Source organism: Marmota monax, unplaced genomic scaffold (assembly GCF_021218885.2).
Source record: "Marmota monax isolate L192 unplaced genomic scaffold, Marmota_monax_Labrador192_F-V1.1 WCK01_AAM20220418_F8-fsc00080, whole genome shotgun sequence".
Lineage (NCBI taxonomy): Eukaryota > Metazoa > Chordata > Mammalia > Rodentia > Sciuridae > Marmota > Marmota monax.
The window spans coordinates 2,333,390-2,461,578 of record NW_026694750.1 but is presented as its reverse complement, the minus strand read 5'-3'; the positions used below and the strand labels follow the sequence as shown (position 1 = coordinate 2,461,578).

Here is a 128,189-nt window from a genome sequence, read left to right as displayed (position 1 = left end):
CCGCCCTGAGGGCAGTTCACTTCCCACCCTCAGACTGGACAGAGGCTCTCCCTAGGCTTCAGAAAGTCCAGGACGCCCTGATCCCGGCTGGTCCCCATCTGTCTGGTGACGTAAGGGGCAGCAGGGCCACTGCAAGGAGCAAGGGTGGCCTCCCTGCCTCCCTGAGGCTGCAGGGCTGAGCATGGGCTCCCGGGTCACTGGGTCTAAGATCCAGCCCCAAGGACAGGAAGGAGCTGTTCCCACACTGGCCGGGAGCGGGGCTTTTGTCCTCTTCCTTGGCTACAGTCCCCAGCCCTCCCTCTGGACAAAACATGATCTTGTCCATGCTCAGCCCCTTGCTGGACGGCTCACTCCTTCACTTGGCACGTTGCACTCTGGGATGCCTCTGGGCCCAGACATGGCTCTGCTGACCACGGAGCCAGCCCCATCCGTGCAGAGCGCCGTGGCTGGGGGCCGCTGAGTCCACAGGCAATCGTGGCTGAGTGGACGGAGCGCTCCAGCCAGGCCCTGACTCTACCGACTAGTTCTCCAGGCACAGAACGAGAAGGCAAAGGAAGGGTGGGGAGGGCGCGCCAGAGGGAACGGCAAGTGCAAAGGCCCAGAGCAGACCCCAGGACTGGGATGTACTGGACTGCAAGTCCCCACTCGGCAGGAAGGAGGGCGGCAGGCGGGGGGCGGGAGTGCTGGGTGGCACCCTGGGAGGCCGGCTGACAGGCCCCACAATAACTGAATGTCCCCTCATCCTCAAGCCTCAGCCTCGACCCACACCCCCGTCAGCCTGCCTCGGCCTAAGATCAGAAACCAGCCCGTTAGCTCAAGCAGGAAAGGGGATGTCATAGCAGACGTCCTTACTCCCCAAGACTGCCCCCTTTCTGATGCCAGCTGCAAGCCCCGGTGGCTTTCCCTGTGCCTGACAGAACAGCTATAAATCAGGGTTCCCACAATCCCCTCCTCAGCGTCCAATAATTTGCTGGAACAGCTCACAGGACTCAGGGAAACACGTTTTCTGATTTCTTATAAAGAACATCCCAAAGGCTGGGCGTGGTGGCGCACACCTGTTATCCCAGCTACTCTGGAGGCTGAGGCAGGAGGATTTCAGGTTTGAGGCCAGCTTCAGCAACTTGGTGATACCCTACCTCAAAACAAAAAATTAAAAGAACTGAGGATGTAGCTCCATGGTACAGAGCCCCTCGGTTCAATCCCCAGCACCAAAAAATAAAGAATATCAGAGGATTCTGAAGAACATCAGGTAAGAAGACAAAGAGCCAGGTACGAGGACAGGGCTTGGAGCTTCCCGGTCCTCTCCGTGCCACCTCCCGGGAACTTCTGTGCATCCAGCCATGCTAAAGCTCTCTGAACTCTGTCCCTTGGGATTCTGTGTGGGCATGACTGATGGCATCATTGACCCTCTCTCTTCCCAGGAGGTCGGGGTGGGGCTGAAAGTTGCGACCCTCTGATCACATGGTTGGTTCCCCTGGCAACAAGCCTCATCCCGGGGATGTCCCGCAGGCAATCAACTCGGTAGCACATAAAAAGACAAGTATCACTTTGGGGATCCTCAGGATTGTAGGAATCATCTGCCAGGAAAAGGGACAAGGACCAGGGACTATTTTTCAATATCATAGGTACAAGCTGCCCTCAGTGGACACAGAGACGCACCTAGGCTTGGGAGGATGGGGCAGGACAGCCCCTGGATACTTTCCCAGCACCCTGTATCTGTCCCCACTTGCCCACTTGCATGACATCTGCCAAGCTGGCGTGCCCTGGATCCCTCACCCAAGGAGAACTGTCTCCTGTCCCCAAGCCCACTCTTCTCGAGAGACTTGACTGGCCTCTCTGGAATCAGGGCCTCCCTCTGGGCCAATCTGCTCTGGCAACTGGTCAAGTCTGACTGCTGCACATCTGTCCCCGTGGCTTTGTGAGGAAAGGGGACCAGAAAGGGGACCAGGCCAACAGCTTAGGGCCTCCAAGCCACAGCGTTCACTCTAGTCCACTCTGTTCTGGTTCCCCCGACACAGGCTTGTCGGCTCCTTGGATTGTCCCATTTCCCCTCATTCCAGTCACCCTTGCTTAGCCCGGTCCTGCCGCACCACCAAGCCAACCCAGTGTCCCCCTGTCAAGCAGAGGTTGCATCCACGCTGTGTTCCCTGGATGTCGCCCCCTGCTGTCTGTCTGTCCCCAGTATTTCTGCTGGATCCTTCTAAGGCAGCTCCCCTGGACCCCCTCGGCTGGTGGACCGAGGGATCAGTTTGACCTCTCCTGCCATACTTGATGGACAGTGCAAAGACGACGAAGTGTCACCCACCGTGGTCTGGAACGTGAGGGACGGGCTGTCACAGAGGTTTGCTTTGCTGGGTACCTTCCTTGACCCCTTGTTTGGCAAGCGTGACCACCCAGGTTCTGCCCACTGGGAAGATGCCCCCCTGTGGAGGGTCTTTGGGACATGTCCTTGAGAGCTTCTTAGAAAGATAACTGTCTTAGTCACCTGCTTCTCCATGCTGGGACATTGGCCTCAGATGCTCCAAGAGGATGACATGTCCCAAGCCCCAAGGTGCCAGGCTCTGTTCCTGGGTTTTCTGCCCTCATAAAACCTACTTGGTTATCTGAAAATTTTACCTTGGGTCATGACAATTGCCGATAACCAATGCCTTGAAATTCTATCTAGTTGAATATCCAAGTTAGGACTGGGCTGTGGCCAGGGCTGGGGGTTCCCGGCAGCAGGCATGGTGGTTGGTGTCTTCGTTCAGAACAAGGGTGAGAGGAGGAGCTCACATCTAGCTTAGGTGGGAGGAAGGTTTTCTCTTCCATTTCTCTTGGAACACTGCCTGCCTGCCCTCATGCCAGCTGACGATGGGAGGCACCGCCATGCTTGTCTGGCAGGGACCAGAGGTTAAGCTTGTTCAGCCCCACGGTCTCCCCAGGTGGCTCCATTCCAAATGCCAGGCACCCAATACACCAGCTGCTACCTACAGGGTGTGGCAGAGGCCACAGCCTCCACTACTCGGTAAGCACACATTATCTGACCTTTGGTAGTCGCTGCATATAGGAAAAGAGAACTTCCCTTAACCAAGTTCAATATTTGCCTTTCTTTTTCCTAATCTTGAGCGGAATTGAACGGGAGCTCCTCCTCCAGCACCTTTGGAACTCTGCTAGAAGTAACTCACACCCTGACAGCCTGGCCATCTTGCTCCCAAGTTTCTCAGGGATTCAGCCCTGAAGTCCCAGGGGACCACTGAAAATAGCTGACGGGATCTGTCACCGTGTAAGGAGGACAGCCAGCCCCCACCCAGGAAGAGAGTCCGTCCGCAGTGGCTCGCTGAGCTTCTCACGAGCTGTTTCATGCTCTCTTTGAGACCTGTCACTGTAACAGCCACTTCTGATACCAATATGTCTAATAACCAGGATTTCTTCAAATAATAGAAATCAAGGCCAGAGAATTGATGCTGGGTGGAATATTGTTCCCCACCCCATTTCCCCCCCACCACAAAAACTAATGCTCCTACAGAACCCCAAAAAGTGATCTTAGCTGGAAATAGGAACTTCGTAGATGTGATTAGTTGAGAGATAAGGTCATATTGGAACACTGTCTTTATAAAAAGAGGGACACTTGGACAAGGACAGACACAGGGAGGAGGTGGAGGCGGAGACTGGAGAGGGGCATCTATATGCCAAGGAGCGCCAGCAGCCACCAGCAGCCTCCAGAAGCTGGAGAGAGGCTGGGGTGGATTCTCTTTTGCTGTCTCCACAAGGGACCAGCCTGCTCACACCTGGATTCTGGGCTTTGGCCTGCAGGCCGAACCTCTTGTTTGAAGTCATGGAGTTCGTGGACAATTGCTACAGCCACCCTAGGTAACCAACCCAGAGTTGAAGAATGACGGGCATCAGGGTCACAGAATCTCAGGGTGAGAATGCAGAGGGACCTTAAAGACCCAGGACAAGGAGCTGGAAAGTACCTGGAATCTTCTCTCTCCTCCCCACCCCCTCTTTCTCTGCTCACCTGCTTCATGATTCTCTGTCTCTTTTCCTGCCTCCCATCCTCTCTGATGGGCGTGAGAGGCCCCATGGCTCGCAGCTTCCATATTGCAGAACCCAAGTTCTAGGTCCTGAAGCGCAAAGCCTCCCTTGAGTCTAATTCCCATGCCCAGGGAAGTCACTGAGAGGCTCTCCTCAGGTCAGCTGACCGCCCCTGGCCATATCAATTTGAGCAAGGTCAAGGGCGTGCGAGGCAAGAGACTCTGGAGACTGCTGGTGTGGCTATGTGGAAGCCGGGCAGGGTTCCTGGAGAAAGGAACTGGGAGGAAGTGCCCCAGCACGGGGCTCTTGCCATCTGCATGTGCCCGAGTGGGACCTCTGGTTGGCGGAGGTCCTGCCATAACAGGGGTCCACTCCATGCTTTGGGCATGACCCTTGCTGCTTTGCCACTGTGGCTTATTTTAAAACTGATATTTTGTTTTTCCTCTCTCTTCTCTCTCTCCCCGCCCCCAACCATGGGGGAAGGAGGTTAATCTTCCCATCCTAGGCCGAGTTATCTGTCCTTCAGCTCATGTGCCGCAGGCATGAAAGAATCCAGGCTCAGGGCTGGCACTGGAAGATCTAAGGAACAGCTATCTCTCAAGGATACGAGTGAATTATGACCCCTGACCGGGCACAGCTGGAATGTAGCCTTAGAATCATCTCTTTAGCATCCCTCTGTAGTTAGAATCGCAGCCTCTGGGACGGGAGGCCCCTGTGTAGCAAAGCTATAAAACTGATTTTTCCCCTTTTTCCCAAAACTTTGTTCTCCTTCATGGGTCAGCCTTGGGGATGAGAACCAAGCTCTCGATATCATTCCATCCACCGACAGACTTCCCTGAGCCATCTGCACTCCCAAAAGAGGGTTTCTCCCGGGGTCAAGCCTTTCTTTTTTTTTAATATTTATTTTTTAGTTTGCGGCGGACACAACATCCTTGTTTGTATGTGGTGCTGAGGATCGAACCCGGGCCACACACATGCCAGGCGAGCGCGCTACCGCTTGAGCCACATCCCCAGCCCGGGGTCAATCCTTTCACAAGTTTGCCCATCCCTGATGAGGAGGCAGACATCTGGCCACAACCCAGTGTGACTGCAGCCCAGGCAGATGTGACAAGTCTTGGTGGAGAGCACCAAGAGGATTCCGTGATGGGGCGACAAATAAAGATTCACATTTTGGGGGTCTGGGGCTGGGGCTCAGTGGTAGAGCGCTTGCCTAGCATGTGTGAGGCCCTGGGTTTGATTCTCAGCACCACATAAAAATAAATAAAATAAAGGCATCGTGTCCATCTATAACTAATAAAAATATTTTTTAAAAAAAGGTTCATATTTTTGCTTCTTTTTCTTCCTCTCCTTCTCCCCACCTGCCCCCCACCCCCACATGTTCCCTGCCCCCCACTGTGCTTTTTAAGGGAGTCACTGGTTTGGCCTACGTCCTTTGCTCCACGTCCTTGATGGCAACCCAGCTAAAGAAATTATCTGGAATCCTCCTGTAGAGACTTGTCTCTTCTCCCTCAGTTATTCACATGTTCGACCCACAGTCCTATCTGTGGACTCATGGGTATTATTTTTATACTTGGCGTTAAAATTCAACGTTACTTGATCTCGATGCTCAAGTTGCTCCAGCTTCGGCCGCTGGAGGTGTTTCCAGCCCCTCACGGTGTCCTCTGACGGGCACCCATCTTCCTAGCGTGTTCTTTGCTCTGTTTTGAACACGTCTCTACTCTGGCACCATAAGATGCTCCAGGCTCACGGGGTCCTTTCCTGCCCATCCTAGAATCGCCATTCCTCCAGGTGGTCCTGGTCCCTTTTATTGAGGAGAATTCACTAGAGATCAAGATCCAGATGCTAGGCCTGTTCTCCCAGCTACCGTTGTGCTGCTGTTTCTAGACCTTTCTACTTGACCAGGCCAAGAAATACAGGCATGCATTGCCTAACAATAGGACATGTTCTGAGAACTTCCGTGGGTGACTTTGTCAACAAGTGGACATCCATGTATGAGTGTGCGCTGGATAGCACAGCGTGACCGCTCCATGTGGGCTTTTGTTTTGCAGAGCTAGGGATGGATCCTAGGTCCTCACACATGCTAGGCAAGTGCTCCACCACTGAGCTACACCCTAGCCCTTTAATTTTTTTGAGATGTGTCTCACTGTGTTGCCAGGCTGGTCTCAATTACTGGGCTCAAGTGATCCTCCTGCCTCAGCTTCCTGACACTACAAGCCTGGGTCTCATGACTTTTTGTTTGGTGGGAGGTACTCGGGATTGAATCCAGGGGCACTTAACCTCTGAGCTAAATCCCCAGTCCTTTTTATTTTCTATTTTGATGCAGAATCTTGCTAAGTTGCTTAGGCTGGGCTCCAACACCCTTCTGTCACAGCCTCCTGAGTGGCTGGGATCACAGGCTTGGCCATTGCACGTGGCTGTACTATACTTTCATATGACTGGATGGCAGAAGGTTTGTCTGCCTCAGCATCACCACAAACATACCCGGGGACATGTCACACTAAGACATTGCAAGGTCAGTGGGCGATAGGACTTTTCAGCTCCATCATAATCTTAGGAGACCACTGATGTATGTGGTCCATCGTTAACCAAAATGCCATCACGTGGTGCGTGGCTGTGTCTGTGTTTATACCGTGGACTTTTAAACATGTAAATCATAGCCCGCCACTCCCCAGCTCAGCTTAGAACTTCCCTCTGCTTTCCAACACTCTGGGGCAAACCGCAGATCCTCAGCCACCGCCCAGTTTGTACCCCACCCTTGCCAGTCCCCTCCAGCTCTTGCTGCTGCTCAGGGCCTCCTCCTTGGCCCTTCCCAGTGTGCTCTGGTCAAAGCTCTGTTCAAATGTCCTGACCTCAGAGAGGCTTCCTGGGCCCCAGGGTCCCCCTCAGGCTCTTCCCTATTGTCCCATGCTTCTTTGCAGGCTTATATCTTGTTTTTGTTCTTCACATTTTCTCATCCCCCTGGAGTAGGAAACCCGTAAGGTGGGGTTCTCTCTGCACCCCACGCTCGGCTGTAACCAGCTCAGCGCCTGCACAGCTACACTGGCTGAGTGTTACCAGCGTGACCACCCCAGAGTCCAGTCTCCTGACCCCAAAACTCGGCCCTCCACTTACCCTGCCTTGCCCTCCACAATTCCTTCTTCATGCTGTGGACTAAGGAGATTCTCACAGGAGTCTTTAGAAGGCCAACTTCTGTCACCTGGACTTGGTGCCAGGAGCAGGGCTGTTGATTCATCTAACTTGCACCCAACCCTGGAGACAGACGGGAGGGTAGGAAGGCCAGTACTGTCCTCCTGTGACTCATGGGGAAACTCAGTCTGGAACGACCCCTAGGGTTGCACAGCTGGTAGGTGGCAGGCAGGGATTTGGACCCAGACAGCCTGGGGTTTTCGAGCGTGTGTCTTTCAAAAGACGATAGCTGGATGGACACAATCCAGGGCACTGACCAGGCCTGACCCCCAAGGGCTGTTCCCCTGCGGCTTCCTCTGAGCCATCTAGGTCATTCCGAACCCCTCCGTCCCTGGCCTGGAATCAGGTGCAGGGGCTCCACCCCCACCCCCATCTAGCACCTGAAGCCCTCATCTCATTCTGCAGCCCAGTGCGTACAGCCTGGGGGTGGACACTGCAAGGACCGTGGGTGCTGCTCTGCGCCTGTGTTCTTACACCGTCAAACTTTCCAGGGATGGAGTCCGACCTTGGCTTCACTCCCTAATCCTCTGCTCTGCCCTTTCTTAGCCATCTCCATTGTGTGGTCCAGGGCAGCAGCTTTCTGGTGGTGTTGAAATGCTCTTGACCTCTTGAATTCACGCACGCACGCACGCACGCACACGCACACACACACACGCAGCCTACAAGTGGACTATAACCTATGGGAGTGACGCCCCACGCAACACAGTCTGATGTTTCCTATTCTGTTCTATTATTTTTATTCATTTATTTATTTTTGGCCCTGTGTGAATCCCAGGTCTTTATGTGTCATACGCCACCACTGAGTTATAACCTCGGCTGGCTTCCATTTTACTTTTATTTTATTTATTTACCAGGGATTGAACTCAGGGGCGCTCAGCCACTGAGCCACATCCCCAGCCCTATTTTGTATTTTATTTAGAGACAGGGTCGCATTGAGTTGCTTAGGGTCTCACCACTGTTGAGTCTGGCTTTGAACGCACCATCCTCCTGCCTTGGCCTCTCAGGCCACTGGTATTTCATTTTAGTTTTAAATTCAAACCACTGAATAGATCTGTAGCACAGAAGGTGTCACAGTCTTCTGATGCTGCTGTTGAAAAATGCTGTTCTAGAGCGGAAACACCCCATTCCACCAAGCCCAAAGACCACTCTCTAATAACTAGAGTAATGACGCCAAAACTCATTTGTTCTGGGGACTGAGTCTGTGTCAGGCACTGTTATAGCATTTTGTAGTATTAACCCAGTTGATCCTAGCAACAGTTGAGCATTATTATTATCATCGCCACACTATAGACATGAAAATGGGAGCAGAGAGAGATTTAGGTCCCTTGCCCCGAGTGCCGCAGCACCACAGCGCCCCGCAAGGCAGTGTGGTTCCAGGGAGATGCTCACTCTCCACTGTGAAGCTTCACCACCCTTTTCTGGCCAAAGCAAAAGGCTAAAGACTTACGCTTCTAAGCTGGGTGGAAGGGAAAGCAGAGCGAAGTGGACTTCCTGCCAGGCAGGGCACAAGGGGGCAGGTGTCTGTAGCCCCTCATGAGGGGGCTGAGGAAGGGGACTGGCTCACACTTGTTCCCCTCTGTGCCTGGGTGCTCAGTCTGGCTGCCTTGAGCTAACTCTGCTTGTGGGCACGCGTGGGTAACAGTGCAAGGCTACCAGAGGTTGGGCAAGGACCCTGCTTGTGCATCTGCTGCTAGAAGCTGCGGAAACCAATTGGCTTGGGGGGGAGATGGGGGGGGCAGGGCTCCAGGGACATGGAAAAGAGGCCTGGCTGAGGCCCATCTGCACTGGCCAGCCCCACCCTTTATTGACTGAGGCCTCCATACAATGGGCCCAGTACTTCCCAGCGGGACTCTGCAGAGAAAGGCACCCAGCCCAGGAGTAGCAGTGTGGACCTTCCTAGGGTTAACCTGCCATTTTCCCCTTAGGAGGGCCATAAATTCTCCACCGCATCTAGTTCATTTTATTTACAGTTCAAAGGGAACTTGAGGTGGCTTCCTCCAATACACACATGACAACAGTTAAAAATAGAGTGAGAGAGATCAGAAACCAGAGAGAGGAAGGCAGAAGGCGATTCTATCAGGAACTTGAGGAACGCCGATGACTATAATTGATCGTTAAATTTAGTTTGAGCTTCCTGGCACCCCTGGCAAAGGGGAGGGGCACTCTAAGTCTCTGTGGTTAGGGTCTCAGAAAGAAAGTGTATCAGGTTTTCAGGAAAATGAAACTTCTTAGGAGCTGCAGCTTGGCTTGGTAGTGGAAGGAGTGAGGATCCGGAAGAAGTCGCACGTTTGCTGACTGTGGCAAATGATTCAACCTTCCAGAAACTCAGTTTTCTTGTCCATAAGTTGGGGGTTATGAGATTTAGTGATAAGATTTATTGCTGGGCATGTGGTGCATGCCTGTAACCCCGAAACTCTGGAGGCTGAGCTGAGGCAGGAGAATCAAGTTTAAAGCCCTGTCTTGAAATAAAAATAAAAGGGATGGGGGTATAGCTCTGTGGTAGAGCACCCCTAGGTGCCATAACCGGTATTGAAGAAAAAAAAATCTTACTTTGCTGGGCTGCTGTAGGGGTCAGAGAGGATAATATGTGAAGCACATCTTAGTGAATTCCCCTGGGAGCATCTCAGAAGTAAAAAAAAAGAGCATGATTAAAATTGTCAGAAAATGCATATTCCATGAAGAATTCTTTCGGAAGCTGCAAGTATCCCTCCTGTTTCAAACAAGGAAGTCTGTAAACCAAGGAGCAGTGTAAACTGCAACCTAGCCAAGCAGGGCTGGGGACTAGAGCAAGAACTCTCAGGACAGGCTGCTGGCTTCACCACCACAGTGTGTCTCTGAATTGCCCCCTTTTCTCCTGACTTTTGCCAGGATCTCCTTGGCATGGGGTGGAGACCTCTGCTGAGCCCCTGTCAAGCCCAATTGTCAGAGTCTGCAGGAGGAGGAGGGCTGTGAGCCTCAGAAGTCCAGTGAGTCTGTGGGGGAACAAGGGTCCATGCCTGCAATCCCAAGAATTCTGAAGCTAACACCACTGGCTGGAGCTATCCTGGTCCAAGGCAGCTTGTGGATAAAAGGAGTTCCTCTCCACCCCTCGGGTTCCCCCATGGGTCCACAGGAAAGGTCACGGCTACTTCACTCCCAGCAGATTGAGGAGGGTGGGGTGTTTGAAGCCATGGTGTTACTAAACAATTGCCTGGCTCATGCCCCACCGCATCCTAGAAGGATAGGAGGTCACTTTGATAATCTTGGAGATAGGCTGCCCCCCACGTCCATGCTCTTAGGGACTTTGAGCCCCTCAGGCTCCCTTTCACCCCCTTAGTCCTCTCTTGCCCTGTTGCCCGCGTGGGCACTCTGGGCACTCGGAGGGTTCTTTGGGTGGTGAGAGCTGAGATTACTCCCTCCCCCGCCCTCCAGCTTTCTGGGGGGGGGATCCCTTTTAAAATTCTGCAGTGTGTGAATTTGGAGGTTTTATGGGTTCACAGTTTCTTTTGTATAGAAAGAAAACTTGTTTGGAAGCAGGGCAAGGTGCAGCTTCCAGAGCACCCAGGACGCTGCCCCTCTGGCCTCAGGCCGTGGGGCGGGCCAGGGCGCCAGCGAGGTGCAGGAGGACCTCTTGTTTTTCCTGTTGTAAGCAAAAGGAAACAAAGTGGGAAGTGGAGTGTGCGGGTTGTCAGCCGGCGGGCGGTCCCCACCGCGCCCCGCCTCCTCGCCTAGAGGCGCACTAGCGCTCAGCGCCCTCGCTCCGTGCGGCCGCCGGGCCGAGCCGCCCCAGCTTCTGCCAGCTGCGCCCGACCGGTAAGCGCGCTTCCCTGGCTGCGTCTGGGGAGGTGGGAAGAGGACAGGGACCTGGGGCTTCGGAGGCGGACAGCTGCGCTCTGGACCGCGGGGTCCGCTCGCGGGCAGGTTCCCCGAATGCACAGCTCGTGCGCCCTGAGCCTGGCGTCACCCCAAGACTCTAGAGTCGGGCAGTGGGCACCCTGAGGTTAGGCCGCGGGGACCCTGGCCGGGGCTGCACCGGGAGCACGGAGCGTCCCCTGTGCGACTGCCGAAAGGAGCGCGCGCAGCTCCCCTGCGCCTGTACCGTGCGCCCTGACGAGCCCGACCGCGAGCTCCCCGGCTGGCTTCAGGGTTCCGGCCCGACCTAGGCGCTAGGAGACGGGAAGCGCTCAGCCGAGAATGCCGGTCTCCGAGCGCTTGTGAGCGGGACCTAGCGGCCTCTCCGACTGGAGGCGAGATTCAGGCTGCGCTCCGAGCGGTGTCGCCCAGGTGCGTCCGGCGAGGCGCGGAGGACCGGGCACAACTCCCCTGCGTCCTGGCGCTGCGCTCCCTCCCAGCCTCGAGGAGACAGGATCAGGGCTGGAAAGGGGCTGGGGCCCTGTGAGCAAATACCAGGAGATAGAAATAGAGCTGTCTTCAGCTCACTCAAGAGGCTATGGGTTCTCCCTCCCGAGCGAGGACGCGCGGCCCCTTCCCTCTCCCCGCCCGCCCGCGCAGCTGGCCGCGTTCACGGCAGTGGCGAGTGCGAGATCAGCCACCAGATCTGCGGCTGAGCCCGGGTTACAGCGGCAAAACCGCCTCCAGCTTTGCATTTCCGGACCTTTTTTTTTTTTTAACACTCTTACCCGTAATTCAGTCTGAATGAGACTTAAAAAAAAAAAAGTTTCCTGTTTTTATTTAGGCTTCCTTCTCTGCATCTCATCCTTGAAATCGAGCAAAGGAGCGATGGGGTGACATTCCGTGGGCTGGCGGGGGTGGAGGGGACGAACAGTCGACCGCGCTTTGCCCTGGCCAGGAGATGGGCGTCAGAGAACCAGGAAAGGACTGGTGGGAGGCTCGGGAAAGCGCGTTTCGGAGGGAAAGAGGTGGGGATGTGATTCCCGGGGCCTGGGAGGGATCCCTGGGGCGGTCCACATACTGGGTCATCGCTCGCTGTCCTTGGGATCTGCCCAGTTTGCTAACAGCGCCTGGTGGGTTAAGCAACTTTCACTTGATTCCTGTGTCCCCAGAAGAAGGGACCTTGAGCCCCACCAGACTATCAGGTGGGGCTTCTTCACCCGGGATCCTGAGAAGCCCCATCTGGCAACACCCTCTGGGACTTGGGGCATGGGCCTGCCACTATGTAAAGCGGGTGTGCCTGTATTTTCCTCCCTCGGGATTTTGCAAGAGGAAGGTTCGCTGCTCCAAAGGGACTTGGAAACCCGAGACCCATTCCTCTGTTCTCTTCCAGAACAGCTGGACAGGCCCTGGTGCCTGGCTGGGCCTGGGTGTTCTTGTTAATTGAACGGTATCTTAGGGAGGTTTTCTCCCCAGAGACTTGCCCTTTTATGTTATGTGTTAGCAGTTAAACAACCTTAGGAGCTGAGTGATGTTGTCTCCTTTTTACAGTTGAGGAAAGGAAGGCTTGCAAAGGTTAAATAATTCACTTCTTCAGGCAATTTACAAATAATTGATCCAGAATCCTGTCTCCCAGTGGAGGAGCCCCTGAGGGCAAAGAAAAGATTTGGTCCTGGTAGTTCTCTTGGTGAGGTGCTGGGGAGGCCTGGGGGTCTTCTCAGAGACTCTGCCTGGAGTTACCCCTGATGCTCCCTTGTAAAACCCACATGATTTGATTGATGCTCTAAGTGGGGACCAAGTTTCTTTTGATTTGTGAGTCTGTGAGCAAGTACCAGGAGATAGAAATAGAGCTGTCTTCAGCTCACTCGAGAGCATACGTGCCAACCCCTCAGCAGGCAACTCCATCACTCCTGGAGTTTTGTTGCTTGATATCAGGATTCTGTTGATCTTGGGGAGTGGACTGCCCGCCACATTCTGGGTGGTTTCTCTGTGGTGCTTCCACAAATTCCTCTGCCTAATGGAAGACACTTCGGGGTGCAGAGGGGGAGTGTTCTTACCAGCCATTGCTTGCTCTAGAGACCACCCAGCTTCGTGCCTTCAGAGCCCCTCCCCCCCCCATGCCCACTACTGGAGTTCCAGAAGGAGAGCACTGGCCACACTGCAAACATAGATGTTTCTGGAACTCGGGTTTCAGCTCCAGAGGCACACTGATCTTCCCCTCTACAGGACAAACTGCATTTCTGCAGCTCAGTCCATGCCAAGGAAGAACTCAAAAACATGAGAGGGCACTAAGCTGTGGACTTCAAGCAAGAGAGCTTTATGGACTCTAAGTGTTGGCCCCCAGAGTGTTTACCGATCTCTGGAGCCCGGGGTTGTGCTAAGGGAGACAGGCAGGCAGGGAGGTACCAGCCCCTGAGGGGCTCAGGGGACACAACACTCTACAATAGCCAGCACCTCCAGACCCAGCTGGGTTTTGTGCCTGCAGGGAGTTAGGGGGTGGGAGTGAGGTTGAGGGGTCAGTTCCTGCTTCACCTTGTTTTTCTTCAATTTCACAGTTAAAGGGAGAAGTGAATGTGCAGCTCATGAGGCAATTCCCCTTTGGCTGGCTTATTTTGCTTAGAGAACAGTTCCCTCCCTCCCTGAGGCCAGCTGCTCTATGGGTCTGATGGTGGAGCTCAGGGCCCCAGCAAATGTTTCCTTAATGTGAGACCTTAGAAAAGCTCCTCTATTCCCCCAGTGGACGAGCATGATTCCCACAAGGCCAGTGGAAATCCACCTAACAGCAACCCAGAGGATGGCAGGAGACGGCTTGTTCAGCAGGGAACAAAACATTATCTTTGTGCTGCTGCTAGCATCCTGAGAACAGCCAGCCTGCACGCCTCCCCTCTCTTCTTGTAGTTCACGCTAAAACCCAATGGTCATTCATGTGGCTGCTGGAAATCCCCCGCCATCATATCAGAAATGCTGCTGGTTTCAAGGTGGGGAAAAAACAAAACAAAACAATAAAAACCTGGGACCCTTCCTCTTCATTCTTTGCAGCCCAACTCTGTGCCTTTCTGCCGGACACCCCAAAATATGGTCCACTCTACCCTCCCTGAGGGCCAGCACAGTCCCTGGGGCCAGTTACGTTTCCCTTTCCTGCTGCACATTCTTTCTGCGGCTGCATGAGAACCCTCCTCCCTCTCCTAAAGTAACACCCTCCCACCTGCCTCTGCCAGGCTGCTCCTGGAAATGGGTGCTTTCCAAGGTCACCTGCTTTCTGAGCACAAGGAGAGTTGTGGAAGCCCTGGGTGTGGCAGTTCCAAAGTGGTGTTTCAGGTTTGCTCACAACCCGGGGAAATAACTTCCACTGGGGAAAATGCACAGAGGGTGGCAGGAGAAGCCAGAGGGGAGCAGCCTGCCTGGGATTCAGGTCTTGGAGGGACGCTGCACTCATTTCTTGGAACAAATGATCACACATTTTGTGGCTTAAAACAACAGAAATGTCCTCTCTGATGGTTCCGGAGATCAGAAGTTTGAAATCAAAGTGTCATCAGGAACCCGCCCCTGCCAGGGGCTCTAGGGTCAGGGTTAGGGAGCGATGGGAGCATCCTTCCCCAGCTTCTGGTGGCCCTGGGTGTCCTTGGCCTGTGCTTCACTCCATCTCTGTCTCTGTCCTCACTTAGCCTCATCTTTGTGTCTGTATCTCCTCATGTGTCCCTTATAAGGACACTTGTCCTTGGGTTTCGGGCCCACTTGGATAATCCAGGAGAAATCATCTCAAAATCCTCAGCTTAATTGCATCTCCAAAGACCCTTTTCCCACACAATTATTTTTCCAAATAGTGCACAGGTCCCGTGGGTTAAGACAGGGAGAGGCGAGGGTGGGGACACCCATCGGCCCCCTAGGGATAGAGGGATGTGCTTCTTTCTGCATTTTCTGAGGAAGGTGCTGAGTGTCTCTGCCTGCCTCTGCCTGCCTCTGCCCTGTCCTGACCCTGGGTGACCTTGAACCAGAATTTCAGTCCCCCTGCGGAAGCACTGCCCGGAGCCTTCTTCCCATTCCCCAGCTCTGGGAACAGGCAGCCACCATCCAGGTCAGCTCTGCCAACTGCCGCCCTCCTCCAACCCCCTGGGGTCCCCGCAGCCACCAGACTGCTCTTCCTTCCCCTCGGCCACCTTGGTTTCCCCAGCCCCTTCTCTGTGCAGGGCTGCTTCCCAGCCCAGGGTCACCCACCCTATCTGAGGCCACAGGGCCCCCACATTTTGGGCTGTTCTCTGCTGCACAGCTCCAGGAGAGGTGGGGGCAGGGCCCAGTTCTGCGGCTGTGCCTTGGGAAGTAATTGACTCACTGAACCCGGAAGTAGTTGACTCACTGAACCAGAGGCTTTCATGGGGAGGGCCTGGTGGTGCTTAGAGGTTTGGGGCTCCCCACTCCCATCGTTGAAGCTTGTAGGAGAGAAGGATGAGGACATGGGGAGCCTGAGTGGGGTGAGAGGGGGCTCCAGGGCTCTCTGAGGTGCTGCCTCCATCTTCTGCCTCCCCCCACGGGGACAGCTGCTCAAGTCTGGTTGTAAAACTTGGGATGAGCGGTTTCTTACAGGCAGGGAAGCAAAGTCAGAGCCCTGTTAGTGAAACTTCGTGACATCATTGATGTAGGGGTGGGGGTCATGGGGGCATTGCCACATGGTGTTTGGAGCCAGGACTCGGATTTCTGGGAAATCGACCCAGGGTCACTTGATCACTGAGCCACCTCCCCAGCCCTTTTTAAAATTTTTGAGACAAAGCCTCACTCAATTGCTGGGGCTGGCCTTGAACTTGTGATCCTCCTGCCTCAGCCTCCTGAGCTGCTGGGATTAGGGGTGTGGGCCCTGCGCCCGGCTGGCAATTCTGCGAGGCAGCTAGGCATGTGCTTTTGAGTTGGTTTTCTTCATTTGTCATTGCCTTTCCACACTGGTTCACACCTAGCCACCCTGTCTTGGTGTGTTGTAAGGGTCCCAGAGCAGGGGTGCCATCGTCCCCTCCAGCATCCCCTTTGAGGGAGGTTTGTCTTGCTTCCAGATGCACATACACCACCACTCCCCAAACACTGTAATTGATATTTTCAGGCATGTGGCCTTTCCCATATCCAGGAATCATTGCATCAAAGACATCAAACGTGTTTATGGCTCTTGGAGCTGAGTGGTTTTCCAGAAAGCCTGCGCCAATTTATCCCAGTGACATACAACAGTTTCACAACACCCTTGTCAGCCTCCAATAACACTGAAGGAAATGTTTTGCTAATAGTCCTAAAAGGTAGTAATTTCAAGCATATCTCTTTGATTGCTAATGAGGTTAAATAGCTTTCTTTCTGGTCATGAGCTGGGTGGCGTTGGCTGCCATGTAATGTGGTCGTTAAACCCTGGAGTTGATGGATCCGGAGTTGAACCGGAGCCCTTCAACTTCCTCGCTGTGTGACCTTGAGGGGATTACTTAAGTCCTGATCCTCCGTTTCTTTGTAAAATGAAGCGGATGGGACTTGTTCCTAGGTTTGTCTTGTGCATTTAATGAGATTAAATTAGATAATGTTAACATCGCCCAGCGTGCCGTCCATACCCAGTGCTGAGTGTTCTTGATGTTATCGTCATTTTCACCCTCAAGATACATCATGCTTTAACAAGGAGGACTGGCTTACATGTAAGCCAAAGGGATTTGGATTTAAGCATAGGGATCAATATTTCTGCCTTGGATATAGATGATCCTCGACGAGGAGCTGGCTGACTCTTCTGTCCAATTGCAGTGTGTCCTTGGATGTCTGGCTAGACTTGCTGTGAGCATCCCCGGAGCAAGCAAATGATCCCATGTTGGGGTGATGCACACCTCACAGAGCGGATGGGGAAGGGCTGTGATGGGCCTTTGGGAATCCCAAGGCCCTCACGGGGCCGTTATTCCAGGACCCTGGTTCTCTCTCGCCATAGCATGGAAATGGGAGACAAGACTACTAGGTGGTTGTTGTGGTTGTTTACAGAATTCATCTTAGGGGCTGTTCCACTGATGACATCCACATGCTCCTTCATGCAGTTTGGGAAACTGAGGCAGCCCCATGGATGTCACAGGGATGTCATTTCCGGGGGCGGGACCTAGAGCGACAGCAGCAGTCCCGGTGGCAGCCCTTGATGTCAGCTCCTGGAGCCCCTGAGAGTAAAGTGCTCTCTGCTTTCATCTGCAGTGGGCCTCAGCCGGCCTCAGCGAGGAGCCCGGGCCGGGGCAGGCCTTTGCTCCTCCAGCTGACCTGCTGTTGAGAAGCAAGCTGATGAAACCGGGATCTTGGCCACAAATCAACAATCTTATGAGAAATTTCTTCTAGAGGAAAAAAAAAAATACACAAAAAATACACCAATCCCCCAACTTTCCCCCCTTACCTGTCCATCTCAAAAAAAACCCACTAGAAAAGTTTCTCGTGGGCTGGGGCTACAGCTCAGTTGGTAGAGTGCTTGCTTTGCTTTGCGTGCACAAGGGCCTGGCTTGATCCCCAGCACCAAAAAGAAAAGAAAAAAAAAATGTGTTCAGAGCCAATGGAAGGCTGAGCTCAAAGACCACGCCTCCTGTCTCTGCTGGTTCCTGAGGCAGGAGCAAAGCACCGGGGCATGAGTCTTTTTTCCCTGCGTGTGGTGGGACGAATATTTGAATAATACGACTCATCTGCTGTCATTTGGAAACCAGCGTTGAAGTGTGGCCTATTTTTAAAGTAAGCACAGCACATCTCATGCTTGGCAGTTGCCTAAGATGTGCTGGCTTCCTATGCCCAGCAGTGCTGTTAGAGAAAATGAATGGAAGGTGGCTTAATGTTAGCATCACAAACAAGAGCTTTAGAATTAGACAGATGGTTCATGTCTTGGCTCTGACACTTAAAGCACATGTGACTTTGATGAACTGCATAAGCCAGCAGGCTGGCATCTGAAGATTGGGATGATGATATCTTTCATTGAATTGTCATGCAGATCAAACATAATAAAAAAACTAGTAGTGGGTTATGGCCATTCAAAAGTTACAATTTTGCCATTGGATGAATGAATCTTTGAGGCCCATGATGTGGGACATAAAAGATATCTGTGTTGTAAGTCGTTGAAGTTTGCAGGGCATGTTAAATTAGTCAGCTTTCCATTACTGTAACAAAATACCTGAGATGATCAACTTGAAAACAGGAAAGGTTTATTTTAGTTCACAGGCTTAGAGGTTTCAGCCCATGACTGGTTGGCTCCCTCGTTTTTTGGCCTAAGGCAGGGAATATGTGGTAGATAAGCTGTTCTTGTGATGGACGGGATATAGGGGAAAAAAAAAAGAGATAGGATTCTTACTACCACTTTCTTGAGCCTAAGACCTCCCACGAGGCCCCACCTCTTAAGGTTCTACCACCTCCCAATAGCACCAGGGGCTAAGGGCAACCCTTCAACCTGTAGGCCTCTGGGGACATTCCATATCCAAACCGTAGGTGGTAGGTTGTTCATCCATTATCTCATTCTATGTTCCAGGGATGACTCATTCAGAATGCACAGGGCATATGTCAAAGGAGAGTAATTTGCTTTATTCTTTATCAGCCTATTTTGAGGGTGTAGTTTTTTCAGCTTTTTCTAGCCGTTTGGTGTTTGAAGGTGCTTTGGACATCAGAGTAATCTGTTAGAGATAAGATCTCATCCAGGCCTTTCTCCCCTGGGGTAGTGGCAAGAGCAGTCCCCAGACCAACTCTCAGGGCCTGGACTGGACAGTAAGAGCAGCTCACATACCAGGCATGGTGGCACACACCTCTAATCCCCAACTCGGGAGGTTGAGGCAGGAGGATCACAAGTCCGAGGCCAGCCTCAGCAATTTAGCAAGGCCCTCAGCAATTTAGTGAGACCAATGTCAAAAAAAAAAAAATGCTGGGGATGTAGCTCAGTGGTAGCGCACTCCGGAGTTCAATCCCTGGGACAAAACAAAAACAAAACAGCTCACTAGTGATGTGGGCCATCCGCTGACCTTGACCACAGAAGTGGAATGTGGGCTGACCCTGTTACCTGTGAGCCATAACAGCGAGTCACTGTTCCTGGGAGGGCAGCCACTCCAGGAACCCCTTGCTGTGGGTTTTTAGGGAAGTAGCTGGGAGATGGCAGGCAGCTGGCAGTAACCTTGACCCAAAGGACCATTCTTCTCCAACTTTCCCACCCGCTCCCCTGGCCAGAGGAGTCGGGATGCATAACCCGATGATGTCTGCAACGTCCCACCCCGGCCATGACCTTGCTTTGAAGCTTCAAGGTCTATTTTTAACACTAACATCAATTTTACATTCTATTCCATGATACGTGCATGTTTATTTTACTATAAAGACTATTTCCCCCTAACTCTTGTGTCAAATCGATGCTCTGGGAAGATGTTTATGTTTTTTCTGTGGCTTCCGCTACTCCCAGCACAGAGACTCCAACCTTAGTTTGAAAATAGTATGAAGAAGGATCAGACAGAATTGTGACCAGAAATGCCCAGTTCAGTAGCAGCCCTTATGTCTTAGGTGACTCGTAGGCTGGGTAACTCCAGCTTGGGTCTAGACGGAGCATCCAGAAACGGCTACACCTCGAATCTAAGCCTTTTCTCTTAACTTGGAGCTTGTCTGTGCACGGGAGGCGCAGCTGCAGCTTTGGTTTGAGTTGCAGTAGGTTCCCTCTACATTTTTATAATTCTCCACCGTCTTTGTAGTTGTCTTGCCCCGTCAGCTGACCTTCGACCCCACCTCTTTCCCAGTCCCATTCAACAGAAAGTCTGAGCGAGTTCTCTTCCTCTGATTTGTAGAACATTTGCCTTCATCTTCATGGAAAGAGCTCTTGCTCCTCACGTCCGAGTTCCAGGCACTGGTGTAAGAATTGCAGGATGTGATTACTAAGGTGAGCAGTGGCGTCAGCCTGGAGCAGACTCAGCAAACTCATGCAGAGAACCCAAGGGAGCCCCAAGTGGCACCATGTTGAACTTATGGGTCAGGAGGGTTATTTGCTTTTTTTTTTTTTTTTTGGTACCAGGAATTGAACTCAGGGGCACTTGACCACTGAGCCCCATCCCCAGCTCCTTTTTGTATTTTATTAGAGACAGGGTCTCACTGAGTTGCTTACTGCCTCACTAAGTTGCTGAGGCTAGCTTTGAACTCACAATCCTCCTGCCTCAGCCTCCCGAGCTGTTGGGATTACAGACGTGTGCCCTGCACCCAACTAATAGGAATATTATTTCCTAGGAAATAAGTTTCTTCTGCAATATAATGTTAATAAAATAGGTATTACTTGTTTTGTTTTGTTTTTAAAAGATCCACTTGCCCTAGGGTTTGTTGGAAGTCTGCCTTGAAGTTCTTTTCCACCTTGACCATGACTACCTCTTAAGTAAGATATTGTATGAGTTTACCCTGTAAACTTTTTTTTTTTTTTTTTTTGCATTACTGGGGATTGAGCCTAAGGGAAGCTCTACCACTGATCTACATCTTTAGCCCTTTGTATTTTTTATTTTGAGATAGAGTCTCCCTAAATTGCCAAGACTGGCCTTGAACTTGCAATCCTCTTACCTCAGCCTCTAGAGTAGCTGAGATTACAGGCGTGCACCTCCACACAGCCTCTAGAGTAGCTGAGATTGCAGGCGTGCACCTCCACACATGGCTTAAATCCTTTTCTTTGTCCTAAATTTACAAACTTTTTTTTAAAGGCTTTTGGCAAAGACCAACTTCCTGTGTCATTTGGTGACTCTCCACTATAGAACGACCTCATTTACAAGAGGACCATTCTTAGGGACAGCTGCAGCCTCTGGTTTGGGCCCCGTCTTCTTTGTGAAGGGCCTTGGCTTGGGCTCCTGGAAACGCGTTCCTGTGGGAATGAGCTCTGTGGACCTTGTTTAGAGTGGATGGAATCTTCCTAGGGGATGAGAAATCGGTACTGTGTCCAGGCCCCACCTCTGGGGCGCCCAGCGGCTTGAGACTAGGCAGGGTGTCCCTGTGAGATTAGCAAGCAAACTCCCTTTGGCCAAGTGGACCGGGTGGGTGCTGAGCCAGCCACATCACCTGTTTATCTCTGTGGCTTTCTCTCTGACACCAGTCAGCTGACCTTAGACCCCGTCCTCTTTCCCAGGCACCTGGAACTTTCCTCCACTCCAGTGACAGGGAGATTCCCCAGGCCTGCAGGTGGCCCACCTCCCTGGATGCCACTGCCCCTCCTGACTCCTCTCCTTCCTCCTTTTTTAGAATAACAAACTTTATTAAGATATAATCCACATACCGTGCGATTCATTTAATGCACACCATTTGTTGGTTTGGGGTGTAGTCAGGATTGTGCAGCTGTCACATTTTGGAACATTTTCACCCCTCCAGAAAGAACCCCTGCACCAGTAGCCGTCTCCCCTCATTTCCTCCCGATCCCGCAGCCCCTGGCCATCTCCTCCGTCTCTCTGGACGTGAGTCTTCTGGACTGTTGGTGGTCTTTGTGACTTTTTGGTCTTTCTTCCTGCCTCTTCTTTGGGGATCTGACTCCTACAATTACCAGAAGGGTTGTTTGCCGTGAGCATTTATTCACTCACAAGTATGGAAATCTATTGTGCTGCAACAAATCACCCCGGGACAAAGCTGCTGAAACAACAAGATGCATTATCTCATGTATTATCTCTGTGGGTCAGGAATTTGGGAGTAGTCTGCAGGGTCAGGTTCTGGCCCAGGACCTCTCACAGTGAGCTGGGAATATGGGTATCTAGGGCTGGGGGCCCCTGCCAAGGTGTCATCGGCAGGCTTCAGTGGTTGTGGGCCAGAGGTGCCAGTCCTCCTTTTGGAGCTGTTTGAGTGTCCCTACAGCATGGCTGTGGGCTTATGCAGAGCCAGAGATGAGCTCGAGAGCCACAGATCCCAAGACCAGAGCCCCATGGTCTTTCCTGACCTAATTTTGAAGGTGAACTGGTGTCACACAGACCAGTCTTGCTACACAAAGGAGTGACTCTCAGAAGGTGCAAAACTAGATACAGTTTCACACACAGAACTTGTCCTAGTGACACTCAGCCAGTTTGTTCTTGGGACTGCCTGGGACTTTTGAATCGGCTATGAGCTGTCTGGCGTCTGTTGCTGGGTTAAGAGTCTAGCCAACCCCCTCTGTGTTTGCAGTTAGGAAGTTTCCTGGGTTTCCCACGAGGACAGATAGGACCCTGCGTCTGGTTCCACAGATCTGCCCACTTCTGCTCGTCTAGTCTTGGTGGATGACTTCTCCAGGTGTTTGTGGACTTTGTTTACATTTCTATGGAATTGATGAGACAGCTTTTGGATTTTCTTTCATTTATGTTATCAAGAACAACTGTCGCTCAGCACAGCCCCAGGATCCATGGGATGTCTGGCACTTCCCACACACTTCCCCGGGTCACTGTGATATTGTGAAATAGATATTGGGTCTTTCTCTTCGTTTCCTAGGATACGACTCCTAAAATCCTTGGAATCTTCCAAGTAATCCATGTCTCTTTGGATGCTAATGAGTTGACTGGTGGCTGGCAGCCCCTAGGTAGCTGCAGGAGGGGCCTGCTCATCAGAAAGACCAAGGTGAGATTGGAGATTTGGGTCTTTCAGTCCCAGCCCTCAAACTCTAGGGAGGAAAAGGGAGCAATGATCTGATCACTCATGCCTATGTAATGAAGACCCCATTAAACCCCAAAGAACCAGCTTCAGAGAGCTTCTGGATGGCAGAGCAGAAAGAGGTGGTACCCAGAGAGGCGCAGGAGCTCCGGGCATGGCGTGCCCTGGGCATCTCCTCATCTGATGTTCGTCCTCAACCTTTGTTAAGGCTTTATTAAAAGCCAGAGAATGTGAATAGCCTCTCCTGAGTTCTGTAGCTCATCTAGCAAATTGGTTGAATCCAAGGATGGGGTCACATTGCAAGTGGGGACTATCTTGTGTGACTGAGCCTTAACCTGTGGGATCTGACACCATCTTTGGCATATAAGGCCACAGTTGAAGTGGAGGGTGCCCTGTTGGTGTCTGCTGCAGGATTGGTTGGTGTTTAGGCTCAAGTGGGGAACCCACGGGACCTCCGGGGTCAGAGGTGTGCTTGTTGGCATCACGTGTGGGAAACTGAGTCTGTTTCCTCTAAACTCAGTCACCTTTGTGATGGGTCACACCATCCAAAAAAGGTCACCAGAGCCACATTCTTTCCTAAATAGTCCATGAGACTGTCTTGAGGGGCAGAATAGAGTCTCACATAGCTTGCCTTAAAACCTGAGCCTCGGGCCTCTCAGCAACCGGGGCAGGAGGAACAGTCTTAAGGGGTGGTTGAAGGGGGCTGATTACTACTCTGCCACTTGCTGGGTAGCTTTTGGTAAGTCTTTAGCCTCAGTCTCCTGACCGAGACAATCATAGCTATCTTGTAGGGTTGTTTTGGTGGTTTAATGAGGTAATCAATATTCCAGGTATCTGTTGCTGTACAACAAGCCTCCCCCAGCTTAGAGGTGTAAAGCAGCATGTTTTATTATGCTCAGCAGGATGGCCTGGTTGTGCTCGGTGATGTCTGGGATCCATTACTTGAACAGCTGGAGCTGGAATCATCTGGAGGTCTCCCCCCTCAGTCGGGGACTGGGGTGAGGATGAAGAAAGGCTGGGCTCAGGTGGACTGCCAACCCTAGTGCCTACACCTGGCATTTCTTTCTGGCTCTTCTGGGCTTCATCATGGTGGCTTTGGGTCGGTTAGGCTCTACGTCAGCACAGAGCTCCAAGAGGAGCATTCCTGGAACCCAGGAGGAAGCTGCCTGGCTTTCAGGACCTGAGCTCTCGGGTCACTTAGCACCACTGCTGCCATAACTTTCTTGGGCAAGGCAATCACAAGTTCCCCCAGATTTAAGGAGAAGGAACATAGATGTCACCTGCCAACAGGAGGAGTGTTCCGGAATTTGCTGGCAGATTTAAAAACCTTTACCATAAATATAAAGCGTCTGGTACAATAACTGCCACATAGTGTCAGAACACGGTAGCTGCTGCTGTTGGTTGCCATGGTTCTAATACCTGCATTAGCCAGCTTACTACCACTACGACGGACACCGGAGACCATCGACTTATAAAGAAAAGGTTAACTTTGGCTCATGGCTTTGGAGGTTTCTGTCAGGATCCACTGGCCCCGTTGCTCTGGGGCCTGAGAGGCAGCACATCATGGCAGAACAGATGCTCACCTCACCAGCAGGAAGCCAATGAGTAGGGAGGGGGCTGGGGTGACACAGTCCCCCTCCAGGACTCACCCCCAGTGGCCTAGGACTCCCTCTAGGCCCCATCTCTTAAGGTTTCCACACCTCCCAATGGGGCCAGGCTGGGCAGCAGGCCTTTGGTGCCTGGGCCTGAGGATCAGGACGGAAGCAGCACCTCTCAGGCACTGACTCAGGTCAGCATGTGGGAACTTACTGCTGTGCGTCTCACTGTGTGGCTCAGGCAAATCACCTGTCCCCTGAGTGACCTTTAAGTACAGCTCTGTGACTATACTTGATTTAGTGTTGCCAGATTTATTCTATTAACCTTCTCTTTTTTAACCATTTTTTAAAATACTTTTTTTTTAGTTGTAGTCAGACCCAATACCTTTATTTTATTTATTTATCTATTTTATATGGTGCTGAGGATCGAATCTAGCGCCTCACACGGGCTAGGTGAGTGCTCTACCACTGAGCCACAACCCCAGCCCCCTATTTACCTTCTTCTAACTTGGACACAATTTTCAGTTTTTTTTTCCCAGTCATTAGTTTAATTTTCTGGCCCTCAGCGGTTTCTCAAACACAGCTAGAGGTTTTACAAGAAGATTCTAGAAAATCCCTTTCAGGTACCCTGAGGCATCTTTCATAAGCTTAGAGACTGACTCATGTTACACCTACTTATTTCCTTATTCTAATTTTTTCCTAGTAAGTATTCACCACTGGCCTTTTTCATGATGGAAGATGTCTTTTCATCCAACAGATGTAAGGATGTCAGGATCACATATTTGAATCAGGACCCTGAAACTGGCAGAAACGGAGACAGGTGCAGCACATCTGGACGGCCCTGGCCAGGTGCTGCCAGAAGCTCCCCACTCATGTGCCATCTGGCTGATCCTGGCTTCTACCTTCCCGGGCCAGTCCTCTGTGCTGGTGACCCTTTCTGAGTGACCTGTTTTACAGACAGGAGACAGAGCCCTGCAGAGCTTAGGAAACTGCCGGCAATCCGGGTCTAATTCCAGAGTCACACTCTTGTCACCATGCATGCTGTTTTGGTTGACCCACGAAAGAACGAGCACAGTCATCTTTTTTTTTTTTTTCTGTTGTTTCTGCATTCCTGCTGTAAGCCACAGATTCTGATCGCATCCGTTAAGACAGACTTTTGGTCTGGCTTGGGGAATTGACAAAAAAAAAAGGTTTTATTTCAATTAACTTTGTTTTTTTAACTACAGTTGAGCCACTTTTTGAGTTAACTGGAGAGCAAGAACTCAAAGATTAATGAAAATATGTGTGGGTGGCAGGGGAGCAGAGCCTCCTGTAATTAGGCTCCCTCATCCTTATGCTTTGAGAATACAAACATCAAGGGAGCCCTGGACACAATGGCGTGCACCTCTAGTCCCAGTTACTCAGAGACCCAGGCAGAAGCACTTGAGCCCAGAAGTCTGAGGCCAGAAAGGGCAACATGGGAAGACCCTGTCCCCAATAAAACAAAACAAAACAAATCCAAGGTAATAAAGGGGTAGGGAGTTTGTGTGAATCAATATGGAAGCTCTCTTTTCACTTCTAGGAGGATTTTGATAAGCTCTTCTATTTTCCTAATAGAATTAAAACCAAAATTTTGAACTGGTTATTGTTGGTTGCATCTATTTTTTTTTTTCCCCTGACTTTAGCTTTCCTGGTCTTGTCTCCAACTCAGCAGTGCTGTATGTGACAGTACCCAGGAATGTGAATGCCAATTTGAGAAGGAAGAGGGAAGCAGAATTCCAACAGGGCTGTGGCGGGTATCTGAGGGTGGTTGAGAGAGGCTGAGATTGCATCAGGGCAAGGTGACCTGGCAAATGAACTCCTTGAGTGGAAAGGGACTCAAATGGAAAGGAAACAGGAGCCTTTGCCTTAGGCTTGGGAACTTAGAGGATAGACTCCTTTTGGCAGTAGCAAGCAGAGGGGCAGAAGTCTAATTTCTTTAATTACTCTGATTTTTTAACAGGAGTGAAACACATTTATTTACTGACTACACTGATTTATTTACCCCCTCACATGGTTTTAGAAAGGACTTAAAGTGCACGAGCCATGATCAAGGAATCAGGAGACTAGAGTCTTTCCTCTCTCTCCACCACCAACTAATGTGACCTGGGGCCAGCCAGGTCCCCTGGCGTCTGTTTCCTTTGTGTAAGAGCGAATACTGACTCTGCCCACCAGGCACTGCCTAGAGACTTCCCCGTGTACCTTATTATGCCATTTAATTCTCCTCCAAGTTATTATGGTCTGTATCTTTCCAGAATTTTTGCACAGTTCCAGCACATCTTCATAATTAATATGGACCTCTGTCTTTTTGTCGTTTTTGCCATTTCAAAGATTCTCGGATTTTCCTCTCGGCTCCGGAGAAACTAGTGCCTGATATCTCCAATTTGCACCCGAGTCAGGTCATTGGGTCTAATTCCGATGGGGACCTAGTCGTTGAGTCTGGCTTTCACTCAGATCTGTGTTGAAGGAAAAAAGGAAGTCTTCTAGCAGGGGGACCACTGAAGAACTGGGCCCCTGGGGAGGAGGGCTCCCTCACGTGGAGAACGGGGTGGGGTTAAGCGGCCGTCGGTGTCATCTGCTGTGGAAAATTTCTTTGCGGTTGGCGAGTGTTTAGGATACGTGCCTCTGCAACCAGGTGCCTGTCACAGAACTCTTCCTAGTCGGCCTGCGGGTCTCAGATCCGGCCATAATTACCCGTAACTTCTCCTCCTAGGAAACCCCGGCGCCATCGGTACCGCGCGACCCGCAGGGGACTCACACCCTGGCTAAGTCAGCGGGCTGAGCTGCCATCTGACGCTTCCGGCGCTGCAAGCCTGCTCCGCAGCCCCCGCCGGAGGAGTGACGGGGAGGGGCTGGCAGCGCGGGGCGGGGCCCGGGGGCGGTCCCCACCCGGTGACTCGGGCTCCGCCCACAGTGCCCGGCACGGCCAGCCTCGTGCTCCGTGGGAGGGCCGGTGAGACTGTGTGGAGCGCGGAGTGCGGTGTCTGTGGTCTGCGTCTGAGCGTGTGACAGTGGGTCTGAGCAGTAGAAGGAGGGTATTTTTGAGTGTCTGTAACATCTAGAGATGGCATGGGGGGTATCTTTTCCTGCCCCTCGGCCCTGTCTCCTCCTGGGCTACCCAAACACCGGGACCCCTGGGGTTGCTCCTGGGTGGCGGAGTGGAGGGGAAAGCGCCTGGCCGGGGCTGCGCTCCAGGGATGGCAGCTCCCAGATCCCGCCACCTAGTTCTCTCATCTCGGACGTCTTCGATACTCCCAGAGCTTCGGACAGCTTTTCCCCTTGCTGTCTTCACTCGCACGAGGGATGCTCCTGGGGCTTGTTCACTGGGGTGGACCCGCCGCGCCCTGGGCGCCTCTCCAACAGCAGTTAGCACCGCCAAGGAGCGTTCCTCGAACACTCGCCCCCTGGGTGGGGGGTTCTAGGCCCCGCCGGTCCTCCTCCTCCACTGCACAAAGTCTAGGTCTGTGGACCCGAAGCAACATGGTAGGGCGACTTGAGTCGCTGCAGAGCGACAAGTTTATGGGTTCTAGGGGGTTCCAGGGCTGTTTTGCCGCTGAGAGGCTGGCCTTGCGGATTGGGTCAGGATGTGAGTGTGGACGCGAGAGTAGGAGTCCTTCACCTTCGCTCATGAATTTCCTCATTTGCCGTCGGGGGAGAACCGTGCCCACCTGCCGCGTAGGTGCCTGGATAAAACCGGGACGCTGGAGCAGAAGGCTGGGGCAAGGATCGCCACGCTGTTCCGGCGCCAGCGACCTGCCAGCGCGCACCCAGCTCTTTGTTCTGAATTGATTTGTTAGTGAAAGCCCTGGCTAAACCCACTTATTTTCTAAATCCGACAATACAGGGGAACCCCCGAGGCTGGATTTCAGCCCAGAACCAGAGCTGGACAGCCGTGCGAGCGACCCCGGCTTCCGATCTGTGACCCGGTGTGTACTCCGCCCTTTCTGGTGGGACCCGGGGAGCAGAGGCGCTTGGCAGATGACCAGCCCTCACTCACTTTGCAAAGGCACCTGCTATCTGCTGGTTTTAAGGCTTTAAGACCGAGACCAGGACCATCGTGCGCGGAGTCCCCGTCCTGCGGCTGCTCCGGATCTTGGGGCTCAAGGGAAGAACCCCGAAGGCCCGGCCCTGAGCATCCCGGGTCTCGCAAGGCTTTCTGGCTGCGTTTGCTCGGCGCTTCGCCTAGTTGGGGGTGTGAGCATCTGCGGCTGGTGCCCGCGGCGCGGCCGGCTCTGGCCCCGCCCCGGCCCTGGGGCCCCGCCCCGGCCCGGGCCCCGCCCCCGGGCCCGCCCGCGCCCGCCCCCTGTCCAGCCCCGCCCCGGGCCGCGCCCCTCCGCCGATGCCCCGCTCGCCGGCACTTGGCGCCGCGGGCCTGCCCTCAGGCCCTGCGGTTTCCGCGCCTCCACCGGAGGCTGGCGCCCTCCGGTCACTCCGGGACCCGCCCGCCGTGTCCCCTGGGCAACCGTCTCCAGGGAGACCGAGCCCCACCCCTGGCACCGACACCCGGTACGAAGCCCACCTGTGAGGGCGTCTGCGGGGTCCCAGCGCCCCCCTCCAGCAGTGCCCCGCCCCACCCAGCGCTGGGCTTTGTCGGCCTGGGGCGGGGTGAACGGGAGGCCAGGGGGGTCCGCGGTGTGGGGGCTGGGGGAGGCGGGCGCATCCCGGGGTGGACAGGACCCCACTGAGGAGGCCGGCGAGGCGGGGGGTCGCGCCCGCGCTGTGGTTCTCTGGCGGGGCCGTGCGATGCTCTCTCCTCTCCTAGTCGGGTCACATCCTTTTGTGCCGACCGGAGGATGGAATCCCCAGTATCTCGGCTGCCGCCCTTGATGGGATGAGCGGGGTCCTCCTCGGACCGCAGACCAGGACGCGCCTGTTTGGGACAAGCTGTTTACTTGCCAGGGACCGGGCAGTTCTGTGCGCGTCCTCCCCTCCCCCTGCCCCCATTCCGGACTCAGCATCCTCCGCTCGGTACCTCCCTGGCTTAGCCTACCGAGCTTTGCCCTTGAACCCAGAGGGGTTAGAGAAGGGCAGGTCCACAAGTCGGGGCCAGCTCCCTCCCAGGACGCGCCTTCTCCCTGGCCGCCCTCGTGTGAATTCTGGCCTGGCTTCTCATTTCCTGACCTGAATTCCTGAGGATAAATTCTTTCCTTGCCTCCTTCACTTACTCTTCCTCCTCTCGGCTCCATCACGCGTTTTGCTTTGTCCTTCCTGTTTTGAAAGCGCTTTCCCGTGATCCCTCTCATTTCCCTGGGCCCGTTCTTCTGTGTCTTGGTATCTCCAACATTGCCCTGTCTTTTTATCGATCAGCAGCGGGAGGTGTTTGTTCCTTAGCCCTTAGCACGGGCCTCCAATCCTCCTCTGCCAGTGTCTTGGGAAGTCCTGGCTGTCCTCCCTGAATGCGAGGGAAGGGACCATCCACACCCACCTTCCTGGGCTCTTGCAGCAGGGTCCCCAGAGCATCCTTCCAGGAACTGGGCTGGCAGCCCAGAAGGCTCTGCTTGGCCCCTGGGAGATGTGTTGGTATAGCACACGCCTTTTCCAGTGGGTTCCTGAGGTGCGCTCTCAGCTCATAGAGAAGCCAGTGGTTCTGATTTTCTGCTCCTCAGGAGCCCTCCCAGCTCACCTGCTGGGGTCCAGGCCCACTGTGGAGGCAGCTGTGCCCTGGGCCAGGGTTGAGAGAAGGGACAGATCCTACTTTTAGAATTCACCCAGCTGGGCTGGAGCTCTGGTGTTGTCAGGTCTTCTCTTTCTTTCTTCTCTCTCATTCTTTCCCCTCTTTGGGGTCAGTATTTCTGGGAGTACCCTAGGTAGAGGAAGAAACACCACAGATGCCATGAGCAGGTGGCCCCTCCCTCACATCCTTCTCTTTCATCTCCAGCCCAAAAGGAATGAATTTTTCCTTTAGATTGGGCTTTGAAAACAGATCCACATGGGCAATCAAGAGGTCAAGTTCCTGAACCTACTTTCTGCAGCCACCAAATGGAATTAGAACCCAGGCATGGCTCCGATCAATTACTTTGCTTTCAAAAATCAAACAGAACTAACAACCAACTCTTAAAAATCTGAGTCATCCATATGTACAGCCCTGCTCCAGGCTCTGGGAATGCTCTGGTGGTGTGCTTCAGGACCACCAAAGGGAACTGGGGGTGGCATTGGCACCGGTGGCAAGAAGGGCCCATCAAGCAAAACGGGACTGGCATGCAAGAAGGGAACCCGAGGTGAAGAGTTGCTATTAGGCTGGAATCCTGCATAGGAGGCTTCTGAGATTTCATTCTACATGTGTTTTTCTTTTTCTTTTCTTTTGTTTTCTTTTTTTTCAGACAAATAAGGAGCTCAGAGTCGGGCAAGGGTGGGATGATGCTCTTTGATGCCAAAGCACCTTTGACCTGCCAGGCAGAGGGGCCTTTGCTGGTGGTTTTTCTTGGCTCAATCCAGAGAGGTAGGTTGGGGGAAGAAAGCAGTGTTTGGGGGAAGGGAGAAGAAATATTGTTTTGCAGCTAAGAATTTGAACAAAATCCACCCTCCTTGACACTTCAACTAAAGAAGAACTTCTCCATAGGACTAGAAGGCCCAAAGGGAGAGAATGACCCAAATTTTTTGCTAGGAGCAAACAAGGGAGGAAGTGAACTAGACCTCAGCCAGCCTCCCAAGAGAAGGATGCTGCTGCCTGGGATGGCTTTGTACTGAGGAGCCCCGGAGCCCATTAGTAAGCTGCAGCCTTTGGTATTTGACTCATGCCAGTTGTAGGAGTTTGGACCTGTTTAGGGAGAGAAAAATTAAAGCATTTTTTTTCAAAGAAGTGGATTAAAATTTTAAAATTCAGTATTGCTTCCGGAGGAATCCTTAGGTGGGGTTGTTCTCTAGTTCAAGATGTTGGTAGTCACTGGTTCTCTGATAGGATGCTCTTCAGAGTTTTTAGGACATTGACTTGGGAGATGCAGTCCTTTCACTGTGCAAAGGAGAGATCAAGGCCAAAGGCTGACACTGACCGGGCATTGGCCAATTCTCCCAACCAAGGGCCTGGGGCAGCTGGGGTAGTTCTTGAGCTCTATGATGGGGAGGCCTAGCACTCCTCTTGCAAGCTCTGTGGGTAGGTATTGTGCATCTGGAACATTCCTTCTGAGCATCTCTAGAGGTTTGTCCCAACTTCAACCTCATTGTCTCTAGGTCTTCTCTGGTCGTTTTCAAATTTTCTTGTTGGTTGTGTCTCTCTTGTAAAAAGTAAAATATTTACAGAATCTTAACCTATAAAGCAGATAATAACAGAGCCACTGTGGGGGAGGAGAGGCCATCCCAGAACTTACTTCTTCCCCTCCTCTCAGGGTGTCCATTCCCTGTGGTGCTTCTCTAGAACCCACTACTCTTCTGAACAGAGGTGTAAGCTGTGGGTGGTGTGGGCCCGTGCTGGAGGATGAGTTTCTTCTACACATCTGTTTGCACTATCTTGATCTTTGTTTCATAAAATTAAAATTGTAATTTTAGTCCTCATCCTTTTTATTCATAAAGCAAATATTTACTGTTGAAAATCTGCAACACAGAAAAAACTGCACGCATGGCTCACTCTTCTATAATCCCACCCCCAAAGACAGAACCCTTGTTTCCTCAGCAGAGTGCCTCCCTCACTCCTGCAGGAGCTCTTCTATGAAATATTTTTTTGGGCCAGGCACGGTGGCACACACCTGTAATTCCAGTTTCTTGGAAGGCTGAAGCAGGAGGACCGCAAGTTCAAGGCCAGCCTGGGCAATTTAGCAAGGGCCTGTCTCAACATAAAAAGGGCTGGCTTGGGGCTTATTGATAAAGCACTTGCCTGGCATGTTTGAGGACCAGGGTTCAATCCCCAGCACCACAAGTAAAAAAAGAAATAAAACTAGATTTGGGGGTTGGGGATGTAACTCAGTGGTAGAGCACTTGCCTTGCATGCATGAGCCTGGGTTCAGTCCCCACAGCTCTAGAACAATCTTGATTTTCATTTATTGCTAAAGATTACTACAGGCTTGCTAGGCACAGTGGCACACACCTGTAATCCCAGCAACCCGGGAGGCTGAGGCAGAAGGATTGCAAGTTCAAGACCAGCCTCAACAATTTAGTGAGGCCCTAAGCAACTTAGTGAGGCCCTGTCTCAAAATGGAAAAAAAAAAAAAAAAGCTGGGAATGTGGCTCAGTGATTAATCACTTCGGTTTCAATCCAAGATTACTGTAGACTTCCACATACACATAACTGATTGAATACCTATGTCTATTCTGTTTCAAAATCCCACTAAAAAAAAAAGCAAAGAAATAAAATATTTAAATCCTTTGGAAAACAGAGAAGTACATGATAGAGGAGGCTGTGTGGAGGGTAGCAGGTGGGTGAGACACCGAGCAGAGAGTGTTGGCCTGGGTGGTGGGAGCCAGCTGATGGGCCCTCAGGACCAGCAAGGGTTCCCAAAGGTGGGCAGCAGGGAGAGCTGGAAGCAGGAGGGGGTGGGTTAGAGAACAGACCCTGCCCCAAGCTCACAGAGCCAAGCCGGTGGCTCTCTTCTCCACCCAGGCAGAAAACAGCATTTCCTGCAGGCGTCTGAGTGGCTCAGACCCAGCTTGACACAGAGAGGCCGCGAGGGCAGCAGCTGAGGACAGGGGAGACCTCACACTGGGAGAAGGATAACCTGGAGGTTCGCACACCCTGAACGGGGAGAACATGGCCTTCCGGCTGACACCCAGCCTTCAGGCAGGGCTTTGAAGAGCTTCCCTCTCAGGAAACCTCACCAAAAAAGTGGCCCTCAGATACTGGCTTTGAAGGGGAGCCTGTTGATACGCTAGTTCATTACTTTGTCACTTCACAGTGAATCCTACGAAGTGACCAGCCCCCACCTGTGCACAGTAGGTTTACACTGGGTGGATAAGGATCGCCCCACCCAGGCTGAGACCTCTGCCGTGGCAAAAGAGACCCGGGGAAACAGAAGAAAAGGAGCCCAAAGTCCAACGTGGCTGTTAAAAAAAATTAATAATAATAATAATAATAATAGGCACCCTGATAAAATAAACTCTTGCTGGGTATTTTAAAACTATGATAACAGAAGTAAAAATTTCAACAGAAGAGTTGAAAGAGAAAAATTTCCAGAAAGGAAAATAGAAAGCCTTGAAACATGGAAAACAGGAGAGAAGAGAGAAAATTAGAGTCAGTGTAGGAGGCCCAACATTCATCTCACAGGAGGCCAAGGAAAAAGAAGGGAGAGAAATGGAGGAAGGGAAATTATACAGCAACAACTTCTAGAACCAGAGACGTTGCTGCATTAAAGAGGATCTCTGAGCAGGACCCAGCAATAAAAGGCCCACAGTATGGGACATCATTGTGAATTCTCCAAACTCCAGAGATAATCTTGGCAGGGTGCTGGGCTCCTGTGGTCCCAGAGACTTGGGAGGCTGAGGCAGGAGGATCACTTGAGCCAGGGAGTTCAAGGCCAGCCTGGGCAACATAGTGAGACCCTTTCTCAAAAAACAAAATGAAACAAAAATCCTCCAGAGATAGAATTAAAGTCACCAGAAGAAAGAAAGCCACATACCGATCAAAGAACAGAATGGCCCTGGACTTTTTCAAAAGCAAAAGCAACACTAAAAGCTACAAGAAAATGGATAGATGTTTCAAATTTCCAAGGAAAATGAATTCCCAACCCAGAATTCTTTCGTCATTATTTAAGTGAAATAGTACATTAGACCCATGTTTTTAGATGTGAATTTTCTTTTCTTTTGGTGCCTGTGTCGGGGGTGGGGTTGGTTCTGGGGACTGAATCCAGGGGTGCTCTACCTCTGAGCCACATGCCCAGGCCTTTTTTATTTTATTTTTGAGACAAGGTCCCACTAAGTTGCCCAGGCTGACCTTGAACTTGCAATCCTCCTGCCTTGGCCTCCTGAGTTGCTGGATTATGAGTGTGCACCACTGTGCCCAGTTAGATGTGAATTTTCAAAAATTTCATCCCTCCTTGCACTCCTTTGCAAGAAAGCCCCTGAGTGATGTTCTCCACTAACACGCTGCAAGGCTGAGATCCTGGCACAAAAGGACCAGGGGTACCAACTGGCCCCAGCGTCAGTAGCAATAGCAGCAGTTTTGCCATCAGACATGATTCTGCACAGTGGTGTTCACACAGAGCCCCACGGTTGTATTTATTTTCTTGTTGAATTTCCTGTTTTTCCTGGAGTTAGCAGTTGTCTCAACTTTGTATTTGCTTTCCCTTCAAGGTACTAATCGTGAATTCTTCCTCATATTCTTTTTTTTTTTTTTTTGGTACCAGGGATTGAACTCAGGGGCTCTTGACCACTGAGCCATCCCCAGCCCCATTTTGTGTTTTATTTAGAGACAGGGTCTCATGGAGTTGCTTAGTGCCTTGCCATTGCTGAGGCTGGCTTTGAACTTCCAGCCCTCCTGTCTCAGCCTCCCAAGTCACCACCACTCTTCAACAGGATTGTAGAACTTCTTGCAATGCAGCAGGTATTTCGTAATCTGTAAGCTCCTTCCCTGCTTAACGAAAATCAACTTTTGCCTTTGTTTATCCAGGACTGGGGATTGGACCCAGTGACACTGTTCCACTGAGCTATATCCCAATACTTTTTTTTTTTTTTTTAATTTTGAGGCAGGATCCCCGTGTATTGCTGAGGCTGGCCTCAAAGTTGTGATCCTCCTGCCTTAGCCTTCCCAGTAGCCGAGATGACAGGCATGCACCACTGTGCCCAGCTGTTACAGTTAGTTCTTGGTTGCGAACAAAGAAACTGGCTCTGGGCTGGGTGCAGCTCAGTGATAGAGCACTTGCCTCGTGTGCATGAGGCCCTAGAACCACAAAACCCAATCAAAAGGGCCTGTGTTTAAGAATAATGGTGCATCTAGCCTAAATGTGTATCTCTTGGGGCCCCTGGACTATTTATTTCTTTGACTTGTACCTTCAGGTCAAGAGGTTGGTAAGGACAGCAGACCCACAGCCTGCTGGGACATGTGCTCCTCGGCTTGTTGAGGTAGAGGGTTTGGGTGTCTTGGGCTTGGAGGGCTCAGTTCTTCCCCTGCCTGCCCCGGCCTGGGCTTTGTCTCCTCTCCTGCTTCATCCTGGGCCTTTCCTCCACTTCTCTCCCTGCAGCCAAAGCTGTCTCCCTTGTTGCCTGAAACCCTCCCGTGGCTCCCGCTGCAGTTCTAGCAAACCCTGGATCCTGGCCGTGGCACCAGAGCCCCGGCAATGGCCACCTGCCTCAGGGCCTCGGCACTCCTATCCCGCTGCCCGGAACCCTGTGGTCACTCCCATGTCGTGGGTCTTTGCTGGCTCCTCTCTCATCAGGGCCTCGACTGTTCAGTGCACCCTCCCCTGAGGACCGGCCCCGGCCCGGCCTCCCTCTATCACATTCCAGCTGCTGCGCTCTCTGAAATCATCTTGTTTACTCATTTGCTTCCTTTTGACTTTTTGTCTGTTTCTATTAGACTAAAACTTCCCTGGAGCAGGGGCGGTGCCCATCCCGTCCCTACTGGGCACCTAGAAGGGACTCAAAGAAACGCCTGCTGAGTAACCGAGCCAAGGACCAGGGCCTCCCGACCCGCGGTTCCCGGGTCTCCAGGAGGCTGTGGTGGTCGAAGGGACTGTGGGCTTTTCGTGGTAGACAGAGCCAGATGGCAGTTTCTGGAACCTCCTTCCTGGCGAGTGTCCAGGAGCTCTGCTGGGAAGTGGGCCCTCTGGTGAGGCAACTTCCGACCCTGAAGTGCCCACTCACTTGCCCACATGGGTTGGGCAACGGGAAAAGTGCCAATTTCAGAATTCTCCACGGGGGAGAGGCTGGAATCAGCCCACTGGTAAGAAGGGCATTTTGAGGCTGAACGTCAGCCCAGGTCAAGGAGCCCAGCCCAGACTGCGCTCACTCAGCGTGGTGCAACAGGCCACCCCTGCGGTCATCCGTCATCGTCACTTACCTCACAAGCGCCTCTGCAGGGTGTCCTCTCTCTCTTTCGTTGAGGTGGCTGCTGGTCTTGCATCCTCCCAGGCTGGGTTGGGCTAGACACCTGGACTGTGTGCTTAACCGCCTTCTCGAGGTTTCTGTGACGGAGGCCCCTTTTCTCAGGTTAGGTGGGTTGTGCCTTTTGGCTCTGGTATCCAGAAGGGAGATGACATCTTGTCATTGGGTTCAGACTTGTAGGCATAACTCCTGCTCTGCAGCAGCTCATGGCGACTCCTTAGGGCGACGTGGAGGGAACGTGGCACACACCACCTGGGTTCCCTCAGGGAGATGTTCATCACGCAGATGGGCAGGACACCACTTCACCTGTCCCTCGCTGCCTTCCCCTGTGCCCGGAGTGACTCCTGTGTTCCCCTGGAAAGCCATTCCCCAGGACGTGTGATTGCAGGTCCCAAAGTGCATCTTTACAGTTGGCAGAGGCTGGGCAGTGCTGCCTGGTCAGTCAGCCAGTGATGGCCAGTGGGAAGCAGTGGAGTCCACCAGACTGGGACGATGTCGGCCCAGAGCCCTGGCAGAGGTTTGAGAGGAAGGAAGGGATCCCTCAGGCATCCTGGGCTCAGCCAGGCCCCCAGCCAGCGGGGCCATCGGCCTAGGGGACCAGTGAATGTTGCAGCTTCATCTGGAGGAGGGTCTTCAGCCGTGGGGTGTGCCCTACCTGCCTCCCTCAGCAGTCACAGAAGCACTCCTGCTGCTGGCAGTGAGCCCGTGTGCCACCGTGTGTGCCTTACAGTGTGTGGAACTCCTCTGCTGCCTGCGTAGGGCCCAGGGCAGACCCCAGATGTCCCCTGGCCTTGGGCTAGAGAAAGAGCAGCCAGCGGGAACACCCCAGAACACTGGAAGGGAGGAGGGGTCTCCTGCGATGGAGACCCACAAGTCGATGGCTCTGCTGTCCCCAGCTGCCTTTGAGGACTGAGTGACCGAGAGGTGGGAGGAACTGAGCCCATGCCGTGCTGCTTCCCGGCCGCTTTCCTAGAGCCAGGCGTGGACAGAGCAGACTCTCGAGGGGGCAGAGGCGGGGGTGGAGGGATTGCTCGGGCTCCATCCTGGGGTGCTCCTGGCCTTCACTGACCCTCTGTCTAGGCCGTCTCTCCTGTCCCCATGGCTCCCCATCTGTCACCTGCCGGCCCCAGGTATATCTCCACGACCCCACAGATGGCTCCCTGGGCCCTGGACGGGGGCACTTGGCCTTTGGCTGTCTTCACTGGTGTCAGTCAGCAGCTCGGATCCCACGGGTCCAGGAGGGACGGCCTGCTGCCACACCCCCGGGCCTTCTCTCCCTCTGCTTCCCTGGGCGGGCAGTGCCCACCAGCCCTGCAGTCTCCAGGCCCAGACCTGCGGCCAGCCTTGCCTCCTCCCCATCTGAACGTGTCCTCTGGGGAGCGTGCTGGACTCCCTTACTGTCCAGTGCTGGCTCAGGAACTGTCACCTTGCTTCTCCCCAGTCCCTCGGCAGCGCTGCCAGTGGCTCTGTCACATCCCATCATTGCCCTGCCTAAAACCCTCGCAGGCCGCCCACCCACTTAGAGCAGAAACCCAGGTGCTGACCCGTCCTCCGGGTTGTGCAGCACCCAGTCCCCGCTGACCTTGTCCCCCTGTCTCCACCACGTCTCCCCTCCAGCCTCTGGCCCTCTCTCCAGGTCCTCTCCTCGGGGGCATTTCCCAGCCTCCTACAGGCAGTGCCCCGGCCCCCCAGCTACTCTCCAGGACAGTGCCACATGGCCCTGTCCTCCCCTGCCCTGGTGCCACGTGCGGCCATCCTGCTTCCTTGCCTGTGTCACCCTGCAGGGTGTGAGCTCCTTCGGGGCCTACACCACCCTATTTCCAGCTCCTCCTGCAATTCCTAGCCCTTAATCCAGCTCCAAAATACGAGTGGAATTAAGGAATGATCCTCAGACTGAGTGACATATGCAAAATAAAAGTCCAGTACGGCATGAGCCAGGTAGGAGATGACGGCCCAAAATAGCCACGAGTCTTGAATTCAGTCAGGAATGTTCCCGGACAGGCTGACGGGACGCGGCTTCCGGTGGAAGTACCTGGAGGGCTGGCAGCGAGCTCAGTGACGTGGCCAGCAAGGAAGTTTCCTGGGGGCGAGGGAGGGGGACACGGCACACTTTAAGGCTATGCAGGAGCTTGGTACCTGGAACCTGAGTGTGTCCCTGAAGGCCTCTCTCCGGCCACACATCGCCGCTACCTTTCCATGTTCTCATTACAACACTGTTTCCAGACCCTTTGGGCAGAGTCTGGAATTCTGGATGGGGTCCTCCATCAGTGATGGTGGTCAGGGGCACTGTCTGTGCGCCTCTAGGTGGCAGTACAGAGGACATGGGTTGGCTCACAGAGGCAGGTTGGCTTCTGAGGAAGGAACTTTCTGAACACCAGAAGCTTCCCAAGAGGAAACGCTGCTGCCCTCATGGAAAGAGACCGCAAGTGGCAGAAAACCCAGCCGAGACTGCTCTGGAGAGAAAAGCCAGAAAGGAAGAAGGAAAGGCCGAGCTGCAGGCATGGCTGGATCCAGGGAATCAGTGACATCCTTGGGCCCAGATTTGTGTTCCCCGTCTCCACTTTTTCTCTGTGTCCCTCTCTTCTCAGGTTCTGCCCCTGAGGGCAGCAGATGGTTCCTAGAAGCTCTGGGTCAATATTCTGTCTTTTCTATCCCAGAAGGAAGTCTTGACACCAAAACCCAGTCACCTGACTCGGTAGTCGCATGCCCATCCTGGGATTGTTGGAGCCTGGGAGGCAACATCCAGGGATGGGTTGAGGCTGCGTTCCGTTCCCATGTCCCATCCAACCCCTGGCAAGGGAGACTCTGATTTCTGATTGGCCTGTGTCCCATGCCTTCTTAGTGGCCAGGGGTGAGGTCAGCCCATCTGAACCACGTGGACCAAGGGTGTGTGGCACTTGTGAAAAGTCTCCAGCACCCAGCAGCCCCTCAGGCCCTCTTGCTCGCTGAGGTCACTCCGCTGCCAACATGGACAAGCGGTTCTGCCTGTGTCGTTCTCCCTGTGGTTGACATCACGAGCACCTGGTTTTGGTTCCTGGGCTTCTTTGGCTCAGTCTTCTGCCTGTGAGATTCTTTACCTTGTGACGTAGGTGTGTGTTTACAGGTTATTCACCCTCACCGCTATATAATATTCCACTGGGAAAGGATAGCCACGCTTTATTTCTCTACCCTTCTGCTGATGTGGGCTTGAGAGGTTTCCAGGTCGGGGCTGTCATGAACAGTGACGGTGTAATCACTCTCGCGTGTCTCTGGCGCATTTCTGTTGAGAGGTGGATGCACTGGTCCCAGGCACACTGTGTTCAGCTCTAGTAGGTCCTGCCGTTGGCGTTCTTGGGCAGTTTTGAAGTCCCTGGATCTGCTGGCATCTCTGTGCCTTCATAATGGAGAGTGACGGGTCTGGGCTTTGTCTAGAGCCGAGGGTTGGGGCTCGTTGGCTGATGTAATCTGGGTCCTGGGCCCAGAGAGAGGGAAGGATCTGGCTTTCTCCTGTCGTGTCTCCTGGTCACTCGCTGGCATTGGGTGATGTCCTGTGCACACCTTGAGGGTCTTTCACTGTTTCGTTTTCTGTGGAATTACTGCTCTGCCACCCAGCTGGTATGGCTGAAGACTTCACTTCCAGAGTGCTGAGGGCAGGAGAGCTGGGGTGCGTTTTCTCAGAACCCAGGCCTTTGTCTCCTGGGAGCTCTTGCCTCCTATGCTCATCTTGGCCTCACCAGATTAGGTGACAAATGTACCCCTGGCGTCCCCCACTTGGCAAAGTACATTTAGCCTCGGAGATAGATTCTCCAGGATTCCTGATTATCCCCCAGGTTTTGAATAAAAAAGGAAGGCTTTGGCCTGGCCATTCCCAGAAAGAGGAACCCCAAGTAGGATGTGGTTTCACAATCAAAGGAAGTGGCTGCCAGCAGTGGTGGCCTCAGAGGACAAGGCGAGGTACAGGTCCCACTGCTCAGAGCCACTTCTGCATTCAGCGAGGGAGGCACTGCCACCCAGAGAACAGCACTCTTAAAGTAAACATGTCCATAGCTGGGCACAGCGACATGTGCTTGTCATCCTGGCTTCTCAGGAGGCTGGAGGATCACAAGTTCAAGCCCAGCTTGATAACATAATGAAGTCCTCTTTCAAAACAAAAAAACCTGAACATACTTTCAACTACTTTTTTTTGGGAGGAGATAGGGGAATTGGGGATTGAATCCGGGGGTCTTAACCACTGAGCCACATCCCCAGCCCATTTTTATATTTTATTTAGAGACAGGGTCTCACTGAGTTGCTTAGGGCCTTGCTGAGGCTGATTTTGAACTCATAATCCTCCTGCTTCAGCCTCCCTAGCCACTGGGATTACAGGCATGTGCCACTGTGCCCAGTCTTTCAACTACTTTCAAAAGTCATTTAAATACAGGAGATTGTGACCTTATGGTAGGCAGGGAAGTTTGATTGAATTGTTCCTTCCTTTTTTTGGTGTGGTGCTGGGGATAGAACCCAGGGTCTTCTGCATGCCAAGTATCTCTACCACTGAGCTACCTCCCCTAGCTCAGAAGTCTTTTTTAAAAAATAAAAATCATAAAACATATAGAGACTGATATATTTGATTGTGTCGATTGCATTTCATTCATCAAAAAGAGACCATATTGGGCTGGGATTGTGGCTCAGTGGTAGAGCGCTCGCCTAGCACGGGCGGGACCCGGGTTCCATCCTCAGCACAATGTAAAAATAAAGGCATTGTGTTGTGTCCATCTACACCTAAAAATAATTTTTTTTTAAAAAAAGAGATCATAAACCAGGAGAAAAGAGACTCAGAGTAGGAAGAAAACATTTCCAACTTATTTAATCCACAAGGAAATGGAATGTAGAACATATAAAGAAATTTTATAAACTAACAAGAAAAAGATAATAACCCACAGAACACAGGCCACGGGCACCAGCAGGCTCTCTGCCAAAGCTAAATATTTTGTGAATGATCAGGGAAAAGCAAATTTAAGCAATGTAAATCCATTTCATACCCATCAGATTGGCAAAAATCAGTAAGTTTGACAGTAGCAAGTGCTGAGGGAGATTTGGAGATCAAGCACGAACTCATGATGGGCAGGACCCCCTTGAGGACAACCCGGGGTGTTTGCTCAAGTGAGCCACGCAGCTCAGAGGTTTCGCCACGTATGACTCTCGGGCACTGGAAATGTACATAGAGTGGTTGAGGAATGAGCTTTAAAAGGTTCCATTTGGTTGGGACGCAGCTCAGTGGTAGAGCACTTGTCTCGTGTACACAAGGACCTGGGTTCCATCCCTAGAATTGCACCAGACTCCCCCCCCAAAATTTTTTTATTTAATTTATATTAATCAAAATTTATAAATTGATATATTATTCATTTCCTGGAAAAGTTTTAAGTGTTTAGAACAACCTGGGTCTGTGAACCTACTTTTTACCTGAAAATAGTGTGAAATTTATCAGTGGACAAAAGTATTTCTTGTGCTGTTTGTTTGGCTGTGCTGGGGATGGAACATACTAGCAAGGGCTCTGCCCCTGAGCTACACCCCGTCCAAGATCAGGTATTTCTTCTCTCTTTTTTTTTTCTGTGGGGCTGGAGACCTATCCATGGCCTTGTGCATGTGAGGCAAGCACTCTACCCACTGAGCTAAACCCCCAGCCCAAGACCAGTTATTTCTGATGAAAATCTAAAACTGAAATGACAAAAACAAGAAAAAAGAAATGGCAATGAACGAAGTATAAATTATACACCAACTTTTAAAAAAATATTTTAAAAATACATGGAATGGCTTTAGTAATTTTTTTCTTTCTGTGTTGATTTCTTGTCAAAATGACAGTCTTTTGGACGCGTTGATTGGGTTAAATTAAATGCATTCTGAAACTTCATTTTACCTGTCGTTTCCCTTTTTAATGTGGCTACTGTTAACTTTGACATCAGGTACGGGGTTCCCATACTTCTCTTGGATGGGGCTCATCTCTGCTCTGTTCTCCTGGGCACCCTAGGACCCCAGTGCAGGAATATTCATGGTTGCCTTGTTTCTAATAACCAAGGAAAATAGAAACAAACCTTCAGGTTCATCAACCAGACTAGGGTAAACACATAGTGCTTGCTTTATACAGTTAAACGCCTAGCTCAGCTGCATGTGTCCAGCCACATGATTGTATCTAGGGAACAAAGTTGAGTGACCAAAGCAGGATACAGAAGATTCACTATTCCCTGAAGTTTTAAGGCATACAAAAAATGTCAGGAATTCTTTGTGGATACATATTAGCATAATAAAAGTATAAAAACCCCCATGGAGGTTATAAACAGATTCCAGGTGGTGGTGACCTGGAGGGGGAAGCTGGAGGTGTGAGAAAGGAAGGGGTATGAAAGACACAGTTTGTCGTAGTGTTTTGTTATTTAAGTGCATGGGAGGTAAGGTTAGGGCCTTAGTATGATCCAGATATTTCACCAAATCATTAGATGGCCAGAGCTGTTTGTAACCCATTTGGTCTTTGGTTAGAAAGTTTCAAAGAACTTTGGGTATGGTGGCCCATGTCTGCAATCTACTGCAGCTACTGCAGAGGCTGAGGCAGGAGGATCACAAGTTCAAGGCCAGCCTCAGCAACTTGGTAAGACCCCCCCCCTCTCAAAATAAAAAATGAAAATGATTAAAAGGACTGGGGGTGCAGCTCAGTGGTGGAGTGCCCCTGGGCTCATTTCCCGGCACACACACAAAGTTTCTATGAACCGCAGGCTTCGGGCTTTCTCAAGTCCTGAGGTGTCCACTCAGCCACCTTGCCTTGTCCTGTCCCTGCAAGTTGGTGGCCACGATAGGGTCTCCCAGATGTGTAAATTCCTGAGGGAAAATTATTTGGTCTGGGGCTGTTGGCCTGCTGAGAGGAAGGCAGATGTGTCCACGGGGTGAGAGTGACCTGGGACGGTAGGAGTCACTGTTCTCGAAGGACTGCCCTGCGCACCTGGGGTGGCTCACTCTGCCTTTCTTCCCCTTCAGGTCCCCTGGCCACAGAGAAGTGACAAAGCAGAATGCCCCCTGGGGTCGACTGCCCCATGGAATTCTGGACCAAGGAGGAGAACCAGAGTGTGGTGGTCGACTTCCTGCTGCCCACAGGGGTCTACCTGAACTTCCCTGTGTCCCGCAATGCCAACCTCAGCACCATCAAGCAGGTACCGTGGGGTCTTCCGTCAGCCCTGGGAGCTCAGAAAGACGGACAGAGGTGTCATTCTCAGACTTGGGATCCTCAGAGGCAAAGTTTGAAAGATATAGCATCCGAGAATTTTTTAAAAACATGTGGTTAAACTCCACTTATCATCTGAATTAGCTTTCCTGCAACAGTTCCCTCCCCAGTTCCTACAGGACCAGCTACTAGCCTAGGTCCCCGTGAAGCATCCAGGGCTGGAATGGAACTTTAAAAGTTTGACCCACGTTATACTGTCACCTTAGTGACCACAGTCTGCCCATGGCCACACGAGGGCCTTGCAGGGCTTTGCCTTTAGACTGTTGCCGCGGTAATGCACATCAGCCTTGGAAAGGTCCTAGTTCATTGAATACATTTCAGGATGAATTACTGAGTCAAAGCATTGGATATATGGATGCTGTTTGGTAGATACTGACCTGTGACTTTCAAAGGGTTTGTGCCGCTTACAAACTTAGATTTAATAGGTCATGCCTTGGACTACCAGAGAACCTATTTCAGAATTTTAAAAGCCATCATTGAGAGCAGAAAAAAAAAAATGATAGATGCAATGAACTATACTTGAGGGATTTTATTTATTTTATTTATTTTTTAACTTCCTGGAAGATTTCTTTCTTCCTTCCTTCCTTTTTCTACCTCAAAAGTAGCCAGGTGCGGTGCTGCACATCTGTAATCCCAGTGGCTCCGGAGGCTGAGACAGGATGAGCACAAGTTCAAAGCCAGCCTCAGTAATTTATCGAGGTCCTAAAAAACTAAATGCAACCCTGTCTCTAAATAAAATACAAAAAAGGGCTGGGGATGTGGCTCAATGGTTAAGTGTCCCTGGGTTCAATCTCCAGTACCAAAATAATGATGATAATAATAATGATGATGATGATAATAATGATAATAATGATGATAATAATAAAAAATGACACATTAAAATTTTGGAAAATAAAAAGGAAGAGACCTACCTGGGACCCAGCCATAGACAACAATCCTAGACAATACTTTAGCCATTTCCTCTTTTCTATCTTTAGTGTTGTTTTATGTGAAAATTCTGATCATGAACTTTCATGTCTTTTTTTCTGAGGGAGCATAGTAACAAATTGTTTATGTTATAAACTTCTATAAATATCATTATAAAGTTCATTTTTTTCGGCTTTCAGAACTACACACAGTGTGATTAAAGTTCAAATGCTATAGTAACAGATGTCACACCTGTCCCTGGGGTCCCACCTCTCACTTTGGTGTGGTTTTGATTTCTTCATATTTTTATTGATTTGAGGCTGACAGGCTCTATGTTATCTGTCACAGTGGCTCAACTCTGTCACTGCTCAAGGCCACCATCGCCTTGGTGGGGTGAAAGCAGCCCTAGGTAATGTGTGTACGGTGGGCATGGCTGTGTGCCAGTAACCGGGCGGCCCACTAGATATGCCCTGAACACTGTAGTGTGCCAAGTCCTGGTCTATGTTAATCAATATGTTTATGATGGTTGTTTTTATGGAATGGGCTGGAATTACATTTGCTGTCCGACAACGTGAAGTTTCAAGAATTGACATAACGTGGACCCCTGTGTACAGGTCTCCTGGGCTCGTGCCCGCTATTGCATGACAGACCACCATGAGCAGTTCCACACTGTGGTGATGGTGGGCTCTTCCCTGTGTCCCCGGCTGTGCTGGGCTGGGGTGGTGAAGTCCCCTTCAAGGCTGCCTCACCCAAGGGCGCAAACTGGCAGCCTCACCCAGCACCGCCCTTGGAGAGTTTCAAGTTTTGGTCCCTGGGTTGTGTTAAGCTTTTCTGAATTAATTTCCAACATTTGGAAAGCAGGTTGCTGAGCCCCAAAAGGTCCTGTCCAGCTGTCTCTGTGGGTAGCCTAGGGTGGGCCATGTGCCCTGTGGGAGAGTTGGGGATGCTCCTGCCCGGATCTCAGCACGTGGCCCCCTTCACAGAGCACAGGGACAGGAGGCCTGCTTACCAGCCCGTGGGTCCAAAGCGCCAAAGGGTCCGGGGAGGCCATGCCCTTGAGGTCTCCCTTGGCCCTCCTGCAGGGTGGGATCCCCAGGCCTCCGTCTGCCTCCCATCAGCTGCCATGGCTGGGTGCTGACCATGACTGTCCCCCCAGGTGCTGTGGCACCGTGCCCAGTATGAGCCGCTCTTCCACATGCTCAGCGACCCCGAGGCCTACGTGTTCACCTGCGTCAACCAGACCGCCGAGCAGCAGGAGCTGGAGGACGAGCAGCGGCGGCTCTGCGACGTCCAGCCCTTCCTGCCGGTGCTGCGCCTGGTGGCCCGCGAGGGCGACCGTGTGAAGAAGCTCATCAACTCGCAGATCAGCCTCCTCATCGGGAAAGGTAGGGCACACCTGCGCGGCCGCGGGCCACTCAGGCCGGCCCCACTGCCCCCGCGCTGAGCCGCCCCTGCCCTCAGGCCTCCACGAGTTCGACTCCCTGCGCGACCCCGAGGTGAATGACTTCCGCGCCAAGATGCGCCAGTTCTGCGAGGAGGCGGCGGCCCGCCGGCAGCAGCTGGGCTGGGAGGCCTGGCTGCAGTACAGCTTTCCCCTGCAGCTGGAGCCCTCCGCCAGGAGCCTGGGGGCCGGCAACGCCTCGCGAGTCCCCAGCCGGGCCCTGCTGGTCAATGTCAAGTTCGAGGGCAGCGAGGTGAGCCCGTGGCTCTGGAGTCCTAGGGAGGCTGGCCCCACCGCAGCAGCGGGGCTGCTGTGCCCATGAGGACCCTCCACTGTGAAACTCCCCAGGCCCCCAATTCCTCTCCTCTGACCTGCATCAGATGGCATTTGCCAGGCAGGTGAGGGGTGCAGCTGAGCAGCCCACAAGGTGAGCTTGCAAGGCCAGTCGACCAAACGGAGTGGCCGTTAGTCCCTTAATTCACTGGACAAGTATTTCCTGGGTGTCTGCTGTGCCTTCATCAGTGAACACCCAGGCCCTGCCCTTGTGGGGCTCACACCTGGGGACACCCATTAAGGGCAGACAGGCGGCCTTGCCCATCTACCCCAGAAGCCCAGGACCTGAGAGCAGCAGGCCAACCCTCCCTCCTCCCGCCAGGAGAGCTTCACCTTCCAGGTGTCCACCAAGGACATGCCCCTAGCACTGATGGCCTGCGCCCTCCGCAAGAAGGCCACCGTGTTCCGGCAGCTCCTGGTGGAGCAGCCAGAGGACTACACGCTGCAGGTGAACGGGCGGCACGAGTACCTCTACGGCAGCTACCCGCTCTGCCAGTTCCAGGTGAGGCCTGCAAGGAGCCCTCTGCCCTCGGGGCTCCCTAATGCCCTAGACAGGGCCAGGGTAGGAGTGGGAGACTCGGCCGGGAGCCCAGCAGCTCAGACAGGGCTAGAGAGGAGAGGAGCAGGGCTTGAATCCCAACTCACCCCCATGGCTGCTGAGAGGCTGTGGCCACGTAGGGGGAGGGAGAGAGGGTCCAGGGAATGGGCATGCCACCCATTGGCAGCTCACCCTGTGTCCCTGTCCCAGTACATCTGCAGCTGCATGCACAGCGGACTGACCCCCCACCTGACCATGGTGCACTCCTCCTCCATCCTTGCCATGCGCGACGAGCAGAGCAACCCCGCCCCCCAGGTCCAGAAACCACGCACCAAACCTCCCCCCATTCCCGTGAAGAAGGTGAGATGGCGTCTTCCTCTTCCTTCCCCTCTGTCTCTTTCTCCCACCTGTTGGCCAACCCTAGAGCTTCTTGGGCAGCACCCGGACCCGCTGTAGATCTAGGGGACTTTGGATAGTCCAGTCCTTATGGAGAGACGGCGCCTTGAGCTGACACGCAGGGTGGGGTCCTGTCTGAGCTGCTGGGCTCCCGGGCTGCCGTCTTCTCTGCAGCTCTCGGGAGGCGGGGCCCTGAGCACCTGCGTGGCAGATTTTCTGGTAAAAGATGGCCTTGGGGACAAGTGTCTGAGCCTTGCTGCAAACCTCCACCCTCTCCCCCTCCCGCTACATGGCCACAGCCTTTCAGCAGCCATGGGAGTGAGCTGGGATTCAAGCCCTGCTCCTCTCCTCTCTAGCCCTCCTCTGTGTCCCTGTGGTCACTGGAGCAGCCTTTCTGCATCGACCTGATCCAGGGCAGCAAAGTCAATGCTGATGAGCGGATGAAGGTAGGGGCTCGGGGACCAGGTGAGGGAGTGGGTGTTTTTTGCACAAACAAGGTGGCTGTGGCCTGGAGGGGCAGCAGAGGAAGAAGAGTGGGAGGGTGTCACACGAAAGCCACCTGACCACATTACCCAACATCCCTGCCTGGAGTCACTGTGAACCGCTTCAAAACAGGAAGAGGGGAGGGGAGCAGGCCAGCAGGCCAGGGAGGCCGATTCGATTCGTGGAAACCTGGGCCAAGCAACTTCTGGGTATTTGACTTTGGTGGAGGTTGTGGAATCAGGCTCAGCCCAGGGAGGTAGGGTGTCCAGCTGGAGAGGTGCGTGGCACTGGAGGAGCTGGGCCGAGGTCCTTCCAGGGGGTACCCACCCAGGGGTGCCCAGAGCCTGGGGGTGCTGAGCCCCTGTGGGCTTGGGGGACGATGCCCTGTTGTCTCTTCAAAGCACTTTCACAGCTCCCCTGCCTTCAGAACCACCTGCAGAGGTGGATTTATTGTCCCACCTCTGGGAGGTGATGCTGGCCTAGGTCCACAGAGTGTAGGGTGTCTTGCCTGGGTCACTTTTTGTTGGCATAATTTTACAAGATGGGAGGGCTGTGTGTCTGCGGGAGTCATGGAGGACTGGGTGGGAGGGGCTCTTGGGATGGGCTAGTGGGGTGGAGCTGGAGCAGGTGCATCGGGAGCGGGTCAGGCAGTCTTAGGAGCCACCTGGGGCTCAGAAGATGCTGGAGCAGGAAGGGAGCAGGAGGGTGTTAGAACCCTGGAACTCTTGCGCCCTGAAGGGAAACTGAGGCCCCGAGTGGGCCCACAGAGCCGGGGTGCTGAGCCTGGCTTGCCCCATGGCCACTGTCTCACTGAGCTGCCGGCCTTCACTCTGCTGGACCACCCTCCATGCAGGAAGTAGATTTGGACCCCTGTGTAAATGGGGACCTTCAAGGAGAGGATTGGGACTTTAGATGGGGCGGGGCCTCGCCCCCTCACCGGCGCCCGGCGCCCCTTCCCCAGCTGGTGGTGCAGGCCGGGCTCTTCCACGGCAACGAGATGCTGTGCAAGACGGTGTCCAGCTCGGAGGTGAGCGTGTGCTCGGAGCCTGTGTGGAGGCAGCGTCTGGAGTTTGACATCAACGTCTGCGACCTGCCGCGCATGGCCCGGCTCTGCTTTGCGCTCTACGCGGTGGTGGAGAAGGCCAAGAAGGCGCGCTCCACCAAGAAGAAGTCCAAGAAGGCGGTGGGTCAGCTGGCTGGGGGGCGGCCCAGGCCTCAGACACCAGTGCAGCCCCTTGCTGGGGCCTCTTGCCATCCAGCTCCATGGGCAGGCACCCGGAGGACAGGGGTCCTGGGAGGGCCTGGGGACCCCCGCCTCCCTGCCCATCCTAGTCTGGCTCCCTGCCTTGCCTGAGTGACAGTTTATGACAACCTGACTTGAAATATCTGGCCCAGCCCTGTGGCCCTTAGGGGTCCTGGAGGCAGCTCCCTGGGTGGAAGGACCAACAGTGTTCTCAGGGGGACAGAAAGACCTGAGTCCGTGGCTGCCTGGGGAAGGGGTGTGACTGGGCCCCAAGTCACTAGGCCCAGGATGTGATTTGCCCCGCCACCTGGGCCAGCTCTGGGACTGGTGTGACCGACTCGGGTTTCTCTGGAAGCTGTGTGTGACGTAGGCAGCAGGGAAGGGGTTTAGCTGGGAGACCTTTGATGGGGTCTTCTCTCCTGCTTGGCCTGGAGGCTGGTTCCATTCTGCCGATGAGCAAGAGGAACTCGTGTGCATGGCTGGCCCTGACCCGTGGTCTCCTTCCCCAGGACTGCCCCATCGCCTGGGCCAACCTCATGCTGTTCGACTACAAGGACCAGCTCAAGACTGGGGAGCGCTGCCTCTACATGTGGCCCTCTGTCCCAGGTGGGCCCAGGCCCAGCAGGGAGAGGCTTTCAGAGGGTGAGGGTCCCAGAACTGGTTCCCCTACAACTACATCTGTCCCTGCCTTCAGATGAGAAAGGAGAGCTGCTGAACCCCACGGGCAGCGTGCGCAGCAATCCCAACACAGAGAGTGCTGCCACCCTGGTCATCTGCCTGCCCGAGGTGGCCCCCCACCCTGTGTACTACCCTGCCCTGGAGAAGGTCAGTGAGGCCCTTCCTGGAAGCTGAGGGCTGACCAGGAGCTTTCCTGGAGCTCCTCAGAGGGGGTCCCTGGCCGCCCCAGGAAAGCTACTCCTGGGAGCTGGGTCATCATGCTGATTTGGGGGCTTCCAGGAGCTATTTGGCCCACCAGGGGACATTGGTGATGTCTGGTGACATTTTGATGTCACAGCCAATGGGAGAGGTGCTCCTGGCATGTGACAGGCCGAGGCCAGGGATGCTGCTGAATGCCCTGCACTGTGCAGGAGGGTTCCCACCAGCAAGAGTGGTCGGCAGCAGTGCTGAGGCGCAGACCCCCTGCCTGGAGCCCTGCCAGGGCCGGCCCAGGCCTGGGAGCTCACAGCAGGGCCACTTGTTGCAGATCCTGGAGCTGGGGCGTCACGGGGAGCGTGGGCGTGCCACTGAGGAGGAGGTGAGCTGGGGTCCTGGCGGGGCCTGGAGCCAGGGGCCGGGCTGGAGGCCTCACCCTGCCTGCGCCCCTTAGCAGCTGCAGCTGCGGGAAATCCTGGAGCGGCGGGGGTCGGGGGAGCTATACGAGCACGAGAAGGACCTGGTGTGGAAGATGCGACATGAAGTGCAGGAGCGCTTCCCAGAGGCGCTGGCCCGCCTGCTGCTGGTCACCAAGTGGAACAAGCACGAGGATGTGGCCCAGGTGGGCGGAGAAGGGCACGGGGCAGAGCTGGGGGTAGAGGGATAGCAGCGGGCCACCGACCCCTGACTGCAAAGCGCCCTCCAGATGCTCTACCTGCTGTGCTCCTGGCCCGAGCTGCCCGTCCTGAGTGCCCTGGAGCTGCTGGACTTCAGCTTCCCCGACTGCCACGTGGGCTCCTTCGCCATCAAGTCCCTGCGGAAACTGACGTGAGTCCCAGACGGGCACTGAGGCCCTCGGGCTGCCTGCTCCTCACTGAGACAGCTCACCCTGGCAACCTGGAAGTGGGTGCTGGGTGGGGAGAAGCCTGGTCTTGCTCCAGCCTAGGCTGGCCTCCCCCTCCTTTCCGGCCACCTGCCCACTGCAGACCTCTGTCCTGAGTTTCGGAGCGACAGACCCAACCAGCCTTCCTCCCCTGCAGGGACGACGAGCTTTTCCAGTACTTGCTGCAGCTGGTGCAGGTCCTCAAGTATGAGTCCTACCTGGACTGCGAGCTGACCAAATTCTTGCTGGACCGGGCCCTGGCCAACCGCAAGATCGGCCACTTCCTCTTCTGGCATCTCCGGTAGCTGGATGCACCGCCTCTGGCTCCTTGGGAACCTAGGGGATGAGGGTCCTCGGGATGAGTGTCCTCCTGACCTCATGTTTCCTGGGCTGGGGAGGGGTTATGTGTCCCTCCTGGCCATGCTCAGTCCTGTCTTGTCCCTCCAGCTCTGAGATGCACGTGCCGTCAGTGGCCTTGCGCTTTGGCCTCATCATGGAGGCCTACTGCAGGGGCAGCACCCACCACATGAAGGTGCTGATGAAGCAGGTGAGGCTCAGAGCGCCTGAGCCCCAGATGGGCTCCCATTCCAGGCAGGGCCAGCCCTGGCCCCTTCACCATCACCCGATCACCCTCCTGGTTCTGGCTCGGGTCATGCGCACTGCTGCTATTCCACTCTGCCCACCAGGGGGAAGCACTCAGTAAGCTGAAGGCACTGAATGACTTTGTGAAGGTGAGCTCTCAGAAGACCACCAAACCCCAAACCAAGGAGCTCATGCACTTGTGCATGCGCCAGGAGACCTACCTGGAGGCCCTCTCACACCTGCAATCCCCACTGGACCCCAGCACACTTCTGGCAGAAGTCTGGTGAGCCCCAAGCCCGGCCCCATGCGAAGCCAGCCCCCCAAGTCCCCCTTCCCCGCCTGGACCCCCAGCCTGCCGAGGCCAACATCGCCCTCTGCTGGCAGTGTGGAGCAGTGCACCTTTATGGACTCCAAGATGAAACCTTTGTGGATCATGTACAGCAGCGAGGAGGCGGGCAGCGCTGGCAGTGTGGGCATCATCTTTAAGAATGGGGATGGTGAGCCAGGCTGGGCAGGGGACATGCTGAGGCCTTGGCCTGCCCGCCCAGGCCTGTACTACCCTGCGGGAGGGTCCCAGGGGGTACCCTGAGAAGACAGAGCTCAGGGACTCTGAGCATTGCAGGGGTGGATAGCCCACCAGGAACTCCCGCCCTTCCTCCTGGCCCCTGCAGACCTCCGCCAGGACATGCTGACTCTGCAGATGATCCAGCTCATGGACGTCCTGTGGAAGCAGGAGGGCCTGGACCTAAGGTGGGGGCCTCTGACAGTCACCTGTTTGGGCCTGTAACAGGCCTCACAGCCTGTGCCTCTGGAGGGGTCCCTGGTCTAAACCATCACCACCGTGTCAGCTGGGAGAGGGGCTGCTCTCAGAAGAGCAGGGAGCTGGGCAGGGTGGCTCAGGCCTGTAATCCCAGCACCTCGGGAGGCTGAGGCAGGAGGATGGCGAGTTCAAAGCCAGCCTCAGCAATGGCGAGGCGCTGAGCCACTCAGTGAGACCCCGTCTCTAAATAAAATACAAAATAGGACTGGGGATGTGGCTCAGTGACAGAGCACCCCTGAGTTTAGGTCCTAATACAAAAAAAAAGAAAAGAAAGAAAAGAAAAGAACAAAACAGAGCAGGGAGGGGGAAGAGCAGCTGGAGGAGGGTGGGCAAGGCCACTCCTGGTGCTCGGCTCCCATTTCCTGCCCTTGCTTGGGGAGCAGTGGCATCTTCTTCCAAGCCCTCTGGCTCATTCTCTTCAGAGCAAACAGGAGCCCGGCCAAGGTGCGCTCTGCATCTCGGGTGTGAGTGCTGTGTCCCCCAGGCACCTTCCCCAGGGCCCCACGCCTCCCTCCTCCTCCTCAGGAACTTGAGCAGCTGCGTCCCCTGCAGTTTTGTTGGGTCCAGCAGCACCAGAGACTGCCCTTGAGCACAGTGTCTGCCTGTCTCTCCTCTCACACGCTAGGATGACCCCCTACGGCTGCCTGCCCACTGGTGACCGCACGGGGCTCATTGAGGTGGTGCTGCACTCGGACACCATTGCCAACATCCAGCTGAACAAGAGCAACATGGCCGCCACGGCCGCCTTCAACAAGGACGCCCTGCTCAACTGGCTCAAGTCCAAGAACCCTGGGTAGGTCTCAGGCCCCAGGTGGAGGCTTGCTCCTTTCTGAGAGGTGAGGGAAGGCCCGTGGCAGTCTCCATGGCCGCTTGGCTCAGCTGAGGCCTGGCCCACGTCTGGGCTGGGGTGGGGGAAGGGCACTATCCTCCGTGTCCGTTTTTGATTGCTCTGCGCTACCATTCAAAGCTTTGGGCCTTAAAACAGTCACCGTGTGTGGTCAGTCACAAATCTGCAGCTTGAATAGGTTCTGCTGAGTGGTTCTGCTCGGGTTTGAAATGGCTGGTGCTGGCTTCCAGGGCTTTGCCTGAGCCCAGAGAATCTCCCAAGACCCCAGTCACATGCCTAGGGACCTGGCTGTCAGTTGTACCCCTTCCCGTGGCCTCTCCTCATTTAACACATCAACCTCGGCTTCTTTGCATGGGAGTGTGTGGGAGGAGGGAGTAACTTCAAGCTGGGCAGGTGACCTATAATGGAATAATGTCTTCTGTGTTCTGTTGATTAAAGCAAGTCACAAGGCCAGACTCAGGGGAGGGCATCAGAAGGAGCCACTCCACGGTGTGGTCATGATTTTCAATCTTCCCTACCCAGAGAGGCCCTAGATCGAGCCATTGAGGAGTTCACTCTCTCCTGTGCTGGCTACTGTGTGGCCACCTACGTGTTGGGCATCGGCGATCGGCACAGTGACAACATCATGATCCGTGAGAGTGGGCAGGTAAGGGGCACTGTGGGCATCTGCCAGGTAGGCCTGTCCTCCAGCCTAGCCCACTAGTCCCTCTGCCCTGCCCATGGCTCCCGGAAGAGTGCCCCAAGCCCTCCTGGCTTCCTGTTCCCAGAGCCTGGCTTTGTGACACCTATTCGGTCTGTGCCCTTCCCTCCCCTCAGCTCTTCCACATTGACTTTGGCCACTTTCTGGGGAATTTCAAGACCAAGTTTGGAATCAACCGTGAGCGAGTCCCATTCATCCTCACCTACGACTTTGTCCACGTGATTCAGCAGGGCAAGACTAGTAACAGTGAGAAGTTTGAAAGGTGAGGGTGCCCAGGGCCCCAGTGAGGGGACAGTTCCCAGCTAGGCGGCAGGGACAGGAACTCGGCCCTCAGCCTAACTCTGGTCTCCACCCTGGGGATGCTGCCTTATTGTCAGGTGCACCCCCAACCCCAGAGCACCCTCTTGGGCAGTGCAGGGAGGAGGTCCGTGGGTGGTATAGGAGGCCCGTGGGTGGTGTAGGAGGCCTGGGCATGGGCATTAGTTAGAGGAACTGGGTACATCCATGACCAAAGGCAGACACTCAGGGGCAATTGGATGCAGACCAGCTGCTGGCATTGGGCTGGGCGTGGCTGGGAGGACCCAGGCCTCACCTGCTGCCTCCTCCCCTGCAGGTTCCGGGGCTACTGTGAGCGGGCCTACACCATCCTGCGGCGCCACGGGCTCCTCTTCCTCCACCTCTTTGCTCTGATGCGGGCAGCAGGCCTGCCTGAGCTCAGCTGCTCCAAAGACATCCAGTATTTGAAGGTATGCCAGCCCAGGGCCACACCAGGCAGAAGGCCAGGGCACTGTGCACCTCCCAAGTCCTGCCCAAGCAGTTCAGGGACCTGGGAAGTCCACCTACAAGCCGTCCCGGACCCAGCAGAACAGCCTAGTGGGAAGTGGCAGGGCGATGAGCTCCCGGGCCTAGTCCTGCCCAGTTGCAGGTTCCTTCTAGGTTTACAAGACGCTTTTCCTTCCTGTGCCTTCATTGGTGAGGCAGGGTGGGCAAGGGTGAAGGCTGGCTGCACACTGTAGGGCGTTCCGGAAAGCTGCCCCAGCCCTCTCGCAGTCAAGGTGAGGCCGCCTGGCCATCTGGGGCCTCAGGGCCAAGACACCTTTGGGCCAGGGGCTCTGTGTGGGTCTGGGACCAAAGAGGGAGATATGGATGGCTCGCTCCTAATTCCCTGCGTGCAGTTCTTTAAGGAGGGAATTTCAAGGGGCTGGGGCTGGGGCTGGGGCTGGGGCTCAGCAGTAGAGCGCTCGCCTAGCAAGGCGCTGGGTTTGATCCTCAGCACCACATAAAAATGAATAACTAAATGTAAATAAAGGTATCTGTCCAACTATAACTAAAAACTGTTTTTTTAAAAAGGATGGAATTTCACATACTCCGAGAGGGCAAGGTACAGGGAGGCAGGAGGGGCTGCAGGGGCTGCAGGGACAGGATCCCTGAATGTTGACCCTGCCGTGACAATTCTGTCCCAGGACTCTCTGGCGCTGGGCAAGACGGAGGAGGAAGCGCTCAAGCACTTCCGGGTGAAGTTCAACGAAGCTCTGAGGGAGAGCTGGAAGACCAAAGTGAACTGGCTGGCACACAACGTGTCCAAGGACAACCGGCAATAGCAGCCACCTCCCAGCTGCCACACGCTGGCAAACCCGTCCTAGAAGGGGACACACCTGAACTGCACCTCACGGGGAAGGACCACACAATTGCCTTTTGTTTACACTGGTTATTTATTTATGACTCGAAATGTTTAAGGAACCAAACAGCCATAAGTGGACATGCATCCTTGTGCTGAGGAGGGACACTGTCCCGTGTCCCTAGTCAGAGCACCGTGAGCCGGGCACCTTGAGGTTGTACCTTGCTCTCGTATGAGGACTGGCATCCCAAGTCTTCCAGCTGGTGGATCTTCCCAGCAAAGACTGACCTCCTCTTGGGGGAGCCTTCTTCCTGGGCTCCCCACCTTGGCCTCTTGTCCAGACAGGACACCTCAATCCCCAGCTATCCTCCGGCCACCTATGTGGCCCACCGTGTGTGTCCTCCATTGACCAAGTCCCAGGCAGCTCCCGAAGAAGCCAGGGTACACTCTAGACTCAGGGATGCTTGCTCTTCACTGCTGAAGTGACTCTTGGGTACAGGATGCCCCCACCTTTTTTTCTCTGCGGGTAAGAAAATAATAGCCAAACTATTTACTGAACCTCTACGGCTGGGGTGGAGCCTGCCTTGCCCCAAGTACAGTACAAAAACATGAGCTTGGCAGAGCTCATCCTGGTCAGGGTGAAAGGTCAGAGTGGAGTCGTGCAGTGATAGTGAACAGGCTGCCTGCTTCAGCAGGTTGATGTCCCCCAGGGCTCACCTTTGAGAACCTGCTGGGAGTAATCACTGGCTGGGCAAGGTGGGGTCTTTCTCTCTGAGGGCACTTAGTTTGAAATGGTCCAGGTTTAGGCTTCCCAAGGGCTGGACAAATGCAGCTGTCCCTACTGCAGGTTCCGGGCCTGCCCCAGCTTTCTGAAGCCCAATCTGGTAAGGCAGCCAGGGCTAAGGCTTTTAGTTTTTTGGTTTTTTTTTTTTGTACTGGGGATGGAACTCTGGGGCACTCTGTCACTGAGCTACATCCACACCCTATTTTGTATTTTATTTAGAGACAGGGTCTCACTGAGTTCCTTAGCGCCTTACCATTGCTGAGGCTGGCTTTGAACTCACAATCCTCCTGTCTCAGCCTCCCGAGCCACTGGATTACAGGCGTGCACCACCACACCAGACTAGGACTTGGGCTTTTAGAAACCCACAGTGAGCTGGGGACAGAGCCCGATGGTAGAGCATGTGCTTAGCATGCATGAGACCCTGGGTTTAACCCTCAGCACTGCAAACAAAAACCTTTTTTAAAAATAAAAAAGCCCTGGTAATGCTGATGCATGAGCAGCCCACTCAGGACCTGCTGGGCTCATTGCTGATCTCTCAGAAGCCTCCCAAGACTCAGCAGAGCCAGCAGCGGCTGCCCCTCAGCAGCCCAGGTGCACAGCCTAAAAGGGATTCCAGGTGCCAGCTCTCTCCATTTTGAATAGCTGTTGTGCCACCAGAGTACCTGCCTCACCTGAAGTAGCTAGGGGGTCACACTTTCGTTCCCAACTAAATGCTGAAATTAATCAGGCCACCCACCTTCTTTGCAATAGGAAAAACCGCGCGTACGTCCGTGTGTTGTGTTATTTATTGAATTGAGTCTGGGTGCTCCATGGAGTGGGCTGCAGGCCTTGCACACCCTCAGCAGTTTCTGGGTGTATGGTCTGTGTGCCTGGTGAGAATATTTTCTATTTTTTTAAGTCATTTCATGTTTCTGTATGGGAAAGGCAAGTTCAATATCACTGTTGTGGGCTGAGTCTGTGCAACTGTTTGTCATGAGATAAAGGCAAGTTGAAAGAAATAAAAGCCTTTTTATGTTCTTACGTTCTCGGCTCAGAAAGAAACAAGGGAACACAGAGTGAAAACGAGGCAGAAAACAGACCCCACTCGGGCTGGAGTTAGAACCAGAACTTTATTGTAGTGTATACACTTTCTGACCTAGCATCAATATACACATCTGGGAGGGGACACCGCGGCGCCACAGACTGTATGAGGACGGCCCTCTCTGTGTTAGCATCTACCGTTGTCTAAACAGAGCAGCTACGGGGACTGGACATGGAAGGGCGGCCACACAATAGCCCAGCCATCAGTGTCCTTAAAACTAGCAGTGAGGACACAGACAGCAAGCAGAACGACCCCAGGCTTACAGTCTGGCATCTGACATGTACACAAGAGCAAAGTGCTGTGTGGCTCTAGACCAAACTGCTTGCTGGCCTTCGCCTGGCCCAGAGTAGAGCAGCAGGGCTCCTGGCTCCTGGAGTGGGCGTCTGACCCCGACACAGGGGCATCCAGGGGCTGGGGTGGGGTAGATGCAGACTTTTGGAACATTCTAGAGTCTGTCTTGGGGCCTCAGGGTTTCCCTTCCTCCATTCTGAGTGCGGATCCCTCAGGGAACCGCTGCTGTCTCCAAACCAACTGGTCCAATGATCTGCACCATGGCCATCAGTGTCCATGACGCAGAGAGCTTCCCCAGCCGGCAATGCACAGTTATGAAGCATCAGTTACAGCTGCACATGGGCCCGGGTGACGTCAAGGAAGCTGCTGGTCCTGGGGAATGCACAAGAGGCCGGGGACCCCACAGTTCCCACCCCCAGCACCATGCTAGAAGTGGGCAGAATCCCAAAGAATAGACCTGGCTATTTCCACACTTCAAACACAAACCCCTGACCTGGTCCCACGCAGCAAGCCACAGCCTACAGCCCCAGGCCCTGGCCAGAGTGGGCAGGCCTCCCCATCCTGGTTTCTTGAGGGGGAGGGAACAGGAGCCAGGGTCCCTCCACTTTATGTCCCAGTCCTGGACTACACTAGCACAAAGGACACAGAGAATCCCAATTTATTTACAAAATATTAAAAAGTCAGTTGATCATCTACATATTAACCCATTCTGCCATTTTATACATGCACTAGGTTTGGAAAAAATAAAAACTTTTTTTTAAAAAGAAAAAATGATTTCCAGGTGGGAAGGAGCATTTCACCTCTGTCAGCTACAGTCAGTCACGGCAACTCTTCTGGAGGTGCGAGGTGGGCGTCTCGCCGGCTGGCAGGGGCCTGTGGTGCTGTGGCCTCTGTGCCGGCAGGAGGCGGCAGGGAGGAAGGGCCAGCTCCTGGCTTAGGGGAGAGCGATCCAGCGGGGACAGGCAGAGGGCGGGAGCCTACAGTCCTACACATCGGGCATGGAAGGACGATCAGCAACAGGAGGTCTGCAGACCTGCTGGCCAAAGTGACTTTGTACATCGAGGACCCACGGGCTGGGAGAGGGTGGCAGGTGTTCTGAGGCAGGGACGCAGGAGCCTGGGGTGCATTCAGTAGCTGAGCGTGGAGTCGTCCCACTCCAGCTGCTGCTGCCGGTTGGCGTTCTGGCTGTCCCCAGGGCCGCCCTCCTCCTCCTCACTGCTCTCCGACTCAGCGCTGGTGATGTCTTCCTCCTCCTCTCCATCCTCGCTCTCCTCTTCCTCCTCCTCTTCCTCTTCCTCCTCCTCACTGCTGTGCTGGTCCTCGTAGGTCTACAATTAGAGAGGCATGAGTCTAGCTCATGGCCCAATCCCCAGAGTCCACCCTCCAGGAGCAGTAGCAGAAGGGAGACTGCTAAGAGCCATAGCCAAGTAGTAATGATGCATGGCATTTTGGGTTGAAAGGTGACGCCAGCAAGCCATTGAGATGACATGATTATGTTAAGATCTGCATTCAAATGGATATTAGACCCCTGCTGTCCACCTCGGCCTGCTACTTTGGAGCTCTAGTGGGACTTCCAAAGAGTTCCCATTGGTTGGGAAAGTGCGGTAACAGGAAATTTTATATGAGGAGTGCTCATGAATAAATGTATCCAAATTTTTTTTTTTTATTCACGTGATTTTAATGGTTTAATTTAAATTGGGTAAACAGCTGTTGAGGATTGTTTTAATATGTGAATAAGGAGGTTAACAGATCTTTTATTTACTTTCACCTTTCCTTTTCATTATATTTAATAATTCTGTTCAGGATACTGTAAATTGTTCAGAAAACTGTTTTCTTAATACCTGTTGGAATGTTACATAATTTTTTTTTTTTTTTAGCATCATTGTCAGAATTCCTATCTTCATCCCAGTGCCGGTGAAGACAAAGATGAAACCAAACTACAGCTTCTTCGACAGTTATCACAACAAACTGTATAAACTGATGCATCAATGAATAATAACTCAACAAGTAATGCTCAATCAAGGAGTCGATTTACTTTGGGAGGAAATGGACATATTGATAGATTCCTCCGCTTTGAACTGCTTGCAGAACTTGCCTGGACTATGTATCACTTGTATACATTGTGAACTATCTGTTGGTGCAGCAAATTGTGGTAGTGCTGGCGTATCTTTGCTGATGGTGTCACCGGTGATACAATTTTTCTAAAGGAGCCGTCAATTGGCTTGGTGTCATGGCATTTCTGTATCCTCCTCCCTTCTAGTGATGGTCTAAAATTTGGGGGCCAACAGAGGTGAGGCAAAGAACCTCACCCCCCCACTGGCACCAAGGCCAAATTTGGGGGCCAACAGAGGTGAGGCAAAGAACCTCACCCCCCCACTGGTGCAAAGGCCTATCCACAAGTATGGCTGTATGCTGGACCGGTAGTCAGTGACGGGTATGATCCAATTGCAGTGGTACCAGCCTAAGACAGGAGGCTGACGCCTAGAGGTCAGCTCATCCGATGACGGGTAAGGACCATATGTTTTATTGGACAACCTAACAGACACGGTCCCTAAGCCACATTGCTTGTTGCTTAATTAAACAGAAGGGGGGAGATGCTGAGAGCCATAGCCAAGTAGTAATGATGCATGGCATTTTTGGTTGAAAGGTGACGCCAGCAAGCCATTGAGATGATATGATTATGTTAAGATCTGCATTCAAATGGATATTAGACCCCTGCTGTCCACCTCGGCCTGCTACTTTGGAGCTCTAGCGGGACTCCCAAAGAGTTCCCATTGGTTGGGAAAGTGCGGTAGGAGGGAATTCCGGAGGAGGGATTTCCTGTTGGGGTAGTGTGTCGGGGAGAACGCCGCGTGTGTGGTTCGGCATATTTTTCCGGGAGAGTGCGTGGCATTGGCGGGAGTTTCAGAAATAAAGTTTGTTCCTGCTTGAGTGGCTCGTGATTTTGTGCCCAGCCAGACTGCGGCAGGAGACACCCCCAGTGAGAGAGACTGGCCAGAGAAAGAGGCCTGGGCATTGCTGAGTGGCCTCTCCCTCATAGAGTCGAGGCATGCAGAGCTGCAAGATGGGGGCACTGGGGTCCCTGGGTGGAGAACTGTCTCTGGATAGAGCAGGAGGGAGCCCCAGCCTGGGGCCAGCTCTCTCTGCACTTACACTTACTAGGGGGTATGACCCTCAGGAAGGCCCCTCGAGCCTCAGCCTACCCCTCCGGATATGAGGACCCTAGCTCACAGAGGCGTGCGGTTGCAAGGCGCAGGCATACAGACATGAGGTGCCCGGTCTGCTCCTACCTCCATGGGGTTCACCGTGATGGTCAAGGCAGAGTCATCCCAGTCCATCTCATTCTCCTTCCCTGTGTCCTGGTCCCGCATGGTTCGCTGATGTGCAGCCCGGATCCGAAACACCCCCAGGATGATCATGAACACCAGGAAGCTGACGCAGACCACAATCACTACAGTGGCGGTGCTCGGGACGACTGTCGAAGGAGTGAAAGGACAAACAAGGCTTCAGAGAGGTCGCCCAGCTAGAGGGCCTTCCCAACCATCCTCCTCAGCTTTCTGAGGACGGGACACTCCACCTGACCCCCGGAGTCAGAAACACCGGAAATAGCTCTGCCCGGGTCACTGTGGCTATGGGAGGGCTCTCATTTCCTCAAGTGTGACAGGGAACAGCTAAGTGGGGCAGGGGTGTCCACTTGAGCCCTGTGTGACACTCAGTGTTTCCACCCATGTGCCTCCAGCATCCTACCTGCAAATGGGTGAGGATTGGCCAGGTTGTGGCCTGACAGGTCAACAAAGGACCTATGCTCGGGGTGAACAAACTGTGGCTGGGCGGCCATGTGGCTGGCGTGCTCCACAGGGTTAGCGGTGTGGATCACATTCACCTGCAATGGAGAGAAAGGATCACTGGGACGGGCGTCCTGAGTGTGTCCAAGGGAAGAAATGGGGTGGCAGCTGGTATGAGCAGTGCTACTTAGAGTGTCCTCTGGCCCTGCTGGAAGCCAATAGTGCATCGTCCATGAGCAGGAAAAACAAAGAGCGAGCACCTAGAGACCACTGTTACAGCCTGATGTCCACGTCCAAGAAACAGCACTTCTCTAATGATCCCTGTTCGGTGCACTTCATCAAATAACCCAGCCACAGAGCCAAGCAGCAGGCCAGCCTCCGGGCCTCGCCACTCAGCAAGTGCTTGGTAGACAACGTTCCTCCTTTAGGCTCAAGCCTGGCCACGAGAGAGGGCAATATCGTAACTGTGTGTTTCCTTTCTAATCAGTTATCCTTTGGCTCAAATAAAATCCTCATCAACATTGTGAAGTGGGTCCACTGCTGCCACTGAGGTCCTGGTGAAGAGGGTCAGTTGCTAAGAATAACTCTGGGTCCATTTCCCCAGACCACACAGGCCTCGAGCAATGAGCAAGCCACAGGAGAGGCCACTGAAGGCTTCAGAGCAGGATGCTGCCCTGCCTGAGTTACACTGCCAGCCAGGGAAGCATCAGCCCTGCCTGGGGTGTGTCCCTGCATCAGCCCAAGGACCCAAATTCACTCTCAACAGAGCCAGTGACCTAGAGTGACCTGGCATAGCTACAAAGATGCTTTAGTTCCCCGGCTGCTGTTCTTTCTAAAAGAGTATCCTCATGTCTCACATCAAAACCTGACACAGCGATCTCGTCCCTCCCTGCACCTTCTGTGCCACTTGCTCTCTATCACCTCCCCACAGAGCTTCTCAGCTCTGACTCAGGCTGTAGCAGCGGGTGGAAGGGAGCAGCAGCTTGACTCGACCACAGCGCCTCCAGCCCAACCCATCAGGACAGGCTGTGCAGGTCCACCCAGTAGGCCCAGGCTGGAGAAGGCTGCCGCTCCTGGGATGAGCCTCTTGCTGCCGTGACTGTGCTAAGGACTGGCATCTGCCAACATCAGGGCCAAGACACAGGGCCCTCCGTCACCACCAGAGCTGGCTCTTCTGGGCAGGAGCCCTATACGCACCTCCACCTTAAATTCATTGCTGAGGTAGCGGCCATTTAGCTCAGAGCAGATGAGTTTGAACTTCCGGTCGAGCAGTGACCTGGTATGCCAGTTCCGGTAGCGCAGCAGGTGCAAAACCTCTTCGTAGCTGGCCATGGTGTCCACACCTGCAGGGTCAGCGTTGAGAAGAGTGTCAGGTGGCTCGAGTTAGGAAACTGGGTGGGGCCAGAGCCAGGGCCCCAGTGGCTAAAGTCGGTACCTGGGCTGCTGAGTCAGCAGCCACATATTTGTGGCTTTCCAATTAGGAGACAAAGGCAGATCATGCGGGGCATTTAAGGGGCATGTGCTAGCTAGCCCCATCCTATGTAAGTCAGTGCTGTGTGTCCCCTTCCTGTGCAGAGGGGGACAGTATGCAGCAGTGCTGGCTCTCCTCATGTTTGAAGATGAGGATAGAGCCAGGTGGCCAAGGGCTTTCACAGTCCACCTCTCTCACCTGTGAAGACCATGCCCAGGTCAGAGCGGCTCACTTCGATGCCCTTCTGCTGCAGGCGGGCGGTGTCCACCTCCAGGCTCTCCTGCTCCGGGTTCAGTTCCTCTCCCTCCACCGTGACCTCACAGGTGTCCAGGTCATGCACGATCTCCTCAGACACCAGGGACTCTTGAACTGCAGAAATGGCCCAACCAGAAGTCACCAAGCTGTGGGGCCCAGCAAGGCTGGCCACCCCATGATGGACAGCCAGCTCACAAACCCCTTTTAAGGACCAGCAATAGAGGTAAGGAAGAGTCACCTTTAAGAACTGGGGGCTGCTGAGGGTGTGGTTCAGTGGTAGAGTGGGTGCTTATTAGCACACACAGGCCCTGGGTTTGATCCCAGTACAAAATAAATACACAAACAAAACAAATGAAGGTACTTCATGAATCCTGGGCAATAACAGCGGGAACACTGTCCGCCTAGGGACTGAGCCTAAAGACACATCTCAGAGCCGCACATCAGTCAGAGAAAGAGGAAAGGACCCTGAGTGGGTTTCCAAAGAGCACAATGACACCAGGCAAGTCAAAAGCCCTCCCAGGCAGAGCCCCCAAAACCCCAGAGGGAGAGCGGGGGGCATGTGCACAGCAGCAAGGTGAGGAGGCTGCCTGTGCCTACCTGTGGGGTCCTCAGGGCCATCCCCCTCGGGCTCCACTTCTCGTGTGATTGTGCTGATGATTCGAAGCTCAGGGAACAGGAAAACCCCTTCTGAGCCCTCAAACTCAGAAGCCGCTCGGGCAAAGCGATGGACACCACTCAGGCTGATCCTGGGCTCTTCCGGCTGCAAAACCATGACGTAGCCTTCGACTGGGGGGATCGCAACGCAGGGCGCCTCATTAAAACACCTACCAGCAAGAAACAGAAGGCAGTCAGGGCTCTGAAGGCCACCTGGGAATCCTCAGATACAAAGGGTGGTGGAGGGGGACTGCACGGGTCCCCACTACCTTGGGGACAGAGAATGATGGCCCCTGCACAAACCACAGCCATCAGCAGACCTCCCACCCCACCATGTGGGAGTGTGGCGCTGGCCTTTCCTCACAGAAGGGAGGCCAGGGCATCTTGCAACCTAAAAGCACACATTTCCTCTCAACTGTCACTGAGTGAAAATGAGCTCATTTCTAGAAATCAGGACATACTTGACTGTGCTGGTGATTTTGAGTCTGCGGATGCCTGGCGTGGGGAACTGCCGTGAGTTCAGGTAGGAGACGTGCTGCAGAGCTTTATCCAGCTCCGAGATGTCGTCTCCTTCCAAGGTCAAGGCCGACTGGCTTGGGCTTACTTGGATCTGAAATCACAGCAAAGGGATAGAAGAGGAATGAGGCTCTGATGCTGCTGCTGAGGCCCTGGCTGCTCTGGCAGAGGATTAGCCTGGATTTATTTGAATGGGTGACTTGAAAAGCTCGTATAATTCCAGGTAACAACTCAGGTGCAAACGTCATCATCCCAGAGTTCTGCCTGTTCCACTGGGCTCTCCATTGTGCCTGAGGGGCCCATGAGTGTGGGACAGGTGGCCACCCAGTGTTACCTGCACGCCTCTGCCGACATCTTCAGGGACCTGTAGGTCTAGCCCCTCTTTGCAGGTATACAGACAGTCAATCACCTTCTTATCTGCGAGTTTCCCAGAACGTACCGTTAGCCCAGCCAGGTTACCTCGGAAAAACTGGGTCATGTGTAAGTCGCCACCTTTGGAACAGTGGGGGAGAAGAAAGAAGTCAGGTGTATGTCCCTGGCACTCCTGGTTAATTTCTCAGTGCAGTGTTACCGGTGGTGGCAGCTCGATGGATGGACATGCAGGTTAGTTCTGACCAAATCCTGTTAGCCTTGCCATCTACATGGAAGCGCAATGAAGAAATTAAATTGTTTGTGATCATGCATGTGGCCTGGAGAAGAGAGGAGCTGGGGGTCCCTCACCCCAAGCCAGGAACTAAGAGGCCCCATCAGAGTCCCCACACACACAGCCTCTCCCTGGCGATGGTGGCCTACCCTGCATCCACCACCAGGGTGCCCGGCAACACTCCCTACCAGTACCAGCCCCTGCCTGCTGGTCAGCTGAGCGCTCTGGGGGCTGCTTCCTCTAACTAGAATACACTCGAGCAGGGGAGGAACACAGGGACACTTGAAGCCGCACCCTGCCCCAGGCCTGTGGAGGCCCTTCAGGGAGCCACCGTCTTGTCGAGCCCCGTCATTCCTGTCTCCTACTTCTGCAGAAATCCAGGAAGCAGAGACATGACCAGGAAAACAAAAACCCACCAAATGGTCCCTGATGGACTAGAACAAAGAGCCAAAATCTACACCAGCCTTGAAGTGACGGAGAAGAGACAGACCTTCATGGGTCTTGTCTGACAAAGTCACTGGGCATGGCAAGCCATCACTAGGGATTGAGATTTCTAAGAAATAGCTATTTGAGCTTCAGTACCGAACAGGAAAGAAAGGCTAGAAGAGTCTTTTCCTGTCTTGTGGCTCAGCCGCCTGAGTACCACATGGTGGCCTCCCAAACCCAGCCTGGAGATTCAGCAGGGATCCCTGTGCAGCAAGACCAAGATAAACTTGATGAGAACTAAAAGCCTATGAGTGCTTTGAGGGAATGAGTCACGTGCCGTCCCTTCCATGGGAGTCATGAGGCAGGGTGGGGGTGGGGAGCACAATGCAGTGAAGCTGCTGGGAGGGCAGCCAGGACCAAAATGCAACTTGCGTGTTTCATGCGACACGTGGAATGAATCAATGTCTCATCTTTAAATGAAACAAAACAGTGAACTGTAGGGGGGAAAAATCCAGCAACCTGCAGAGGCCATAGTCACAGGCTCAGTCTCATTGTCATTTTCAACTCCTGAATACTCTGTAGAAAAGCAAGACAGACAACAGAAAAGGACCGACAGGTTAGGCTCTTCACAGTGGATGGCGAAAATCAGTTTTGAAGCATCCAAATACAAAACCCAAAGAGAAAACCCCTCCTCAGCCCTCTGCAGGACATATTCCACCTGGGTGCGAGCGGGCACTCCATCACCCATGCCCAGACGCCAGGTCCACACCCCTCACTCTTCTTCTTCTATTCTGTCTTCCTGTATCCTCCCTGCTGCAACATGAGATAGATTTAAAAGATGAAGAATAGAAGCACAGACATGGAATTCACAGATCCCATCATCCTGAGCCCCAAGGAGGGCACCCAAGGAGAGGAGCACCGAGGCACTGCTGTCACCTGCCACCCTATGTGAGCTCTGCCCTGCTCCCAAATAGCGACAGTCTCTATACAGACACAGTGGGACAGCACACACAAGGGTCCAAGGCCTGGTGCGCGGTAAACACACACCTGTGCTTTTTGGAATCTCCAAACAGTTCGCATCTGTCTGGACTTCTAAGCAACAAAGACATTTGTAAGCACTTTCTCGGAGGAGAGGTTGAGGAACTCACCCAGAGAAGCACAAGCTATGGTGAGCCTGGGGCGCACACCAGCCACCGCTGCCACAGACATGGATTAGGGTTGAGTATAAGGCCTGGCAGGGCGGGGCGCTCGCCTCCCAGCTGAGTGTGTGACCAATGCCCTCAGGACAGCTTTCGGGGAGCAGGGCTGCTCTGGACACTGGTCTCTGCAGTCTACTGAGGCACCTCTGTTCAGCAGGGGGGAGAGGTGTCAGGTGCCAGGCTAGACCTGTGCTCAGATGAAGCCCTCTGCAGCCTCCACATCCAACACAGGGCTCCTGTAATGCACCCTTACAGGTGACACTGACGTCCTGGAGATGAGCTGCTGCCCCAGGCCCAGCTTTCTCCACAGTAAACTATCAAGGAAAGCATTTCCTATCTACCAAAAGGAAAAAGGACACCCTCCTTCTTGTTAACTAACTTTGTAGGATTTGAGTGTGTTTGGTTTGGGAATTTAAGTGAATTTTCAGCTAAGGGTGCCGAGATGGGTAAGGTAAAAAGAGAGAATAAAAAGTCATCTCTATCTGATGGCAGAGATACCATGACATGAACAGGAGCCAAAGGCAGCAGCGCGGGCTGGTGGTTCATGTTAACCACAGCAACTAAGCTCCTAGGAGAGAAGTCCCATCTAGGTTCACACCTGTGTTTTTACTCTAGTTTTAAAAATATCATTCAAGAGTTATTGTTTAATCTAGGAAGCATTGAACTGAAAAGTCTAAAAATATCAATTTTAAAAATGCTTCATAATTTGTTTCTCATTCCTTGGTCTCTCATTGCACTTCCTCATGGTTGGCTGTCACCAAAATTAAGGGATCTGCTTGAAGAGGCACATGCCAATTCACTGCCTTACTACTCTTCACTTTAAAGAACCTGCATTCTCCTAAGTATATCTGGCCAGGCATGTTAACTCACACCTGTACTCCCAGCAACTCAGGAGGCTGAGGCAGGAGGATCACAAGTTTAAGGTCAGTCTTAGCAACTTAACAAGACCCTGTCTCAGAAAAAAAGAAATCTCTCTTGTGAATTAGGCTCCCCCACCCCCATAAGTTCTTAACCCCAGTCAACCTATTGATTTTTTAGGGGGGGAAAATATTCAAAGGTCTGTTCAGGGAGCACATGTAGTGATGCTTATTTATTTATTTGTTTATTTATTTATTAGTTGTAGTTGGACACAATACCTTTATTCTATTTATTTATATGTGGTGCTGAGGATGGAACCCAGGGCCTCACATATGCTAGGCAAGTGCTCTACTGCTGAGCCACAACCCCAGCCCCCCCCACCCCATGTAGTGATGTTGATGCCCTGAAATGAAAAGAAATGGAGTTAAGCGGGGCACACGAACCCCCAGGGGAGACTGAGGGGTCCATGAACTTGAGTTGAAAAAATTAAGGCTCATTTCCACTAACTTCTGACATGTGGCATTTCCCTTGGTTATAAATGTAGGCTACATACCACACCAGTGTTAGCAAGAACTGCAATTTGTCATCAATAAAAATCACTGATATTTTCATATCATGCCACAGCAGTTGCAGATATCAAAGTACGGTCACAAAGCGCTTCAACTTTGAACTACGGCCGCTCCAGGTCCTGCCACTAAGGCTTACTCTCCACAGGTTACTAGAGCACCATGGGCAAAACGTTCACTGCTAATTCCTCAGCACATTGGCTGCTATTTCAGGTAAGCTGGTTCTCTCGATTTCACGGGGGCTTAGGGACCGAGTGCTGTAGACTAGAGGCCCACAGGCGTCAGCAAAAGCAAAGGCTCAGCTTCGTAGGAGACGCTCAAAGGCCCAGGTCCGACGGGTCAGAGCACAGGCTGAGGGCATTGGCTGCCCGGTTTGCATCTTGGCTCCGTGGTTACCCACTGGCTGATCCTGGACCGAGCCTCTGTTTCTTTAGCTACAAAGCAGACCCTAGGGATTACTAGAGGTAGCAGATAATGGAGAGGGCCCACAGCCTGCACAAGTAAGCAGGAGGGAGTGGTGCGGCCGCTCTGGTGTGAGTCACGCCACGCCATGTGCCCCACAGAAAGCTCTCCTCACCAGAGCAGTTCCCTGACCAGGTTCCTACCAGCCTGTCAAACGCTCAGAACTTGGCAGAGTCCCTCAGCCCAGAGATTTCCGAGTCCTCTATGTTGTCTGTGCCTGATCGCTGACTGTTGCTCCTTTGTTCTTGTAACTTCAGTGAGAAGATGATTTGTAAAGCAATTCCCACAACCACACACTCCCTCCGTGCTGCTCCCTCCCAGTGAGTGGGAGGGTGATGGAGTGTGCAGGGCTCACAGTCACCTTTACGGAGTACCTCGGACGGGCTGTGCTGTAGCATGACACAGCAGTGTCCCCAGAAAGGCTACGCACAGGAGGAGGAAGGGAAAGATAAAGGAAATGAGAAACCAGGGTCCGGGGTGTAAGAAGCTGGTAAGAGCCTGCTCCCACCAGCGCAGCACAGAGGCGCGATCCCATGGCTGGGCCTGGGGAGCACTGCCCTTACCTTGCCAGCAAGCTCCGACCACAAGCTGCGTTTCTATCTTGGATGAATGGAGCGGGTAATCCTCGGTCACAGAGAAGGGCTCGTGAGAGACACCATCCACGTAGAGAGCCACGCTCGGGAACTCCACGTTGAGGACAAAGTGGTGCCACTCCTCATCACAGACCTACCAGAAGCCAAGGAAGCACAAGCTGTCAACCTGCCCTCTTGTCCACAGCTGTGGAGAGAGCAGCACAGCGGGGTAAGGAGTGAATACAGGCTGCCCCAACAAGAGAAGGACTTAGAAGTCTAAGGATGAGGGCAGGGGCTGGGGCTCAGTGGCAGAGCACTTGCCTGGGACTTGTAAGGCCCTGGGTTCAATCCTCATCGCCACATAAAAATAAATAAAATAAAGATATTGTGTCCATCTACAACTAAAAAAAAATTTCTTAAAAAGTTTAGTGATGAAGTGTTCTTCAAATGTCACCAACAGGGACAGAGCATCATCTCTAGGGTACTTCCCTCTCCTTGGGGCACAGGCCCCAGACAGGGGCACTGCCCAGCCCCCCTCTGCCTGCAACCTACAGTCCTCCTGCCTCAGATGCCTGAGTCCCTGGGATTACAGACATGTGCCGTCACACCCGGCCTGCCTCGGATTTCTTGAAAACTATTAAGCTGTTTTTGAGGAGGTTGACAAAAATTAACAGTGAAGGGGTGGAACAATGAACCAAGACTGACCGGGAGCTGGCCACTGCCAGAGGGTTTGCAGGGTTGCTCTGTATGCTAATCTGTCTGCTTTTACATGTCTAAAATTTTTCATAATTAAGTTTTTAAAAATATGTAATCAAAAGAAACTAAACATGAAACACAAAGTAACATGCCTAAAATATCTATTTATGCGAAAAAAGTATTTTTTCCAGATTATACCTTTCTTTAGTTTCTTAGAAAACATAACGGTAAAAGCTTCTGAAAAAATATAATTATTTATGTAAATAACAATTACACCAGGAAGAGGTGAATTCACCACAGTCACACGCTCTTCCCCACTCAAGCTTCTGAATGCTCTTTTTTAAAAATTTTTTAGTTAATGCTGGGATTTGAACCCAGGGCCTTGTGCATGCTAGGCAAGCACTCTACCAACTGAGCCCTTAGTCAGTGCTGCTTAGGTGGCCCTGTCCTCACTCAAGCTTCTCTGCTTTTATCTTGCAGCTCTTTTAGAGGACATTATATTTGAGCAACCACAGGTGCGTCTAACCAGGCCAGCCTTTGCCCATGAACTCCAGGAGCTAAATAAAATCAAGCTAGGACAATAGGGACTGGCCAAAGATTCCCTTCTTGTCCAGTCCTGAATCAAGAGAAGAAATGGTCAGCTCTGATTCTGAGAAGGCTCTCTCAGATGACAGTGTCCTCTCATTTCCTGTAACACGTGGATTTTTGTGTAATATTTGCTTTTTATCACAGCAACTATTGGAAAATTAGCTTTGCAGAGAAACAACATCATCAAAAGGAATGGGACATGATCTAATATCAAAACTGTTTACCACTCAAGCTAGTGGCTCAGGCGGGTTTGACGGATGTCAAAATTGCTTGAAAGTTTAACACATGCTATGGTGCCAAAACTGCTGAACGGCCACCGAACAGCTCTGTCACCCTGGGGATCCTCAGCATGATGTGGTAGCCTAGGCCTTAAATAATGAACGAGTGAACAAATACAAGTATCTCAATCCAATTTTTCAGCAAGTGCTCCTTATATAACAGTATGTTGAATTTAAAATGTGCAATTTTTATATCAATATTATACATATAAATACACACATGGAAAAAACTTGAGGCTTTCAGTGAAATGGAGTTAAAGAGATTTAATTTACTATCCTTTTAACCACAGACACAGAAATAAAATCATAAATATATTCTGACTAGGGCTGGGGTTGTGGCTCAGTGGTAGAGCACTTGCCTAACATGTGTGACGTCCTGGGTTCGATCCTCAGCACCACAAATAAATAAAGTTAAAAAAATCCATTTATATATAATAAAAAATATTATATATACATTATATATATATATATATTTTTTTTTCTATTTACACCAGCCATGTGCAAGGTTGCAGTAGCTAGTTTCTCTTAAAAATTGCAATTAAGATGCCAAAAACATAATATCGGAGAAAAGACAGCCTTTTTAACAAATGGTGCTGAGGAAACTGGTTACCATATGTGGAAGAAAGAGACTACAACTTTATTTCTCACCCTGCACAAAAATCAACTCAAAATGGATCAAAGACCTAGGAATTAGACCAGAAACCATGCAACTCCAAGAAGGAAACAGAGGGTCAACACCCCAATGTGGGCAAAGGCAATGACTTTTTCAGTAAGACACCTAAAGCTCAGGAAATAATGCCAAGAGTTAACATGTGGGAAAGGCATCAAATTAAAAAGCTTCCCCACAGCAAAGGAAAAGAATGCGAAGAGAGAACTGGCAGAAAGGCCGAAAATCTTTGCTAATTACTCTCCTGGCAAAGGATTAATATCTAGAATCTATTAAAAAAAAACTTAACACCAAATAACAACCTAATTAATAAATGGGCAAATGAATTAAACAGACAGTTCTCAAATGAAGAAACACAAATGGGCAACAAATAAATGAAAAAATGTTCAACATCATTAGCAATTAGGGAAATGCAAATCAAAACTACACTGAAACTTCATCTCACACCAGTCAGAATGGTGGTCATCAAGAATACAAATAATAATAAATTCTGGAGAGATCACAGAGAAAAAGGAACACTTTTACACTGTTGGTGGGACTATAAACTAGTACAACCACTACGGAAATCACTGTGAAGGTTCTTCGAAAGACTAGGCATGGAATCCTATGACCCAGCTATTTCCATTCCTTGGTATTTATCCTGAAAAATTAGTCATCTTATTACAGTGACACATGTTTACAGCAGATAGAGACAATGTGGTGTATGTACACAATGGAGTTTTATTCAGTCATAAGGAAAAATGAAATTATGTCATTTGCAGGAAAATAGATGGAACTTGAGACCATTATGTTAAACTCAGAAGGTCAAGGGTCATATATTCTCTCTCGTATGTGAAAGCTGAAGGAGAGAAAGGAAAAAATAGGTGGGTGGGTCTCATGAAAATTGAAGGGAGAACAGTAGGGTAGAGGAAAGGGACCAGGGGGAGGGAGACGGAGAGGGAGGGAGAAAGTGCTGGGGAGTAATTTTGACCAAATTACATGGTTATATTATGTACATGTAGGAATATGTAACAACAAATGCCACTGTATACAACTGTACCACACCAATAAAAAATGTGGAAAGAGAAAAAAATGTAATTGATGAGTCTTTCTTTGCTCACCTGATTCAACTTCCAGTGAAATTCTGCAGGTTTATACTTCCTCTCCTCAGCAGGATCCTGGCGGAGGAGGAAAACCAGCCGGCACCCATGGACATACAGGGAATAATGGTGTCGGTTCATATCTGCAAGACAGTTTCTTTGGGTAAAATGCCAACTTAAGATCCTCGAGAGGAACCACAGCTGTTTCTTTAATTTATTCTGAAGACACAACTTTATCTGCATAAATGAACCCTCCAGATGGGCCATGGAGGGTTTAGGAACAAATACACTCGGGCGTTACTGAGCAACTGTGCCCATGGTAACTGCTGACGATAATCCACCGAGCAAAACTAATGAAGCCCTGAATGCTGATAGGGTCTCTAGAGGACAAAGTGCCCCTGGCACAAACGGTGTCCGTAGACCGACCAGCTCGCCTGAGGCTCTGGGAAGGAAGGGCACCTGCCTCCAGAGGCCACCCCCCAGACCCTGGACAGCAGCAGTGTCTTCAGAAAAGAATCCTACCTGTTTTGTCTGAACTGCAAAGAATGGTCTCCTTCCTCCTGCCCAAAGGCCCGTGCCTCATCCACACGGAGATGGTGAAGGGCTCTCTGGGGCTGAGAGAAACAAGGCCGTCGGGGACCCTGACTGCCTGGGTGCCGTTGAACTCAAACACCTGGTCGCTGTCGTGGCCGTTGTCCGTGGGGAGGCCCATGGTCCAGTTCACAGAGCTGCTGGGGGCAGGGAGCAACTCGGCAGTGCCAGTGGCAGCCCCTAAAACCACACCACACTGACCGTCAGTTCAGCGTATGCCCACAGCTCCAGGGGGCCAAGCCACTCCAAGAAGCTGGCTTCATCTGCTGCTGGACGACTTGCTGGTCCTGGTTTACTCTTCTTCACAAATGAAGGACTGTTAATTACCCACCCAAGTACGCACAGCACTTGTGTGTCAGCATTAGAGAGGCCTCCTTGAAGTGTGCACACATGCAATCAACTCTGCTAAGAACGAGGCCTGCCATGCACACAACACACCCACACCCCCACACACCCCCTCCCACCCACCCCTCCAGTTTCTTCTACAGCCTGATTTTAAACAGGTAGGCTGCTGTCACTTAGCCCCTCTCCCTGGGGACACCGAGGCTGTTTCCAGTTCCTTCCCATCATCAGCCTCTCCTTGATGAGCATTTGTGTGGCCCCATGATTATGCTCCAAGGATAAATTCCAGAAATGGAAGTCAAAGAATAGGAAATGATCCTACAACTGTCGTCATGTATTGCCAAGGTCAGGTGTTTTTTTTTTCTTTTCTTTTCTTTTGGGTGCTGGGGATGGAGAGCAGGGCCTCACACAAGCTAAGCATGTACTGTGCCACTGTGGTTTTCCCCAGCCCCCAAATTTTCTTTTAAGTTTGTGTACTGAAAAAGATCTTTCACACTCTCTTGGTTGCTTGGTCCTCGACCCCTGTGTGGTTGGTCTGGATTGGCCTAGTCTTTTGAGTAACCAGAGATCTCAATGCAAATCCTAGTTATGCTACTTCCTGAAACGTGTCACTGGACGAGCTACTTAACCTCCCTTGATCTCAATTGATTCCTCCGTAAAAACACAGTCAATGCTGCCTACTCAGTGGGCCTATTGGGAAGGCTAAGTTAAAACCACATGAAGTACCTAGCATAGGGTAAAACGCATGCCTGAATTTAAAAATTAAATCCTTCCTATTCTGCCTTTCAGCTGTTCTACTAAGAAGATGTGGATTTAATACCACAAGAAACAGTGGTATTAGGAGAAAGGAAACAAGTTTTGCATGCTGTGCAGATATGCAGAGTTTGACATGTAAAACGTCCCCAGCCTCTTAGTCTACAACCACACAAGTACATGACTGTGAACATTTGGGCTCAGAGACACGAACACCTGTGTCCTCCTCACAGGCATGCCGGCAGAGCGTGATTCTCTCCTTCCACATATTTACCATTTAACAATTCTGATACTTTGGTTTTGCTTTTTTGTTGTTTGTTTTGAGATAGGGCCTAAGTTGTCCAGGCTGATCTGATCCTCCTGCCTCAGCCTCTGGGGTCCCTGGGATTATAGATGAGACCACCATACCTGACTGTTCTTGTTTTGAGACTACAATTTGCTCCATTGCCCAGGATGGCCTTGAATTCTGGGGCTCAAGGGATCCTTCTGCCTCAAGCTCCTGAGTGGCTGGAACCACAGCATGCTACCAGGTCTGGCTCATTCCTGTGTCACCCTTATTTGGATGACTCAATGTATGTTACTATCTTCAACTCCATGGTTCTTAGATGCACATACACCTAGCATCCTGGATGGACTTCTAGGGCTTACGCACTCCCTGGAGTGCGTAATGATGTTCGGGGTGAACATCATCCAGCAAGGCAGCAAAAGCCATTTTGGAAGCTAATCTGTTCCCTCATCACTATCCCACAACACACATGGGTTCTGCTGCAGCGTCTTTCACCCTCCCTGGGGAAGGACAGCTTGGGGACACAGGCCTCCTTACCACAGAGCCGGTGAAGAGACTTCTCAGAGTAGGTGTCTCGGTCGCAGCCCTTGCCGATATGGCTGGTCTCCAGCTCCACGGTGGCCTGCACGGAGGCAACCGGCGCGGCACACGTCTCCAGGTGGATGTTCGGGAACACAGCCAAGGTGCCCGTGCCAGGCTCATACTCCACCCGGTCACTCCAGCCTGGGCGACCATTGGTGAGGGAGGAAAGAAGGGAAACACACACTTAGGTTCCCACGGAACCCGGGTTTCCAGAACAGGCCTGAGGGTGAAGGGATACTGCCGCTCACCTTGCCACCCAGGGGTGCAGGTGGGCTTGATGCTGATCTTCACCAGAGCATCTTCCGTGGCTCTTTTCTTCCCACAATCATAGGCTGTGACGGTCAGCTTATACTGACGCTCCTTGCCGTAGCTGAGCTTCTCTGTGTTTTTTATATAACCTGGCAGTGGAGAAAAAAACAACAGAGAACCATCGTCACCCTGGTCCACATCCTCGAATGAAACACAAATGGCAAGTGCATTAAGCCACCAAGGCCAACCCAGGAAGAAGCTCAGGCTGGAGACCACTGACCCGCAGTCTGTCCTGCCTGGCTGTAAGCAACATCCACCAGCAGCATTACAAAAGGGCTGAGACCAAGGTCGCCACGACAGAGTAAAAGTGGAGGCTGAGGCACAGCGGTTACAGGCTGGCGGAACATGAGGCCACCAGGCCGGGGCCCTGCTCTGGGCAGCCCCTGTGCTCACCATCCTTGTCCACGGTGAATGGCACATCCGGGGTGACGATCTCATAGCTGCAGATCTGGCTGAACTGCGGGGAGCAGTCTGCGTCTACGGCCTCCACCCTCAGGATGCTGTCGTACTGCTTCCCCTCCGTGGCCGTGGCTTTGTAGGACTTCTCCTTGAATACGGGCGCGTACTCATTCACATCGTTCACCTGAATGTGGACAGTTGCTCTGGACAAAGGGGGGGGAAAGCTGGGTTTTGGGGTTTTGTTCTGTTTTTTACCAAAAGGATACCAATCCTGCCCCCCCTCTTTTTTTGTGGCTCTGGGGGACTGAACCAGGGGCACTCTACCACTGAGGCACCTCCCCAGCCCGGGCCTTGTTTCTTTAACAGCGTATTTGGTGGGATAAAATTACTCATTCATTTATTTTTCAGAACCTGCTACGGTACATGGTGGGCTCTGGCTAGGAGCTGTGCATGAGGGTGGACCAACCCTGACACAGCGCAGACCCCTGAGGGTGCCTCTGCCTTAAATCCCTACACATGGGCAGCCTGGGAACACGGCAGGGCTGCCTCCTCCTCACGTGCACGCTCTCTGGGGCTCTCCCACTGCGGCCTGCTTACTTATGAGACTTTTTCACGCCAGTGCCGTCGGGACCCTTCCCGCAGTCGTAGGCCTGGATGGTGAACGTGTAGTCCTTCTGCAGCTCACAGTCCAGTTTCTCTTTCGAGCGGATTATTCCCTCACCCGTGGATTTATCCACTACTACTGCATCAAAGGGGACATTCTGCCCGTGAATTTTAAAGCCACAAATCTCACCTGGGGAGTCAAAGCAGAGCAGGTTAGAACTGCTGCCATGGGAACCCACGGCACATGCCAACCTCCCCCAGAGAAAATAAACAATAATTCTGCAGCCAGGGGGTTTGGAGGGTCCGTGGACAAAGCAGGGGGCACTGTGCTTTTAACACGGGTGAGTTCGGGGGCTTTAGTAAAAAGAAAAAAAAAAGCAATCTGGCTTTCCAAGCAACTTGTTTACTTTGCATCCATTCATGCAGGAACACAGAGAGGAGACAGAGACAGGCATTCCACAGGAGCACTGAGGAGTCTCTTTAGCAAGAGCCCAGGCCTGAGCACCAGGGCTCCCGGCCACCCGAGGCGGCAGCTCTTTGGATTTGGACCAGAGAGAGGATAAAAAGCAGTTAAGTGTTGAGAGAGGAAGAAGTGTGAGATATAGGACCAGCACCGTAATACAGAAATTCTGTCAAGAAAAAAAATCATAAGAACCAAGTCTTCCTGTGCAATGAGCCTGGCTAAAATTAGGGAATCAAAACAAGCCGCTGGAGAAGGTAGAAATACCAACTTTCAGGCATCCATTTCAACAGCCGTCACCGGCTTCTGTCCTGGGAGCTCGGCTAGGTTCCCTTTATCCTACCACACCTGAAGAGAGACCCAGCCAGGGACCAACCACAGCGACACTGGCTCAGAAGCGTCATGAGGAGCTCAAGGGCACGTCTCCACATGGGCCCGTGGGAGAACAAGCGTGAATGTTCTGACATGTATACGAAACTCCACAAAACATATTTCACACAAAAGTAAGACTGAATTCCTCCATGATTCTAACAAATAGAAAATTGTTATGAAGCAAATCTCTGGGGTTGAATTAACAAAAAAAATGCACGGTGCTGTCTGTGTGGTTCAAATGGATGTCTGATTTCCAGATATTTCTAGCCAAGGTCTGGCTACACACAATTTCCATCAATACATTTTAAAATAGCAACAGAGTAGGAGAATAAAGGAGCAAAGGAGCATGACAGTTGCTTCTGTTTAAGGGCTGATTCCCAATTTTAAAAACAAAGTTAGTGGGTTAATATTCAGTAGAGGGAAACAAAGAACCCTTGATCACCTTCTTTGGTGACTGTCACCTCAAAACTCTCTAAAGGGAGAAAAGATAAACCCATGTCAGTAACTCAGGAAAGAGTGAAGACGGAACAATAAGGAAATAAAGTCAAAGATGAACACGTCATATTGAAAAGCTCGACACACGATTTGCAATGCACTCGGTGCCAGATGCTGGCACTGCTACCGCAGACCCATCCTCAGCGACAGGCTGAGCCCACTTACCGGGAGCTACTCAGGAGAAAGGCTGTGCGAGCTGGCCTGACACCCCCAGGTGTCTTCAGGATTTCCTTTTAATGATACTTTGATGATGATTATGTGTTTCCATTTTCCAGCTGTTCTCTTAGCTGGGATCTGGTAATATTCCCCTCATCATTAGGTTTAATGAAACCGACATTTGGAGCCAAAGGTTTTACCCTTTGTTCTGACTAATAGCCAGGTCTTCCCATCTAAGCACCCAACCAAGGCGACCAATAGCCCTCTGCGATGGAACACCAGCCTCACTGGGCAGAGGCCAGGCAGAACTGGCCATTAGTTTTGCTCCATGAGAACTCCCTTCTCCAAGGTCAACACCGACCCTGCCAGCCTCCCCATGACCTGGAGATGGGCAGCATGCAGCCCCAACCAGCCTAGCCGTCACAGACACAGCCCACCTCCTCCTCTGCCAGAGGGAGTGCCCCTCCTTTTCGAACGTCACCATGGAATCCCCTGAACAACACTGCTCCATTTTCTTGTGTTTTAAAGGTTTTAATATGGTGTCATGTAGTCTGCAGTGTTTTATGACTTACTTCCTCACAGCCTGGGCACCTAAGACTCACTCATCCTGTGGACCGCCAAGAACGGCTGGTGACTCTCACTGCCACTCGGTGGCCACAGCCTGCAGGGCAAAACAGGTGGGGTGCACCGCTGCTGTCACAGAGCAAGCGTTCTCCATCACGTCAACACACTGCAGTCCCAGGACTCTGCTGCACAGGAACAGCACAGTCACGGCAGCTCTGTCCAAGCTTGCTGCTCACATGCAGGAGACCCCTCAGACCCGCTCTGCCCAAGGTGGGAGCCGCTTGGCTAAAATTCACATTAAAACAATATTAAGTCTTCAGTTCCTTGGCCATGCTGGCCACATCTCAAGTGCCAGCTAGCCACGTGGGGGATGGGGGTAGACGTGCAGCACCCCTCTCCCCGCAAGGTCCAAGGGACGCCTGCCCTGGAGCAGGGCTCTGCACACTGTAGTTTCTCGGCCAATTTCACTCTGTCTTTGTATTTGAATGGCCTGTGTTCTAAGAATGTTTTTTTGCCTTTTTAAACAATATTTTATAACATGAGAAAACTTTCTAGTGAAATCAAACTTCAGTTTCCACGAGTAGCATTTTATCAGCTCATGGCTGTCCTCTGTTTAGGTCGGGCCTCGGGCTCCTACCACAGCAGAGCTTGCTCCAGATTTACAGAGTTGCAAAACACCTGGTGGCCGGCAGGGCCCAAAGCAGCCCAGCAGAGCTGCTTCTGGCCGGTGCCCAGGCTGGCATGGCTGGCACACCAACTATGCTGACTGTGAAAATACCTAAGAAGCTGTGAGTGCCGCTGCTTTTTCCAGCAGACTTTCCTGGAAAAAGTCTGCCGACCCCTGCTCTAGAGATGACCTGTGAGCAGACCTGAAGGTCGAGGCGATGCCCAGCAGCTTTCCGGGTTGTGCTAATTCACGATGCTTACACTCTTTGGGTGTACATGAGTATCCCATAATATGTTTTAAAATAACTCAAGTTGCCCATAGAAAACTCAGTCTGACCTGGGGTTGACTTTTCTAGAGAAAACACAGTGAGGCAGCTGCCTATCATCTGAACTGGCGTTATTGACCACGGCTGCAGTGTTTTCCTGACCAGAGCCACCAGGCCTTTGGTAGGCATGGATTAAGCCCCCTGTGATTTAACATCTGGCCTGAGTGGGGCCACCAACACAAACCAATGCCACATGGGGTTCAAAGACACTTGCCACTTAAGCATAGTCTTTTATTTGGAAATGAGGTCTCACTATGTTGACCAGGCTATGCCCAAGTAATCCTCCTGCTTCAGACTCCCAAGGAGCCAGGACTAGAGTGTGCTGACCTTGACTGACCATGGGTCAACCAGGAGGGACAGAGCTGTCTGCCAACAGAGGGAAGCCCTTTTCATCTTTCTTTTGGGATGAGGGGTAGGAGTCTGGGGTGTAGAAGGGCCCTGGATGTTTCAACTGTAGACTCCAAGTGTGCAGGGAACACTTCATTGGTAAAATAGTGTCTGAGTAGAGACCTGAGAAAATTAAGGGAGCAAACCCCATGATTCTCTTGGAAAGAGAATTAGGTGCAAAGGCCCTGAGGCAGGAATGAGGAGGTCTTGCTGCTGGCTCCATGTGGCTGCTGACCTGAAAACAAGTCTATCAGAGGGCCCAGACAGTGGCCTGAGTAACCCAGCAAGGGACGCCCTCTGCCAATCTGGGAAAGGCTGGGAGGGAGGCCTGGGGAGGACAGGAGCTGGGCTCTGGTTCTGAGCATGAATTGTATTGCAATATGTTGGGGGCAGTCTTGGGACAGTGACTCAAAGGTACGACCCTCAAATGTAAGAACATAAAATCCCTGGAAACATCACGGAGTTCCAGGCTGCTCTCAGGATCTGCTCCATTCATAGAAAGACGGGCAGAACGTGTAACTGCATCTTTCCCACATTTCCCTGTGATTTTAAGGATTTAAGCAGCTACTTCAGTGGGCTCCACCCACAGGATTTGGTGCCTCAAATACGCTGGGTCCTATTAAACCCGAGCGAGGCCAGGTCCTTTGCCTGTGATGACTGATAAACCACCAGCCGGCCAGCAGCCTCAAGAGCAGGACAGCCAGGGTTTGGCCTTGGGCAGACTTGGGTCTTCCACGGCTGAGAGCACCACTGGGCCCAGGCAGCCTTCTGTCTGCCCAGGACTCTGACTATAATGGGGCAAAGATGGGGTGGGGGTGAGCAGCGAGACCTGAAAAGGAGGCGCCAGGGTTGATTATAGGAAAGGCAGGACTTGAGGACCAGCTGGAGCAGAGGCTGCATCTGGGCAGCCCGTAGGTCTTGGCTCCCCAGACGCGGAGGGAGGAAAAGGCTTGGGGAGATGCTCAGGGCTTGAGTTACTCACCCTGGCGTCCCGCTTGTCTGGAGTACCTAAAGCCAAGCCCAGGTGTGGCTTCACCCAGACACCTCCACGCCCCCTCTGACAGTCCTAATGTGACTAAAAGGAACTCACAGCTCCTTCGGTATCTTCAGTCAGCACAGTCGGCGTGCCAGCTGTGCCAGCCTGGGTGCGGACCAGACCCTCCAGGCTCCTTTCCTTGTCCATCTCCCCTCCTCCTTAGCTCCTCTGACCTCATCTAAATAACCAAAGAGGTTTTAACTAGAGAATTTTTCACAAGCAAAACATGAAGAGTGTGAAACAGAGCCGAGACCTGCCTTCTCCACCCGGTCATGTAGGGGCTCTCAGCTGGCTGTTGGCACCGGTCTTCACTGCCTCCTCTGTCCCCTCCAGGTTCCCTAGCATCAAGCAGCCTTGCCGCTCTTCCCACGTCCTCTTCCTATCTCAGGTTGGCTCCAACTCCACTCTCTTCCCCAAGCAGCAGGGCTCCCAAGCCTCTCCCGGGCCCTGGGCACCCTGCCTTTACAAGGATATGGTTTCCTTTGCTCCTCAAGAAGTTCCCGGTGCTGGTTCTAGTTGAGGTGCTCTGGTTGCAAGCAACAGAATCTCGTCTATCTAACTTAGGCAAAAGGGAATCTATTGGAATGTCATTGGGAACTCATGGAATTGACTTGGGAACAGCCAAAAACCAAGGCACTCACGATATTTCTGTCTCAGCCTCCCAAGCCGCTAGGATTTTAGGTGTGTGCCACCACCCCTAGCTATTTTTTTCTGCACTGGGATTGAACCCAGGGGTGCCCTACCACTGAGCCACATCCCCAGCCCCTTTTATTTTTCATTTTGAGGCAGATTCTCACTAAATTTCTGAGACTGGCCTTAAAGTTGAGATTATCCTACCTTAGCCTCCCAAAAACTGGGATTACAAACATATGCCATGGCACTTGGCTCTGAAAATATATATATATATTTTTTTATATTTATTTTTTAGTTATCGGCGGACACAACATCTTTGTTTGTATGTGGTGCTGAGGATCGAACCCGGGCAGCACGCATGCCAGGCGAGCACGCTACTGCTTGAGCCACATCCCCAGCCCCTGAAAATATATTTTAAAAAGATTCCACTATTAATAATAAACCTTCTAGAAGGAGATGCTGGTTGACGGCTGAACAGTATGGTAAATACCGTATACTAAAAAACCAATGGATGAGCCAGAAGCGGTGACACAAGTTTGTAATTCCAGTGTCTCAGGAAGCTGAGGCAAGAGGGTCACAAGTTCAAAGCCAGCCTCAGCAACTGAGCAAGACCCTGTCTTTTTTTTTTTAATTTATTTATTTAAAAAAAAAATTTTTAGTTGTAGATAGACACAATACCTTTTTATTTTATAAATTTATTTTTACGTGGTGCTGAGGATCGAACCTGGGGTCTCGCACGTGCTAGGTGAGTGCTCTACCGCTGAGCCCCAGCCCCGGCCCAAGACGCTGTCTTAAAATAAAAAAATAAAAAGGGCTGGGGATGTGTCCCAGTGGTAAAGCACCCCTGGGCTCAATCCCCAGTACCCAAAACAACAACAACAACGAATGGATGGATGGCAACAGCAAAGAGTGGCTTCCACAGTACACACATCTTGTGTCCAGAAAAGAGAGGCGAGGAAGGAACACAGACGAGGACTGCTCCATGAAGACCTCCAGAGGGAGGGCTGGGCCAGGGCTCAGCGCAGAGCGCTCGCCTAGCTCGGTGAGGCCCGGGGTTCGGTCCTCAGCACCACATGAAAATAAATAAATAAAACAAAGGTATGTGTCCAACTACAAATAAGAAAAAAAAAATTAAACAACAACAACAAAAAACCCTCCAGAGGGAAAACAATGGCTTATTTGTCTGCTATGGCAAAGACAATCCAGCTACAACTGTGGCTTGGGTCTAAATTGCTTCTCTGTGTAGTTTTTTTAAAATCCGAATATGTAATTCTTATACATCAATTTTTAAAATCCTGAGGATCCTCAAAAACAAACTCAAAAAGTATTATTTCATCCATAACACATTCAGCTTGATAGGTGATACAATAAAATCCAAAGAGAAAGAAAAAAACCAAGTGATTGCTTCACATCTGTGACCTTTTCCTTCAAAGCTGGCACAGGATGTCCATTTCACTTCCTACTTCCCTATGACCTCCCGCAGCGACAAATGCAGCTACGTCATCGGGCCAAGAGCCATCCCCCTGGGCTGGAGTCCTGACTGCAGCACACCAGCTGTGTGACCCACAGCTAGGAACTTAACTGCTCTGAGCCACAGTTTCCTCTCTTTAAAATAGGACCAGGCAGGGCGGGGTGGCACTCATCTGTAATTCCAGCAGCTCACAAGGCTGAGACAGGATTGTGAGCTCAAAGCCAGCCTCAGCAACGGGAGAAGTGCTCAGCAACTCAGTGAGACCCTGTCTCTAATGAAATATGAGATAGAGATGGGGACGTGCCTCAGTGGTTGAGTGCCCCCTGAGTTCAATCCCTGGTACCGCCCCCACCAAAATAAATTTAAAAAATGGGAATGTCAGAAAGAAGGGTACCACCTTGCAGGCTGGGGAGGGTTACCACTCTTTTTGTTTGTTTTGGGGGAAGTTTTTGGTACTAGGGATTGATTCTAGGGGTACTTAACCACTGAGCCACATCCCCAGCCCTCTTTGTTTCGAGACAGAGTCTCCCTAAGTTACTTAGGACCTCACTAAATTCCTGAGGCGGGCTTTGAACTTGGCGATCCTCCTGCCTCAGCCTCACGAGCCACTGGGATTACAGGCGTGCACCACCGCACTGATTCCTACTTGTAAAGCATCTGGACGGATCCTGTTACAAATGCTGTATGGGCAAAGGTGCTATCAGTACACGTGGACCACGCTCCACAGGCCCCACACGGTGGTGGACGAGGCACTCATGCCACATTCCAGAGGAAGGACAGACCAGTGACCACACAGGTATGCCCGGGCTATGCTCACGCAGGTCTATAGGACACTGACCGTGGCCAGCAGGCAATGTGAAAACGACTTCCAACTTGGGGAACCAGCAATGTAATACCACCCGGCTGCTGGACACAAGCGCTTGAGTGTCCAAGGCCTCCTCTCAGGTCTGTGGACAAGCATAACTTGCTCTGTCCCCCATGCTGACACACACAGCACAAGCTGGCCCCAGGCTGTTCTTCTGCAATGGAAGTGGCACAGAAGAGAACAAACTGCAAGTTCATTTCTCCAGCAAGGCTTCCGAAACAACCTCACACGTGTCCCTTAGTTTGCTAAAGTGAAATTAACAGGCTGGGGTCGTGGCTCAGTGGCAGAGCACTTGCCTGGCATGTATGAGGCAATGGATTCGATCCTCAGCACCACATACCAACAAATAAATTATTTTTTTAAAAAGATAATTTTAAATAAATAAATCAAGTCAAATTAACGAATGACACATTTAAATGAGCACATCCAACTGCTCCTAGTTTTGCCCAGGCAAACAGAGCACTCTTTAATAGGGAGTTTTGATCTGCAGAAAGTCACGTAAAAACTGCCCTTTAAACATTAACTTCTCAATGTCGTTCCGACTCTGAGGACAAGAAAGGGTGAGGCAGCACGTCCCTCCACCAGTTCAGGCCAGTTTGATTTGGAAAGTGCCACCAAGTGTCAACAGCACGGACCGCCGGACCGCCGCCTCAGGATGGAAGTCTCCTGGAGGTGTGTCTCCAGGAAGGTACAGGTGTAGGCCACAGCCTTACGAACCCCAAGCTGAGCCTACTAAAAGTGAACCTGGGCAAAAGTCTCCATCAAGACCGTTCAGCATTTTCAGTCTTTACAGGTAACTAAAACCTAGGTTCAGGAAATGCTGGGCTGGGAGTCTCTGGGGCCTTGATAGGCAAGGGAGTGGGTGAGAAGGCCCCCAAGGGCTGCTCCTCATCACCACCCTCAGCCACTGTGCCCGCTGCAGCTGGAGATCCACGGGTCCAGACACCATCCACCCAGCTGCATCAAGCTGAGGCACGTAACGCTGTAGTGAAGTTAAGTATTTTGCTTTTCAACAACCAGAACAGGTTTTTGTAGTGACTACCAAGAGAAAAACACATCGCCTCAGAACCAGGGCAGGGTTCAGCTACCGAGACACTCCCAAACAGGCTCAGAGCCATCCTAACAGGTGCTGAAGCTCCCCTCCAGTCCAGGTTGGCCAAGAGGGACGAGACCCACATGCCTACCTGCAAAATGCAGAGGAGCATCTTTATCCAGGGCGATCAGCGGGGGATCAAGCAGCACCGTGTTGTCGTTCTCGGTGACGATGCCATGGTAAGTGGGCTCCAGCCACGGCTTGTGTTTGTTGACTGGGTTGAAAACAAAGCAGAAGGAAACAGGGGAGGTTAGGGTTACTGTTGTGAAGCGCACGGTCTTTGAAGACACACTTGTTTTTTTCCTTCTCTCTTTTGTGGAGCTAGGGAGGAGGCAGTGGGCCTTGTGTGTGCCAGGTGAGCTCTCCACCACTAAGCCACACTCCAGAGCAAACCTATGTAAAACAAAACTCCCACTAGACCGCATTTGGTTGTAGTGTTCAGTATTGAAACCAAATAAGACAAAATCCTAAAATTCTAGAGTTAGTCCTGTAGAATTCATCTGTCCATGAAGCAACTGGAAATAAGAAAGAAACTGCTCTAGAAATTAAGATGAAAAAAAGGATCAGTGGCTACAAACTCAAACTACTTGTTTTTAGCCAGTCACAGGTGTTTACAAAGAACAATGCTCTTCTTTACATCACCATTGCTTAATTACTGCCGTGTCATTTTAAATCTTCATTACAAAAAAAATGCAAAAGCTGAAAAATACTGATTAATATAAAACTACAAATATATTAAAATAAAACTAAATGCAAAATTTCTTTTAAAAAAATGAAAAAAAAAAAGAGTGTTTAAGAATAATTGCACTTGAGCATCACCAACTTGGGGTCAGATTCTGGCGCCCTTTTATGAGCCAGGTGACCTTGAGCACAGCAAAGAGCCTCTCAATCGGGATTTCCTCCTCTGTAAACCAGGACCGCCCTCCTCACAAGGGGTGGATCTCCTTCTGGACAGGCGCTGGAGCTGCTGTTCTGGCCTCTGCTCGGCCACTATCTCTTTGGCTCTTGTGTGCTTTGCTTTGCCTGGGGTGGGCTCAGGGTCTGTGCAGGACTTCCTCCAGGTTCTGGCCACCGGGTCCCCTGAGCTGGCTGTGCCCAGCTTCTTGTGACTCCTGCACAGTGTGGCTCCTTTTTCTCTCCTTTCTACCTCAGAAGTGCCAAGGCCCCCCCACCAAACGACTAACTAGGGCCCATGTCATTGAAGCTCATCGGAAAAGTGTGAGGACTTGATTTCGAGCCCAGTCTATTGGCCAAATGAATCCTTTGAATTCTTTTCTGCAGGTGCAAATCAACCCAGAAGCATCCAATGTCACCATGTGATACTACAGTCATACATCACACTGGTGACATTTCAAGAAACCAAATATGTGATGGAGGTCCCATGAGACTGTACCGTCTGGTGGCTTTGCAGCCCTCTTGGTTTGTGTACACACACTCTGTGAGGCCCACACAAAGCTGGGACCGCCTGACCTGCCCCTGCTGTTAAGCAATGTGCTTCTCCACTGCTGTGCAGTGACAGGAGCCCCTGGGCCTTGCCTATCCTTTCCTCAGATAGCTGAAGAGTCTGGAGTGAGCAGGCATGTGGGGGCCTGTGTGTGCAAGGGAAGAGACCAGAACAAAGCCGTCTGCTCACCAACCGAAGACACTGGCACCAGATACACCTGCACAGCACACCCAGCCCACAGCAAATCCCCCGGCCTCCGCTTTCAAAACAAGGCCAATCCCTGGAGTAGGTCTGGAGAGCACGGAGATGTTGTACTTGGCAACATGAACAGCTCTAGAGGCTGCAAAATGAATTTGGCACTCCTGAACTAGGCTCCAAAATGGGAACGATAGGAAACTTTATGTTACGTATATTTTGCCACAATTTTAAAAAATCCACACACGTGAATAATCCAGGATAAAGCAATGTCCTGTCACCTCTATGCTCACCTCGGCTGTCAGCAGTCCAGTAACCCTCTCCCCACCTCCACCCACCGTCACTCCTCCACGGGGCAGGGAGGACATCGGGACTCCTCCACAGTGGTGGTTCTCAACCCTTGTAGTTTCTAAGCCCACTAACAACAAAAATCATGGACCGCCTCTGCGACGTCCGTGCCTGTCCATCTATCAACTTCACTGTATTAGAAATTAAAACCGGGAAAAAATATTTATCCATTCTTTAAAAAAAAAAAAAAAAACAACTTATTTTTAACATAATATTTTTATGATGATAACTTTTTTTTTTAAATACTGGAGATTGATCCCAGGTGCTTTACCAGGGAGCTATATCCCCAGCCCTTTTTGAGAATCTTACTATACTACTGAGGATGGCCTCAAATTTTTGATCCTCCTGCCCCAGCTTTCCCAGTCACTGGGATTACAGCCATGTGCCACCACACCCAGTAATAAGCATACTTTTAAAAACAATGTTCACCAAGAAAAGCAGCATGTCGTACGTTTCTGCAAACCTTCTTGCCATCTGGCTTACAGAGCCAGCTGGGCTCCCATCTACCCAGACATGCATCCTGCCCCACGCTGCCCCTGCAGCACTCCATTGCACATTCGGGAGGAGGGGAGAAGATGGACTCCGCCCCAGTGCCTCACTTTGGTTTTGGTGCACGGCCTCTTCCAGCTCCCTGCAGCAGCTCACATCTCCCACCCTCCATCTGTGCCCCAAGCAGGGAGAAGATGGACCCCTGGAACCCAGCCACCTGGGTGAACCCTGCCTGGGCCCTGCCCAACCTGCACATGTGGGCCTCGGTATCCTTATTTGTAAAATAGGACAATGACTCTGGAAGGTGACAGTCAACGCACCCAGTGCTCAGGACAGCCCGGCACTCAGGACAGGTGGAGGAGGCTGCGGTCCTAGCCCACCAGACCCTGTGAGGGCATGGCCTTCTGTGCTGCTCGTTCTAATACCCTGGCACTGTGCTGAGCACCAACTTGCTGAGGCCCTACTGGTGCAGAGAGGGACAGACAAGGAGCCTCGTGGGGTACAAATGAAACCAGCTGTCCTGCTCTGGACTCTCCCGCAGAGAAGACGAGAAGACGGCTCTGGAGCTAGGAGCTGGTTCGACTTGGGGTTTAGCACGGGAGGGTGCCCCTGGCTTCTGGAAGGGGTGCTCTAAACAAGGAAGCTGGGAAATCCAGAAGCAGCACAAGAACCAAAGAGGTCAAAAGAGAGCTTCTGGGAAAGGCTACTCTGGTTCAATTACGGGGGACTCAATATGAGATTCAACCCAGATGACAGAGACCAAATTCAAAATGTCTTTGAGACTTGTCCTGTCCCTCCCATGAGGTGCTCCTGGAACGGGGATCTGGCGAGGAGAACCTGGCAGCACTACAGCCCTCCTCCATGATGTACCACAGTTCCGGAACTGGCCTCACAGCAGCCTTCCGTCCCAGAGAGTCCGTGGGAGCAGAGTGCAGCTCCACTCTGCACTGGGTTGGACGCCTCACCTCTGTTGGGCCTCAGCATCCTCTCCAGGCCTCTTCTTAAGTGAACTGTGCTGTGACGCACATAGGCTGAGACTCGCCTGCAGTAGCCAGCATAGGGAAACAGACCATCGTAAACTACGAGTGTGGGGCTGGGGATGTGGCTCAAGCGGTAGCGCGCTCGCCTGGCATGCGTGCGGCCCGGGTTCGATCCTCAGCACCACATACAAACAAAGATGTTGTGTCCGCCGAAAACTTAAATAAATAAATGTTTAAAAAAAAAAAAAAAAAACTACGCGTGTGGCTGGGCGCAGTGGTGCACATCTATGATCCCAGCAACTTGGAGGCTAAGGCAGGAGGGCTACTCCTCTGAATAAAGGCCAGCCTCAGCAACTTAGCAGGACTTTGCTTCAAAATAAAAACAAAAAGGGCTAGGGATGTGGCTCAGTGGTAAAGCCCCTGGAACTACACCGAAAAAATTGAATTTAAACAGTATGAGCATTCTCCAAACGCTGCATTGTTTATCATCAATCTCTCACTTTAAAACAGTTTGATTTGCCATTAATAACAATACATGATTACAATCTGTTTTAATACTTTTAATATTTTAATAAAATCGCAAGCAGGATAATAAGACTAATGAATCATTCCGGTATTTGAGTCCATAAAACTCCTGAAAAACTAAATGAATTTATTGCCTTTATTAACCCACTGGGAATTGAAGACACTAGGCAGAGAAACCTGCTGGAGGCCTGCAGGGACAGAACTGTGACCTGCTGTCTTAAGGAAAGGCCTACAGCCTAAAATGGCTGTGGGTTCAGGGGAAGTAACTTCATAGCTATAGTCCCAGCTCTTTTATCTTTCCCAGCATTCTAATTTTATAATTCAAAATTTCTAAATTGCTCCTTTAAGCTAGCAGAACAATGAATAGATCTGGCCAGTTCCAGAGACTGAACTTTTCAATATTTAATGAATGGTATTTTTAATATTTCATCACATTCAATTTGCATTATAAAACATTCATAAGCACAAGTGACTGATGTTTCTGTAATCATTTCCCCCCCCAAAAATCACCAAGACAAGAGACCACTGGCCCTAAGTGTAGGGATGTATCACGCTAGTAGCCTGTTTATACTTAACTCATGTCATCACATCCGAGACCATTAAAAAACAACTATATTTGGAAGAGTACAGCACTAATTTAAAATAATGAACTGGCAAAGCTGGCAGCCAGACCCGGAAGCACAGGGCACGTCTGGGATACACATTCATTATTTTAGGACGTCACTACTTTTGTTGTGGTCTCAGTGGATTTTATTCTTATAGATTGTCATAGATTTTTAAATCAAGATGAACAAAAATCAACTCAGGGTTAACTTTACGTATAAGCTATGTTCATGGTTCTGAAGTAGCTCATTGGCAGAGTGCTCCCAGCACACAAAAGGCCCTGGGTTCTATCCTCAGCACTGGAAAAAAGAAAATCTTTTTTTTCAAAAGTTATGCATCCTGGGGCTGGGGTTTGACCCTCAGCACTGCATAAAAATAAATAAGATGAAGGTATTGTGTCCATCTACAAATTAAAAAAAAAATGTTTTGCATCCTGAGCACACCCCAAATCGTGGGATAAAGAGTGGCAGGTCCTTCACCCGAGTGGTAAGCAGGAGAGTCCAGTAGGCTAGTCTAGAGCCTGTATGCTGACCACAGCGTGCCTTGGTGCTCCAGACGGCACCCTGGACATCAACCCACCACCACAAACCATTCCCTTCTTATTTACTCATTTCTAAGCAGAACTCCACTATTTCCAAATAAGATTTGATGTGTGCTCCTCATTCACTCACCTGGGTGTGTCATATGGTTAAATAATAATAGCTGAATGTTTCCCAAGATTGCACATTTCACCTATAAATCCTAGAAGATTTTGACCTTGATCCAGCAGAAGCATCTGAAACTAAGGAATACTGCCACCAGGTGGCGACAGGTATCCCCAGCTGCAGGCTCCAAATCACCCCTCTACACATCCTGCTGCTTGGAAGCCTTAGGCCCTCTGTTGAGATGTATGTTAAATCTGTGTTTAAACTATATGTTTAAAATCTCCAGCTGATTCCTTTTCTCAAAATACATTTGGAGTTGGGTGTGATGGCACACGCCTGTCATTCCAGCAGCACAGGAGGCTAAAGCAGGAGGATCACAAGTTCAAAGTCAATCTCAACAACTTAGCAAGACTTGGTCTCAAAAATGATTAGAAAACAAAAAAGGGTTGGGGATGTGGCTCACTGGTTAAGCACCTCTGAGCTCAATCTCTGGAACCCCACTCCCTCAAATTGGAATAGGTATGAGATTCACACAGTTTCGAAACCAAAATATAAGAAGACAACCCCTAGTGCTTCCAAGTACCATCCTTAGCTATGAATTCTTTTTTATAAGTATTTATTTTTTTAATTTTTTTTTTAATATTTATTTTTTAGTTTTCGGCGGACACAACATCTTTGTTTGTATGTGGTGCTGAGGCTCGAACCCGGGCCGCACGCATGCCAGGCAAGCACGCTACCACTTGAGCCACATCCCAGCCCCTATTTTTTTAGTTTTTAAGGTGCACACAATATCTTTATTTCATTTTTATGTGGTGCTGAGAATCGAACCCAGTGCCTCACACATGCTAGGCGAGCGTGCTACTACCACTTGAGCCACATCCCCAGCCCCTTAGCTATGAATTCTTAAGTTAGGCTCAGTCACCCTGGCCCTTCCAACCAGTCCTTTAACTTCTCAGATACTGATAGCAGGTCAGCTGGTGCCAAACTCCTTTCCTGAAGACCCTAGTGCATGGGGTTCGCTGCAAGGGGCTTTCTCTCATGCCACCCGAGCCACCTCTGCTGGACAGCAACACCCGTCTGCATTCCAAAAAGGCATGACTACACAGAGAGTACACAGGAAGCATGGTGGTGAGCAAGAGGGGCAAGGCGCTCAGTGACAGGCACTCAAACAGCCTCCATCTCCAGTGTGCCTGAATCTCTCATGAGAGGGACACAGGTCGCAGATGCTCCTAGCTTAAGGTCAAGAGCCACAGGCCTTGCTGAAGTCATAGGGTAGGGAGGTACAATGCCACCAGGAGTCCGGAAGGCAGAGCACATGTATAGGGATGACCAGAACTAGCAAGCACGTGAACCCGAGTTAAGGGGTACAGAAGGCACACAGGAAGGAACAGACATGGCTCACTCCAGCACAAGCAAGACCAAGACCATGCCCCTCCAAGAATGTGAGGAGGAGGGCTGCACCTGACCCGCAGCACCAGCACTGTGGGCGCCTCTGCACACAGACTGCAGGCAGAGGCCTTCTGGGGTAGGATAGGAAGGGCAGGAGCCTTGGAGTTGGAAGGAACTTGGCTGATGTGCAAATCCTGCTTGTTTGCCCCGTACACGGAAGCTGTTCATGTGTGTGGCTTTGTTTGCTTGCTTTTGCAGGGCTGGGGATGGAATCCAAGGCTTTGAGTCTGCTAGGTGAGAGCCAGGAACACACTGCTTATCCACCCTCTCAGGTGACAGCGCCGCCTTCCTCCCTGGCTTTCTTGTGAGGACATGAGTGACATGAGTGAAGGCCCCCAGCTCCCTGTCACCAGCCACTAAACAAGTATTTCTAATAAGTTCATCACAAGCAAGAGCTAAAGAAAGGCAGAAAGACCAGGACTGAGACCTGGGACTCCCAAAGCCATTCCCAAGGATACCTCCCGGTTAGCATCACCAGTTAGCAACTTAGGCTAGAGTAAATCCCACACCTCAAACCTCCTTGGAGGCCTGATTTTATCCTTTTTATTCAGCAAAGGAAAAGAGAGAGGCAGTATTATGCAAAAGTTTTACTCCAAAACAACAACAACAAAAAGACTTCAACAGAAGAGGAAACTTTAATCAACCAAAGTACTGCCCTGGGCACATGAAATTTACATAAACTCTCCTTTTCAGCTGAGGCTCTTCCCAGTAACAGGTCTGTTTACTACACCATCCATTTCTTCTAACTTTGTAAAACATTTTAAAATTACTTTTTTTTTTAAACCTAAAACCAAACATTTCCAAAGGATCTCCAAATTCTATAAACACAGGTTTAAGGGTTTCTTCATCATAATTCCAAGCAAACTCAACTTGAAGTGCTTGAAACCAGGCATGGTGGTGCACACCTGTAATTCCACCAACTCTGGAGGATGAGGCAGGAGGATCACAAATTTGAGGCCAGCCTCAGCAATTAAGCAAGACCCTGTCTCAAAAAAAAAAAAAAAAAAAAAAAAAAAGTGCTGAAGATGTGGCTCAGTGGTAAAGTGCTGCTGGCTGGGTTCAATCCCCAGAACCAAAACAAACAAACAAACAAACCGTGATATGTATTAGACACTGTTTAGACCAGGGTTTCTCAACTTCAGCACCACAGCATCCTGGGCCAGATGGTAATTCCGGCTGTGGGCTGTCTGGTGCCTTGTGGATGTTTTGCTGCACCCAGGGCTTCCAAACATTAGACAGATGCCACTGGTACCCCCCAAGTTGGACAGCCAGAGTAGTCTCTAGACACTGCTACAAACCCCAACTCCCTTGAGAATCACTGACTAGTACCTACCTAAGAAAACCAGTGTCGGCCACATTAAGACAGCAGCTTTGTAATCTGCAGGCACCGCATCAGTGTAAAAACCAAAAACACCTGCAGTTTTTTTACATTAAATGAACGAGCAGTGTGAGACTTCTGTTGACCCACGCAGGCATTGCGCACACGCACACACACGCACACACGGCCCTGCAACACTCAGCCTTATGCATCGAGTTTCTGAAAGGCGACAATGGCTTCAAAAGCAGAAGGTCTAGACCCACTGTCTGTGAGTTTGCAGGCTTGGAAACCTGCCCCAGGCATGAGCTGGCAGGCAGGCTGGCCAACACAGTTCCAGAAGTGAGGGAGCCGCAAAATGCTGGAGACAAACAGGGCAGAGCGAGAGCCAGGGCTTCTCCTGCCACCCCAGCTGGACTGAGTGGCCAACAAGGAGGGGGAAGTGAGACCAGCCCTGGCCTGACTGGGCAGCCTGAGTGGAAGCAGGGGTGAAAGAGGCTGCAGTCTGGTATCTGGGCTTCCACCCCACACAGCCAGCAGGGAACCGCCCGCCTGGGACTGAGAAGAAAGGGGTGCTGTGCTGATGGCGGGTAGAGATAGGGCCTCCAGGAGGTCGTGAGGGGCCCAGCTAGCGCCATGCTCTCTCACCACATCAAAAAGCAGCAATAGGCCCTCAAGGCCAGGCCTGGAACACGCGCCTGTCATCCCAGCGACTTGTAGGGGGCTGAGGCAGGAGGATCCCAAGTTCAAATCTAGCCTTAGCAATGTAACAAGGCCCTAAGCAACTTAGTGAGACCCTGTCTCAAAAAATAAAAAGGGTAGGGATGTGGCTCAGTGGTAGAGCACCCCTGGGCTCTGTACCCAATTTAAAAAGAAAACAAAAAAGCCATTTCTGCATTAACTGATATGATCGTGTGATTAACTGAAGGGATCATGTGTGTTGAGACAGTAGATTACTGACTTTTGAATGTTGAAATAGCCTTGTATACACGGAATAAATCCCATATGGTCGCAGTGTATAATTCTTTTTATACATCCTTCAATTTGATCTGCCAATGTTTTGTTGAGAATGGTTTTTTTGACAGTTTTACTGACATTGCTGTTCAAAAAGATTTTTTTCTCAGTATGTTTCAATTCACTTCTGTTTTGATCTGAATATTCTACTGACTTGAACATATTCAGTTTTGTTCATTCCATGTCAAATACAACACACATTTACAGAGCCCTGGCTCCCAGTCAGACACTGTGCTTGATTTTGCTTACCATTAAGACTGATTTTTCAAAAGATTTAGCTAATGTTTAGGAGAGAGACAGCAATAGTCACAGTGCTATTTTTGAGAAGTCAGGATCACAACTGTGCTTGTAAAAATTAGGATACAGGAAACAAGGCCAGGCATGGTGGCACATGCCTATAATCCCAATGGCTCCAGAGGCTGAGACAGGAGAATCGCAAGTTCAAAACCAGCCTCAACAACTTAGTGAGGCCCTAAGCAACTCAACAAGACCCTGTCTCTAAATAAAATATTAAAAAGGGGTGGAGATGTGGCTCAGTGGTTAGGTGCCCCTGGGTTTAATCCCAGGTACCAAAAAAAAAAAAAGAAAAAGAAACCAGGAAGGTCAAGCATGACAGCACATGCCTGTAATCCCAGCAGCTCTGGAGGCTGAAGCAGGAGGATCACAAGTTCAAGGCAAGCCTCAGCAACTTAGTGAGACCCTGTCTCAAAATACGAAAATAAAAAGGGCTAGGATGTAACTCAGCTATAAAGTGCCCCTCAGTTCAATCCCCAGTACAAAAAAAAAAACACACACCCAGGAAGAATTAATGTTTCTGCTGTTAAATCTAAATGCTAAACACAACATCCCGAAAGACAAATAACAGTTAACTGAAAGTTTAGAATGATAGGACCTTCTAAAGCCAAGGTCACAACATTTTCAGATCACAGATTCTTTTTTCTTTTTAAAAAATTTTTGAGTTGTAGGTAGACATGACACCTTTCTTCCACTTATTTATCTCTATGTAGTACTGAGAACCTGAGGACCAAACGCAGTGCCTCACATGTCCTAGGCAAGCACTCCACCACTGAGCCATAACCCGGCCGGATCATAGATTCTTTTGAGAAATATAACAAAAGCCATGAACCTCTTCCCCCAAAAAACACCTGCAAACCCACAAAATACTCAGCAGCTTTAAGGGACTTGTGACACCTGCAGAAGCCAGGCAAAAACCTCCAGAAACCTGGCCCCACTGCGCAGCACCTCCACGTGACTGGACCTCTAACTGTAAAGGAGGCTTCTGGTATGCTGGCGGTCAACAGTCTACTTGTATTTAATTGTCTTCAGCAACAACATCTTAATACTCTGCTGCTTCCCCTCGCCCTATCCCAGGAAGAAGTAGGGACACCACCTGCTGCGTCTGCAGAGGGCTTAATGGCTAGTGACACAGAAAGGCTGAAGGTAACATAGTCCACCTAGGCTGGCACAACAGTTTGCTTTGCACAGGGGCGAGGAGTGCACATGATGCTTCTGTGCTGTTTCCCAGCGGCGCTGCCCATGGGGTGTCTATTCCAGCACTGGAGGTGAAATAACCAAACATCCCTCCACTTTCTTGAGAAAGGTGAAAAGGCAGCCGGCAAGCTGGAAGGGCAGGTGGGTGGGCAGATGGACAAATGGGAAATACAGACGTTTCCCTTTGAGATGGTCCAGGCTGGTCTCCAACTCCTGGATTCAAGCACTCTGCGACCCCCTCCCTCGACCTCCAGTACTGCTGGGACTCTGGAACTACAGCCGTGTCCCATCATGCCCTTCTGGAAGCAGTTCCAGGTTTCTCTCTACAGGTTTGCTCCGCACGGCCACTGGTGCTCAGCCATCAAGGACACTTAGCATTTTTTCAGTTTTATTAGGAAAATATTCACATTGTAAAGACGCCTCCAACAAGTTTTTTAAATGTTTACATGGGGGCTGGGGATGCAGCTCAAGGCAGAGCATGTGTGCTCAACCTGTTTCCCACCCACACCAAGCTGACACCAAAGGGTTGCCCTTCAGCTAACCCTTAGCTCATTTTTCTACTGCTCAGGTTTTCACAAAAGGTTGTACTTAATTTTCCCATATCTACAAACCTTTCTAGCAGGCACATAAGAATACTTCAATGGCACCTGGGTTGGTGGCACATGCCTGTAATCCCAGCAGCTCAAAAGGCTGAGGCAGGAGGCTCACAAGTTCAAAGCTAGCCTCAGCAACTTAGTAAGGCCCTGAACAACTTAGTGAGACCTATCTTAAAATAAAAAATAAAAAGGGCTGGAGATGTGGCTCAGTGATAAAGTGCTCCTGGGTTCAATTCCCAGTACTAACAACAACAACAAAAAAAGAATATTTCAGTGGCATTAAGTGCAGAAGTTACTTTCCTAAACAACTTCTTTTTGACTCAATATTAAGATCCACTTATAAAACTAGCAGGCCAGGCTCCAATCCCAAAACCTAATGAGTAAGGCTGATGGTCTCATCTGCATTCCATGCTTACTCTGATTCGGGCTTCATGGGCAGCTCTCAAGTGTCCTGACCAAGGCCTCTATCTTCAGAAACATAATGGGATGTGTGACAGCACTCTTGTGCCTACAGAAAATAAGTTTTCTAGCAACAAAAGCTTGCTCTCCAGAAGTCCTTAAGGTGACAGCCAAGGTGCACAGGAAAGGCCATCCTTAAATGTTTTGGAAATAAGGGGTCTCCCTCCAAACTCAGCTGAAGAATCCAGATGGAGCTACTCCTGGGGACGCAGGATTCCTCTGGGTGATGGTAATCAATAACCAACAGCTTAGGTGTGGGAGCCACACCCATAGCTACAGAAGCCAGAATACCCAGAGTCAGTGCCTAAAGACACTGCTTGGTGTCTGTGGGTAGGTGTCCCAGGGAATTTGGGGGTCTTTAAGCAAGGTGGGCAGGCACTGGAGGGGTGTTCAGGGCTGCTGAGATTCCCTCAAGCTCTGCAGCCCTGGGCAGCAGCTGTCCAACACAAATGCTGAGGTGGTCTCAGGACAAGTGGTGAATGGTTGTGAAAGGAGCCTGGGAGGTGGGACAGAGTTAGAGAACGTGCCTCTTCCAGTTGTCCATCTCTGGACTAAGCAGAGGAGGAAAACAAGTATCCTAACAGCAGGGGGGCCAAACCTCGAGGGCCCTCCCCACTCAGCTGCAGCAGTGGTCCCTAGCAGGGTGGCAGGCCAACCTCTAGATGTCTCCTGCAAACTGCATCTCCTGGGCCTCTGGCAGGTCTGGTTTGGAACGTTCTCTAGGAGACTGTGACACAGTCCCCAGCAGAAAGCCACCATGTCACACCAGGCTGGTGAGCAGAGGCCGTCAGGAGCTTTCTTATCCTTACTAGGAAGTTTTTCATGTTACTCCTTAAGTGCACTGACACGCCCCCCCTCCCCCCTTGCAGCCTGGCTCCTGTAGGACACCTAATCAACACTGGTACCACAGCTGCCTCCGGCACCTGGCTTCTGCTTTAGCACAAGAGCTCACCTTAAGCAAAATCACCTCATGTGTGACTGTTAATTCTCCAAAGTGTAACAAACAGAACTTCCCATGGGAAAAGCAAACAAGACTGTGAACATTACCAGGATCATCCACTACTGTCTCTCTGTGCATGCTGCTGCCAGGTGTCTAGAGGCCCACCCTACTCCCCACCTCCCCACCCCCACAGTGAAGAAAATGCTTCCAGATTTTCAGGACTGCTTCCTTAGCTCCAACTTTCTACTTCCTGGTTGCCCTGCTAACACAGGCCAGCTGGTCTGGGATACTAATTTGCCTTAAATGCTAATGATTACCCACCCTTGCACTCTGCAAAGAACTTTAATTATTGCATATAAAAGTAGAAACTATGGTAAGAAATACAGGAATTTCTTATATAATACAGAAATACAGGAGCAAAATACCTTTGGAATAGAGCCCTTTAACATCCCTCAGTTCAGTTCCTCTGTGTGTGTGCGTGCACAACTGCATGCTCAACACTGGGGATTGAACCTAGGGCACTCCACCACTGAGCTACAAGTCTAGCCCTCAGGTTTTAAATTTTATTTTGAGATAGGGTCTCACTAGTGTTACTGTTGGGGTGCCAAGCTGGGGTCCAGCGCCTTGGTGTCCTAAACAAAGAATTAATTGTTACATACAGTAACAGGCAAAGTGACAGTGAAGGTGAGGGCAGCACCCTGTGAGGTAGAGAAGTGGGCTGAGCAAGAGAGGCTCAAGGCCCCAGTGTCTGGAAATCAGAGTCTTATGTGCTGAGCTTTGGGTTGGGTCTCTTCCCTACACAGACCTTATTGAAGACCTTATCCAATCTGCTCCCATAGGTTACCTTATGACGCCTGATTAAAATATCATCCACTTTCCCCCCATTGTTTACTTAGAAAACCTAATTAGAACACTGTCCACTTTATTCCCATTGGTCATTTTTAAATATCCAACCTGTGGTGGGAGTTGTCATAGTGATAAGTCCGCAGGCGGAGCTGTCATGGTAATGGGACTTATCCTAAACAAGGAGGCAACTTGTCTCCCTGTCTGGTCCTCCAGCGGCATCTTTGTCATACCCTGCCTCCACCATCTGGGTGTCCCTGAACCTAAGCTAAGTTGCTGAGCTAAGTTGCTGGCCTCAAACTGTAATCCTCCTGCCTCAGCCTCCCGAGCACCAGGATTATACAAGTGTGAACTGTGGTGAGTCAGGTTTTTAACAGATGCCCATGAACTCCTACAACGCCAATCAGAAATCCAACTGTGGAACTACAAGCCGCCACAATCTCCTTAAACTTGCTATTTTGCAATGTTATCAGAAAACACAGGCCAGGCTTGCCCTTTTCTTTCTTCTTTATCATTATCACATTTGTCTTGAATTAAATTAGGACAGGGCGCTGTCCTGAATGGCGACTAACAACGTGATTTCCAACTCCTGTGTATGCTTTTTTAAGACTCCTGACCTTCATGTACAATGAAAAACTTTATCATACATAGTTTTTAAAAGGCCACACAGTATTTAAGACATGCTGACATTCATTATCAATGCAAAAAGTTCTTAACAGCTGCTACCCAAAATACCACCACAAGCTAAGATTGCCTAAGAAATCCATAAATGCTAGTTAGAGGCGGGGGGGGGGGATCAAGATTCTGTCCTTGCTCTTTTTTTTTTTTTTTGGCACTGGGGATTGAACCCAGGGGGGGCTTTACTACTAAGCCACAACCCCAGCCCTTTCTTGTTTTCTATTTTGAGATGGGGTGTCACTAAGTTGATCAGGGCCTTGCTAAATTGAAGAGCCTGGCCTTGAACTTCGATGGGATGACAGAGATGCATGCATCACCACACCCAGCTTGCTCCTTTGTTGTTTATGTTCCTAAAATACTAAACACAGCAAGATTAACATTCTTACGTTATTTGTAAAATAGTTAACATTGCATGAAAAACACAGAAAATGAAACTGCTTAAACATTTTGCCACTGAAACTCTCAAGAAGCACATTTAATTTTATTAGAAAGAGCAGAATCAATACAATGAGAGAACTAGATCCAAGATGGGGGAGGACATGAAGGAAAAAGAAAGGTTCACACAGTTGGGTAGGGTGGCACACGCCTATAACCCAGCTACTTGGGAGGCTGAGGCAGGTGGATCTCAAATTCAAGGTTGGCCTGGGCAACTTAGTGAGCCCCTGTCTCAAAATAAAAAGGACAGGAGATGTAACCTAGTGGTAAAATGCCCTGGGTGTTCAATCTCAGAGAGAGACAGACAGGCACACACCTCACCCTTAGTGTCTCGGGTTCTAGATCCCAGGACACCGAGAGGCTAGCCGGTAGCGCCGCCAACCTGCATTGCAGCCCATCTGGAAGGAACCCATGAAACACCCAGAGACGTGATCTATGAACTGGGAAGAAGATGGAAACAGCCACCTATGGCTCCAAGGGTTTGACACTGGGGAGGACAAAGGCCTAGTGGTCCCTGTGCCCTTAGAGGAAGACAGGAAATCACAAGGGTTGGTGACAGCCTCCACCAGAACAAGTTATCTAACCATTTTCCCCTCTGTGAAGGGTACCAGGGAAGCCCAACAGAAGCTGGAAGAATAACACCAGCCATAGTTTAGCTAGCGCCGAGCATCCGCTAAAAACCTGACGCACCAGTTCATCTGAAGCCCAGGATGGCGCTCTGGATGGCACCCTAACCGTGGCAAGACACCCGAGGAAGCTCCTCCCGAGCTGAGACCCAGAAGGAAAGCGCGAGCTGGGAACCAAACAAAAGGACTTGCAATGGGTTAATGGCCACCCCAGAGGTTGCTGAAGAAGGGCCCCTGGAAACCTGGACTAGCCCATCACCTGGCTCTCCTCAACCGTCCGCCGTGTTGGATTCCAGAACAACAGGAAGCCAGAGTGATGACAGGAAGCCAGAGTGACAGGACGGGACACAAGGTGGAGTGAGGAATCAGAAGCAAAGGGCAGAACGGGCAGAGGGGCCAACAGCGACCAACAAAGGCAAGGACCCGCCTCCAGCAGAAACCAAGGTCAGGGGCTAGGGGCTGGGGGCTGGGTCAGGCCCTGCCCCTCCATTCCGCCCGCCCTATACAGGGGCCTCAAACCCTGGCCCTCTGCAGCAACATCACACCATGGAGGCCCCCAAGCGAAAGCAGCCAGGCACCTGGGGGAGACTGGAAACAAAGTCACAGGAAGAACCACTGAAGGAAGCAGGAGCCTGGCTTGGAAATGCCAAGAACTGGCCTGGCAGGAGGGCACAGGAACTGCTCCCTTTGGCAGCGGGCTTCTACTGCTGGTTGGCGACTCCCCAGTCAACTACACAGAAGCCAGCACGGCGACCCAGGAAAGGCTGGAGGAGCCAAATATAAGGTCAGCCTCAGCAAGGAAGCAAGACCCTATCTCAAAATAAAAAGGGCTGGGGATGTGGCTCAGCGTTCACACTGCTGGCTTCAGTCTCAGTACCAAAAATTAAATAAAAGAAAATAAACTACATGGGCTTGCCGTGTGACCCAGTAATTCCACTCCCAGATGTGCATACCTGAAAGAACTGAAAACAGGCACTCAAACATTTACCTAGGAATATTCAGAGCAGCAGTATTCAAAATCCCAACAGGAGGGAAAACCCAGAATAAGCATCAACAGATGAATGCCTGTATATCCACACAATAGAACCATTTTTTAAAAAATGAAATGAGATGGCTACAATACTGACAGACCTCAGAAACACGAGGCCTGCTGGAAGAAGTCAGACACAAAAGGTCATGTCTTGATTCCGAGACAGGGATTTGGAAAAAAAGGAGAGATGGAATCTCAAAGGAAACACCGGTGAACCACTAAAAAAAGCGTGCACCATGGAACTCCACCCTGGTCCACCTCCAGTCAGCCCCAAACACTCACCCCACCAACCAGCCACTGTCTCCCCTCTGGAGACCTCTTCATTCTGCACCTTTCTTGCTTCACCCCAAAAGCATCCCTCTTGAGATGGCCCCAGTTCCCTTGGATGTGTGTCTATTTTCCTAAGTAACCCTGTCTGCCCTGGATTGCCCTGCGCCACGATGCTTTTCTATCAGGTTACACCAAGAACACTGCTGGTCCTGAGCCAAGGCCCCCCACTCTCCGGGAACTCTTGGGACCCTTCTTCAGACACACCTTCTCACACGACAATTCCACTTACAGGAGTATCCAGAATAAGTAGATCCACAGAGGCAGAGCAGGTCAGTGCCCACCAGGCGCTGGGGAGGAGTCAGGACTACGTAATGGTGTAAGGCTTTCTTTCGTGGAGATGAAAATATTGTAGAACTAGATAGAAACAGTGGTTATACAACACTGTAAATAGACTAGATACCACTGATTTGTGTATTTTAAAATGTTATAATGGGGGTAGGGGTGCAGCTCAGTGGAACAGCGTTTGCCTAGCACAAGTGAGGCCCTGGGCTCCATCCCCAGTATTGGCAACACACACACAATCAATCAATCAATCAATCTCTCTCAATCTCTCTCTCTCTCTGGGGAACTTGTGGTTTCCAGCCCTGCATATAAGGAGGGTGGGAGTCCACCTCTCTGTCCTAAAAATGAGTAAAAAGTGGGACAAACTGAAAAATTAACAACTCTTCTTTGGCAGAGAAAAGAGGCTGCAGGACACACTGCTGCCCCCAAACTGGAGGCCCAAAGGTGAAGACAGAGATGCACAGCTTACAGGGCAGAAGCTCCAGGGGCAGGCCGGGTAGGCAGGCTGCCACAGCACACTACAGGAGATCTAAGGGCACAGGCGGAAAGGGAAAACCTCGGGAGACTTGGTGGTAAGGGAATCCCAGGCTTCTGAGAGTTGTAGCTCAGGGCCCTCCAGGTCCTCACAGTCAGTATCAGAGAAAGCTCAGGATGTGTGTCCAGCAGGGGAAGGGAGGTGCTGTGACTCTTGACAGCGCTGTTCCTCAAAACAGTGCTAGGGAAGAGCCTGCCTCTCCCACTGGAGGCAAGGGGCGCCACTGCTGAGCTATATCCGGCCCGGACTCTGCTCCTAACACCTGAGCTTCTGTAACAGAAATAACTCAGTATCTTTTTTTCCCCACTGGTGGTGGTAGTAAGGATTGGACCCAGAAGTGCTCTACCTCCGAGCTAACCCCCAGCTGTTTTTTATTGTAAAGCAGTTTCTCACTGAGCTGCTGAAGCTGGCCGCTAATCTGCAATCCTCCTGCCTCAGCTGGGTTTACGGGCCTGTGTCACTGTGCCTGGCGCGATGTCTCCTTTTGTCAGACAGACCACAGTGAAAGTAAAGTAGAAATCAATAATAGAAAATAACACGGAAACTCCAAAAACACTTGGAAGTTAGACAACACACTTCTAAATAACACATAATCAAAGAAGAAATCTCAAAGTGAAACTTTCAAACACTTTGAACTAAATTAAAATGAAAGGCAACTTCTCAAAATTTGTGGGAGCTAGGGGTGCAGTTCAGTGGGAGAGCACTTGCCTAGAATGCACAAGGCCCTGGGTTCAATCCCAGCACAGGGGGGAAAAGAAAACAGTACTGAGAGAAGAAGAATTTCCAGCACTGAATGCAGACACATAATGGCAACTCAGTCAACAAGGGACCACATGTGACAGTGGTCCCATAAGATTATAATACAGCTGAAAACTTCCTGTTGGCTGTTGTAATGTCACAGCACAACGTGTCATGTGTTTGCAGTAATCCTGGTGTAAACACACCTACCACACTACCTACCAAATAAAAACACAGCATGCACAATTACATACAGTGCACGATATTCAATAACTACAATCAACAACTTTGCCCCTGGTTTATGTATTTTCTGTACTTTTTACTGTTATTTCAGAGAGTACTTCTCCTATTTAATAAAAAAAAATAAAAAGCTGTCAACAGTGGCAGGCTGTTGCCATAGGATACAGTGACTCCAGGCGCACTGCTGCCCCAGGACCTCGCAGTAGGCCAGAGGTGGAGATGGGAGAGAAGCAGATCCCAAGCCCCTGCAGGCCTGGGCCGAGGTGTGGGCGTGGCTTCATCTAATAACAAAACAGTTTAAGTAAAAAATAAAAATAAAAAAAACTTTCACTAGAAATGCAAACTGAGCATAGGCGTTCAGCAGGCTACACCACCCAGCTCTGTGTACTCCACGATGTCCCCTCAAGGGCTACATGGCCCAAGGACACAACTCTCAGGATTTGTGTCCATCGTTTGACGTAAGACTCAATCTCAGGACACTAGAAGAAGGTCAGCAAGTTAAAGATCAGCAAGCAGAAGAAAGAGGAATAAAAACCAGGGCAGAACGAGTAAAGCTGAAAACAAGAAGTCAACAGAAAATCAACAAAATCAATTTTCTTTGAAAAGATCAAGAAAGCTGATAAGCCTCTACTCAATCTAAGAAATGACGCAAACCACCAGCATCAGAAATGAGAGGACATCACCGTAGATCTCAGGAATGGGATAACCCAGATGAAATGGACCCACTCCTCGAGAGACACGTCTGCCAAAACTGACACGAGAAACACACAACCCAAACAGATTAAAGACACTAAGAAAGAGGCTGGCAGTATAACTTGGTGGCAGAGCTGTCACCCACATGTGAAAGGCCCTGGGTTTGATCCCCAGTACCCTGGCAAAAGGGACCACACACCTGTGATTGGTCATCACAGATCAAAGTAAAACACAAAACTTCAACTGGGTGTGGTGACCCATGCCTGTAATCCCAGTGACTCATAAGGCTGAGGCAAGAGGATCACAAGTTCAAGGCTAACCTGCACAGAATCCCAGGCTCAAAATGAAATATAAAATGGGCTGGGAATGTAGCTTAGTGGTAAACTATCCCTGGGTTCCGTGTCAAGTACCCCTGATACCACCACCCCAACAAAACTACAAAACTAGACGTATAGAGAGGAGAAAACCCAGATGACCTGTGTATGGCGACTGCAATTACCTTTCAAGTATTACATAAAAGGCATGATCCTTGAAAGAAATTATTGATAAAGAAATTATTAAAAATAAATATTCTGCCAGGTGCAGTGGCACATGCCTGTAATCCCAGCAGCTCAAGAGGCTGAGGCAGAAGGAGCACAGGTTTAAAGATATCTCTGGGGGCTGGGATTGTGGCTCAGTGGTAGAGCACTCCCCTAGTACGGGTGGGACCCAGGTTCGATCCTCAGCACCACATAAAAAAAATAAAGGCATTGTGTTAAAAAAAATAAAAACAATAATAATAAAAAGCCTCAGAAACTTAGTGAGACCCTGTCTCAAAATATAAAAAAGGGCTGGGATGTGTGTCTATGGTTAAGAACCCTTGGATTCAATCCCCAGTACCAATATATAAATAAATATTGTGAGCTAAGCCTGGTGGCACACACCTGTAATCCCAGTTACTTGGGAGGCAGAAGCAGGAAGATCACAAGTTTGAGGCCAGCCTCAGCAACTTAGAGAAACCCTGGCTCAAAATGAAAAGTAAGACATAGTTCAGAGGTAGAAGCACTTGCCTTGCATGTATGAGGTCCTGGGTTCAATCCCCAATATCGCAAAAATAAATAATATAAAGGTTCTGCTCTGCAAAAGGCCCTGGCAAGAAGAAAGACAAGCCACAGACTGGGGTAAAACATTTGCAAAAGACACATCTGATAAAGGACTGTTATCAAAAACACAGAAAGTTCTTAAAATTCAACAATAAACTGGGTGCAATGGCACACACCTTTAGTACCAGCTACTCAGGAGGCTGGGGGAGACCAGGAATTCAAAGCCAGCCTGTGCAACATAGCAAGACACACTCCAAACAAAATTACTCAACAGTAAGAAAACAATCTAATTTTAAAATGAGCAAAAGACAGGGTAACAGACTTCTCACCAAAAAGCTCTACAGAAGGCAGGTAAGCATATGAAAAGATATTCCCTCCAGAGGCTGTGCTATTGGGAAATGAAAATCTAAACAAGGAGACACCCTATTAACGGTCAAAACGCTCCCAACGGAAAACATCAAGTATCTGAAGACAGTCGCCAAAGACCAGGGAGATGTGAAGCCACAGGAACTCATTCACTCATTCACAGTTGGAAGGAATGCAAAAATGCACAGCCCCCTTGGAAGGCAGTTGGAAAGTTTTAACAAAATTAAAAAAAAAAAGTTAAAAAAAAAAAAAAACTCTAATGATATGGTCCAGCCATTGTGCCCCTTGGTATTCACTTGTGGAGTAAATGTGAAACTGAAAATTCATGTCCATATACCACAATGACGCCGAAGCTTTATCCAAAACTGCCAAACTGTGGAAGCAACTAAGGTGTCCTTCAGTAGACAAGTGGATACATAAACTGTGGTACATGCAGACAATGAACTGCTGCCAAGTGCAAAAAAGAAAGGAGACAGTGTGCCACGAGAAGACCTGGAGGAGCGTAGCTGTGTGTCATGGAGAGGAGCCAAGGAGAAGAGGCTGCACCCCAGGAATTCCAGCTGCAGGATGTGCTGGGAGGGCAAGACCGGGAGACAGCAGAAGGACCAGCACCCAGGGCCTAGGGAGGGTGGAAGGAGCACATCCAGAGCAGTGCCACGGTTCTGCAAGCCACCACGTCTGCCCAACCCACAGAATGCACAGCCGTGGTAAGCTGTAATATGAACCATGAACGTGGGTGACGGCGACATCAGCGCAGGTTCACTAAGCCACCACAACGAACACACTACCTGGTGCAGCCTGTTGACAGGAGGGCTGGGAGCAGGAACAGTAACATGGGAAATTTCTATACTTCCTGCTCAGCTTTGTGGAAAACATAAAGCTGTGCAAGAAAAGTAAAGTGTTTTTTTTTTTAATTTACTAAAACTTATTTAAAATCATTCATTGTTACATAAATTACAATACCTTTATTTTATTTATTCTTAAGTGGTGCTGAGGATCAAACCCAGGGCCTCACATGTGCTAGGCGAGCACTCTACCTCTGAGCCCAACCCCAGCCCAGCAAATGTGTTTATAATAGTGTTGTAAATACTCTACAAACTTCATTCTCCTAACAACTCCATGAAATAGATGTTGTCATAATCCTCATTTTACAGATGAAGAAACTAAAGCACAGAGAAATTAAGCCACCCCAGATCCCACAACTATTGAGCAGCAGAGCTGGGATTAGATCTGGATAGTCGGCTCCAGAGCAGGGGCTGGTGCTGGGAACGGTTCCACCCGCTCCTGCAGAGCCTAAACACTGTAGGGACTGGGGCAGAACAAAGAGAGACTTTCTGACCACAAAGGTTGCCCTCCAAAATGAAAGGGGCTCCCTGGCAAGAGGGGCTCCACTAGAAAACAGGGAATGGGCGCAAACGCTACAGAGCCTCCTCCATCAAATCCGCACATCACTTCTGAAGCTCTGGTCGACGCAACACTGACAGAGCACAGCGTGCAAATATCCCAGATGTCTCCATTAAAAAGTGCTACAAGGGGCTTGGGTTGTAGCTCAGTGGAGCGTGCTCGCCTAGCATGCAGGAGGCACTGGGTTCGATCCTCAGCACCACATAAATGTAAAATAAAGATATTGTGTTCACCTAAAACTAAAGAATAAATATATATACATATATATATAAAGACTCAAGCCTTCCCCCACCCCTAATCTCAGAGCAGTTTCTCTCACCTGTCAGTTCTTTTTTTTTTTTTAAATATTTATTTTTTTCAGTTTTCGGCGGACACAACATCTTTGTTTGTATGTGGTGCTGAGGATCGAACCCGGGCAGCACACATGCCAGGCGAGCGCGCTACCGCTTGAGCCACATCCCCAGCCCCACCTGTCAGTTCTTTTAAAAAAAAAAAAAAAGTGCTACAAAACCAGGGCTGGGGTTGTGGCTCAGCAGTGGAGCGCTCCTCTAGCACATGCAAGGCCCTGGGTTCGATCATCAGTACCACATAAAAATAAATAAACAAAAATAAAGGGATCTTGTCCATCGACTTCTAAAAATACACATTTTTTAAAAAAGTGCTACAGGGGCTGGGGATGTGGCTCAAGCGGTAGTGTGCTTGCCTGGCATGTGTGCGGCCCGGGTTCGATCCTCAGCACCGCATACAAAGAAAGATGTTGTGTCCGCCAAAAAAACTAAAAAATAAATATTAAAAAAAAAGTGCTACAAAACTGAAAAGAATGTGGCTTTGTTCAATGATGTACTATTTATCCAAACCTTCTAAAACTCCATTCCCATTTTATAATTTGCCTTCCTGGTTTGACTGTAGAGTCACCCACGTGAGTACTGCCTGAACAGTCTCCACTACTGGAGGACGGGGCTGAGCTTGCCAGGCGGGGCTCTCCCCACTGCTGCTCCTTGCTCCCTGTGAGGGCAGAAGCCTCCACTGTTTCCTCTTTGGTGAATGGGCCAAGTTAACTGGTCTGTTTTCTTTTCTGTGAGTATGTGCTTGTGATACAAGGATTGAGCCCAGGGCTGTTCTACCACTGAGCCACATCCCCAGCCCTTTTTATTTTGAGACAGGGTCAAAGTTGCTGAGGCTGGCCTTGAATTTATAATCTCCCTGCTTTGGTCTCCCGAGTTGCTGGTATATTGTGGGCTAAATGATTTCAAAATTTTCTTCCATTTCTAAAATTCTAGCCATATAATTCAGAAGCTGATATTGTAGATAAATTAGCAGATTTTTTTCAAGTTTAAGGATTTTTAAAAAGTACTTAACATTTTAATGCAATAATATATAAGTAACCAGAACTTTCCTAAGTAGGAAGGCAAACAGCCAGCCTTTAAAAGTAAAAGCCTCCCACATAAAAGGGTAGAGAGGATGAGATGCTCTCTCAAGGAGAAGCCAGACTCATGAATGTAGCTGGGAATTACTGAATTACTGAGATCTGGGATAATGCCAAAACAAACAAACAAACAAACTGCCCTGAACCCTAGCACCCAGCTTTTCCCACCAAGGTATGAGGATTCCCGAGTAAAGCAATTCTGAGGAAACTCTAAAAGCATTCTCAGGAAAACAGAGTGAACAATAGTTATAAAAATGAAAAGATTTTACAATGCAAGCAACCAGGTTGGGGGCGGGGTTAGGTACTGGGGATGGAACCCAAGGGAGCTTTACCAAAAGCCATATCCCAGCCCTTTAAACTTTTTACTTTGAAACAGGGTCTCCCTGGATGGCTGAGGCTGGCCTTAAAATTGCAACCCTCCGACCTCAGCCTCCCAAGTCACTGGGATTATAGGTGTGCGGCACTGCACTAGGCTGAAAGCAATCATTTAAAGGTTTCAAATAGGCCACCTTGTGAAGACAAATGGTAATGTTTTTGTTAATAATTAAACTTTTTTTAAAAGCCTTGATTTTTTAGATTGCATAAAAATATTAAAGCGAATAAGTATATACTACCAAAGAATAAGCTTCACAAAACCTGACTTTGATGTTTACTTACAGTTTTCACCAATCTTTGCTCTCTTCCTTATTAAAAAAGTGGACATGGTGGCACACACCTGTAACCCCAGTAACTCAGGAGGCTGAGGCAGGAGGATCACAAGTTCAAAGCTAGCTGCAGCTACTTAGTGAGGCCTAGTACTAAAGAGAAAAAGAAAACCAAAGTAATAACCCTCAGGCACACCTGAGCCTGACTCCACATGGACGGACACTGTCCACCTGTAAGGACCCTCAATAGGCAGCAACAGTATCTGCTTAAGTTACAGGCAATGCCAGGCCTGGACCTGACTTTGCCCCCCTTCCCCACCTAAGAGAGCAAGGAACTCTGTAAATAACAAAGTGACATGGTTACATGAAGAAGCAGAATTACTTTTGTGGGAGGTAGGTAGGGGTGGTAACTGGGAATTGAACCCAGGGGTGCTTAACCACTGAGCCACATCCCCAGCACTTTTGACATTTTATTTTGAGACAGGGTCTAAGTTGCTTAGGGCTTTATTAAACTGCTGAGGCTGGCCTTGAATTTGCAATGCTTCTGTCTCAGCCTCCGGATCATACTCACTGGAATTCCCTCTGGGAATCACTAGGATTATATGTGTGCACCTCTGCACCTGGCTCTTATTTCTTTTTCACATGTAAGGAAATCATTTGTAAGTTTTAGTTTGCAACTTCACTGCTTAGAAGCCATTTATGAGCAACTTATCCCCCAACTGTACTGTAACATCAACTGCTGCCCAGAGTAGTAGTTAGAGCATCCTCTGAGGACTCCTGGAGTCCCAAGGCCACCTCAGGGGTCCACAAAGACTCTCTTTTTCAACTGCATATGGGTGAGGCTAAATTTTCTTCATCTACTTCAACCAAATAGCAGCAACTGACTGAATGTGGAATGTAGCTGACTTCTAATAAACGAGACATCAGAGATTAGCAAAAACAGAAGTTGATGCTATGCTTCTCCCTAAATTGCCTTTGTTTTCTTTTGTTCTGAGATACTGAGGGTCAAAACTAAATCCCTGTGTTAGCTAGAAAAGTGCCCTACCCCTGAGCTATAACCCCACTCCTCATACCCTCTTTTTTGTTTTAAAAAAACATAGTCATTGGGGCTGGGGCTGTAGCTCAGTGGTAGAGAACTTGCCTAGCATGCGTGAGGCACTAGGTTTGATCCCTGGCACCACATAAACAAATAAAAGTATTGTTCATCTACAACTAAAAAAAAATTTTTTTAATGGTCATTTTTTTTTTTTGAGAGAGAGAGAGAGAGAATTTTTTTAATATTTATTTTTTTGTTTTTTTTTCGGCGGACACAACATCTTTGTTTGTATGTGGTGCTGAGGATCGAACCCGGGCCGCACGCATGCCAGGCAAGCACACTACCGCTTGAGCCACATCCCCAGCCCTCATTTTTCATTAAAAAAAAAAAAAAAAGGTTAAATTACCATGTTGTGGGGTTGTTACTGTTCCCAATAAATTAATCATCAAATTATTTAATGGGTCCTCACTTTTAATTTCTAATACAGTAAGTATGGACAGATAAAAATCCACATGAACAGGGGCTGGGGTTATGGCTCAGTGGTAGAGCACATGCCCCACATGAGTGAGGCACCAGGTTCGATCCTTAGCACCACATAAAAAATAAATAAAATAAAGGTATTGTGTCCACCTACAACTAAAAAGTATTTTTAAAAACCCCACATAACCACAAGTTCTTCAGTCTTCAAGAATTTCTGAGTACAGGGTGATGATACCAATTTGGGAACCCCAAAAGATGGACCACACAGAATCTACTATACCCTTTAAGAGATTATCTGACACACTTTACCTGGTACAAACATTTTGTTTTGTTTTATACTATTTGTGATTGCCCAGGCTGGCTTCAGAACTCCTAGGCTCAAATGATCCTCCTGCCTCATCCTCATGAGTGCTGGGACACTGCACCCACCCTTGGTACAAGTGTTTGCTGAATGAATGACATTAAGAGAATGGCATAAAAACTCTATATAGAGCTGGGAGTGGTAGCTCAGTGGTAGAGTAGTGGTCTAGCATGGACAAGGCCCTGGATTCCAAAAAATTCCAGCACCACTAAATAAATAAGTTGTACTATAAAATATAATCACATTTTGTTTAACACTTTACATACATTTTTTTTTTAAAAAAGAGAGAGAGACTTTTTTTTAAGAGAGAATTTTTTTAATATTTTTATTTTTTAGTTTTCGGCGGACACAACATCTTTGTTTGTATGTGGTGCTGAGGATCAAACCCGGGCCGCATGCATGCCAGGCGAGCGCGCTACCGCTTGAGCCACATCCCCAGCCCTACATAAACTTTTAAAAGGTAAAAAAATTGAAAGGCTGGGTATGTAGCTCCGTGGTAAAATGGTCAGTCCCTAGTACTGCCAAACACACACATACACACACACACACACACGCACACACGCGCCACTTTTTAAATTTACCTTAGTGAAATACTTCTACAAAAGAGTAAATTTAATTCATACAGATTCAGAGACTTGGAAGATTCAAGAAATGCCTTTACTTTACATATATGTAAATTTACATATATACAAATGTATATGTACATTTACATACATTGTATATATTGCATATATAATACTTATTTTACATATATAATTCATCTATTTATTTATCTACAGTACAAGGGACTAAACCCAGGGGTGCTCTACCACTAAGCTACATTTGCAGCCCTGTTTATTTTATTTTTGGTAATAGGAATTTAACTTAGGGGGATTTTATCACTAAGTTATATCCCTGGTCTTTTTTATTTTGAGACAGGGTCTCAATAAGTTGCTCAGGGCCTCATTAGAATTTGAGCTGGCCTTGAATTTGTGGTCCTCCAATCTTAGCCTCCCAAGCTGCTGGGATTACAGGCATGCGCCACAATGCCAAGTGATATTTTTTACTTTCAGACAAGGTCTTGCCAACTTGCCCAGGCTGACCTTGAACTTGCTATCCTCCTGCCACAGCCTTCCAATTAGTTGGGTTTACAGAGTAGATGAGCATATAGGCATGCACCACCAAGTCCCTCCAAGGAACACTTTTAAATACACTCATAAATTAAATTATTTGATGAAATTATTTGAGTCCATTAAGTTCATCTGACCATTGGTTGTTCCTTTAGTAAGTACTCACATTAGAAAGTACTCCCTAGAAGGTACAGTTCCTGTGTGGTGGACCTGCCCTGCCCAGCTCTGCCCAGACCCTTCTCCGCCTCCTGCACTTGTCCCTGCCCCCAGTGTACGACCTGGGCATCCGTAGGTCCTTGGCTCACCTCCTCTCTTTGGCTTCCTTTTTCCTTCTGGAGACCATGATGGACAGGCCACTGTCCCTCCTTTCCCTCTCCCTGCAGTCAGAACTCAAGCCCATGGGTTCTCCCTCCACCCTGGCAACCTTCCTTTTCCTTTGTCTCTTCTTCATCCCATGTGACCCTGGAGCAACTGGCATAGCTGCTGCTCCTGAAAAATCTTTCAAAGGGACCCTACCACTTTCCACAAAACCATAAGGGACATTTCATCACTGTGGTGTAATCACTAATACTGTGATGGGTGTGCACGTGTGAACGCCCCGGGTGCCCACTCGGGACAGGTTAAATAGGTTTCTGATGGTTGCTTCTGGAGCTTACACCATTTGTAACAATGTTTCCATGGGGAAAATACAATTTGTGTTCCAACTTGAACTCCTTAGGGCTCAATATGAGTTGCCTTTTCAGGTCATCTGAGAATCAGAAATTACTCCAGTCCCAGGAAACAATGTATCAGAACAAAACTGGGTGGAGGCAGCTGAGTTCAGGGAAAAAGTGATATGGCCTAGGTCTGAAATCCCAGAGGCTGAGGCAGGAGGATCCAGAGAGCAAAGCCAGACTCAGCAATTTAGCAAGGCCCTAAGCAATTTAACAAGACCTTATCTCAAACAATAAAAAGGGCTGGGGATGTGGCTCAGCTGTAAAGTTTCCCTTGGTTCAATCCCCAGTACACGCCTCCCCCCGCCCCCCCCCCAAACACACACACACACACACACACACACACCCTGAGTATTCAAGAGAGAAGATTTCCATCAGAGCAAAATGAGATGTGGCCTAACTGGGGCTTCTCAGAGGTGGGGGTCCTGCCACTGCCCTCTGCACCAGCTTGCCTCAGCTTTCCTCCCTGGGTTTCTAAAAGGTAAGAAAGTACAGTTAGTCTGTAACCCCAGCTGCTCAGGAGGCTTAAGCAGGATCAAATGAGCCCAGAAGTTCAAGACCAACCTGGGCAACACAGCAGGACCTCATCACAGCAAAAAGGAAAGAAGAGGAAGGAGGGGCAGGGACAGAAGAGGAGGGGAAGGGCGGGGAGGAGGCAGGGAAGGGAGGCACTGGCAAGTGGGGACTTCTGCCCCCATCCTTATTTGTCCCCTAACCCTCTGAGCTCAGTTTCTAGATAAGACAGAAACTTCAGGAATCCCTCCTGTACTTCTCCCTCAGGCCTAAGTGACCGCACTGTTCTCCATTTGCCCTTGGCTTTTCTCTGTCAGGCCTGAAAACCCCTTAGGCAGACCCAGCTAAGGGTCCCATCCCTCTCAGCACCTCCCTGAGAAGGGTCAGAATGTGACCCACATTCACACTGGACATGCACCACTCAGCCACACAACCACTGAGTGGACACCTGAACGCCCTCATTCACCTGACCTTCGGCCATTTTCCTGGGTCAGCACCTGGCCCCGGATAATCCATTCCAATCTCTGCAGTCAGGCCTCCTGCACTGCGCATCCTGAAGGTTGTTAAGGACCTCTGAGTCACCAACCCCACAGGGCCCTCTGTCCTCACAAGTTCACTGCTGTCTCTAAAACCTAGACTGCTGACTGCATCTACCCAGAATGCTCATTCTATACACCTCCTGGTTCCTCTGTTCTCTAGTCCCTTCCCTGACTCCAATGACCCTGACAATAATCTAAGGCACATGTCACATGAAATGAGAGAAACCACACAGGCCAGCTGTTCTGACCCACTTGCCATAGCATTACTTTTACAAAGCAGTGGTAACCAGGCACAGTGGTGCACGCCTGTAATCCCAGCGGCTCAGGAGGCTGAGCAAAGCCAGCCTCAGCAAAAGGTGAGGCACTAAGCAACTCAGTGAGACCTTGTCTCCAAAATACAAAATAGGGCTGGGGATATGGTTCAGTGGTTGAGTGCCCCTGAGTTCAATCCCCAACACCCGCCCCTCAAAAAAAGCAGTGGTAAAAAGCTCAAGCTTTTTAAGAATACTCAGAATAATTTAAGAAAAAACTGGGCGAATAAACTCAACCAACTGAATAAGCAAATATATATTAATCACTGGCATGAATGACCTCTTTAAAACAATATTTTATTCAAATACAAATGTTAGAGTTATTAAAATTACCGGAACAGAGGCTAAAGTTGTGGCTCAGTAGTAGAACATTTATATAGCACATGTGAGGCACTGGGTTCAATCTTCAGCACCACATAAAAATGAATAAAAACAAAGGTATTGTGTCTATCTATACACACACACACAAAAAAAAAAAATTAGGGCTGGGGCTGTGGCTCAGCGGTAGCACACATGCCTGGCATGCATGAGGCACTGGGTTCGATTCTCAGCACCGCATATAAATACAATAAATGAATATGAATAAAGGTCTATCAACAAATATATATATATATAAAATACAGTGACCGGAACAGGAGAGAATGTTGTATTGTGAAATCATCTAGGGCTGGGGATGCAGCTCAGTGGTACAGTGCTTGCCCAGCAGGTACCATACCCTGGATTCAATCTCCAGTTCTGCCTACCCCCCATAAAAAAGAAAAGAAATCATGTCCTAGTTTAGAAAGTTTTAAACATGTCAGATTTCATACCCCCCCAAAAAATTGTCCTTTTTTACTTTGTATTTGTTTTCGTTGGAGAGAGAAGCACACACTCCCTACCACTGAGCTGCTCCTCCAGGCCCAACATTTACTTTCTACAGAGAGTCTGAATGTTCGGAACATGCATACCAGTTGCTTCTCAGCTAAGCAGGAGCAGGCTCTCATATGCTTAGGTATGGACTTTTTAAAACCCTTGCCAAGTGAACTACCAGAACCCCAAGCAGACATGGATGGATTTACAAAAAACTCAGAAGCAAGATTGGCCCTGGCAACTCAGGGCTTTGTGATCCAGTGGGAGGATCATCTAGGTGCCCTGCCATCAACAGCACTAGCAACTGACAGGCTCCAATGCTGTGAATGGCTGCAGCCCACCTGTTAGTGCCCCCACTGTTCCTTCTGCAAGTTAGCCCAGAGGAGGCCAGGAGTAAATTAAATTCGAGGCAGTGCATTTTGCTACTTACTACTTTGATGAACATCTGAAATGCATAGCAGAAAAAAAGATTAGGGATTACCCAAGAATTTTAATTATTTCTGTTATCCCCTTCACTGATTCCATACGTAACAGGAAACTGGCATGAAATAGTCAAGGTATTTTATTTTATTTTATTTTTTTTTTTTAGTCAAGGTATTTTAAAGGTAAACATAATCTATTTGACACAAGGGCTTTAATCCCCCAAATCATAAGTGACCTCATTCCTCAACCTCTACCTCCCATTTGTTCTCACCATCTCTTGTGAATTGGTTTAATCTCTTTCCTCGTGCTGGAGACAGAAAAGCAGAGCCATGTCCACCCTGAGGCTACTGGGGAAGAAAAGGCTAGAGTCTTGGATGGGGGGACCAGCTGGAAGGGGCAGCTGGGGGTGGCTGGGCACTGGCAGAGGAGGACTGGTTCTGGCAAACACCTCAGAGCTGGGCCCACATGCTGACCACTGACATAGCCCAGAGGTAGCCCACCCTTGGCATGCAAGAGGCCTGGGTTCACTCCCCATACCACAAAGAAAAAGAAAAAGATGTACTATATGAGAAAAAAAATTTTTTTAATATTTTATTCTTTTTTTAGTTATAGATGGACACAATATCTTTATTTTATTTTTATGTGGTGCTAAGGATCGAACCCAGGGCCTCGCATGTGCTAGGCGAGTGATCTACCACTGAGCCACAACCCCAGCCCAGGAAAAACTTTTAGTAAGAGCTCAGAATAAATGTCTGTTACATTGTAAGTAGGTATTGAACAAAGATGACATTCATTTTTACTGAGTTTTAAAGTGCATTTTGAGTCCAAAGACATCTAAGTGTTTTATACTATGATTGAAGATTAGGTAAATAAGGAATAATTAAAGAATGAAATCAAAAGACCAAAATAATTAACTAACTGTACTTTTTCAGTCAATTAACATAACAAAAAAATGTAATGAATGAGGAAATATCATTTTTTAAAACTAGTCGTAGTTTAGGAATTCTAGTGTTTTTTTTAAGTCCCTTTCATAAAGTTCAACCCTGTTCCCATCCCTAGGTACTTACTCTGCAGTGTCCCCAGCCCTGAGCCTGCAGCACCGAAGGGACTCGTTTCCAGATTGGCAGTAGACACGAGGCCTCGGTGTGGGCCACGTGCCCTGGGCCTCTCAAAGAGAGAGGGGGCAAAATCAGAGCTGTAGGCCTGGACACCACAGAGAAGGAGGAATGACTAGATGCCATCCTAAGGAAAGCTGACCAGAGTCCTTAACAAGAGTTTTTAAGAAAATGTCATTTTGTGAGCCAGCAAGTGCCCAGCGCCAGGGAAGTCCACACAGCTGAAGGACACACTCTGTCAGAGGCTGTGGAGAAATGTTTCACAGGGAAGGCTCCGTAAGCAACAAAGCACAGAACTTTCAAAGTTCCTTCCAACTCAGTCCAAAGCTCTGGGCAGTAAGGACACTGGAGACAACAGCGAAGGCAGGAACTGGTTGGATGAAATGCCCCTTTGCCCCAGAGCAGGAAAAAAAATCAGCAACTTAAAATCTGAAAACTCAGACGAAGGCTGAGATGCAGCTCAGTGGTATAGTGCTTGCCCAGCACATGCGAGGGAGGGAGGGAGGGAAGGTCTTAAGTGGGTTTAAGCAGAAAAATGCTCCTGTAAAACCAGGCACAGTGAGTGAGGCAATCCTGAAATCCTAGCTATTCAGGAGGCTGAGGCAGGAGGATCCCAAGTTCAAAGTCAGACTGTGCAACTTAGACTGTCTCAAAATAAAATTAAAAAGGCTGGGGATGTAGCTCAGTCATAAACATCCCTGGGCTCAACCTTTGCACCCCCCCACCCCCAAACACACAAAGTGGATGTAGGAAAAGATGTTTTGTTCAAAACAACAAGTTAAAGTACAGATCAAGGCAGACTTGAAAAATAACAAATTCAATATGGAGTTCTTGTCAAAAGAGAATTAGAGTGGTCCAAAAACAGGTGACTGAAACATAATATTCACATCTGACCAAAAAGGAAAACACGGATCTTCCTTCGGTGTGCTACCACAACTCTTATTTTTTTTTCTTTTTTAGTTGTTGATAAACCTTTATTTTGTTTATTTTTTGGTGCTGAGAATAGCACCCAGTGCCTCACACATACCAGGCAAGTGCACTACCGCTGAGCCACAGCCCCAGCCCTACCACGCAATTCTTATGGGCTCTGGAAAGGAAGGAAATTAACTTCATACGTGCTTTAGAAGTTTATAAGATGATCTGAATTCAGTTATTTTGAAGTAATTGAATCTTTGCCGAGAACCTTTAAAAATAAAAAAGACTTAGCAACGGATCTTGTGAATTTTTAATCTAATAATATCTCCCTAAGGCTAAAAAAGAAAATTAGCAAAAATATGTCTAACACATAAGGGAGAAAAGACCTATCAAATCCGGGACAACAGAAAGCAGCACTCCAATCCTGATATGGTGGCAGCTATATAGAGTTGGGCGCAAGGAAGGGTTGTCACAGTCTGGTGTTCCTATCTGGCCTCTGGATAGCCTCTGCTGGTGTCAAAAGACACTTGTGGTGAAGGCTTTTTGCTTTTTTAAACAATAAGAATATGACTTTGCATAAATCATTTCCACTAGTCTTGAGTTGGTATTTTCTGATGCTCTATTAAAATATTTCATAGAAATTAACATTTAAATTTTCATTTATAAAGACACAGTATTTTTTTGTGCAACTCTTCTGACAAACCAACACCAGAGAAAAACCAAGCTACAAAGATCTGATCCCTCAACCAGAATACAGGAAAGATGCTTGTGGTAGTGTTCAGATAATCAGATCTTCAATGTTGCTTCAACATTTACGAACAAAGATCTAAAAAAATTACCATTTTCCTGTCCTAGAAAGCAATAATATAAATACTCCAAATCATTTTAAGTGCTCTAAAATTTTAATATAACTCTGGTTTCTCGTTTTAAACATTCATATGTGGTTTCATAAGCTTAACCAAGTCCCGAAATTAGTGCTATGAAATTATAGCTTTTTTTTTTAATTATAGCATTTTCTAATTTCAATGTAAAAATAATGTTGTATTTTAATAAAATTTCGTTTTGGTCATATTCTTCAAATCCGAAACTGGAATACTAGTTGCTCTTTTCAGCTTACAAATCAAACAATGCAGGAGCTGGGGATGTAGCTCAGCGGGAGAGCCAGTGAGGCCCTGGGGCCCACACCACCAAGAGAAGGGGGAAGAAAAAGGAAAGAAAATCAAACAATACCAGCACAAATAATACATGACCTGAGCTCCTAAGCCTTTCTTTTGAAAAAGAATCCCCATAAAACTATTTGATTTTACGCTCTTTCTCCTAGAAATATAAGATGAATTTCAGCTAACTAAATATTCCAGTTAATCAAGCTGAAGCTCAAAGAGGAATACCTTCAGAATCAGTAATATTTTATTATTTCTTCAGCAGTTATAGGTTCCCCATTGAGATGTTACTGACCTTCAGCATTTAAAATGTCAGGAAAAAAGAAAACAAAATAAAAGCATTAGACTAAGGGTAATACTGAACTCTATATTCAAATGGCTTTTTTTCCCAATATTGCTTCTAAGAAAGGAAAGGAAATTAACTTCATACGAGCTTTAGATAAGTTTAGAGGTTTATAACTCATATTCTTGTTGTTGTTTAAAAAAGAAAAGAAATATAGTACTTTTAAAAATAGACCCAAGGTGGGGGCTAGAGCGCTTGCCTAGCATGTAAGGCACTGGATTTGATCTTCACCACCACAAAAAAATAAAGATATTGTGTCCATCTAAAAATACATAAATAAATAAAATAAAGACATTATGTCCATCTACAACTAAAAAAAATACTCAAAATGGTAGCAATAGCTTTCATAAGGCTCAGCCAGATTTTTATGGTCCAATATCCCCAACACTGCAATCAACAGAAAGGATCCTTGAAAAATTCCTACTGATGAATTCTCTTAACCATGTTGCAGAATTAAGTCTACTTTAAACCCCTATGCATGTTTGTAACACTTTCTGCAGTATAACATTCACAGTATGTAATACTTTTTTCAATACATAACATTTATCTGTCCAGTGAAAATGGGTATGTAAAAACACTATGCTGTCTACACAGAAATACAGTCACCCATTCATTCATTCCATCATACCACAAATACTTCATGCCTACTGTGTGCCGGTGAAAGGACACAGGCCAACAAAACCCCCTTCCATGTCTGGATATACATCGTACCGGGAGGAAACAGAAAATAGATAACAAGGCATGTCAGAATGCATTAAGAGCTATGGAAAAATGAAAAAGGGAGGCCAAGAAGAAACAATCCAGGGATTCTGGGAGGGAGATGAAGTTCCAAACAGGATGGTGAGGAGAGGTCTCACAGAGAAGTCTGTGCAAACTGGAAAAGTAATGGTGAATATTATTTTTTTGACTTTGAAGTACACTACATAGTTTCATTTACTTTTATATATTCATACAGCTATTTTCTCTACTAATTTCAACTTCCTGATCTCCATAACTATAGGGAAGACAGGCTGCCTGCTGACAGGGCCATCCAGGGCACACCAAGCATAGTTCTAATATTTTGGCTTACTGGATGTTTTTTGAAAACTATTGCTAAAATTGAAGTGAAATTTTGGGAGGACTGTCTATGAAGCATCTAACAGTCGCATGCAATTTATATAAAGAAATCTATCATTTCCTACATAAGTTTTATGTGATCTTTATTCATTAATGATTCAAGATAGCTGGAGTATGAACAGCAAGCAGCTCATGCTATTCTGTCTTGTGGCAATAAAAAGAAATTAGATATTAGGCTGAAGGTATAACAAAGTGGTAGGGTACTTGCCTAGCATTCTCTGGGCCTGCGTTCTAACCCCAGCACTCAGGGGAGGGTGGGGTGCAAATCAGACATTAGCTGAAATGATGATCTTTTCAAATGAGCCCATAGAAAGTGCCTCCACAAATTGCATATTTACGTATAAAATTCATTTGTAGCATTTCAAAATGAAATTGTTTTATTAGCATTTCATGTAATATTTATGAGACATTTTCTAACATGGAAGATAAAAAGACAACAAATGCAACAGAATAACTGATGTTTAAAATTTTTATTCTGAACACAGGGAATCCAGAAGTCGTTCGACTGCAGCAAAAAAAGCACAGAGAAAACTAGCAGATTACAAATGATTCTAGCACTCAGCACATCTTCCCCAGAAGACTTCTGTCAGTCCACCATAACAAAGATAATCAAGAGCTAAAGTCTACACCAACTGTTTAACCAAAGTAATTAAGTAACAAAGAGCAAATGCAGGTGTGTGAACTTTAAAAACATGGATTTTTGGCAAGAAATGTTATCACTGACTAAACACACTTGAACTTTTCCCAAAATACTCAATTCAAGCACATATTTTTTAAATGTGTACGTATTTCCCAAGAGAAGGAAGCAAAAGTCTTTTTTTTTTTTTCTTCCCTTGGATTTATTCCTCTTTCAGACCTCCATTTCACATCTGGAAAGAACATTTCAAACTTAGCTTGATGTAACTTTTAAAAATCAAATCGAGGGCAATTAGATACATGGAGACTAAGACCTAAATTTAACAGAGTCCACAGAATGTTAGAAATGAAATAAAAGTATTCAAAGTTTATCATGTTCATGTGAAGAAAGGAACATTGGAACAAAAGATGCATTCGCCTCTTCTGCCCTTTAATTAGTGAACACCATACTTCTTTCCGTATGGCAAGCCGAGAAGAAAACAAGAATTATTTTAAAGCTTGCTAAATTGGAATATGGCCATTTCATCTAGACTTCTTATAATTTTCCCCCTCAAATTTTCCTTTTTCAAAAAAAAAAAAAAAATCAGAAGAATAAATTCAGGTCTCTGTGGACAACACCTAGATTACTTTGCTCCAAGGCCAAGGAAAATGTTTACGATTTCTAGATCCATTCGGAAGCCCTGTATCTGCAATGCGTAAGCTTCTGGTTGGCAAGATCAGTCAATATCAGAAAGCATGTAACGTTTAAAAGGTTAAGTAGATGAAGGTAAGGTTAAGAAATAACAACCAACTGGCCAACAAATGTTATTTGCCATCTAACCATAAAATAATTTAGGTCTTAAAATCCTAACCAACGTTTCTGGCGAGGCCACCTAAGCCGTGCACGATCGGCATTACCGTCACAAACCCCGCAGGAGATGCACATTTGTGACACCTGGTGAGACCGCGGTCGCGAACCTCATCACGATATCACCTTTGGGTGAAAAGGAGGGAGGGGAGCGAGAAGTTTCAGCCTCCGCTCGTTTGGACCAGACGTTTACAGGACTCGGGGAGAAGGCGCAAAGGGGCGAAGTCGCGGTGTCCGCGGCGCAGCGGCAGGGACTCAGGATCTGGGGAAGGGATGCGGAGGAGTGAGTGGGCTCTTATGTAAGCACACACCGAGCCCCGTGCGTGCACCCCCGGCTGAGCCCACTCGAGCACTCACACGCACACCGCATCCCCCCGGGGTGCGTCCCCAGCCTGCCTGCGCGGCCGGACCCTGCGGCCCGTCTACCCAAATCGGCGCAGCCACCACCCAGGGCTGCGCAGGGGGCGGCCGCGGCCGGGGTGCCCCGCCCGGGCCCGAGCCTGGCTTCCCGGGGGCATCCGCAGCGCGGCCCCCGGCCTCCCGCGCCCGGCCCGCGCGGTGCGCCCCCGAGCACCCCTGCCCCGCCGCGACCCTGCTGCCCGCGCCGGCCCGACGCCTGCGTTCGGCTCCGAGCCCGAGCCCCGTCGCGGCTCCCGGAGCTCGGACCCGACTCCCGCACCCAGACCGAACGCCCGGCCCGGCCCGGCCCCGCCGCTTACCTCGCGCGGCCCAGACCCCGCCGCCGCACAGCAGCCCGGCCAGCAGCAGCCCGGCGGCCGGGGCCAGCGCGGGCGCAGGGCGGCGCAGCATCGCTCGGGCTCCCGGCGCCGCGGCCGGCCGGAGGCGGGAGCGGCAGGGAAGCGCGCGGGACGCCGAGCGGGGCCCTCGCGGCCCGGGGCCGACTGCCTCGCGGCGCGGCGAGCACCGGGGTCCGAGGAGGAGCCGCCGCCGCGGCCGCCGTGACGCTGGGCCGCGCGCTCGGCCGCGGGCGCCCTCCCTCCTCCGAGCAGCGCTCCGCTGGAGGCTGAGGCAGCAACTAAGATGGCGGCGCTGCTCTCTCTCGGGTCCGGCGAGGGTACCCGGCCGGGGGCGGGGTGGCGACGGGAGGGGCGGGGAGGGGAGCGGCGCGCGCGCGCCGGGCCCCGGGAGCGCGCGGGCCTGGAGGGAGCGCGGGGGCGCGCGCGGCGGACCCGAGAACCCGTCGGCGGAGCCCGCCGCGCGCGCCCACGGAGATGCGCCCGAGGGCCGGCTCCTGAGCGGCCGCGAGGGACCCGGGGGGTGCACCCCTGTCGCCGGCCGCGGCCCGGGTGCATCAACCCCTCATCGCCGCGCGAGCTCCCGGGCTCCCGACGCCGGCCGAGCGGTTCCTGGGGTCCCGCGCCTCCCCTCCCTTCCCGAAGGACTCGTCCCCGACCCTCCCACCCCCACAGCTCCTGCGGAGTACAGACCTCGACGCGAGGGTGCGGCCCAGGCCTGCAGCGCCTGTCGCTTCGGACGAGTCACGTCGCCTCCCAGAACCTCTGGTTCTCTTCTGCCGAGCGGAGGTGATGAGAGGGAGCTTGCGGGTCGTGAAGGGCGTTCCAGGAGCCCAGGTCCCCAAACCCGCTTGGTGAACAGTCCCAGGCTCAGCGCAGGTGCAGGTGCAGGTGCAGGTGCTGCACTTGTTCCAGCCCCAGATGAGGGGCGCGGCTTTTTTGGAAGAGTTTGGGGAAGATGGAGGGAATGGGGGCTGCTCTCAAAGAGGCCTGGACTTAAAGAAGAGATCTACTTGTGGCTTTTAAAGGGCGGCTTGTGTGCATGCACTTTCTGACATAGAAGGACCTCTGAAGGATCCCACGGGAGATCTCTGGGGTCCCTCCTTTACTTTGTGCCCTGCCCTCTCCCTTCTCTGAGCTGGACTGCTTAGACTGCTCCACCCTGGAGGATAGGATTGGAGCAGCCATGGATGGACTCTGGGGAGGCAGGCACTGTGCCTATGAGGTTTATTGGCTCCATTTGACAGAGGAAGAAACTAAGTCCGAAAGATGAAATGATTTCCCCAGTTGGGATAACTGTGTATATTATGTATTGTAAAAAGAACCAATCCTGGAGGACAGGACAGCACTGAGAACCCAACAGCCTAAGTTCCATAGCAATGAAACCTTAAGCCCTTTTGGAAGAGCTACCAGTGGATGTCAAGGGCCAAGTCTGGAAGGGTCCTACTGCTGATGAGCTTTGTGGAGGCCAGCTTGATGGGGGAAGTGCCGGAGGTTGGGTGGAACACAGAGAAGTTTGGAAAAGCTGGGGCAATGAACCCAAAAAAGTAAATAGAGGCCAGATTGTGAAGTGCCTCATGATGATAGGATGAGAAATTGGGGCTTGAATTTACGGCTACAGGAAGACCTTGAACAGTTGTGAACAGAGGTGTGTTGTGACCCAAGGGGAGACTGAAAGACAGCTCCCCAGACTCCTCCCCACAAGCATTTTCCAAAGTCTGAAGATTCCATCTTGTTAATGCCAGCCCTTCCCCTGTCATCCCTCCCACCCCTCCGAAGACTCAGGCCCCATCACCTCTTCCAGCCAAGGGTGTCACCCTCTCCCAGGAAACAGGCTGGCCAACAGCAGCTTGCCATTGATTTTGTCCCTGTCTGGCTGTGAAACTCCGTTTGGGCTTCTCACTGCCAGCTCAGAAAGTCTAGACAGCTCCATGGGGCTTCCCACTTCTCAACCCCAGACCCAAACCAGCTGACCTCAGGGCATGCTGCCCACCACTGTCCTGGCCAAATTCATTCCTGCTCAAGACCTTAGGCTGCCTTGCAGGAAGTCTTCCTGCAGACCTTCCTTTCACAACCCCACTGTGCTAGACAGGCAGTCCATTCTCTACACTCTGCTGCCTTGCACCAGCCACTGGCTAATCCATCCGGGTCCTTTCCTCCTCCCTGCTGTATTGTTTCTCTTTCTTTTTTTCAGTACTGGGGCTAAACCAGGGCAGCTTTATTCCTGAGCTACATCCCCAGCCCTTTTTATTTTGAGACAGGTTCTCGCTAAATTCCCAAGGCTGCCCTTGAACTTGCAATCCTCCTGCCTTAGCTGGGATTACAGGCGGTCCCCACCACACCTGGGCCCCCTACTGTAGTCCAGTGGGAAGGATCCAGATGTAGTCAGACAGGACTAGACTGGAATTCTGTCTCCCATTACCACAAGTGACCTATGACTTATGGAACTTCCTGAGTCTCTTTCCTCACCTGCGATAGAATAACAATACCCACTTCCTAGAGTTGCCCAGAGTTCAATGAACTGAGGCTATTAAAGAGCCTCATAGAGCTTAGTATGTAGTTATCTAAATAGATGGCAGTTTCTCTTTTTCCCTCAGGGGTAGGAGCCTTCTGAGCTCCTAGCATCCTGCTGAGAACATAGTAAGTACTCAATAAATACCCAGTGATGGACTAAATGAATTGCTGTATTAGTTTTTTATTATCATCATGGAGCTTATACTTCAGAGGGGAAAAAAATAAAAATGAAAAACCTGCAGGTTTCCCAGGAACCTTTGAATTTACAGAACTTAAAATCAGAAAGGTCTAATTTCAGAGCTGTGTTTGGAGTCAATAGGCTGATGCCAAGAGGGAAATTTTAATGTATTCACTTCTATGAAAAACAGAAACAAAAGCTCTTCAGTGTGTGAAATCCTGATCCCTTCATCTTCTCAACCTCACTGTCCCTTAGAGAAACAAAGAGGTAGATGAAAAAGGTCCAGCAGCAGGTGGGGTGGACAGACGGCGGGTGAGCTCAGCGCAACCTGCACACGCTGAGATCTTGCCCACATCAGAGTTCCAGCTGCAGTGCTCAGCTGGAGAGTCTTGAAAGCCAGGGAAACAGTGAACTCCATTTCTGGCCCACCTGACAGTAGCCTCAGCCGTATTGGCACTTTTCAAAGGTGATGGATTTTTAGTCCTCAAAAGGACCCTGAATTAGAGATTGATCTGGAGGGGGGTTAGCAGAGAGAGGAGCCTCCTCCGGGCTGAGCCAGCGTCCTGGGCCCTGGAGCAGTGGGAAGGAGGCATCCTGCAGGCTCATCCTTACTGGGGACATGGCTTGAGGGTAAGGAGGTGGCTTTGTTAGCTGGTCAGGGAAGACTCAACTTCTGCACATGAGGCAGTAGGTGGAGCGGATTTTCGGAGCTGCTGTGCCCTGTAAGATTACTCTTGCTGATTACGCCAGCTCCGCACTAAGCCTCAAGCTACCTGTTACAGGAGGTACTTTCATTGTCACTGTCTTAGAGAGGGGGAAGTGTCAAATTTGCTCAAGAGCACATTGCCAGAAAGTAGGACTCCTGGGATTCAATTTTGTGTCTGTCTGAGCCCAAAACAGTTCTTTAGCCTATATGTGAAATTACCCCACAAACACTCTGCACAGGACCCCACAGCCAGGACCCCGCCGGGTCAGAGGAACCCCCAGCTCTCATTTCTCTCCAGCTGTACAAGGCACCGAAGGCAGACCTCACGGAACCAGAGCCCAGGCTTCCACCATTAGTTTCCAGGTCTGAGTCACACAAAGCTGAAAAGAGGTCTCATGCAGAAAAGCCCTCTGCCGGTGTAGAGAGCAGGTGGGCGTGTTATTCCTTTTTCCGCACAGTGTGCTCTTGGCAGGTGTTGGTGGCACAGAGTCTCAGCCAGGTAAGCAGTTATTAGAGGCACACTCCTAATGATGTGCTTGGGGACAAATCCACCTCCAGGCTGCAGCAGGAGAAAGTTATGAGAATCTTGTTTGTTTTCTTTTCATTTTTTTAATGCAGTACTGGGGATGGAACTCAGGGCCTCACGCCTGCTGGGCAAGCGCTCTACCACTGAGCCCAGGTTATGAGAATCTTGACCAAAGCAGCTGATTGGAGCTCAGGGAAGTATTAAATCTTAGCCCCTGGAACCCAGGGGGTATGAGGTCTGGCACCTTCTCTGCCTTGTGGTGACCTAGACAGGTTTCTTCACTGCTGTTAAAAGAGATAATTAGCTGGGCATAGTGCACACACTTGTAATCCCAGTGACTTTTGAGGCTAAGTCAGGAGGATCACAAGTTCAAAGCCAGCCTGGGTAATTTAGCAAGAACCTATCTCCAAAAATAAAAAGGAATGGGGGTATAACTCGGTGGTAGAGCACCCCTGGGTTCAATTCCTAATACCAAAAAAAAAAAAAAGGAGGGAGGATAATTCCTTTCTGCATGTGCGCAGTGCTGCGGATGGATCCCAGGGTCTTGTACGAGCTAGGCCACCACCTCTGAGCTGGAACGGATAATTAATGAGAGACAAAAATGACATTGTAATTCTGTTTTCTATAGTTCTATTAAATATTTATATAGTTCTACCACTATATCTAGAAAGCAAGACTTTCAGAGAAGTCTAGACCCATCCTTCCCAACTCCTTCCTCCTCCTTTTCTAGGCTACCAATTTGTGTATTTTTAGCTTACTTTCCATTTTTTAAAAATTTTGATATTTTTCTCCTCTTTCTTAGATCAAAAACAGCGGAACCTGCTATTCTGCAGCATGCTTTAACCACTTAAGAAAATATTCTAGGGGTGGGCTGGGGTTGTGGCTCAGAGATAGAGCACTTGCCTAGCATGTGTGAGGCACTGGGTTCGATCCTCAGGTACCACATAAGAAAATAAATAAAGTTATTGTGTCCAACTAAAAATTAAAAAAAAGGAAGTCAGTTCTAAGTTGACATGTTGAAAAGAAAAGAAAATATTCTAGGAGTGTGGGGATATGGCTCAGAAGTAGAGCACTTACCTAGCATGCATGAGGCCCAGAACAGGAAAAAAAAAAAGCAGGGGAGAGAGGGGGAGGGATTAAGCAGGAAAAAACGGGAAAGAAAAAGATATCTTAGCGATGGCTCCATGACAGTGCACAGACGGAATCACTCCTTTTCATAGTTGCATAGTACTCCCTGTGGAGACATTACTGGATTTTACTTAATCAGGCCTTTATTGAGGAATATTTCCCCCATGTTGAAGGGTTGTTTCCAGTCCTTTGCTTTTACGAAGAATGCCGCAGTGAACCTTTTTATTTTTTTCCCCATTTGTGTCACTTTCCACTTCTGTGACCTTGGGTAAGGTCCTTAACCACTCCAGCCTCAGTATCTCCTGTTGTAAAATGGAGACAAGGCAGGTCCTCCTGGCTGAGTAGTTTCAACAGATGAGCCAACCCACAGAAAGCAGAGTGCGAGGCCTACGGCTAGAAGCAAGAATTAAACAATGTTTGTTTTTACATTCTTCATTACTCTTCATGACCTGGGGCTTTAAGCTGTTCTGAAAGTGGCAGAAATCCTGACTTCAGAAGGGGCGGTGCTGTGGCCTCTGGGGTATCAGGTTGGAAACTGTGGGTTTGTGGGGGAGGGGGGCTACTGGGCATTGAACCCGGGAGCATCTTTTTTTAAAATATATTTTTAGTTGTAGATGACATGATACCTTTATTTTATTTTTTATGTGGTGCTCAGAATCGAACCCAGTGCCTTCCACATGCAAGGTGAGCGCTCTACCGCTGAGCCACAACCTCAGCCCCCCCGCCCCCCCCCGTGGGGGGGACCTCTTACTACCGAGCTACATCCTCAGTCCTCTTTTATTTTTATTTTGAGACAAGCACTTGCTAAGTTGCTGAGGCCAACCTCAAACTTGTGATCCTCCTACCTCAGCCTCCGGAGTCACGTCTTTCTAGCTCTATGATTCTCCATTTGCGAAGAAACTAAGAGAATTCCCAAGCATGAAGCATCAGCTGTCACTAGTTGGTAAAAATTTCCAAGGAAGGAAAACCTTGCCTTTCCCCATAGGCCAAGCAACTCACTTCCGACCCCCAAAGGTAGGCCAAAGAATAAGATTTCCTTCCTAAGCCGCTTCCCTCCTCCCACCACAGCTGAAGGTAAGGGCACATTCCCCTCCTCTCTCTGGGTGGTACAGAGCCACACACAGCTGTTTTATTCTGTAAAAGGAATTATGCACCTGGGGGACCTCTGAGGACCAACCAACCCCCAACATGACGTGTCTTGCCCCGCACAACACCCAGGAGGAAAAGGGCTGCGTGGGTTTCCAGGGAGGAGCAAAGGGGGGAGGTAGGGCAGAAACAGGCCACTGTCTGCACACAGTACAGAGTGCGGGGCTCAGAGAGAGGACACCTGGGTTCTCCGGAAGCTCCAGCTCACTTCCTGGAACTGGGGAGGGGGCAGGATAAAGTGACTTCAAAACAACGCGAGCTGCCAGCGGCCGTGGCGCAGCCTGCAGTCCCAGCTACTTGAGAGGCCGAGGTGAGGGATCCTTGGGCCCAGGAGTTCCAGACCAGCCTGGGCAACATAGCAAAACCCCATCTTGAACAACAAGGCCATACAAGAACAGAAGGAATGCCTGACAGTGAGATCCAACAAGTCAACTGCTGCAGTTTCCTCATCTGTAAAATGGGCACAATCATGGTAATACCTCCTGTAAACACTGTGAGGCTGAAGTGAGAGGATGCATACGAAGGGTGCTGCTCAGGGTGGACACATGGCAGAGGTCAGAGGCTCGGCTGTAATCGCCCCCATGATGATGATCATGGAACATGTAGAT

General features: G+C 50.3%; 2 protein-coding genes across 12 annotated transcripts; one reads left to right on the top strand and one right to left on the bottom strand.

Annotated features, from left to right (window-relative positions):
• The first annotated feature begins 10,859 nt into the window (after positions 1–10,859).
• Positions 10,860–60,145, top strand: Pik3cd (phosphatidylinositol-4,5-bisphosphate 3-kinase catalytic subunit delta). Of its 8 annotated transcripts, none has more exons than XR_009224931.1 (25): positions 10,862–10,992; positions 30,527–30,645; positions 43,152–43,324; positions 45,458–45,686; positions 45,763–45,995; positions 46,398–46,577; positions 46,824–46,973; positions 47,366–47,455; positions 48,454–48,675; positions 49,245–49,341; positions 49,430–49,560; positions 49,940–49,990; positions 50,063–50,230; positions 50,315–50,436; positions 50,649–50,792; positions 50,939–51,038; positions 51,178–51,356; positions 51,458–51,570; positions 51,745–51,823; positions 52,519–52,686; positions 53,263–53,386; positions 53,557–53,702; positions 54,054–54,186; positions 54,904–55,584; positions 59,092–60,145. XR_009224931.1 is itself a non-coding variant. In XM_046424525.2 (25 exons), the coding sequence occupies exons 4-25, from the start codon at positions 43,184–43,186 to the stop codon at positions 55,039–55,041; spliced, it is 3,138 nt and encodes a 1,045-aa protein (XP_046280481.1). In that variant the 5' UTR covers positions 10,862–10,992; positions 30,527–30,645; positions 32,737–32,857; positions 43,152–43,183; the 3' UTR covers positions 55,042–56,862. The 8 variants fall into 8 exon arrangements, 7 of the variants coding, with proteins under 7 accessions (XP_046280480.1, XP_046280481.1, XP_046280483.1 ...); XM_046424525.2 differs by lacking the exon at positions 59,092–60,145 and adding an exon at positions 32,737–32,857 and having other exon boundaries at positions 54,904–56,862; XM_046424527.2 differs by lacking the exon at positions 59,092–60,145 and having other exon boundaries at positions 50,066–50,230; positions 54,904–56,862.
• Positions 56,933–121,474, bottom strand: Clstn1 (calsyntenin 1). 4 transcript variants are annotated; one of them, XM_046424518.2, is made up of 19 exons: positions 121,348–121,474; positions 84,410–84,532; positions 77,069–77,098; positions 75,789–75,984; positions 75,186–75,394; positions 74,732–74,881; positions 74,439–74,624; positions 72,452–72,700; positions 71,951–72,072; positions 68,613–68,775; positions 65,484–65,540; positions 64,230–64,387; positions 63,841–63,989; positions 63,323–63,549; positions 62,669–62,839; positions 62,197–62,342; positions 60,962–61,097; positions 60,505–60,689; positions 56,933–58,542 (listed from the first exon to the last, which is right to left on the bottom strand). In XM_046424518.2, the coding sequence occupies exons 1-19, from the start codon at positions 121,436–121,438 to the stop codon at positions 58,342–58,344; spliced, it is 2,949 nt and encodes a 982-aa protein (XP_046280474.1). In that variant the 5' UTR covers positions 121,439–121,474; the 3' UTR covers positions 56,933–58,341. The 4 variants fall into 4 exon arrangements, with proteins under 4 accessions (XP_046280474.1, XP_046280476.1, XP_046280475.1 ...); XM_046424520.2 differs by lacking the exon at positions 65,484–65,540; XM_046424519.2 differs by lacking the exon at positions 77,069–77,098.
• Between the last annotated feature and the right edge of the window lie 6,715 nt (positions 121,475–128,189).

Excerpts from the sequence above, each read along its gene's own strand:
- Pik3cd (XM_046424524.2), top strand. The coding sequence starts at position 43,184 with ATGCCCCCTGGGGTCGACTGCCCCATGGAATTCTGGACCAAGGAGGAG. Across the intron at positions 53,387-53,556 it reads TGATCCGTGAGAGTGGGCAG|CTCTTCCACATTGACTTTGG; the intron begins GTAAGGGGCACT and ends CCCTCCCCTCAG. Across the intron at positions 53,703-54,053 it reads AACAGTGAGAAGTTTGAAAG|GTTCCGGGGCTACTGTGAGC; the intron begins GTGAGGGTGCCC and ends CCTCCCCTGCAG.
- Clstn1 (XM_046424518.2), bottom strand. The coding sequence starts at position 121,438 with ATGCTGCGCCGCCCTGCGCCCGCGCTGGCCCCGGCCGCCGGGCTGCTG. Across the intron at positions 68,776-71,950 it reads TTCACTGGAAGTTGAATCAG|GTCTGTGATGAGGAGTGGCA; the intron begins GTGAGCAAAGAA and ends GGCTTCTGGTAG. Across the intron at positions 58,543-60,504 it reads TCACGGTGAACCCCATGGAG|ACCTACGAGGACCAGCACAG; the intron begins GTAGGAGCAGAC and ends CTCTAATTGTAG.